Genomic DNA, 138,495 nt, shown 5'->3' with positions numbered 1-138,495 from the left:
ACTCCAATCAATCAATCATGGACGTCTACAACAGATATTGCAACCCTGCTTGTTCAGATAATGCAAACGCCTCTGTTGCCTGTGCTACAACTGGAAAGGCGGCGGTCGCGCTTGGTGGAATAACTGTACATGCAGCGTTCAGACTTACCATCAACAGGGATGGCGGACTGCGGGACAACGAGTTGAACACGTTCCGCTATGCGTTGAGGAACGTCAGGTGCGTGATTATCGATGAGGTTAGCATGATGTCCACGGACATCCTTCAGAGAGTGGACTCGCGACTCCGCATCATCACTTGCAAATACCTAGAGCCTTTCGGCGGGTTAGACATCATCCTCTGCGGAGACCTGCGCCAGCTTCTCCCCGTTCGTGCCGCCGAGGTTTTCAAGCGTGTCAAGACGAACAGTGTGTTTAACACGGAAATCGCATGGCACCATTTGTTATACTTTGTCCTCACGAAGGTCGTAAGGCAAAGCGATCTCAGGTTTTACACTATAGTTACCAAAATTAGAAACGGTGCAGAATTCGGTTCCGAAGAAATCGCATTGATCGAGAGTCGGCTCGTCACGCAACAACAAGCAGAAACTTGTTGTCCCGGTGGCATCCGCTTGTACTACTCCAACAAGGAATCGGACTACTACAATACGAACACGGCCATTGCAACCGAAGATAATTCTGTGGCATGTGCGGCACGGGACACAATCGTTGGATTCAGGTCTATGAAGGAGAAAACAGAGGCAATGCGCAAGGCCGAAACACTGCCCAAGGCCGAACTCGGAAATCTGCCAGCTAATATAATGCTATGCATTGGAAAACCATATATGCTCACACTCAATGTCGATGTTTCCGACGGTCTGGTCAATGGATCTGTTGGAATACTCCAATACATACAATACGACACACTCCAAGAGCCGGAACGCATCTGGCTGCATTTCGGTGAGCTTGGTTCCAAAATTGCGATTGGAACCGTGGCGGCCGCAAAATCCCGGCAGTTACGGGCACTCGACAGAAATATTCAGCAAAATTGGACACCTATCGAAAGACGCACAGCCACTTGCGTCATTGATAAGAAGTCAAGGACATCCCTGAGGAGATGCCAGCTACCCGTTGTGCAAGCAAGTGCTATCACCATTCACAAATCACAGGGAGGCACGTATGAAAACGTGGTGTACTCGTATGCCAACAGTCATCCACAGAAATTGGTATACGTGGCACTGAGTCGTGCTACAGACATCAACGGGCTCTACCTCACCAATGTGGACAATGACTTTACGTTCTACCACGGCAAGCCCAATCCCGACAGGGCACTACTTGATGAGTTTCGTCGTCTGCAATCACACAAACTCCAAACTGTCACTGCTAAGTGCTACGCAATGATTGAGCAACCGCACTTGTTCTCAGTCGCCGCGCTTAATGTTCGCTCTCTGTCGGCGCATTCCAAGGACGTGCACCACGACCCCATCCTACGCCATGCATCTGTACTTTGCCTCTCGGAAACGTGGATAGAGCCAAAACAGGCGGTAGAAATCATGAACTACCAGTACTGCTGCGGCGTCAGTAGAGAGCACAACAGAGCGGCGGGGGTGACCATCTACGTGCGTAAAGGTCTGTCTGCCGTACCCATCGAGATATTTGGCATGTCAGATGAAGTTGGAGAACTTTGTGCCGCCAGGTTCGACAACGGCTTGGTAGTGGTGGCTCTGTATCTCTCGCCTACAGCACTCACCAAAGATGTCGTGCATTTTCTGCGACTTGCGTTAAGCACACGTGGGTCCACACCCATGTTAGTAGTGGGGGACTTTAATGCAGACTTAAAGACGAATAAGAACTTCATACCACTTATGCAGGAAAACCTCCCATTTCTCTCCCTCGTAACAGCTCACACAGCTGTGACGACCTCTCGAAACACATGCATAGACCTCGTCTTTCAAAATCAGCCTTTGGTCCATCACCTGGAACACATATCCTGTCACTTCTCAGATCACAAGGCTTCCTTCATAACAGTCAAGGACTGAAACAAGAGTCCCAGTCCTTGACTGGGACTCTTGTCCCAGTCCTTGACTAATGTTCCTAACGATGTTGCCATTGATGTCGCACGCGAGCGTCTACTTGATGATCAAAGCCTAAAAGCACGCACGTCACTTCACGTTGATGATATAATTTTACTTTTGCGTTTTTGCTTAAACCAATGTTTTTTCGCCTTCCGTGGGGAGACGTACCATCAGGTGAACGGGTGTCCGATGGGGAGCCCGGTATCTGTCAGTGTTGCCAATCTCGTTATGGAGCATATTGAGGAGAAAGTGCTGAAAAAAGTTCTGTTCCCGGTCAAATTTTACCGCCGATATGTGGATGACACTTTCGTCATTTTAGATAAAAGTCATGCTAATGATTTCCACCGGGAACTAAACAGTGTTCACCCCGCGATACAGTTTTCTTGCGAGGCAGAACAGCAGGGCAAATCGCCCTTCCTAGATGTATCTGTAATAAGGACAGGCGAGCTGAACCACAGGATTGAAACGGGGGTGTACCGCAAACCATGTGAAACAGATAATTTTTTGGATTTTTTGTCCCATCACCCAGTGCAACACAAGAAATCAGTAGTGCGATCGTTTGTACAGAGATCAAATACCGTGTCATCTAATGAGCTCCATGGCGCAAATGAGATGCATCATTTACAGGGAGCTTTGGTGAAACGTCACTACCCGAGGCGTTTTGTTGACGAGGTCAAAAACAAAATGAAACAAAATGTGGAACCGTGCGAAAGGGAAAGAGATAAGAATGTAGTGTGCATCCCCTATGTCAAAGGAGTCTCCGAACCTCTTAGTCGCGCTTTGAGGCCCCTTGGCATCCGAACTGTTTTCAAGCCATACAGAACTATTGGAAATTCCGTTTCCAAACCAAAGGACCCAACCCCGGCGAACGTCCAAAGAGGCGTTATCTACAAGATCCCCTGCAGTGACTGCCCAGCGTCCTACATTGGTGAAACCGGACGGAGGAGAGATACCAGACTCAAAGAACACAAGCGTGACGTCACGTACGCATCCCACGCGACGCGACTGAAGACTGAACTGGTGGACCACGCGTGGACAATGGGGCATTCTTTCGACTTTCCGGCCGCGACGACCTTGGCGAGAGAGGACAGATGGGGGCCCCGAAAGCTTCTAAAATCGTGGTTTCTTCGCAGGGACACATCCGTGTGCAACAAAAACCGCGGCCCTCTCCACGAAGCTTACACGGACATTCGTGATAAATAGCGTTGTGTTTAGGTTGAACCCTGCATTTGCTGTGTAACTACTGATGATGCCTCCCGCATGGGAGGCGAAACGTCTAATGAAGTTGTTTTTTCTGTTATGTCAAGTCGGTGTACTTATTTTAATTAGAAAAATGACTTGGCAGCAGCGGCAGCGGATCACTTTAATTGTCTCCTGTATTTACCGCAGGCCATTGCCCGGCGAGCGAAAAAAACCGAAGTAACTGCCGAATTCATCTGCATTGTGCTGACAGATCGTTGCCGGCACAAGCAACATACAAGCCTTCGCGCGCCCCCGTATCAGTCGCGGCGTCACAGCTGACGACTACCTGTCCGATTGGTTCATCGGCATTCCACGTCTCCAGCGGAGGACTACAAAAGCTCGGAACTCGAGCAACGGCGCTTCACTTGGCAGCAGCGGCAGCGGCACAACGCATCACCTAATTGTCTCCTGTGTTTACCGCAGGTGGGTTGCCGTATCTTTTATCCTATTTGTGTGTATAACTGCTGCTGCTGCTGCTACCTTTCCCTGATCTCAATTGTATTTCTATTGTATGTTGTTGTTTTTTTATGTTTAAGGATATGACTAAGTTGGTAAATGAACTAAAAGATGAGCTAAAGAAAAAATTTAGGTCGATGAAAGAGGCACTAGAGAGGGATTTCAGAACTGATCTCCGTGAGATAAACACTGAGCTGAAAAGCATAAGTGATGGGATGAATTTCATGAACAAGGAGTTCGAAGAAATTAAGTTAAAGCTCCAGTCTGTCATAAGTGAGAACGCCGTTCTCAAAAAAAAAAAATGCTGAACTCACGCAAAAAAAAATGTCATGATGGCCGGACTACTGAAAGAAAATGAACTCAGACTTGTTCACTGCGAGCAGTATTCGCGACGCCACAACATCGAGGTAAAAGGAATACCTAAAACTGAAACTGATAACGTGAATGATCTGGTATTTAAACTTGGTGACCTCATCGGAGAGCAGATTGCCCTTTCTGATATAGAAGCATGTCATCGTGTTCCCACAAGAGATCCGACAAAGAGCAACGTGATAGTACAATTTCAGCGCCGGCAAAAACGAGACTCTGTTCTCGAGAAGGCAAAGAAAAAAAGAATTACTTGCCAAGACTTTGGACTGCCTGAAACATCGTCCATCTATGTAAATGAACACTTGTGCCCCGCCCTGAAAAAGTTGCTAGGAATGGCGGTCTCAAAGAAACGTGAGCACCAGTGGCGATACGTTTGGGTACGTGACTCTAAAATATTTGCAAGGAAGGCGGATGGGACCCCTGTCATTACTATTTCTGACTCTGGAGATCTTGATAAGATCCGCTAAATACAGCTGACGTGTCTCTTTCTATTTTTCCCTTTTTACTACCATGGTTCAAAATTTAGGTGTTCTGACGGTAGAGTGTCTAAATACCTTCCTACAAAAAGAGACAACTAGATCGTTGAGTTTGTTTCATTTAAATGTGCAATCCGCCAGATTAAAAGAGGATGATATTTCATTGTTTTTTGACTCAATCCAAATTTCTTTTGATGTAGTCATGATGACTGAAACGTGGTATAGGGATGATGATAATTTTTTTGTTCTTCCAGGCTACACTCATTTCTTTTTAAACCGCAGTCATAGTCGCGGTGGTGACGTTTCATTGCAAACTCGTGCCTCTGGTTTTGAAATACCTAGTGATTATTCTATTGTGACCCGAGATTATGAAATAATTTGTGTTAAAAAAGGAAATCATATTTACTCTGTTCTATATCGTCCTCCAAATGGTAATGTTTTGAGTTTCATGCAATTTTTAGAAGCGTTGTTTTGTTTTGCTAATCAAGAGAGGTGCCTCTTGCTTCTGGGTGGTGATTTTAATATAAATATGCTTGAAGATTTTCACCTCAAAGATGATTTTGTTGGTTCATTGACTTCAAACTATTTGCAATGTAATTATCCCTCCAACACGCGTCACATGTACCACATCAACATTGCTTGATGTATTTCTAACTAATCATGATGAAAATAATATTAGTGCTGGTGTGCTTAGTAATGGGGATCAGCGATCACCTTCCACAATCATGTTTATCAATAAAAATATGTCAGATAGCGCAGTTTCAAACTTTTCAACAATGTCTCAAGACATAAGTTCTAGGACACTGGAGGAATACAGACTGGAGTCCTATGTTTCGTTCAACAGATGCTGATGAGTGCTACGATTTTTTTATAAGTACTTCCAGAAATGCTTACTCCACTTCATTTCCAATCAAATGTATCCGTCCAAACAAGAAAGCTAGGAAGCCGTGGGTAAATGGTCACCTTTTGAAACTCATTAAAAAGAAAAACGCACTTTATGACTCTTTTGTGAAAACACGAGACGAAGAAAAATTACGCGAATTCAAAAAGTTCAGAAATTTTGTTAACGCTCAATTAAGACAAGCTAAACAACTTTATTACGCGGCTAAGTTCGACTCATCCTGTTTAAGGCAGCCCGATATAGTCTGGAAGCAACTGCATTCTTTTCTGCGTAGCCAATCTAAAGATACAGCCATCGTTAACATGACTATAAACAATGAAATTATTTCCGGTAGTGAACTTGCAGATAAATTCAATGATTACTTTGTGAGTGTCGGGAATAGCACTTACAATAGTAATGCCAAAGATAACGTCTCCCGCACTAGCGAAGCTATGTTTTTGAATCTTTACTTTTTTTAACTCTTTACTCTTTATTTTGTTTACTCTGTATTTTGGGTGTATTTCAATTGTGTGTGCTTAACCCAGTAGGCTTTCGAGCTGTTGGTTAGCACCAGACTTGTACCGTACGCATTACAAGTAATCAAATTACATGTAATCGATTATTTTTTGGAGTAATTTTGTAATCAGCTGATTACTTTTATTAGGCAGTAATCACAAGAGTAATCTGATTACTTTTTGAAGTAATAAAATTACTTGTAACCGTTGTAACCAATGGCTTTCCTTGTACAAAATACACAGACCAAAAAAAATCTTCTGTTCGGCCCAGCGACTGCACTTGGGCAGAGGGTTTACACTGTGCCACGAGATGACCCCTCATCTAGGTGGTTAGGCAGTGTGCTCAGTATTGAAGAGATAAGGGTCATTAAAAATGCATCAAGGGGGGAGGGGAGAGGAGGGGCAGGGTGGTGCTGTCGGCATTATGAAATGAAGCAGCTGTAAAGTCAAAGGAAGTGCCACTAGGTGGAAGCACTGCATAGAGGAACACACGCAAAAAACGAAAACAAATAGCTTTTGTAAGTTACAGTCTATGCTCATTCTGAAAGACCAAAAAGAAAGTAAAGACGGGCAAATAGTCACCAGAGGATCTTGGTCATCAGTTGGCTTGGTGGCACCTGTGGTATATCCAGATGCCTGGCTGCATGATGGAGGCACTCATAGAATTCATTAGAAGAGTTTCATCGCACATGATCACTTGTGATTGGCACATGGAAACGTGACTATAAACACACTAACATACTGATGAGGAGACGTTAAAATACATTCTATGCTATCTTACCTCCAATTTGAGTGCTGGACTAGCTTTGCTTACGTTCCTGCAGCCTCTGACTTGCGTAATTGACAGAAAAAACCTTGTAGCTGCATACTAAGTAAACTGCATGACGATGCGATATACGGTAACCAATGGGAAATATGAAAAGTATAACTTTGCGGAACAGTGGAGGTGCCAGTCAGGAAGCTCAAGCTGCCAAAGCAGATCCCCTTAAACTTGTAGACGTCTGAGGTTCCACCGATACTGGGCTCTGTTCCTGCCACCTTGGCCACCTCCTTGGCATAGTTATCCCTCAGGTACTTCCACTTTGCCTTTCAGATGTCGTCTTGAGAGGAATATGATATACGGACATGATATACTCGTGCCGAAATGTGAAAGAGATGACAAAAATTCTATAGGCAATAGTAAGGCTTCGTGGGCAACAAACAGCATGCTCAAAATGCACGTCCAAAGCACCTGCACAACAAATTGAGTCCCAACCTTAAAAATGAATGGTCAAGCTCTCAAGCAAATGAGTAGTACGTTCACTGCTAGGCTGACAGGGCGGTAGAAGCTACATGCTCGTAGGAACAATGAATGAAAGGTTGCACGCATACAACGTGGTCATACTCTCCGGGTAGGTACGGGCATAGAATGCATCAGGCACTGAGCGGCAGGTAACTGACTGATCTAGAGACAGAGTACGTAGCTTTCACTGCCCCGTCAGCTTAGCAGTGATTCAAGTACAGACATTTAATACGGATCTAACATCTGCTATTTGTGAGATGCTATGTATACTTTGTGGGTCAATTAAAACAAATCTATATAACAAGAATAATAAAAATTGTTTTGGGCGGCTAGGGTACTGTAATTTATCATTTTGTTTTGTGAAATTTTGGAAAAAATGCTTGGCTCAATCAAAAGTTACAGTTAAAAATGGCGATGTTTCTCTGCGGACACAAATGGAGTTCAGCCTTTTCCATACAACCGAGGCAAAACTTTCTCGTGGGCTGAACAAAACTGAATGAACAAAAAGAGCAATAAAGTCGACGCAATGATTATCTTGCCTTCCTTCCTTCTCATTTTTGTTTGAAACAACTATCAAAACACCGGGAAGACGTGAAGAAACATAATCTGGGTCCCGACAAATATTAGTCTTCGTCTGTCAATCTTTCAATAAATAAATATTTTCCCCAATATTGTTGCAAAAGCAATCCAAAATTTGGCTGCACCCTCAGGATAAATTACAATACCATGGCACAGATAAGTGTTTGAGATAAATTCTTTTCCACGTGGTCATACACTGCTACGGCTGAAGGCACAAACATTGCCAAAAGATATGAACGTGGTTGACTTTGTCGGAGGGCCGTCTTGGTGCTTCCGCTTCATGAGACGGCACCAGCTAGCTATCAGAGCCCGCACAACAGTCTGCCAGAAACCTCCAGATGATTTCAAGGAAAAGACGGCGAGTTTCCAGGCATTCGTCAGGGAACAAATTCAAACCCATGATGTTAGGCCTAACCAAATTGTCAACATGGACGAAGTCCCTCTGACTTTTGATATCCTGATGGGCAGGACCGTGGCCAAGAAGAGCGAAAAGACTGTCAGTGTAAGAACAATCGGCCGCGAGAAATCGGATTTTACCGTCGTGTTGGCTTCTGCGCTGATGGCACCAAATTGCCGCCCATGATTATTTTTAAGAAAAAGACTATGCCTAAAGACAGTTTTCCGCCCGGAGTCGTCATCCAATGTAACGTGAAAGGCTGGATGGACAAATGATGGGGCTCTGGCTGGAGAAATGCTCCCCACGGCGACCGGACGGATTCTTTCACACGAATGAGGGCCTTCTAGTTATGGACAGCATGAGGGCGCACATGACCGATTTGGTCAAGACCAACATCAAAGCGAAGAACTGCATCCCGGTCATAATTCCTGGCGGCATGACGAAGATGCTGCAGCCACTAAACATTTCCGTGAACTGCAGCTTCAAAGCTGTCCTGCGGCGTTTGTGGGAAACCTGGATGACAAGCAGGTGACCAAAGTTTCACGAAAACTGGGTGCATGAGGCACGCGTCATTGGGCGAGGTGGCCGAGTGGGTCAGTGAAGCCTGGAACTCCGTCTCCATAGGGACTATAGCCACCGGTTTCAGAAAAGCCGGTCTCATTGAATCTGTACCTGAGAGGTGCCGCTGAAAGCGACTACAGCAGCGGGCCTGACGACGACGAAGAGCCCATCGCGTTAGATCCAGTGATCGCCGCACTCTTCCAAAGTGACTCGGAAAGCAAGGAATTCAATGGCTTTATTGACTGGAAGTGTGGCAGTGATAATAAAAGTTTTGTTGACGTAGCCTAATTCAGTCATGGTTCCATATCTTGCCTCACTCCAATAACACTTCAAGGTAATACGTTCGTATTGTCTCCCTGGCTAGGCTTAGTGGGCCGCCCACTAAGCCTAGCCACTGTTGACAGGTTTCTGGCACGTTAAACTTTCGTTTGCTCAGCATGCGTACGCTTGAGTAAAGCTGGCCAGCTCATTTTGCGTCCTTCAGTTCCGAATATCCTGACTGCCCCTGCCAGAGAGTGCCGTGCTCTAGGCATTTCTCGCTAATCTAAACATCATCAGGCGTCAAACGGTACAGTACGTATGAACCAGCTGATTACCAATGAGAAATTCCGGTCTCGCGGTACCGATCAGCGTAAAAAGAAAAGCGTAAACCATGCAAAGAGGTGCGACTTATACAAAGGTGCGACTGATATATAAACTTTTTTGTAAAAATGGCTCGATATACGGAAGTGCGACTTATACACAAACTCATCTCTGTGACGTCACGGCGCGGTGGTGGCGTGTCGGTCGCACTTCCTGTCTGGGGCTGTGGGCAGAAGTCCCCATGCCAGACGTGTATTCTTGCGTTGTTTTGAAAGGAACCAGACAAAAACCTGCCTTCTTGTCAAAACGCCGCGACTGGGGCCGTACCAAAAGTGTCGAGAAAGGTTTGAAGGTCAGTTTTCATGTGCTCGGTTCGTCCGAGAATCTGGATATGTGCCGTGAAAAGGGAAAAGCAGACGTCGTCGGACTACGATTGCTTGGGCGGGAAGCACTTTGGATTGAATTCACGGATACTTGTGGTCATGAGATTTATTTGTTTTGTTCCAACATGAACGCCAGAAAACTGTAGAGTTGTGCGAACCACGTGCAGGCTACGTTCAGTGCGTCTTCAATTTCAAACGGCGGCCGGATCGTTCGAACTGTCGTCTTCTCTTTCAAACGTTTCTGCTTGTCGTCTACTCTCTTAGACGACGCCGGCCCGTAGACCAAATGTTGGTGCAGTACTTGCGGTAAGAAGTAAGCTCAGGCCTCGGAAGACTAAAGTTTGAAGGTTGGTAAGCAGGCTCGATGTAAACAGTAGATACAAGGAGATGTTGATTATTGTTACCAGTGACCATCACCAAGTTGTTATGCCTACTTCACTTGGTCCGATTCAGCTTGCGATTTTCAGTATCAACGTCGACCATCTAAGCTACGGTTCACGCTTTTGCGGCCTAAGCGGCGTCGCGACTGAAAATTGCGAACGAAATCTCATCATACGAATCAGGCTGTAGCGTACATACTGCGGCGTCCACGCAGAATCAATCGCCACATGTCACATTATTCACGCGAAGTTTTGCGGTGTAACGAGCCTCGGTAATTTCGCTGACGCCGCTCAAGTAGTCGGACATTGCCAGGAAGACGTAGAATCAACAATTCGAACGCGAAAAAGAGCAGGGGGACTCGCACAGACGCCGACTACGTCGCATTCCAATGGTTTGTTTATGGGCGACGGCGAGCTTCTTGACCACACCCCCATCGCGCATGCGCGGCGCCGGTGGCGTCCGCTTGGGGCGTTTCGGTTTGTTTGTAAACATGAGTTGGTGTATACAACAGTGCGACTTGTAGACCGGAAAATACGGTACTTAAAAGAAATGTACGACTTTACAGTTGAAAGTTACAAAAAATGGACAAGTTAAAACATTGTGATGATACAAGTATTGCGATAGTACCCAAGACTGCTTTAGAGGTATCTGTTGGAAGCTAAAAATACACGGTGCACGAAAAGATGACATCCAAAAAGGGGGAGACAGGGTAAGCACCACAACCTAGCATTGGCCATCGTGGTTCTTGTACAAGTAATACCATCCATGATTACAATGGATCCTCGGCTGCAGCAGAACAGTATGACCTAGGACGGTACCCTGGGCAAAGGGGAGTTTTGCTGTGGTTCGGATTCACTTGTGTCAAAAATATAGTAGCACCGGCGAGGCACCTGATGCTGGAAGCTCCCACTCCTCGATGACGCTCCCAATCAACGGTACCAGGCTATTGGCCGTGTGAAAATTGATAATTTCCGTACATGCCAAAGCGCACACATGCTGTAAAAAGTTTTAGTCCATCACGTAAACAGTCACACAGACATATCTGTCTTTGGCGCGCGATATCCAGCCATCCGTTGCAATGGAATAACACTCCGCACCTCTGCGGAAAATTTCCTGCAGCTTTCTTCGCTTCCCTTTTTCTGACTCGTAGAGGTCCGGTATAACTGCTCGTGAGAAAGTCATCCGCGACGGCACGCTGTAGTCTGGCATTGCAAATGCCACCATGTCGATGAAACCTCCCTCTTCAACGACAGTGTATGGGTGCATTCCGCGACCGGTGAAGTTACCAATCATCTTCGTCATGTGCTTTGCTCTTGGTGCCTTTGGTTTCATTTTTGGCTTGAAGGTGTCGGCTACCGACAGCTGACTCGGCATACTCCCGCACTTGAGCTTGATGGTAGTTCCGCTTGCTAGACGCTCTCTCATGTAGGTCTTATGTGCGTCCGGGTGATTCTTTAGATGGGATGCTAAGGTGGTCGTTGTGCCCGTTGGAGTTTTGAGGATTGCCTTGTGCTTCATGCATCGTGCATTAGTCACCGGTGGGATTTTTAAGAAATATTCCCAGATTGGGTTGCAATACACAATGCCATCACCTTCGTTGTTCACAGTCGCTGCAGCAGACACTCCAGCCACTCGATCCAACTTTTGCAGTGAGCAAATGGAAACATACCGTTGGCTGTACTCAAGTATGCCGAGCACATGCTGTCCACCGCAGGAAACACGAGGAGAACGGACTTCATTACCCCTTTGGCTCTCAGGTAGGCTGGCGCTGCAGCCACTCTGTGTCCACGGCTCGCTTGACAGCAGCTTCTTGTCGCTGCGGTTCTCAATAAACGCTTGTGGATACTGGGATCATCGTTGGCATGGCGTACGCAAACCCAGCAGGGCGACCACCCTCGCTGGTAGCCGTCGGCCCTGTGGTTGGACGGGCATCGGATTCCCCTATGAGCAACGGTCCCCAGACGTAAAGGTATGTGATCCCCTCTCCCCACAAAATGAGGCCCAGCGTGGGGCTTGATGCATTAATGGGGCAGGGTTTAGGGCATACCATCTGCCAGCAAGGCTGTACAACGTTGGTGTAAGGGGATTACAGTCACTTCTTTACCAAAGTGTGTCATTATTCGGTTTTTCAGACTTGCATACATTGACTTGTTATATTTGACAGCGAGCTTGTGGTAGCGTCGGTTTGTTTTCCTTAGAACAACCTCTACCGCTGGACACTGAAGTAGGTGCACCACCACGCCCGTGGTGACCGCCGTGTATCTGTGTCATTTTTTTGTATGCGTAAGCAAACTCTGGGTCCTGATATGCTTTCTAGTACTAGTAAGTTTCTTAACACCTTGGTCTCTGTGTTATAATGCTATCAAATTATGTGTTTGTACATCAGCTTCATTTGTTCCTGAATGTGCCTTTCTACATATACAAATTTAGCGTTGATGTACGACATGAGATCTACATTTTCGGTTTGGAGGCCAGTTTTCTTGAGCGTAAAACCGATTCCGCGGGTCTTCTCGATGATGAACAATTTAACATGATCTGCAACATATCCGCGCTGTCAACAGACTTCTAAGGGTTTCACTAATGACATAGAATGACATGCTCTGTTCCTGTACTACTACAACAGTTAGCGCTGAAGGTCTCTCTGCGTTGTGGTCCGGTATGAGGAACTCGACCAGTCCCTCAAAGAGCACGTCAAGCTGTGACCCATAGCACTCGCTGACAACCGGGTTCCTTGCCCAGAACGTGTGTCCGTCTTCAGGGTCCACACACTGGCCTCTGTGTAGTGCGCAGCGGTATCCCGTTGGGAACCTCACTTCCCCTCTCGTCCGATCCACGGTTGCCTTCCCATTTCGATGAGTGATTGTCAGTTGTGCCTGCACAACCACGCTATGGTACTGGAGCTCTCTGTAGGAATACGAACCCCCAGCACAGGTTCCTGTCGCATCAACTGCACTGAGTAGAGTGACCCCAGATGTTGCAGTCGAATTTGCTCTGTGCTCACGGTTCACTGGCCCTGTCTTAAACTGATACATTCCTGTTGTTCAGTGTGCATTACAACTCTCTTCAGAAACATGCGACGTAGCTTGATACACCGTTAGCTACGATACTAGAGTGAGAGTCCACACCACAATAACTGATCGTCTGCAACACTGCTACTAGACACTGGTTGTACGCCACTGTTTTGCACTTTCTCATTTGCACGAGCTGGATAGTGCGGTTCTCGTTTTTCAGCCTAGGAGAGAATGTGGGACAACTGACGATGCCTTCGGGCGAGATGGTGGTGACGTTCATGAGAGGATGTTCACAGTCGTATGCAATGATCTCTCCACGTACCTTTGCCGACAGAAACATGCACATCGCAACAAGCTGGGGAGAAATGGGGGATTGTGGGAGCCACTGGCTTCCCTTGAGAAGGCGTAAGCCGCGGACGTTCCGGGCAGTCGTCTGACTTTGAGCCTGGTTGTTCCGCATCGTGTCGGGGAGAGTACGCCACCACGCTGGCCTACTCTCTCGCACTCCTCCGCGCGTCTTCCGATTTCGGCGGGACTAATTAGCACTAGAGGTCTGGCGTAGGGCGTACAAAGAGCAGAATGTTGCCTGAAAGGAAACTTGCCTCTGGGTGTCTCTGCTGATGATCCCCCGGTTGTCTCTGTGGTCCTGGAGCCACCACTAGATATTTTTGCTGTTGCCATTCGTAAATTTTTTGAGCTGATAGGAAGTATGAGCATGTTACACAAAAAAATAATTATAATGTATGTGTAGTCTAATAATTTAATATGCATAGTACCTTCTGGGATGGATCTGGTGCCTGAGGAAGCTGAGAAAGCTCCACAGTGTCCAGCTTGACTGCCGAATCTTGTCCCGGCCAGCTCCGCTTAGGCTTGTGCAATTCCTGGACTCTCGACCATACCTGGTTTGTATGGCCTGCCATGCCTGCTTGCACTCTTCTGCACTGCACTCTGCAGTCAAGAAATCAAATATTTACAAATTAAGGCATTTACATTTTAAAGAAACGTTCTAGGCCTTAACACAAGGAAAGAAGACTCCTCTTAGTTCGAGTCACCATGGTACAAGTAATAAAAATCTTGCTATTTTTTTTACCTATATGATTTCGCTGGGTTGGTTATTTGTTTTCTGTATTGTTGTGGGTGAGGTTTGGCTGTTCCTTAATGTGGGAACCGGATAATTTTTTCAACATGCACTAAGTCTGGTTCAGAGGTAATAAATTATGTTTAGAATGTACTCTGTGTTTAACATTTGTAAGCTTGCTCATGTGCTTTTTATAGTTGCTCAAGTTTTTCATAACCTCTTCAAGGTACCACAGATTCATTAGGTACTTCAGCTCAAACAATGCCCACACTTGTGTCCCAAGAAAACAAATGCCTGTCAGTTTTGTTTTATTTATACAGGTATTCACTATACACTTCCGTTGCACGCTGCAGCATGCCACACATTTAAGACAAAAAAGTGTAGCTGCTTGCTGCAATGGGCAACCTTAAAATAGACTGCCAATACTGTTATGAAAGCGTTTATTAACGACTAGTTAATACAACTGAGAAGACCGAGAACTGAGTTCGAGTTCGACGAGCTTGCCTAGACATGGCAGGTAACAGTGCTTGCCGTGTGTGTGCCTCTCATTGGTCAACGGTCCCAAGCCGCTTGCGCGACACTCGTGCTCTCTCTCGGTGAGGTGGCTCCCTCCCGTGTAGAAGAGAAGAACTTGTCTACATCTCCCTTTTTCACTCATAAATAAAATTTGTGTCGCGGTAGCGGGCTGGTTTTTGTTTCGCTCTCTGGCTCCTGCGAAGAGCGATGCTGTTCCTTCTGCGCTGTATGCCCTCGTCGTCTTGAACAATGACAGCCGGTTTCCAGGTTCCTCGTTCTTGATCTTGAAGGTAGACGTCTTCTCCCGCGTGTAATTCAGGTAGAGGTTTGGCGCCTTTGTTTTAGTACCGTTGGTGAGTTTGTTGTTTGTCTCTCAGCCGCTGTTGTACCTTGCTTGGGTCTGTGCTCGTCCCTTGCAGTAGAGATGGATGTGTAGGGATTTCCGTCCTGGTATGTCTGTTCATGAGCCTTTCAACTGGTGATCCTAGAACTCCATCCCTGGGAGTGTTTCGCCATTCGAGTAGGGCGTCGTAGTAGTCTGGCGTTCCGTAACTGCACTTGGTCATGAGTTTTTTCGACTCCTGCACTGCTCTCTCTGCCATCCCGTTTGACTGAGAATAATACGGGCTGGATGTCACATGTGAAATTCCTCGGTGCTGCAAGAACTCTTTGAAGTCAGCGCTGTTGAATGGTGGTCCATTGTCAGTAACCAACCTGACAGGTAGACCATACACGGTAAACGTTGCCAGGCAACATTTGATTATCGTCTTGGCAGTGGACCTTTGAAGCTGGTGCACTTCATAGAAAAAAGAGTAATAGTCCTCCAACACAATGTAGTGGTGTCCCGACTGCTGAAACAAGTCCACTCCAACAATCTGCCAGGGTGCGGTTGGCACTGGATGGTTCACAAGTGGCTCCTTCTATTGCCTCGGCTTGTGTTCCTTGCACACACTGCAATTTTCTACCACCTGCTTGATGTCATTCTGCATTGCAGGCCAGTAGAGAGCTTCTTTAGCACGATGGAGCGTCTTCTCTACTCCGCTGTGCGCTTTGTGAAGCCTTGCCAAGCTGGCGCTCTTCATCTCTTCTGGAATGACGAGTCTATTCGACCTGAAGAGTAAGCCCTCCTCCTCATGGATTTCATCCCTGTACGGCCATTATGTCTTTAACGGGCCTGGAATGTCTTCTTTGTTGCTCGGCCACTGGCTCTTTGCATACTGCAGCATGGTACTCAGATCCTTGTCCCTGCTGATTGCTTGACGACATTCTTCCAGTGTTTCATCTCTTAAAGGGAGACACTCCAAGACATTCACCTCGAAGACTTCCGACTCTTCCTCCTTCGAAGGGTTTCTTGACAGCGTGTCTGCAATGTACAGCTCTTTACCGGGAGTGTACTTCACCAGCAGGTCATATTTTTGTAGGGTCAGTCTCATCCTTTGTAATCTGAGAGGACATTGATTCAAAGGTTTTCTGAAGATCGCCTCTTGTGGCTTGTGGTCCGACTCCACGGTAACGGTTTGCCCGAAAATGTAGTCGTGAAATCGGCTGCATCCATGGACAATCGCCAACAGCTCCTTCTCGATCTGGGCATAGTTCTTTTGGGCGTCATTTAAGGACCTCGATGAGTAGGCTACTGGCTGACCCTCCTGAAGCAACACTGCACCCGTTCCTCTGGAACTTGCATCCACTGACAGAGTTACTGGTTTGTTCTTGTCGTAGAACCGCAGAGTTGGTGCAACAGTCAACGCTGTTCGAAGTGCTGTGAAGCTTTTATCGTGCTCCTCTGTCCAGGACCAGGCCGCCTCTTTCTTCAAGAGTTGCCTTAACGGTGCACTTGTGTCGGACATGTGCGGGATGAACTTGCCAGGGTAGTTCACGACTCCTAGGAAGCTCTTCAGTTCCCCCACATTTGATGGTCTTGGGAGCGCAAGGATGTCTTGTACCCTCGTCGGGTCAATCGAGAGTCCCTCAGGTGACAAGATATGTCCCAAGTACTTGACCTGGCTTTGAGAGAACTTGCATTTCTCTTTGTTCAGTCTAAGGTTGACCTCACAACACCTCTGCAGCACGGCTTGCAGTCGACGGTCATGCTCCTCTTCCGTCCTTCCCCAGATAAGAATGTCATCGACCATGATTTCAACTCCGTCGAGGCCTTCAAACACCACGTGCATAGTCTTCTGGAACACCTCGGGAGCTGACGATATGCCAAAAGGCATTCGGAGAAATCTGTATCTCCCGAACGGTGTTGCAAATGTGCAGAGGTACAAACTCGGTGTGTCTAGTTTGATCTGCCAAAGCCCCGTGGCTGCGTCGAGCGTCGAGAAGAACTTGGCTTCCTCCAGTCGTGCTGCTATGTCCTCCAGTGTAGGCATGCAGTAGTTCTCTCGCATGAGAACCTTGTTGAGCTCTTGTGGATCTATGCACAGTCGGAGTTTGTCCTTCTTTTTCACAACCACGATTGGGTGGACCCACTCTGTTGGTTCTGTCACTTGTGCAATCACCTTCTGTAGCACGAGGTCATCCAGGTGGCTTTTCAGCTGGTCTCGGATGGCTACTGGGACTGTACGTGGCTGTTGCGTAACACCCTGAGCATCTGGCTTGAGCTTCATGTGATACTTGACACCCTTGATTTCACCAAGTCCATGGAAGACGTCCTCATGTTCTTTTACTGTCTGGTTGCAGTGCTTTTCCGCTGACGCCACTCGCTTGATCAGGTTCAGTCGTTCCGCAACGGGGTAGCGCTTATCGTTGTGGGTACTTCCCGTTTCACGATGTAGAACTGTACGTCGGTACTCTGGTTGCCATGGGCGACTGGCAGCATAATGCGGCCTTCCGCTTTGCTGACATGGCCAAAGAACGAACCTATTTTCGTAGTGACTGCTTGCGGTTTCTGGTTCGTGACTCGTCGCAGTTGCGTTGCAGACATAACAGAACAGTTTGCTCCTGTGTCCACCCTGCTGTCAACTGCCTTTCCTGCAACTCTGACTTCAGCTCTCCAGAACTGTTCATCACCAACACTGTTGGATAGACCACAAACCAACTTTTCTTCTTCGGAGCTGGAACTTGGAGATTTGCATCGTTCAACATTGCGAACATTCTTCCGTGGTGATGCTCTATTTTTCGGTAAGTTGTTCTTCGCGCGACACACTCGAGCGAAATGTCCCCTCCGACCACAGTTTTTACACTTCGTACCTTTGGCAGGACATGTTCCGCTTGTGTGCGTAGAGTATCCCCATTGAGGGCATGTCTCGGACTTGAGTCCATGTACAACGGCAGGCGATGCTCCAGCTTGGATATCTTTGAACTGTAGGGCTCCACGTTCCTCCATGCGGCACTTTTGAATCACTTGTTCCAAAGTTGGATCGTTGTTGATGAGGCGTTGTTGCAGTCGCTTGTTGGTCATTCCAAGAATCATTCGACTTCGCAACATGCGGTCGTGTAGCTCGCCAAAATCGCACTGCTTCGCCAGCGTGCGCAGCTCAGTAAGCCAGTCATCGAATCGTTCGCCGTCATGCTGGTTCCGTGTGCCGAATACAAAGTCCCTATAGCTCACGTTGATAGCTGGCTTGCAATGCTTTTCAAAAAGCTCCGCTATCTTCTCAACGCGCAGTTCGTCACCTGGGTTTTCGAACGTGAACGTTTTGTAGACTCGCCTGGCGTCTTCCCCTATGACGACTAGGAACGTCGCGGCCTGTACTTCGGCGTCTTGCGACTTCAGAGCAGTGGCGGTTGAGAACAACTTAAATTCGTCCCACCATGTTCTCCAGGATGTCTCCAGGCCTCCGGACATGTCGAGTGGCTTCGGAGGAGGCAGCAAACTTGCGAAGTCCCCTCCCGGCATGGGAAGTTGGACGTTCGAACTCCTGCCCGACTGCTGCGTAGTAGCGGTGCCGCTGTCTTCCGCCATTTTCTGCGCTGCTGGTCTTCGCTTGCCTTAACTCTTGCGCCGTGCGACTCACATCGGTCTTGACTTCACGTGCGAGCGTTTTCGTGTTCCGTTTCTGACACCATGTTATGAAAGCGTTTATTAACGATTAGTTAATACAACTGAGAAGACCGAGAACTGAGTTCGAGTTCGACGAGCTTGCCTAGACATGGCAGGTAACAGTGCTTGCCGTGTGTGTGTCTCTCATTGGTCAACGGTCCCAAGCCGCTTGCGCGATACTCGTGCTCTCTCTCGGTGAGGTGGCTCCCTCCCGTGTAGAAGAGAAGAACTTGTCTACAAATACTACTATGGCTAACCTAGAATGCACTAAATGTTTTTGCATCTTTATGTGCTTGATGAAATAATGATGAGACTTTGATGTACAGGAAAACTCAAAAACGACTTTTCTATCAGGATAGGCTTTTTTATGTTAGTGCGTGTTAAAACTTGGTCAGTGGAGGTGTCAAGCGACAGCAATTCAACAATGACGTGACAATTCACATGACAACGCAATAGGTCGCTAGTTAATAATGAAGTAGAAAGTTGGGCTAGTTGGTTAGTAATAAAGTAGTTTTTTTTATTATGTAGGGGTTGCTTTTAGGCATAAATGTCTTATATGTATGCTACAAGGCCTGTGGTATGGATGAATTGAAGCAATGTCTTGTGATAGTGGTTGTTATGCAGCCACTTATGGTAGCTGGTGGGTGCACTGTGTTGGAGACCTGCAGCTATAAGTAGGCGAGTGCGCTCAGTCTGTAGACCAGGACAAGTCCATATAAGGTGATGCACATCCGGTTCCGTCGCGTCTAGGGGACACTTGGGGCATGTCGCCTGTCGTGTGACGGGTGGAGAGCTCCATGTGCAGGTTACAGCCGGTGTAATGGCCACCCAAGCCCGCAGTCTCCGAAGCACAGCTTCCTCCACCCTGGTGAGATGACGGGGGAGGGAGCAGACACAGGGAGGGATAAGAGCGCTTTGAATTGAAACACATGTCCAGGTGTTATTGCGCTAATGCGCTGTTTTCACGCGTTTAAGAAACGGTGCACACAAACTAGCTTGTTGATCTCTGGTCACCTATTCACAGTCAAAATCTGAACTACGCTCGCGCGGCGATCCAGCTGACGTACTCACAATATGTACCTCACTCAAACAAAAGTTAAGAAATGAATACGTAAGAGGTTGCCGATGGTAATCCAGGAGTTGTCCTGCTTTATTCTATCGCGATAGTCGTGTCTTGATGTGTCCCAAATCCAGAGAAGCTATTCAAATTTTTCGATTAGTTCCCCCTCAAAACAGAAACTAGACTTAATGGCCATCTTCGAAGAAAATATTTCATGAATGAGTCAGATTGGTGGCAATAATAAGTCCAAATGTGTCTCAATTGTTGACATAGCTCACTGTTCACTGTTTATTACGTTCACGTAGCCCCTTATCATCTCGCGGGCGTTTAAAATAAAATTTACGGAAAAGGACTTACTGTAATATCCCGGGAGATAGCCCACCTAAAATCAAGAGCAAAGTGGGTGAAAATATGGAGTGGGCTTCCTTTCGGTGTGCAATCAAGAAAAGTAAAAAAATCCTATTTTTAGGTCGTGTGTCCCTTCCAAGCTTCTTATCCGGGCGAGGGGCAACGAAGCAAAGATGACTACTTTGCAGTCAGCAATGTTCGCTTATATCCTGCCATAGCTAACTAGCTGCATTTGCGTCGAGGCTATATCATTGATCCTACACTCTACTATTACTACATGTGGGCTATCTTTTGGTGTTTAAAAAAAATATAGGTAATCAAGCAAAAATTGGGGTGGGCTGTCTTTCGGGGGTGGGGCATCTCGGCGTTTTACGGTTGTGCGAGTGCCAGATCGGCTCGCAGTGCCATATGCCACTTGACGTGTGCTGGTTTGCCAACTCATGAAGGGCTATGGCCGGTCTAGAGCAGAGAGGCGCGCTCTTATGGCCTTCGCATGGGGGGTCGTCAAGATATGCTGTGAAGCAATGTCACGTCATGTGGCCTCGTAATGTCATGTGACGTAGTCGCGTGACACACTGCGTCAAATGGTTTTCAATTTAGAACGTCTCTAGATTTATTAGCGTTGTTGACACCGTGACGTCACATGATATCAGGACTTCGCACCGCAGGTCGCGTTGCACCCTAACGTGCTCGATTGTCATGAGCCGGAGTCGAGTGCTCGGGTTGATGACAATCAGCCTCTGGAAGCATTTGGGTAATGGGTCGTGTTTAGTTAAAGATGAGAATAGCCGAACTCTAACATCCGACGCTCAGCCCATGCTCTATGCTTTGCCACCCCCGGCGCATAACTATCCTGAACACTGACGTATGTATCTAATTAGCGTCAGTTCACGGGGCGTCTTATTCTAATTGCGAGTTGAGGGGGGGGGGGGGGGGTAGCTGTTTCTTTCCTTTTATTTTTTCCGTGTCTGCCATTGCGCGGAGAAGAAAACTAATGGGTATTAGTGTTTTTGCAAGTTATCAACGTCAGGGATTAGTTTTTAGCGGAATTTACTGAAAGTAGAAAAATATTTGCACGACCTATTTTACACGTAAGCATCCTTGAGGTACCTAAACATGTTTTCGTTCTTGTTGAAATGCCTCAGATAGTTGTCCCCGTGAAGAATTGAAAGTACTAAATGTGACTTATTAATTCGTCGTTGCACAGAACTGGAACTATGTATGGGAGGGATACCTGAGAAGAAAGATCAGCGTCATTTTCAAATATTTCCCCAAGCTTCGACCACCTCCATATTTTGTTTATATTTTGGGTGCAAAGTAAAATCAACGGAGAATTACTGCGAACGAGTGACACAAACATAATCGTCGAATTATCACCCCTTTCCCAAACGGAGGAGGGAGTCCCTCAGGACTAAAGCGTATTCTGTGAAGAAGCAATAAAATAAGAAGAAAAAAAAGAGGGGGGGGGGGTTAAAAACGTATTTCGTTGTAAAGCTTCCTGTGGTCTGCATTTTCGCCACGGGATCCGGGCATTTCGGTGTAGGGCGTTTCGATGTAAGGCGTTTTCATGCGGCCTTTTCGGTGCAGGGACTTTTCGGTGCACGGACATTTTGATGTGGGACTTTTTGGTGCGCGGACATTTTGGTACACGGACATTTCGATGCACGGTCAATCAAAATCACGAGTTTTTTTGTTTTTTTTTTTGTCTAAAAATATAATTACTCTCTTAGCCATTTTTTTTTTCTCATTTTATATTTTGTAGATTGTGGAGGTCTCAAAGGGGTGAGGGCGTCCGGCAAGGAGGCCGACCGCTCAACCTACCACTCCACAGCGTAACATGCTGAGCCCTGCGGCGGGTTCGACTGTCGGCTGCAACCGTTAGCCGGGACTCCCAAAAGGGAGCACACGGACACGCCGAAGGCAAGGGATAATCGGATGTTTATTTTACGTGTTAATCATATACAGATAAGAAACACGCTAAGGGCGACCAGGAAAGAACAGACCTTACCTTGTCGTGCCTCCCCGAGAGCGGCTCGGAGGTGGGCCGTCAGGGAGGGCCGGGCCACACGTCCGAACAGTTGGATGTCCCCGCGAGCAGTCCCCTCGAGCGGGGCGCAAGGCCCCCCTCTCTCTTCCTCTCTGCTGGCGGCCTCAGCCTCGGACCCAAGAAGGTCCAACCGCCAGGGGGACGTTTCACGTGTCGCCGCAAGGGGGGGAGGGGGGCACGGGGGGGGGGGGGGGAGGTATGCGACGCGAGGGTAAGCAGGCAAGATGGCTGCTCCTCCGAGGGACGAAACGGGGCGCTCCGGCTGACAGGTGGACAGCTCGGAGTGCTTTTCCCGCGGCCATAGGGCCTAATCAGGGAAGTGGAGCGGGCGGCTCCCACAATGATTTGGACATCCATTTACGGTCACTTACTGATATACGACCTAAGTGACTTTGTTAGGCGCAGCACCATCCTGCGGGAAAACTGGAGACATTAGACGTTATGTTTCGTTTGTCGGTGTCGCTTTTCCAACGTACGCACTAGAGGCATCACATCCTGTTTACGCGTCGAGTCGATACAGGCGTTCTCGGTGTCTTCTGCAAAGGTATTGGCTTTATTATTGGTAATCTGTGTAGGAAAGGCCCCAAAAACAAGAAGCCTGAGAATGGAAAATAACCCGAGACTGTGGTAAAAGATGGGAAACTACATTCAACTTTGAGACGTCCTTCCTGTGTCATTTTTCTTCCACAAAGTTTCCCATCTTTTACCACAGCCTTGGGTAATTTTAATATGTTATATGTCTTAATTTATATTACAGAGCTTGTGACGCGTGACGAATTTGGAAGAACTTTAATTTCTTCCGTCACGTGTGCCAAACAATCGATGCTATACGATTTCGCGGTGGACGCACATATGAAGATATGCCAAATTGTTCTGAGCTATCATACATGAACAACTTCTCAAGCTTTACGCAAAAGCGTTGAATGTACAGGCGAGCTGGTGGATGTTGATCACGTTGAAAATAACCCGAGGGTGATCGACCGTGGCGAATTATCTGAAAAATTCTCTTGAAATCTTTTCCGGCCTTTTTTTTTTTTCTTTGCTCAAAGGCCCAAAGTGATTTGGGAGAGCTTTAAATAACTATGTGTTCCTGGGACATATTTAATTTTTCAAACACATAGAAATTTGGTAATGTCTCTTTTATGTCATAAGCAGCAGTTTTTTGTTTGTTTTGGGCTGAACAAAAACGAAGTACACAGGGATGCGTGATGGAACTATGAAGATTACGCACACACACTGTCGCGAAAGTGACCAATTAAGTAGATGCAATGTCGAGTAGAGCGTGAAATACTCTTTTGTTCTAGGAACTATTATGAATTTTCTCCTCAGCCAATATTTGCTCGAACTAACATTTTTTAGGTTTTTTTATTTTTTCCACGCTCTACATATCTAATAGACCTTTATCTAAATTACCCTAGCATCATACAGAATGCTGGGAACGTAGGTACACGCGCTCGCTTTCCCTTTACAAAGTAATATAAGTATTGACTAAAATAAAGCGTTCGTGCTATTTGTTTCAGATTTTTGCTTTTAAACAGTTCTGGTTGCAGACGCCAGCACGCGCAGCGCCTGTACCTACTTTCCCGGCATTCCTCTGATGATTGAATAATTCGGCAAAAGGTCTATTGAAACACACTGCCCTCTGATTTTTCATATTCAATGGCTTTAATAAAGCACTCGACGATCACCCCTTTTAATGCATGCCACTATGTTTTCTGTCAGACTTTTATATTCGGGCGTTGATTGTTTATTCCGACAGTCATTGCTATTCGGCTTACTGTTAGTTATATAAAACGGTGATCAAAATTTTGGAATGTCTTTTTTCTCTCTTCATTATAAAATGAAATATCAACTAGCAAGGCTGATGATTATTTTCAAATTAAATTGACCGGCAGCTTGTCAAGAACAAACCTCCACAGCCATGCTATGCCAATCTATCCTGTAAAGGAAAATGTTCACTCGGATATGCGCTATTTTAGGCCAGATTCGATCTCAGCACAAATGTGCGTTTAAATTATAGGTAGTGAGAGTGAGCTATTTTGATCACTCCTTTCTATATTATTCTTTGCCTGCATCACTGTGCTGAGTGTAAAACTGTTGGTCAGGAAGACAAGCGTGTTGATTGCTGCTCAGTGTAGGTGTGTCACTGGCCCAATGTGACTACGAATACATGCGTTTGTCATAAATATTTGAACTGCTTTTAGCTCAGTTGCGTTGTCATCAAATACAGGGTGTGGTCGTAACGACTAACGGATTTGGCACGCCTTGCGAAATTCGAATTCAAAACGGACATCTTGAAATTGGATAGGCGACGTAGTTTCGCGAAAAATTGTATTTTTTTTTCTTTATTTCTTCAGAGCTAAAGTCAGAGGTAGTAAAATATTAAAAATAGAGCAAAAACGGTGGTCGTACATTTCCTATACCCTACTGCCGGATGTTGGTCGTCTGCACACTAGTTTATGAGCTTGCTCCCAGGTGGTCATCGTTCATATATTTTGTTAAAAGTACTAATTATCGCGATTATCTTGCTCATTGACAGCCTCTCTTATTCTTTTAAGCGTTCTTTGCGTGCAGCAAGCCACCCGGGAGCGAGCTCATAAACCAGTGTGCAGACAACAAACAGGCTGGTATAGGAGAGGACGTGAAAAATGCACGACCTCCAATTTTGCTTTATTTTTAATACGTCACTACCTCAAAAATGAGCTTTAAAGGGGGAAAAAAATGACGTAAAACGTTTGGCAAAGCTATGCAGGCGTGCCCTAATTCAGGCATTTTCTTTTGAAATTCGAATTTTGAAAGGCGTGTTAAATATGTTTGTCCTTAAAGCCACACCCTGTTTATTATAAAACGTATTTCGTAAACTATGATTAATTATATATATGACAACGAGATACCCATTCCCTTTTGTATGCACTCCGATTCCTTAGTTCAAGAGCACAACTACGGTTCAGTTTTTAATACTGCGATGGAAAGTTGTATCAATCACGGGTATTTTAGGTGAGCTACCAAAGTTTGTGACTACCTTTCCATTAGGTTAAAATATATGTGACTCAGGTGAACAAATAGATGTTTGGTCATATGAACACGACGTTTTGCCTGTTAACGATTTTCTTTTACTTTTATGTCAAAATTAAATAACGCTAGTTCTAATTTTCGGTGCCTGGAAATAAAGGTGGATTGTACCTCTGAAGAAAAAAAATTGTTACTCGTTTGACGGCGGAAATAGTACTTATTGCCAAAATAACGCGGAAAATGTATTCCCAAATTAGCTGTTCAAACCGGTTCAAACCGGTTTTTATTTATGTTCCCAGAGATTAACGGGAACTGGACCAAAAGCCGTGAGCCCGAACCGAACCGATAAAATTTTTGGCTCGACACTCTGGTTCAGACAGTTCCGTTTGCGCATAACCGACTGCGTAGTGACCGCTTATGAGCGTTTACAATGAGGTCATTGATATGACTACCGAGATCCGCGCAACGCTTCATAGTGGGACACAAGGAGCCGTCTAGTGCAGTTGAAAACACATACGCCTGAACCAGCCTAAAACGGAGGGGGAGGTCGTTCGAAGAGGCTCCAAGCTCTCATAGTGTCGGCGACACTCAAAAACGTCCGGAGCAAAAAAAGAAAAAGAAAAGGAAGACCGGAAAGAGAAAAAAAGAGACACAGAAAAGCCCCCTCCCCAAAAATAAGAAAGGAAGTAAAAAAAAAATGTCCAATACCATTTTCTTTTTAGGCGAGGGCAGCGAAGCATTCGAGTTTTCACGCGAGCGTTAACTCTGGTGGTGCCGCCTGTTGAAAGTGTCGCACACTATTTCGCCTATCCCCGAAGTACAGTTTGTATTCCTGCCGCAGTGATAGTTTCGCTTCTCCAAGTGCACATGGTGTGCACTTCGAGAAACTCGGGGCTGCAGCAGCATGCACATTGTTTACGAGTACGCCAACGATCGGCAAGTGTGATGCGGCTCTCCAGACGTGAGCTCTATTGTTATTGATATTTGATAAAGTTCTAGTGTAGGTATCTCGGTGAAATTTTTTTATTCTGGTTTATAAACACTTCTAATTGACATACGAAGCGTTTCGGAAGCCGATGCATGACGGTTTTTTGTGAATCGGGAAAACGATGCATGGAAAAGCCGATGCACGACAACCTGTCATGCGTAACAAAACAATGTAAAATCTGTGCGAGTATTTATGTTTCGGCCTTGCAGTGACTTTATAAACGCCTTTTGATACTTGCTATTTAGGTCCCCTGATGGAAGTTTTAAATTTGAAGAACTTTTATGAGCTGTGGAATCGATGCTTGAGCTTACGCACATCATGTTGGAGATGGAGATCACAGCAGTTGGATTTTCTCCAGTAGTAGAGCCTTAAGGCTGTAGAAAGGACTGTTCATATGCTGACTGCATATTTGAAACGCTTTTGTGGGGCAACCTTAATCAAAATAAATGTATAAGTTATTTTAGTGGTGCTGTCTATACTTTTGTTAAATTGACTAATCTGACAGTTTTGCTGGGTAACCTCAATCCAAATGATCGTAGAACTTTTTCAGTGCTGCTACTTATACTTTAAATTTGTTAAGTTGACTAATGTGACCGAGTTCCCGATTGTCGATCACTAGGCCGGCCTTAGCAAACAGTTCAAATGTGATCAACATTCGTAACGTTGGAAAACACTTGGGGTTCTGTATTTTTTCAAGTCGTGCAGCCTGTTAAAGAGCATTTCATGAAAGACCTAGCTGGCTCTGCTGGCACAAGATAAGGATGCATCAACACAGAGGACGGTTTATATTAAGGATTTAGGTGGTGTAATTATTCGGTACATCTCTAACACCAAGCGCCTGCTTTGGAGTAATGTTTTTAGATTACGTTTTCAAGCCCTTTTCACCAACATTTAGACCTCATTCTTTGTGCACACGTTATTAGGAGTTGCTGATACAAATTTACCGATGAAAATGGTTGGCCCATACACACATTCTGATGCAACTCTTTGTATGGGTTTACTCAAACGGACACCTATTTGTAAACAGGTTTCACATTTACACAAATCCTGTACAAACATTATATGGGTAGGGAGAATGGTTTGCAAAAAAACTACAGCTGGGCTAGCATGGGGTTGCGACTGCGGCGAGCTAGAACATGCTCATGCGAAATGCCGACTTTATTGAAAGATTAATATAAATATTTCAATAAAAATGCAGAAAAATCTTTAAAAAAAGTTTTTTTTATGTCTGTGTCTTCAGCAAAAGCGCTCCGTGAAAGTGCCATAGATGTGCAATGATTTTGGGGAGTTGAATGTTGAACGAACTATCGTGCAACTGATACAGCTTCTGGAGCTCTATAATCACAGTCACTGACGGCACAGTTTCGTCTTTTTTTGCATTCCTAAGCATGGTATAGGTATGGTGTACAAATAAGATAGAAAACTTTATTATGAAGGGAATAAAACAAAATTGGGGTGGCTTACCTAAAACGTGTGGCAGCGACATTTTCATTCAAACGATTTGTTTTGGGTTCATAAAGCAAAATATATGATTTCTGCCCTTAATCTTTATGTGACAAATAAAAATTCCGCTGCCGCAACTGCAGTTTATATCCTCAATCAAACTTCTCTGTATCATAGGACATGCTATCAAGCAACAAGCTGAATGTCATTTGAATAAATAACAGTACCATGAAGGCATCTGAATAATCAATTGGTCATCGACTCTAAAACAACTTCCGCGCTTTGGTAGAAACTGCCCAATCAAAGGTTTTGACGAGTTCCAGCAATGAATGAATATACCTTGAATAAACTGACTTTCACAATCTTCTGAAGAATGTGTTCCTGGCTTGACTACAATATTTTTTGTAAACTTAATTTCAATATGAAAAATACCTGCTGGTGGTTAATATTCCCTTGCAGGCAAGCAGAGAGTGTTTTGTTCACGCACGAGAGTCCTTGCTGCCTTGGCTTTTCGTTTTTTATCTTTGTTGGAACCGCTTCGTTATTGCAAATTATAAAAAACAACTAGTAACTGGAGCAGTACTTTGTAGAAACTATATTTTGAACACAGTCTGTAAACAAATTAATGTTCCCTAAATGCCCATAAAGTTATAATTCTAAAACGTCTTGTAAAATATGTGCTTTCAGAAATGCAGAACCATGCATAGCTTACACGTCTCTAAATAAAAGTGATTTGTGAAAGTTTGTCCCCAAGCAATGGGGGCTGTATATAAACTGCCATTTGTGTATATTTCTTTTCTGCTATCTGTTGGAGCTCTGATATGGATATCCTTAGGACATCTAGTACATCTCCGTTTTGGATGTACAGAAATGGCTGTCCTGTTTACACCTATGAATGGAAGTTCTGCAGATATCTGCTGAAAGTCTGATGTAGACCTCCGTAGGAGATCCAGTACATCTTTGGTTTGGATGTACAGGGACAGATGTCCTGCGTACGTCTATAATTGGAAGTTCGGCGGACATCCATTGAAAATCTGATTTGGACATCCCTAGGACATCCAGTACATCTCTGATTTTGATGTACAGAAATGGATGTTCTGTGGACCTCCACGGATGGAAGTTCTGCAGATATCCGTTGAAAGTCTGATGTGGACATCCCTAGGACATCCGGTACACCTCCGATTTGGATGTACATTAATGGATGCCCTGCGTACGCCTATGAATGGAGGTTCGGCAGTCATCCGTTGAAAACCTGATTTGGACATCCCTTGGACATCCGGTGCATTTCCGATTCGGATGTACAGAAATGGACGTCTTGTGTACGTCTATAAATGAATGTTCGGCGGACTTCCGTTGAAAATCTCATTTGGACATCCCTAGGACATCCGGCACATCTCCGACTTGGATATACAGAAACGGATGTACGGTGTACGTTCTACGGACGTCCGCTTTAGGCGCAGGAGGTTCGCACCTTCCACGGACGTCCGACGGATATCCGTGGTTTGTTGGAGTGGACACACTTCAAATGTCTCTTGAAAAACGCCGACAGTACTTGAGCCTGTGTTATTATTACAAAGTCCTGTCGGATCCCAAAAATCCTGCGTATAGTATTTTACAGACCCCACAGTTCTGTAAATTGCTTGAAAACAAGCCAACAATTGTGCGCCCCTTAGGTTTTCGAGTTCAAAGTATTTGTAGCTCTCTCAACCTCCCTGTCCCTTCCACAAGTGATGTTCACTTGCTAAACTCTATGGAGAGAATTGCCCCTTGGAACGAGCTACCGTATGTTGTGACTGGTCTTTCACCAAATACAGTAAGAAGACCGTTGCTCCACAGTTTCTTCAGCAAGAGTTTCTATCTTTGCAAGAAAGGATATCTAAAGGTTGCACCGAGTACTATACCGACGGGTCGAAATCTTTAAGTTTCGTTGGTTATGCAGTTTATTCTAGTAACTTAGAAAGAGCTGTGTAGCTTGACTCAATTGCAAGCATCTTCACTGCAGAGCTCTATGGTATTTTATTAGCCATTGAGCATATTCTGGACAACAGTGTATTGAACGCAGTCATTTCTGTCGATTCACAAAGTGTCTTATCTGCTATTTCTTCCAGAGTTTCCACAAAGAATATACTTGCAAAACATGTTCGTTTTAAAGTAAACAGACCCCGCAGGGAGCACCTGTGAAAGAAGGTGTTTGGAGAGTGGCGTATCCACGGACACCGAGCCATGCGGGTTTGCCCGCCCACTGCTGACTGTGAGTGGCTTTCCCTTGTCCGGGGAAACGGGCATCCTGGTGGTTGAGCCAAGCCCGGGGTAGGTTTGGACCCTTCGGGGCCCCCCGGGTGAAGCGATACACCACTTTGGCCCCCGCTTCTCGTACACGGGAGTCCTGGTAAAGCCCGGCCAGGATGATTCAGTCTAGTCACCTTTTCGTCTACTATCCCCTTCAATCTTTCACCTTTACCTTTCCTGTTTCTTTTACTTCTCTCTCATTTCTCTTACTCCTTTTTCACCCCTCTTTGGTGGCAAGGGCTAACCTTGGGTGGCAATATACCTGTCTTGACCCACACTTGGGTATAGTTTCCTGGCAGCACTGTTAGCGTAATGTCTCCAGCCAAGCCCTTCTTTATATGGTGAGTTACCTAACCCCTTGTTGGGCTCGGTGGTGGGCGGTGCACCGCGGATCCTGAACACTCTTTGCCCTCTTATGGCGCCCCACCCCTCTAAACCCCGTTCAGGGCACGCCCTTAAAAGGCGCTGCCCTGAACAAAAACCATCCACAAATAATGTGAAGTAGAAACATTTACTAAGTTTTTTTATTTTTAGTTTGTTCGCTTAATGAAAAAAAACCTGTTTCAAACCTCTCACCTTTTATTGTAGCAAAAGTGCTAGAAACCCTTGTAGGGTTTTCCTACAAGGCTAAAAAACAGCACACCGGAGACCTTTTTTGTAAAAGTAAACACAAAAAAAAAAAAAAAAATTCGCACTTTTTAAATTGACTACCGTCGTTGATGTGAAGGTGTTGGTGAGCCCTCATCGCACACTAAATACTGTCCGTGGAGTCCTCTCCGAGGACGACTTCTTGCACACTAGTGAGGAAGAACTCCTCGAGGGACTCCAAGGTGCCGGTGTCGTCGCCGTAAAACGCATCATGTTTAGGAAAGATGGCGAACAGATCCCTTCGAGACATGTTGTTCTGACTTTCGAAAGGCACACTCTCCTGATGCAATCAAGGCAGGATACTTGAACTGCCGCATCCGCCCTTACGTCCCCAACCCCCAGCGGTGCTTCCGTTGCCAGCGTTTTGGTTATAGAACGCGCAGCTGTCGAGGGAAGGAGACGTGTGCGAAGTGCGGTAGTAAAGGTCATGTTTCCGATACTTGCGAGGCGGCTGTGGTCTACTGCGCTAATTGCGGTGGACTACATGCTGCTTATTATCGTGCATGTCCCTCTTGAAAGCTAGAAAAGGACATCCTTACTATCAATATAAAGGAAAACATACTATACCCAGAAGCCAAGAAGCCGTTCTTCTTTTTATCAAAGGGGGGTTTCGCCGAGGTGGTGCGCAGGGGCCCTGCATCACGCTCGGAGTCGAGGGCCACCCAGGTCTCTCCCGAGATCCTGTCGGACGACTTTTGGGCCCCAGCTCCCCGACAGGGGCAGCAGCTGCATCCTCCAGCCCCTGGTGGTAGCACGCGTGCTGCTCCTCTTTCCAGGGACAGGCTGGCAGCAGCCGCGCCTGCCCCCTCTCCTAGGTCCCCGCCTGGTAAGACAGAGCGAACTTCTCGCTCTTGGGCCCCCCTACCGAAGGAGCAGCATGGTGCCCATGCAGCTCCTGTGAAAGGAGGGGACCAGACGAGCTCAGACGACCCATCGCCCATTTCGTCTGCAACCTCCCCCCCCCCCCCCCCTCGCACACCTGGCCGGACAAGTGCTGTTCTCAAAACAACGGATACCTCTCAGGAGGTGGAGGTGTCAACAGATGTTGACAATCTGTCCACTCCTGGGTCCGACCAGGACAATATGGAGTGGGAAATGCCCACCCAAATGATAATCCCAATGTCTTCCACCTAGTTTTGTTGTCTCTACAGTCTTACTTATTTTACTAGGTCTATTTTTCAGTTGCATATTTACATACCTTTTATAGATGACCAAGTTACATTTTATGCAATGGAACTGTCGCGGTATTTTAAGAAATATTAATGTGAACTATTTCATGAATCAGCTTCGGCTCATCACTGTCGCCTTGCAAGAAACCCATCTTCACACTAATTATTTTAACATTTTAAGACGTCATCAGGTTTTTAGAAAAGATCGCCCCTCTTCCACCCCTTCTTGTGTTGCAGTGGTCGTGCAGAGTGGAGTTGCTTGCTCTCAAGTTCCCCTCCATGCCGCTGGAAGCTGTTGCAGTACGTCTCCTTCTGGACCGCCTTGTAACATTTTTTTTATACTTACCCCCTAACATTCCTTTAAACCTTCAAGAGCTGTAGGAACTAAGAGGACAGCTCCCGCAACCTTTTTTTAATTTTAGGAGATTTTAGCGCTCATAATCCTATGTGGGGCACTACCTGTCAAGACTCCCGTGGGGGTGTGATTGAACGTCTTTTATTGTCAGCAGGGCTGTGCCTGAAGACCAATAACGCACTCGTCCGTTTTTCTTCCCATGCAATAAACCTCACAAAAGAAATTATAGAAAAACGTGCAGTTGTACTCTCAGCCAGAACAAGCAGCCACGTGATGTGGAGCCGATGGCATGCCGCCCATGTTGATCATAGCCACGCGCTGAGGTTGGCAAAGCACAGGACACGCGCTGAGTCCCAGACATTGTTAGACTTCTTCTATTGTCGTCATGTCTATTGTCGCCCGAACCTCCGTTGACACGGAGGTTCGGGCGAGCTGATTGCTCATGATGTACTGGGGGAACAGCGTTCCCGGAAAACAGTCACTCAAGTCCACACACAAAAGAAAGAGACACCTACGCAGGGCTGACTAAGAACACTCTGGTATATTTACAATTTTTTTTCTTTTTGCATTATGAACAAGGGCCATGGAGAATAACTTGTCCTTCTTTCTTCAGTTGGAAGCTAAACCGTAAGCTAACTAAAATAGAAATTAATTTAGAAAATAGAAATTTTAGCCTGAAGTATGGGATGTCGAATGTTATTAATGAATTAATAGAAGAAGAGGAAGATTTAATAAAAAACAGTTGGTAGTCCAGCGGTCTGTTCGCCAATCTTTTTTTCCTGTCACGTTACTTCCTTTGTTCAGCTGGTTTTACCCAATATGTTTCAGAACCAACTAGCTCAGCTTTTACCCTTAGAAATTAATATAAGGCTAGGTAGTCTAACATTTTATAATAAGGATAAAGACGGAGTACTAACATATCTATCATTAAGTTTTGTGATATTGTTTGCCTCAATGATTTCTCAACTAAAATTAAAATTAATGTAAGACTAGGTAGTCTAATTATTTTAGTTATCAGGTTAAAGACGGAGTACTAACACATATGTCGTTATGTTTTGCGATATTCTCTGCCTCAATTTCTCAATGAGAGAAACCATTGAGGCAGAGAATATCGCAATACATAACGATATATGTGTTAGTACACCGTCTTTAACCTTATTACTAAAAAAAATCCCTCTCTGCACTAACCGTGTATAAATGCAAAAGTGATAAAACATACATTTTAGCCTGAAGTATGGGATGTCGAATGCTATGCGGGATACTGCTAAAATGAGAGATTGTTTATGTTATCTGAAATGTGAAGGCATGTTGACATTTTTTTATGGAAATTAGATTGCAGTCAGTCATTTTAGTAAGACAAGCTAAAACTGCTGTGTGGCGCAAGCTTTTGCTGTATGTTCTGAGCTGCCATACGGTAGAAACAAACACTTGGTAGGTAGGAAAGATTGCATGTTTTATCTTTACTGAAAAATATACTGGTTGAAGTACCCAGTTAATTAATGACATGGTTAAAAATGAGGAGTTTGTTCGCTGTACCATATGGTTGTGCAGGTAAATATATTGCGTTTGTTGGGATAATAATGATTGTTAAAGACCATAGGCTAGCAGGGGTACTGCACTGGCCACATTTCTCACCTTCAGCTAAAAAAGCTGATGCCCAGTGAGGCTGACTAACTTCTGGCTTCCTAAGCAATGTGATGTGACTGGGAAGCTGGGTACAGATTGCGTAACATGCCACGTGAGAAATTTAGTGCAACTAAATTCTGGTGAAGGGGATTCTGCTACGAAGAGGAAGGGCGAACCAACCGGGAGCGGGCTGCTAGTGGCGATGGTTAAACCACGGAGTCTGGCGTGTCCCCTGCAAGTCGACCTCGACGGTCATCCAGATGACTGTTTCAGCGGCAACCAAAAAAACTCTCTAATGAACAGAGGCCAGACATGTACAAGTTACTAAAAAAAAGTAATTAAGTTACAGAGTAGTGACCTGAAAAGTAATATGAGTAGAGTAGAAATTGCTCAAATAAAAAGTAATTAAGAAAATTACTAATTACCGTAAAAAAGTAGCGAATTACTTTTGAAGTTACTTTTATATATTCTTATGGTAAAAAGAAAGTACATAGGTTTTGACGCGCTAGCAAAATCCTGCTAGCCAGATAGGGATGAAATTGTTTTTTATTCAAAGAAATGCTTTAATAGCTGGTTCTGCTTCTGTGTGCCTAATTGTTTTGTACGTTCTTATTTGTTTATTCAATGATGAACCGCAACTATGTCATTTATACTTCGACGTTTAGCACTGCCTGAGCTTGATTTTTAGACAGTGTTTTCTTGTTTACAGTGTTGCGTAAAGTACAACTAAAAAGTGCTTGAATCAAAGTACAATGTAAATCAGAGGTTATGTACTTCAAGTAAAAAAGTAAGTACACCGGGTGCAGTGTACTTAAAGTAACGTACTATAAATACGATATATTTCAAGGTAAAGTAAAAGTACTTTTAACAGAATCTTTCATCATGCCCTTTAATTCCCTATATAGTGTTTTTTACCTGGTACGCATTGCTGCAGAGGTAATCGGAGGTGCATACGTTTTACACAGAAATCGCAGCAAATATTGTATAAAGTGAAGTCGCCACAAAGTAGTTGTTTTACTCTCGCTCAAAGAGCTATTTGATACGATCAACTTATAAGCCACTTATTTCTGTCGGTCTTACAGCCATCGTTACTTCACCCAGAGAAATGAGCAGATGACGTCTTGAAAGAGCGCGGTTTCAGACGACAATACGCAATTTTATTGTTTTCGAATTTGGGGAATGTACATTGAAGTCGGGAGTTTTACTTTCCTCGGAAAGTACAAGTACATAACCACAGAATGTACCTCAGGTAAAGTGCAAGTTTTCTAAACAGTAGTTCTTTACGTACCATGTGCTTAGAGTACTTCGCAACACTGCTTGTTTATCATTTTTATATAAAAACGGGGGAATTACTAAGGTTTCTCGAGCTATCTTCAAATCTTAGAAGATCTGGATATTTAATGTTTTCGGACAAAAGGCAACGAAAAAAGGTCCGCTTTGCGTTGCCCTTTAGCACGCGATTCTTCGAGTACATCAAAAACTACTGGAGCACCAGATGAGCTTTAGAGCAGGTGCTGCATTTTGTTGCCTTTTTTGAGTGAGGATGCAGTGTGTGCACCTCCTCTAGTGGGCGAGAGTTTCTACGTTGGGGAGAAGCGGGAACCAGCCCTTTCTTGGAATGGGTCAAGCCTTTTTGAGCTTCGGGACACAAAGAAACCCCAGTCTTCGGCGCTAATCCCGCAGTTACTCGGCCTCTCTTGCGTCGTGCCTGTTCGCTCCCCGCGCCTCGTAGCAGTGTTGTTGCAGAGGGGGGGGGGGAGGGGGGGGGGGCTCGGCAAAATTTTGGGGGGTTTTGTACTCTCAAATTCATTTTCTTTCCCCCCTCTTTCTACGCCACATGCTTCCCCCTCTTTGGAAATATCAGCTGATTATCCAACATCTTATCTCTTTTGTGCAAGAATGTTTGTTGATAGACAAAACAACAACTAAAATTCGAAACTAATTTGTTCTTTGAGTAGAAGTTACCCAGGAAAAGTAATTAAAGTAAACTATTAATTACCGCAATAAAATTGTAATTGAAAGCTACTAAACAACTGAGGAAAGTAGTTCAACTACAGTAACTTGAGTAGAGTAGTTGAACTACGTACAAGTCTGCCAGAGGCCCTTGCAGGAATTCCCGGTGGCGACCCAGGGCACCTGAAGCCGGAACGACAATTCACTGGAAACCAGTAGGAGCAACTCTTGGCAGCGACTGGAAGGAACGTGCACCCAAATATCTTCACTTGTGGTAGGCGCCCGAGGCATAGCCATTATAAGATCGGTCGGTGCCCGCAAGAGGTTGAATCGAGGTGCCACTGTTAGAGCACATGGATTCAACGACCAAGCAGGTGAACAGCTGGTTCGCCAGAGCTCCAAGACGGTGACGAGAACCAGAAAATCAAGGCCACAGAAACTAAGTAGGACTAGTTCATTTGCACATTTGTATATATATTTACCGCTTTCTAAATATTTTTTTTTTGAATCCTGCAACGGCCCAGCCAACTCCTTTTTCACTTGATGTGGTGACAAAACGGTCATTGTTCGTGTTGAGAGACTGCTTCATGCCTGTGAAGGCATAGGTACGTTAAAATATTCAGACGAGGTTGCACTGTTTCAGGAGGTATGCAGTCGACCCGCATTATTCCAGAAACAGATTTTGAAGTTGCAGATTTTATACTTTACAAGAACATGCCAAGTCTTTTATAAGTGTCCCTAAAGTGTGACTATCTTATATTTCGAATATAACCGTGTTTAGGTCCTTCGCAAGCGATCCTGTGCGACTCTGCGGTACTCCTGCCAGTAAAATTCGGCGTTGCAGCATCCCGCGGTGCGGAACCTTTCCGACATGTCTCCGAGTTGAGCGAAGTTGGCTGCTATTGAAGGCAGTTTCTTGGATGTGTGCTACTCGCGGCCGAGGACCAGTCTAGACAACAGTTTGTGAGGGACTGGTTCAGCTAGCCTGGTATTGTACCTTTCAAACACGACATTTCACGTTATAAATGCAAACTTAAAGGCTTTGCTAGCTGGGCGGACAATACAAACAGTATCGCCCCCATCAAACTCACACTGGCATTTTTGAGTACGGTGTGTTTCATTGCGCGGAGATGCTGGAGATTATAAAAACACAATGACATGAAGAAACCACAAACCTTTGGAAGCGTGCGAGGTCCGACCGGAAACTCGCGCGCACAACAGCGTAAACACGTCCGTCCGCGACTCCGCCAACTCCGCGTCGTCTGGGTAAACCGTGCGACCTTGCAGTTGAATCTTTGGACGTTATTTAATGTTAGCGCAACGACATTTGTTCTTAATTAAAAGCATTGCGAACTATATTAACCATTACTGCACGCCGTGCAAGTGCCTATTGCTGCAAATTTTTAATTAAAAAAAAAGGCTGTTGCCGCTAAAAGGAAAAGCCAATGGCGTCATAGTCACGTTGGACCAATAGGCGTCGACATGTTTTTGTTTTGCTTGTGTTTGTTTTTTTCTTGGCTCCGCCCCGTTTTAATGGGTAGGATTTCAAAATACCCAACCCGGACGTGATAGATGTTTTGTAGTTAAGCTTGTGAATATCAGCGTTACAAGGTGGTTTATACCGAAAAAAAAAACCCACTTGGTAGGAGATTTGCAAACTGTAAAAAGTTTATTAGAAAAATTATTGTGATCTTCAAATTTTATAACAGCATGCTCAAAACTACTTTGGAGCGTGATATTCAAGTGCTCAAAGGGGTATTAATTTAATGCTTATGTGATCCAACCTGCTCCAAAAGCCAGTTTTGTGTTCTCGAAAGTGCTCAAAAATTCGTTTTCAGGTGCTGCGAAAATTGCTCAAAATCCCAATTTTGCTGTAGCATCATGCCTCGTGCAGTATCAGTGCTTTTTCTTTAATTTATTTTGTTCTTATATTCCATTCCTTTGTTTTTGTCATTTATGTCTAGTGTAGCTTCTCCCACTTCTCTTCCTTTTGAGTCTTCATTGAAACGACAATTATGAGTATCGGACCATCTTGTCTTGATTGATTGGTGGCCGAGTGTGTTATCGCACTCCACCTCGGAGCACGTGGTGAGAAAGCTCGCGCTGCAAAATCCAGTGATCCTGGGTTCAATCCCCGCCCCTGCCCGTTTCGATCTGGGTGAGCATCGTGCGATCGTGTAACACTACTCGTGATGCATGTGAAAGACCCCCGGTTAGCAGTCGTGCTGCGCTGGCTGAATTTCTTGTATCTTCGGTGTAACAATGTTGCACTAATGTTGCTCGCTTCTGACAGTCTGAGATCCTGCTCTATCTACAACTAACCACTAATTGGTTTGTTTTTATTCCGACTTGTGCACGTCCTCATGAGTCTCGCTCTTTATATATTTTAAGTAGGTTTAACCAACTAGCCCACATTAATACTTACAGGTGAAAGTTACAAAAATACTACGAAAAGTAATTAAACTACAGTAACTTGAGTAGAGTTGTTGAACTACGTGAAAGTCTGGTTCAGCATTTTTTTTTTTGCTCCAGTTTTGCTCTGCAGTTTTCTTAGGAGCACCAATATACGTTAAATTACTTCATGGGATATAAGTGTTTATATTTAGCTTGATACAAGGAACAATAACTTTTCCCGTTATAAAACACCACTCTTTATTTATTTACAAATTAAGTATTTAATGCTGCAGCAAAAGGGGGCCAAAGCCGCCCGACAAGGCTTTGCAGGAGGCATTTTGGACTGGTCAGAAATATGGATCCACTAAGATTGTATTTTCCTCAAAGGTGAACATTAGGAAACATGTGCAGTGCAACCATTATCGACGGGGAAGTTATGGTAGAATATATTTAGGAGCTTGTATTTTTACTTTGCAAAGGAACAGAACTGCGGCTATGTTGACTATGTCCGATTCCATACTTGGGATACTCAACGACTAGCTGTGTCCTATGAGTTACTGAGGCATTCTCTGCTGCAAGTGGTTTGGACAGTTAATATGCTGTAACTATACGCATATACTGCGTAGTTACAGAATTTGCCAAATGCTGGCAGCGTGCAGAAGGCAACATACAATGAAGCCTGCGAGAAGGTAACAGATGCATGCTGCTTTGAGAAGATATGATAGAAACATAATGCACCTCCCAGTTTCAAGACTCCTCATCTAAGGGATCTTCTCATTCATAAACTTGGTTACATCCCTGGCTGCGGCATTAGCAAACTTTTCCGGCATGGGGTTGCTCACCATGCGACCCACATAGAACATAGAACATAGCTGTGAACATAGAACATAGCTATAGAACATAGATGTCTGCATTCGAAAATAAGGTACTTGGCTCAAAACCGGCATATCACAAAACTTGAATATGAATCACTAAAATGAGTGAAAATTGACTACTGCAATAAAATAGTAGCTACATTCTAGCAGCAATGACTCTGCTTTTCAAAGAGCAGTCTGCTGCTCAAGACTGCTCTTTGGTATCATAAGGTTGTTCAGTTACAAGGTGGCACAAAGCCGTTCAAGTACTACGTCATGAGAATATAATAGTCCCATCTCACAAACTTGTAGGTGCATGCTTCACGTTCATAAGTTTATTCTACGGGAGGCAGGCGATAGTACACTGAAGAGGTCGCAATGTCGCAATAGCTCGTGCTCTATTCGCACATACTCTTAGCAGGGTTGTGACCCGTAAGGAAATAATGAAGTTTCCGTGACGCATCATGTCAATAGTGCACTTTACTAGACTGGCTGATGGAATCGATCTTTGATGTGTGACTAAAGATAGATTTTAACCCTTGCAAACGCTGATCGCCATTTTAGAAAGAAAGGCATGTAGTTAAAAAAGATGTTTCAAGACACCTAACTGAAGGAAACATACCTGTTTTCGAGAGTAAAAAGGAAACATACAGAAGGTAGATGTATGTACACAATTGTGTACAAACATCATTGTAGCAATCCTCTGAGATGCTTATCTTCTCAGTTGTGGAACGCATAGAACCAATTTTGTCTCTCCTTATGCAAAGAAGGAGATAGTACTTGCTGCAAAATACGCTTGACCGTCCTTTGCACTTCTTCAGTTTGCATCGCGATTGCTCTACTTGGTAGCGGGCCTCTGGCGAGTGGTCTACGCGGTCATAGCGGGCATCTGCACAAAGACGATGTATTCGCGGCTGCTGCTGTAGGGGAGCTTCAAGCGTCACCTGTCTTTAAAACGATGGTCTTCCGCGCTTTCGTTTGTTAGGGACCGATGTAATGAGGGCTTCCGAAACCTCCAGCCGGAAGTGCGTCAGGTCAAGCATCTTCGACCTTGGTGTTGCGTCATGGTCTCGGAGATTCTCAATCCATGAATTACGCAGCGTCACGTCAACGAATAGAAATATGGTTCTCGGTGTCTATTTTTTAACTTGATCTTGGTTCGCTGCAACCTGAGAAGGAAATCCAACTTATCAACACCGCCCATGCTCTTGTTATATTTGGTAATGACTTCGGGCTGGGTGACAGAAACCTGCTCAAGGGTCTTCTTGTCTTATCTCTCTATCCGTCGTCCCCACACCAATAAAGTTGGACGCTACTGTAACTATGTTGTTGTCTTTCCAAGAGACGACAACACATGATACCCGGTTGGCAAGTGTGGTCATACGTGTTAATCTATCGAGCTACTTTGCAGTTTTTTAATGCCGTTTCTTCTAGTAAATTATTAAGTTGCGAGTACAACCTCGTCCTGCCGTGTATTTTTTTTTGTCACCCTCGTTTTCTAAGGGTACAAGATTATCACTTAAGCCTCACAGGTATCGTGCTACAAGTTGACAAGCAGTCTTGGAAGATCAAAATTTCCAGTTTATACTGCACCGCTTCAATATTCCGGGGCAGCCCTCTAGCACAAATTACACAGCCATTGCATCAATTCTAAAGGAGATAGAAATTTATGAGGTGCAATACGTCTTTCCTTGGACATTTCCTTTGCAAGTCGAACAGGGTGAAGGAATATTGATTTGACAGTTGAGTGTGAGTGAACTACATTAGCACACTTCCAAATGCCTGAAGCTTCGTCGGTGTCAGTCCACGCTTTGCAGTCCCGCCACACTTGATGTATCGACGTGATACAGTCCCTGTAACACTTCTATCCTGAAGCTCAGTGGTCGTCCAGATGACCTTGCTCATTTCTTTGCAGAACTTCGAATAGTTCGGGGTCTTTATGTCAGTTAAAAAGTTTGGTAACGGAACAAGTATGTTGTTTCCCAGGTGTACCTGCACATAAGTATGAATAGCATTCTTTCATTTTTTATGCACTGAAGTAGTACCTTAGAGCATGGTCTGCTGAGCAAGTGGGTAATTGACATTCATATTAAGAATAGCGCTAAACAGACGGAACGAAAAGGCGAAGAAGCACACAGGACAGGCGCTAACTGGCAACTAAAGTTTATTAAATGCTTCCAACTTTGCTATCACCGTCCACGCGCGTAGTCTCGTCTCAACAAAAACATGGCGTACCGTCAAAACAGTAGATACAGTCCGCCCACTGCTTGTTCAAAAAGTTTGCAAAACAGCTACATCACCCTGCCGCACAAACCGAAGGAGGAAAGGAAAAAGCTCCGTGTTAATATCTAGATAGCGTTAATGACGCTTAAATGATAGACTTCGAGAACATGCGGCTCCTCTTGGCAACAATTACGGTTCTCACTTGCAGGGGCATTGTAAAACTTGTGGTTGTTCTTCTATGCTGGATGGTGCGCAGGTGGAAGGACGCAGCAAAGGAAGATTGCAAAGAGAGTTACTGGAGGCGGCGAATATACATGCTTGCGACAAAGGCATTTGCATCAGCGTCACATCGGTGTATATGCAACCGAAAGAGTACAGCTTCATTAACACTGTCTAGCTTGTAAATATTAAGACGGCGCTTTTTCCTTTCCTCGTTCGGGTTATGTGGCGGGGTGATGTCGCTGTTTTCCTAACTTTTTTTAACAGACGGTGAGCGGGCTGTATCTACTGTTTTGGCGGTACGCCGTGCATTTGTTGAGACGAGATTACGCGCGTGCAGGGCGATAGCAATGTTGGAAGCATTCAATAAAGTTTAGTTGCCAGTTAACGCCTGCCCTGTGTGCGTCTTCGTCTTTTTGTCCCGTCTTTTTTGCGCTATTAATATGAAAATAGTACCTATTTTGATCACACCATAACAAAACTAGTATCGCTGTGGCTGGCGAAATTTGATCTTATAAAAGTTTTTACACCAGCTGCACAGAGAGCATTGTAGATTAAATTAAGGCATGGGTTAGCTTTCGGTGTGCCAAAGTTGGGCCTACCCTGGCCATTAGAAGAAAGAAAATTAGGCCAAAATCAACCACAAGCTATTTTTCGAGGGAGGGATTTTTCTTGGGATCTTATGGTACTTCTTCGATAGGCAATGACCAGGATGTCAGGTGTATAAAGCATCTTAGCCACTGTATAAATGCAAGTTAGCATCACTGACGGGATAAGGGGGGCAGAGCATATCACTCCAGAAAGAAAACCTGACCCTTCACTCGACTGCTTCACTCCGCATCTATTAGCTGTTAGGTATACTGAAGACAGGAAGATCCATTACCGATCCTTGGGTGAACCTGTTAGCATGACCCTTCGGGAACGCCGCACACGTCCCCCTTTGGGAAATGCTAAGGCTGACCCTTTCCTTTTCTCTTTCGGCTTTCTCCTTTGCTTCCTCTATTTTTTGCTGCCTTTTTTTTGTTGCTTCGGGATGGGTTCTGTGTAAGCGTTTCCCAAAAGGGGGCATGTTCGGCATTTCCCCAGGGTCATGCTAACGCATTCCTTGAGGGTTTGCCAATGGATCTTCCTTCATATTTTTTTACGGCTTCTGTCACACGCAGACCTACGACCGCGTGCTTTTGCGGACAAAACCGTGAAAAGGGAAGTGCGCTGCTGAGAGGGGAGAAATACTGAAGGTGAAAGGCAAAAGGGAGGCGATCTCAAAGGGCGGAAGCCAATACAGGCGTGGATACTGGGGCGAATATGAACTTGCAGCAGGCGTCAGGCAGCGGGTGCCGTAGCTAAGTGTGCTAGGTGGGTGAACGAGTTTTGAGTCACGATTGCAGCTACTTCATCTCTGTAAAATTAAAGGCCTTAAGTGACACACATGCCATGTCAAAATACAGAATGACTGTCTACGTGATTTAGATATTCCACTGCAGTCAAGAAAAGACAACAGGCAAATGAAATGACAAGATCGAAATATCACTTTCACGTGTGCCTGTCTCTTTACAAATGGCAGTTTGGCAAGTCTGTTCGATTAAAAGGGAAAAAAAAACTCTAGGCAAATCTACTAAGACGTTGCTAATGATTTAGCAGGTGCATTGTAACAAAGCCATGACCACTTCTTACGTCAAGTGGTACAGGCGTTTTGCTGAAGGCAGATATTTTGCCAAAGACAACCTCCCCGTCACAGTGAGAACGAACGCAAAGTTAAAGACGTGCACCTTTTTTGTGAAACGCCGGTGCCAGTTAAAAATGCAAAAACTGGTCTTATTTTTGTTACCGTCCATCTGCTTATTCATCTGCAAGGTTTCAGTACCAGAGTTTCCTAGTTTTCGTAAAATGTAATGTTCATTAGCTACGTCAACTGCGACATGACGCTCTTCGCCCGTGGCAATTAACCATTTTCTACAAAATAGGTTGTCTGCTTGCACTGACCTGCCACTTCTAACCATTCACGCTATGTGACAATCCTAAGTGTGTCGTTAGCTATACATAAAACACATTTCGCAATATTGTAAAATGTGTTATCTATTGTGGCCCGTCCCCATACTTTCGGAACGTAGTAGTAAATTGGCAGGATGATGCAAGAGCCAACTGTGCAGCAATTTATGTGTTCATGCCTACAAAATACTTTTTCATCAACTCTGTGTTAAGCTTCAGCTACCAGTTGCTTGCCATAACTCTTACACATGGTTTACAGACACTATAAAGGTTACATATATGGAGGTTAATAAAATTCGGCATAAATAGAAAATCCCATTGCCATTCACCAGAGGCAAGACCTCTGCAGTTGGTGCTGAAGCCACCGGGGGCTCTGCAGCTGCAAGTGGTACAGGAGCCAGCGGGGGCTCTGCAACCAGAGTGTCGAACCGATATTTTTATCGGTTCGGTTCGGGTTTGGGTTCACGGCTTTCGGTTCAGTTCCGGTTCAGTTCCGGGGCGCAAGAAATAACGGTTCAAACTGGTTCAAACCGGTTCGAACCGGTTTGAACCGCTAAATTGAGAATATATTTTCCGCGTTGTTGTGTCAGTAGGCACTATTTAGGCCGTGAAACTAACTACTGTAAACGATCTCATTTTTGCGAGGATCTATTTTTTGAAAATTTCGCGATTCGCCTACAATTCGCGAAAAATGGGTCCCGCGAAACATTTCGGTAAAATGTAAACACATTGGAATTTATATTGAGATTCCACCGCGTCGAGAAAATTACAACAAACGAATTATTCAAAAACTTCAGCTTTGACCTAAATCGCGAAATATTGAGTCCACGAAAAATAAGTCAATTACAGTATATATAGTTTTCTTTTTTTTATCGTTGGTTCAATCCAGTTTTATTTTCAGGTACCAAAATTATAAAATTCTGTTATTTATTCCTACACAACAAGAAAAGAAAATCTACATTAACATACAAAGCGTCACGACTCAACATCCCTTCGTTTACCAGAGTCGCATACATTGTGCCTGAATCGAAATGTTTTCGCGAAGTGACGTAGGTTGCCTAAAAAACACGTGTATCGCAGTATTAGAAGTTGAACCGTGGTTTTGCCTTTGACCTAAGGAATTAATCACAGTGATTAAAACCATGAAATGTGTTTTACGGAATACGTTTCACAATATGAATATGATGGCGAGACGACTGAACTTAAGGCAATATAATTTTCAAAATGTCACGAAAGTCACAGGACAAGCGCTTCCAGTCTATATTTTATAGAAACACTAAGCGACAATCGCAATGCTTGTTTTTCTAAACAGCATTGTTTACTCTCAGGACCATGATGCGGGCGACGAATCATGCAAAAAGGAGTGGCTGAAATTGTTCACTCTAATCTATGAGCACCTTCGTACTGAGATCGAATCTCACCTAAAACAATGCAGCCATGTGAACATTTCCTTATATTGGATAAACTGGCATAGCCTGGATGTTGAGGTTTGTTCTAGACAAGATGCCGGTCCATTTAATTTGCAAATAAGCATCACCCTTGCTAATTGATGATTTTCGGTAAATAGAACAAAGGGGTATTTCGTGCTCTACTCAATTGGGAAGCTAATTAATAAACACTTTCTGCCAGTTTGCGTGTGCAATCGTCACAGTTCCACCATTCGTAAAGTGTATTTTGTTTTGGTTCAATCCACAGGCACGTAAACGTTCGGTTTACCACATAAAAAAACGCGATAATAAACTTCTATATATTTGAGAAGTCATATATGCGTGAGGAGCACATGGTTATTTAAATTAGCCTCAAAATAAAAAAATAAAAAAATTATTTGAGGCTTTCCCAAATCACCCATAACGTGTCTATAGAGGATAAAAGCGCCAAGAAAGATTTGCAGAACATCTTTCAGATAATTTGAAGGTGTATTTACTTATATATCTTTGAGGTGAGGATCTTCTATTTATGCTGCCAAATCTTCAGACAGGAATTAAGTATGTTTTTATTGTCATCGATAAATTTGACTTTATGAAGTTCACATAACTGCCTGAGACCGACACGGCAGGACGATACTCGAAAATACGCCAGCTGTTGAGTCTTCGGAAACGTGCTTTTGTTAGCTGTTTTGCAGTGTAAAATACTGGGTTGAAGGGTATGCCAAAAATCACTCTGGTAACGTGATATATCGGAAGGCAAATACACTAAATGTGCAGAAACAAGGAGATGACACGTAATTTTTCTAAATAATCCCTTACACAACACTTTACTGCAAAAAGAGATGCATAGAAATGCATAAAATGATATTCCAAATTAAACATAAATTGCGCGCAGGGCAAACGAAGATTCATAGAATCCTAATATAAATCACTTTTGGGCATCAGCTTGCCTCAGCTCGAAACGTCGCGAGATACTGCCTCGGGAGGCTAATGTTATCTTAGGTTTTACGTGCACTTGTTTTGGGACCTCACTTCACGACTCTGTTCTTTATCAGTCGTGTGCTCCAACATTTCATTAGGCTGCCGTATATCATCGCGAGACTGCTACAAATACTACACAACTTTACACCTTGGACGTCTACTGCTAGTTTTGCGAACGTCGCACCTCACCAGAAAACTGAAGTATTTAACATGGTTTGCAAGTGACGTAATCGCACTATATACTGGTTGTCATTGCGAGTTGTTGCTGAGAAAATCAAATCCGGTGGAGCAAAATGCACGCTGCAAAAGGTTCGCGCTCAGTGCAAGCTATGTATTTGAGAGGCACACATTTTTCTTGTTGGTGCATCGTCGTTAGGCAAGGCGCGAGTATCTGGCGCGACGAAAACGTGCTTTCTGGCAGGAGTGTTTTTACAAATAAAAGTTGTACCAACTACCCATCTGCCACTATCGTTTCCAGGCCACGCTTTCTAGTCTGCGCCGAAAATGCGGGGCAGATGAATCTTTACGACACAGTATGCTTTAAAACTACCCCCCTCCCCACTCTCTTTTGTTTTTTAGCCGCACCTCAAGATACTTTTTATTCCTCGGGAATTGCCTGCTCTGTATTGAGTGGTGTTCCTTCGACAATTAATTTGTGTCACTTGTTAACAGTAATTCTTCCTTGCTTTTGCTTTGCACCCAACTGTGAAGTTTAAACAAAATACAGAGCGGTCGAAACTTGGAGAACTTGAGAACGGCACTCCTGTGAGACTTAGCGCGGCTGCCAACGTTCGGCTATCCCCCTGAGGCCACTAGGATCTTTCTTTTCAGGTATCCCTCCCGTACACACTTGTAGTTCTATGTAACGTCGGACTAATACGTCACATTTAGACCCTTTAACACTTCTATTCTCGGGACAACTTTCTGAGGCAGTTCAGCAACAACGAAAACATGTTTGGGAGCCTCAATGGTGTCCATACATGTAAAATAGGTCGTACAGCATTTTTTTTTTACCTTAAGTTCAATAAATACCGCTAAGATGTAATCCCTGACGTTGATAACTTGCAAGAACATCCGTTAATTTGCCCCTCCGCGAAATGGCAGACGCAGTCGAAAGAAAGAAATGAAATTGCTTTCCCCTCCTCAACTCGCAATTAGAACTATCAGCCACGTGATCTGATCCTAATATATACACCGTCAGTGTTTATCAGTCATAAGCAGGGTTTCAGTAGCTGGCGACGTCAAAATGTGCAAACCGCATCGTTTCAAATCAGTGAACAGCTTTCTACACAGGTCCATTGGGTGGCGCCTGGCGTTCGACTTCAGCCAAACTTATCGGAGATCATTTATTTTGCGCTCTTCAATTTCATTTGCAAATATAACGGAAGATGAATATCAGACTTCATTTGAAGTCTGGCATTCATTTATCTTACCATTCTCATAACTTGAGAGCATCGTAAGCAAATGTCCATATAACAAAAAGTTTATTTCATAAGGCCATTATTTTGAAATGCTGTAAATGAGTACTTTAGTTAAAGAAATTTTCTAGTCAGCCTAGGCTGGTCCATTAAAAGATTTCTCGAGCGCTTAATTTCTTTGAATGAAACAGGCTGAGACAATATCACTTTTTTACATTATCTACATGATTATATGAAACTTTTCTAGTCATTATAAAAGACGTTTCCAGTCTCGAAGTTAGAAAAGGTTGGTGTACGGAGACCAAACATCAAACAGTAAACTTGTCAGTTCATCTGTTCTTGGTGATTCAGCAGATTGGTAATCATGTTGTCGACCTGCTTTTTCACTAAGCACTCATGCAATATAGTCTGTTGCAATATAAGAAGATCAGTTCAAATATCTGACTTGAGCGCGAGCTATCTACCTTACGTACCGCTCGGTGCACGCACAGCCAAAGTACGGCGGCAGGCAACGAGCGCACGCTGCAGGCGGAGCTTGTCCTGCTCTTAATTTTTTTTCTTCTTGAACTTAGTGTCCGCGGGTACGGCCGTGGACAATGGTACTCCCCCCAGTGCATCAGCGCAGTTGTTTCACCGCCGAACCTGGCCGAAATTAACGATGGACGGAATCAGACGCATATAGTGTTCGTAAAAAAAGATCGCAATATAGGCTCGAAACCACTTCGTGGTTTGCCAAGTGGCTCAATACTATTGTTTCCTTCGCTGTGTGCTACTAGAAAGAAATTCATATCGCAAAATTAATCGAAAGTGGCATGGAACAGCATCGCAATCGCGTGCACGTTGAAACCGAAACCAACCAAATTGAAGCAACCTAATGGCGGCGAGTGCGCCAGCGCCCTCTACCCGCCAGCCAGGCAACTACCGAAATGAAAAGGTCTATAGATTTAGCTTTACCAAAGAATCTCACCAAAGTTCTAATGAAGCCCATTAGTGTATACTGTCGAGACCGGTTATAACAAAGTCGGTTATAACGCAATAGCAGATAGAGCAAAGTGATTTCCGATTCCCGTTCACTTCGTCATAACCAGTCTCGACAGTATCATAGCGATCAGAAAACAATCACTACTGCTTCATAATGATGTATATATACTGTAAATACACATTTGGTGAAGTGCTTTTGTGTGTCTCTTAGTGAATCATTTTTGATGGTGCTCTACAGCTTTGCAGGCCCACCACGTTCACAGAGTGGAATGGCTCACAATTTTTAAAGCAGACTCGCCCCTCTCGTCAAGCCCCCTTCAACTGGTGCTCCCGGGTCGAGCTTTACCGCGTCGCACCAACGCACGTGCAAAAAGCTTCACAACATAGCACTGGTTTCTCGGAGAAGCAGCCAACGCAGCAGAGCACCTCAATTAGTTCGGTGGCTTTAGAAGTTTCTCGGAGTGGCCGCTTGAGAGGCCCTTCGCCTGTATTTCAGATGGTTCAGAAGTAGGTGGCAGGCACTCATTGCAACACAGGCAGGCACGTGCTGGGTATTTTACGGCGTATATTTTTTTCCCTATCACACAAGAGAGCTAGGATTTACTAGCTCAGGTCCGGGTAAGTATTGTTTATGGTTCATTTTACTTCACCTGTGAGCAAAGCCACAAGCACAACATCATTGCACCGAATGATGTTTTCACTGCAGCAGCTTGCATGTTTCGAGGGATGCCGAAAGCCCAGAGCATGCCCCTGTAGCTTATGCAACAGTCACACTTAAAGTGTGTGGGGTTCTTTGCGTAAGTCCCTCTACTATAGTAATCGCCGCCCAATTGGTATGCGTTCCGCCCGTCACCCAGGGAGTTACACACTGCAACGAGAAGACAGCGAATGAGTTTACTGAACCTCCCGGTTGCCCGTCGTCGAGAGCCGGTATTCCGGGCCCGCCGACCCTTGTTGTCGCCCATCGATCACAGCTTACAGTCGGAGTCCATGTCCAGGCCTGCGGATCGCCTTTCCCACGCCAGCGCTGCGTACGCTGGCTGTCCCAGGCTATCAATGTTCGAGTCTCGCTGCGGAACCACCCCGGGGTCGTCGTGGCCTTGGCCAGATGGCCAGGGCTCGCCGCTTCCACCGGTCTTGCTCCAGACCTCGCTAATGGACCGCTCGGGGTTCGCCATGGGCCAGGCCTGGCTCCGACGCTCTTGTCCAGCTACCGGCCTCGCTCAGCACGCACTGTCTCGCGCCAGCTCGTGACTTCTCCGCCGCTTGCCTGTCAGGAGCCCTCTGCCTCATCTTTCATCCTCAGCTCCTACAAGTGAGACAGAGTCAGCTGGGCATGTTTTTGTTTTTTTTCTCTAAGAATGTTCATGCTAATCTCCAACACCAGAGGGAGAACTGCAGAAGTGCTGCCATCACTCTAATCAAGCACACGGTTTGCACCTTCAATACTCCTTAGTCATAAGTAGGATTCAGCGTTTTCGGTAACTACCGATAAACCCTAATAATTGATCCCCCAGGCGATTTGATAAAAATCGAGAGAAACCGAAGAACTGCAAATTAGAGCTATTCTAGTATAAGAAAAACTTTGTGGGAAGAACACCATTATCTTCAGCATTGTTCTTCATGGACCAGGAACATAGCCTCCAATAAACCATCTGCGAGGTCCATTGCTCCGCAACCGTAGGTCTCATCCCATGTCTTTTTGCCATCAGTACGGATGTTTTCCAGGTAAATCGAGTCACGCACCAAAAGTGAGGAATTCCATACTCATGTCCTATTGTCTTCGATGAAAGCCCAATAAATTCCGGTTTCGACACAGAAAACTGACAACAAGAAACACAGAATCTGTGCAAAATAACAATAATAAACCCTGAAAAAAAGTAAAAAATAGCTTTAATTGTAAGAAAACAAACTCCCATAAATATAAAACCCTTGTAGTCCCCTTGTTTTCTGAGGAAGCGGTGACAAACGCTCTCGTCGAAAAAAGACACTTTCATCGATTCTATCTCCTATTGTAGTCTGATATGAAGCCCAAATAAAAGCCGCAGCCGCAAATCGCAAAATATTTCCTTCTCTCCCTTGTTATTACGCACCGGTCGCAATATTTCAAAAGAATGGGATGGTTTCTCAATCTCTTCTGGCAAAATAAACAATGTAAAAATTTAAAACGGCAAATTCTTTCGAAGGTCAAATTGTTGCATCGCCCTTTTATTTATTTATTTGTACTTTTCCGGAGCCCCCAACAGCCCGGGCGCCTACTTAAGGGTGCACCGTTTACAGATACATGCAGTGTTGCATAAAGGGCAGGCACACAAAACTCACGCATATTATGAAACAAATGAAAACGTGATATATAAATTTTAAAGGAGGAAATGTGCATGAACTTAAAAGATAAAGCGTGTTCGCACTCTTGCAATCGAGTGCGACCGAGAGAGACAAGACCTGTCTCTAATCCTCTTACGACGTCTTAGGACCAGCTCCACAGCAGCGCCCTGGTCCTAAGAAGTCGCAAGAGGCTTAAAAACCGGTTCTGTCTCACTCGGTCTTACTTGGTTGCAAGTGTGAACGGGCCTTTGCCAACGAGCCTTAAAGGCCCGTTCGCACTGTTGCGACCGAGTAAGACTGTGAGAGACTAGACCGGTTTTTAGGCCTCTTGCAATGTCTTAGGACCAGCTCCGCTGCAGCGCATCCGGTCCTAAGAAGTCGCAAAAGGCTTAAAAACTGGTCTGGTCTCTCTTGGTCTTACTCAGCCCCATGAGTGTGAACGGCGCTTAACACTTTTTGCTAAAAGACATACGAGAAAACACACCTTATAAAAGCACTAGCAGGGACTGCATACTAAAACTCTCCAGCAAAAAGATATCTACATCGGGCATGTCCATCACAGTTGAGAGGTTAAAATTATACTGCATACGTTTGCACGGAAAAAATAATTTCGACATCGCGGAGAGCTCAAACTTCTTCAGAAAGTAGACGCAGCCGTTCGATCAGGATGCCAAAGTTTCAGCACCAATCGTTATTGTACTCAATATTTATAAGTGATTTTCTGAAATTTTCAATGGGAGAATAGGGCCCATTTTTGCCCGTTTTCGGTTATGGCGCCATCATGTGTTCGAGAGCTCCGTGGGCCGCCATTTTGTGGACATTCTGCCGGCAGCCGGCACAATAACCCGGGAAAAAAAGGGCTGGCAGCTGTCCCCTATTAGGTCTCGTATCAAACGAATTGTGAACACGGCTATTCGAAGGTGTGGAATAGCTCAGTGGTATGGAGCTTGACTCATACGCAGCAGGACCTGGTTCGATCCACAGTGTGGGCTTTTTTTTTTTTTTTTTTTCTGCAATTTTGTTTTGTTTAGGCATTAGGCGATATTCCCGACATTTCCTTTTTTTTTAGGATTAACACTGGAAATGAAAGAAAAAACTAATGTTGTCGACGAAACATTTTCTTTTCGGGAGTGAATGGAGGACAGCGGGCTTGGGCCGCCGGCGGGCCGCCGCAAAGCGGCGTGTTCTGTTGGGCCCATTTGGGTCAATATATTTCTAATGAGCAGCCACAGACTGTCCCCGCGAAGCGGCGTGAACGCGGGCGGGGGTGTGTGTTAACGAGCTCCCCAGTGATACACGCGCCGTCTGAAACTGCCGGCATTTTTTTCCCCAGGCTATTGTGCCGGCTGCTGGCGAAATGGGCGACGGAGAAAAGCTCACCGGAGAAAAGCTCATCGGAGAAAAGCTCACCGGAGATGAGCTCACCGGAGAAAAGCTCACCACAAAACCGGCAGATGCGGAGAAAAGCTCACCGGCCTTTGAGCGGATGCGGAGAAAAGGTCACCGATCTTTTTAACTTAGCACATTCTGCGTCAAACATGGCATTTTAATAGTATTCGGATCCGTCACTTCATTAAAAATATGTCCTATTTTTTGTAATATTCCTGAATTTCATTGGGCGTGTTTACTAACTTCTCAGAAATTAGTAATCGCCCATTCTGTATATTAATGACGCCGCAAGTATAAAATTAGAACATCGCACACCGGCAAAAAAGACAACAATTTAATGACAGCTTACAGTGCGCTGTCAGTGGCTCTGTCAGATAAAGAGATTTGTTCTTTGCGAGCTAATATGAATAGCAATGTGTGAACCATTTCAGCTCCAAATATTGTGTAGTACCTAATAAATAAGTAGGGTGATTTCATATAAGATCGACCAAAGGGTGGCTGGTCGACATTTTTAAATCAACTGATGTTTTTATATGACATTGTCTAGTGTCTGGTATAAACGAATCCACACTTAGTTTTGACCAGAAAAAAAATTTGGAGACAAGAAAAATCGTAAGGCAGGGAGAGGTGGACAGTTGCAATAACGCGCACTGATGGAGGGGGCAAGTTTGAAAGTGAATAATTAAAACAATCAAATTAGGAGAATTTTAAAACTTTTTACAAACAAACTATGGGTACAACTTGCTTGTAATATAAAGTAATAATATTTATTAAACATTTATTTAGTTCTCTAAAAATTGCCAAACATGCCTGCTCGAACGACAAATGGCAAACTTTGGAAATCTGTATCTCATGAAATAATTTAATCATTATTACATAACTTGCAGACATTATTTTACTAATATATGGCTATTATTGAAAAAATAAATAAGGTATCTGAGTGACACAATAGTTACAATATATTTAGGCAAACATGGGAAAAAAATCAAACAAAGAAAAATTCCAATGCAAATAAAAAAAAAACCCCACCTTCGATTTTTTTTAAATTTGGGTACCCTGTTATACTCTATTTCGGCATTCATTTCTATTAAAAACATGTCGCATCATTTCACTGTGAAAGAAGAAACAACTCTCCAAAGTAGGGTCCTTTTTCAAAGCCTACACTTAGCAGTGTCCTATACAAGAAGTGACTCTGAGTTCCAGTTTCATGAAACTTGCACAAATCTTTTATATACATTTATTCAGATGATTTCATTGATAAAAAGAGCGATCGGTCACACAGTAAAAGGGAGGAGAAACTATATACAGCATTTTACATAAGCGTACAAAGTGGTATCATATTAGAGACTAATGATTTGAGAAAAGATGATGCAGTGTGAAGTTGTACCTTCCGGTATATTTTACATCTAGAGTAAAATAAATAACTTTACTTCCACACACAAAAACAAAGATATAATAGTAAGATATTTAGGTTGGCTGTGTATTTACGATTACAAACAATTTCAGGTGACGGATGCCATAGTGCCTAACTGGAGCAGCTTCGATGCTCTCGGTGTATGAATGAATCGTGGCAAGCCGATATATTTTATCCTGCTCGAGGATAACATTTTGGGATTTTTTTTATAGTGATCAGATAAAAATTATTAGTAACCACCAACAAAAACAGTAGGTTAAATACCCCGTGAAGAAAAATGTGATAAATAAGATGTCCCTGCATTCAAAATGAGCAGTCCTTGGGAAATCAAATTCGGCACTTTACGCTAAGGTTTTCCTCGCTGTACCCATTTAATAAAGTTGCTTCCAAGCAGATCCGACTGTCCGTGCTACATATACGTCACAGGTCCCATCTGTTGATGACTTGCTGAGCCGCCACGCGTGCCAAGACTGAATGCCAGGGAAGGCGCGCACCGTCAGCCACTCTTCTTTTTTTTGTTCACGATACCGAACAACCTCATTTTCGTCCAGATATACAAGATGCACGCCTTTCAGTTTCTTTGATAGAACGCTCACCATTGTCCTGGCCGTCTGAATTGCGCTTACTGAACGTTCTCTCAGGTTGTTCAGCGTGGCCTGGTGCTTCACGAGTCCGCCAACTCCGTCACATGCATTTTTCCCATGTCCAGATGCAGAAAATAACCACTGGGCTTGTGGGCAATCGTCCTTTGCAAATTGGTGAAGCTGGTAGCGATTCTTGAAATGACTGGCGGCGCCGTCACTTACGTACGTCACGTACGAGTATACCGCAACGTTGTCTTCAACCCACTCCTTCACTTTTTCTAGAGCCAAGCAAGCGTGAGCGGCGTCGTGACACAGGTCCTCACTGATGATGGCAAAGCTGTTTGTAGATTTTCTTGTCGTCACTACACATGTAAATATCGAAACTTGTTTTTTTTTCAGTGATATGCTTGCACTTCGTCAAGAAGCACGATGGTCCAGTTTTCAGCAAAGTCAAAATGAAAGACAATGCTCCCGCGTTGCATGCACTGTTTTTCATCGTAGATCGCTTTACCTTGCGTTTGCCGGATATTGTTGTGAAGTACCCAACTTCCAACCGTCACTTGGATGACTTTTAGGAAAGTCTCAGGTTCCAAAGTTTTTTTCACAAGGTCGCCGGACTCCCATGTTGCAAGCACAATCTCTTCATCCTCCGGGATATCAAGTTCCTGGAGTGTAAGAAACTGGCCTTTTGGGCAGTGATCACAGTCTCCTTGAAGGCACAGTTCTGTTGCTGGGTCGCACAGAAATGCCGAGTTCATTTCACCAGTGTTGAATGTTGAGCGTGTAACGTTCTCTAGAGCGGCAATACAAAGATAATAATTGGCGCAGCGCACACAAACGCACACTTCCTGGTGTGGAATACATTGGACCCATCTAGGGCGCAACGAATAAAATTTCGTTAGCCCAACGCCGGAATCGGGATGCTTGTCTTTGTATAAACGGAAGGCCTCTCGTATTGAGCGTGTCATGAAGCGCTTTGGCACGAACGTTTTCTCTCCGTTGAGCATGACAGAGATGACGTCCTTCTGGTTGGGACTTTGGCGCGAACATTGTAGCTCGTCTTTCGTGAAGTACTCTAGGGCAGCAGACAGGTTCTCAGGGCTCACCTTGCACCTCGTGTAAGGATCCGGCTCATACCACACGCCATGCTTTTCCTCGAGTTTTCGGGATTTACTGATGAGGTACATTGAGGCCTGTGGAATCATCTTTTGAACCTCATTCTCCGTCAGTGTTGACGGCAGGAGTGTAAGCAGTTGACAACGTTCCCGGAGAGAGGTGGCGGTTTCAAAGGCCTGCCGAAAGTTGTCCACCCACTCAGTGCATGTGGAGCATGTTGGTTCGGACGACCCCGATGGTGCGTCCCTGTCGTACGCAATACGTAGCCTTGAGCGTATATTCTTGACAGCAACCTGCTCCAGTTCTGTCTGCTTTCTCTTGACATAGGCAGGCCTGTCCAGACTTCTTACGACGCTTGGTTGTCTCAGCGGCGACACATCTGTAGGTAGTATGCTGCGATTTAGATCTTCAATTGCTTCTTCAACTGGCACAAATATGTCAGGGCACTGCTCTGAGCTTCGCATCGAGATCTCCTTAGTGATGTGCATGAAGCAATGGTAGCACAGGTAGTCCGTCGCACTCACTTTGGTGGAACAGTCAGGCGGAAGAATTTGCTTCAACGAGTTTAGGTCCAACTCGCCAACACTTCGAAAATTCCGCTGCTTTGGTATAGTCTTTTTGTGTTTGCAAAAGTAATCTGCACAAAACACTCGTTCGGAGCTCCAGGACGTCTTCATAATGTATACATAAATAATAAAAATTAAACCCCAACTGATGGCATATAATTGCCAAGTGAAAGAACTACTGGGTGCACAAGTGACAAGTCCGAGGCTGAGGAGCTCACTCACTGCAAACGTACATTTGAAAAGAGAGGTCACAACTGAGGCTGTCGGCAAAGCTTGATCCACGTCAAAGGAAGAAAGAGGGAAAGTCTCCAGACAAAAAATTGGGGTCAGCGGCCTTCGAAAAAGACTTTCCGGAATCGCACTGTCGTCCCTCCACGCGCTGATATGAAAGCACCCGAGCTTCTACCACGTGGTTCATGACACAGCCTGAGCCCATACCTCGGCAAACCTCACTCATGAGGGCCCTCACTCACCCTCACTCACCCTCATCTTCACAGGTGAGGTGAGGGTGAGTGAGTTTCTGAACCAGGAATATTCATGAGTGTGAGGGTGAGTGAGGGCCGTGAGGGCCGTGAGGGCGGTGAGGGCCGTGAGGGCTGTGAGGGCTGTGAGGGCTGTGAGGGCGGTGAGGGCCGTGAGGGCCGTGAGGGCGGTCAGGGCCGTGAGGGCGGTGAGGGAGGTGAGGGCCGTGAGGGCCATGAGGGCCATGAGGGCCATGAGTGCGTGAGGGGCGTGAGGGCGGTGAGTGGCGTGAGGGCCATGAGTGCGTGAGTGGTGTGAGGGCGGTGAGTGCGTGAGGGGTGTGAGGGCCATGAGTGCGTGAGGGCAGTGAGTGGCATCAGAGGCGTGAGGGCCGTGAGGGCCGTGAGGGCGGTGAGTGCATGAGGTGTGTGAGGGCCGTGAGGGCGGTGAGTGCGTGAGGCCCCCTTCAGATCGAGCATCTTTCTCAGCAATTTTGGTGTTAATGGCGGGTTGTTCTCTAGCTTTCCCTAGATCGACACGAATTGCTGAGATCGGGTCCGGCTCGAAATAAGCAAGCAACTCGGAGCAATTCGAATACGTTTGAAGCGGCTGCATCCAATCAGGGACGCAAAATTTTCACGTGATACCTCGTGCCGGTGATGATGACACCAAAAGACTTGGTTCTGGTTTGAAATCGATCGTTTTTTTGGAAATAAACTGTTTCAGAAAGGTATTCTTAATGAGATTTAAATGAATAAAAACACGTTTATAACGCGTAAGTGTGTCTAAATAGTGCAAGAAAAATAAAATGTTATGATGACGATGGCAAATCGCAGCAATTGGTTGCTGCGTGTGATCGCGGGCGGCCCGTGTTGCTGGTGTTGCGACGTAAAGTTTCTGGGCGAAATTGCCCCATCTGAAGCTGGCCTGAGTGGCGTGAGGGCCATCAGTGCGTGAGGGGCGTGAGGGGTGTGAGGGCCGCAAGGGCGGTGAGGGGCGTGAGGGCGGTGAGTGGCGTGAGGGCGGTGAGTGGCGTGAGGGCGGTGAGTGGCGTGAGGGCGGTGAATGGCGTGAGGGCCGTGAGGGCGGTGAGGGCCGTGAGGGCGGTGAGGGCGGTGAGTGGCGTGAGGGCCATGAGGGCGATGAGGGCCGTGAGGGCAATGAGGGCCGTGAGGGTGGTGAGGGCCGTGAGGGCGCTGAGGGCGGTGAGGGCCGTGAGGGCGGTGAGTGACGTGAGGGCTGTGAGTGGCGTGAGGGCCATGAGTGAGTGAGGGCCGTGAGGGCGGTGAGGGGCGTGAGGGGCGTGAGGGCCGTGAGGGGCGTGAGGGCCGTGAGGGCGGTGAGTGCGTGAGGTTCAGTGAGGGTGAGTGAAGGGCTGAAGGTGAGTGTGACTGTGAGGGTGAGGTTGAGTGAGGGGCTGAAGGTGAATGTAGCTGTGAGGGTTAGGGTGAGTGAGGGGTTTAGGTGAGTGTGGCTGTGAGGGTGAGGGTGAGTGAGGGCGACCTAAAATGCCGACCTCTGCCTGAGCCATGTCGGCGACCGGTTCGCGAGGGGTTGGCGGTGGGGTTACGTTGATGGTCACTCGGATTAGCCCTTGCTGTACTGAGCTACCGCCTGCAGTGCCTTATCGCCGGCTGGTGTCAACAACGAGAACACACACACCCTGTCTACACCAAAACTACAAGCGTTCGCCGCACACGCGTCGCCGCCGCTTTTAAGCTTTTGTGAAATTGCTTTCTTTTGCCGCGGAGAACCGCCTTATCTTAACTAGGCGCCTGAAATCCTTCCAGGCGGGCGTACACAATATCAAGCGTTTCGAGAAATGCCCGTGGAGTAGAACTATGGGAACATTCGGAGCCCGCGATGTCGATATCGTCGCCGTTGTGCCGTTGTGTTAGTACGCCGTCGCGTACTGCAGTCCCCCGTTGGGGGAGGGGGGGGGGGGGGGGGCAGTCTTACTACGATAACATGGCGACAGCGTTTACACTCTATGTATTTACGCGAGGCTCGAGTATTTGGGGATAATGCTGCCGGTATGTGTGCCCCTTTGTGCCTGATATTATCGCCCGTGACGCCAGCGAGTGAGATGGCGACAGGCATGACTGCTCAGTAAACAGGCGTCGGCGGCCATGTTTTGCTGGTTGAAGCGAACCCCCTTGTCCTTGACAGCGAGCGGGGAAATGCGAAAAAAAGATTGTATCGGCCGTTTTGCCAGAACTAGCGACGAGTGTCGTCTGTGGTTTCCGGCAACTATTTTGCCATAATCGTGAGCTTTTATTTATTTATTTATTTATTTATTGAAAGTACCCTCAGGGCCCGAAGGCATTACAGAGGGGGAGAGCACATACATGAAACAAAGATAGTAATATAGTAACAAGTCAACAATATTAAATATACAACAAACAAAGAATAATAATAATAATAGGTCATGGGTCACTGCTAAAATAGCTAGTGATGGAATTTCTAAACAGGTTAGTATCAGTTATAGTAGCAATCAAACCAGGGAGGTGGTTCCATTCCTCGGCTGTGCGGGGTAAAAAAGAAGATTGAAATGTTGTGGTAAACGAACTTGGAACTCCAACTTTATGCTGATGGTCAAGACGGGATGAAATGTAAAAGGGGGGAGTAATCATCCGATTGCGTACGAGAGGGATATGAAAATGCATTTTATGAAATAGACATAGGCGTGAAATTTTACGTCGCAAGGAGAGAAGTGGTAAACATAAACTATTTTTCATTGATGTGACACTAGCAGTACGATGGTAGTTGGAAAGAATGAAATGGGCTGACCTATTCTGAATGGATTCCAATGCAGTGATTAGAGTATCGTGACCGGGATCCCAGATGGAGGCTGCATATTCTAATTTAGGCCTGATTAATGTTTTGTAGAGGATCAATTTTAGTGAAATAGGTGCCAATGAAAAGTTGCGTTTTAAGTAGCCCAACATGCAGTTAGCACGGGTAGTAACATACTGAATGTGGAGTTTCCATGAAAGGTTATTTGTTAAGTGAACACCAAGGTACTTGTACGTTGCCACTTGCTCCAAAAGGTTGCCATCTAAGTGGTAACAGGGACTGTTGTTAGGCTTGCGGGACACTCTCATCTGTTTACATTTACTAGTGTTTAGTTTCATTAGCCATAATTCACACCAACGAGAGACAGAGTTAATATCAGACTGAAGTGTAGACAGGTCAGAATCATGACAGATTTCACGGTAAATTACACAGTCATCGGCAAAGAGAGAAACGGATGAAGACACATTAATGGGAAGATCGTTAATATAGATTAAAATAGTAGTGGGCCTAAACCCGACCCTTGAGGAACTCCAGAATTCACAGACACGGGAGGAGAATTTTCGTTGTTAATTGTTACAAATTGTGAACTGTTATTTAGAAAAGACCGAATCCATGCGAGAACGTTAGGGTCAATGTTAAGTTTTGAAAGTTTTAACAGTAATAGCTCGTGACACACTTTATCGAATGCCTTGGCGAAATCTAAGAAAATGCAGTCCACCTGGGAGCCTCGGTCAAGAATAGAATGAATGTCATGAGTGAAGGATAGGAGCTGAGTATCACAAGATAATGATTTACGAAATCCGTGCTGTGCTTCGGTGAAAAAATTATTCGACTCTAGGAAATGTACGAGTTGGGAAAAGATAACGTGTTCCAGAAGTTTACATGGTATGCTGGTTAATGAAATGGGACGATAATTGTTAGGGGAATACTTATCGCCACCTTTCGGAATTGGAACCACCTTCCCCACTCGCCAATCACAAGGTAAAATACCATCTTGCAGCGACTGTTCAAACAATTTTGAGAGAATAAGAGATGAGTATAGTTTAGTGTTTTTTAAAATCTTGGAATTAATTCTGTCCACTCCTGATGAGGATGATAACTTCAGTTCATCTATAATTTTTGCAATACCAGCAGGATCAACAAAGATAGAATCCATTGGCAGATAACAGGAACAGCTCATCGAAGGGTAAGTTATGTTGCGAATATCGGAGAAAGATTCCATAAATATACTATTTAAGACATTAGCACATTCGTCACTGGGCACGCTGTCACCACTAGAAGTTGTAAGAGAAATTGAAAAACGGTCCTTTTTGTTAACAGTATTCCAAAATTTAATGGGGTTATTTACCAACATGTCTGGAAGACTATGTGTGAAAAAGTGAGATTTAGCGCCTTCAATCGCTTTTTTGTACACTTCTACAGAATTGTGATATGCGGCCCAGCGACGCTCACACTGGGAAAACTTGGCCGCACGGTACAAGCGCTTTTTTTTATTTGACAGCCTCTTCAGGGCTTTCGTGAACCAAGGTGACTGATTATTTTCAAGTATATTTCGGAGCGGCACGTATTTGTTGATAAGGGAGATTACCTTATCTTTATACAAATTCCAGTTTTCGTCAACCGAGCGCCCCGAAAAGTCTGTCAAATACTGGTCAAAGAAAACCGCAAGATCATTGTTGATCTGATCAAAATTCGCTCTACTGTAATCGCGTATTTTCTTTCGTTGGTCAGTCGGCCTAGATACCGACGTTTTGAAATGAAAATGTAACATAGAGTGATCACTGATCCCTGGAAGATAAGTTATGTCACTTGCATGTTCAGGGTGAGTAGCCAATATTAGATCTAAAACACTTGCTGTCGTCGGAGACACTCTGGTGGGATGAAGAACTAATTGCGACAGGTTAAAATCGAGACACAAGTTAATGAACGAATTACACTCTGTAGTGCGTACATTCATACAATGAACGTCATCTGACCATGATATAGCGGGAAAATTGAAGTCACCCAGAAGGAAGATGGGTGCGCTGGGATACCGCATCACTATTCTGTTAATTGCGTTATGCAAAGTCTCAACAAATGACGACGAAGATGAGGGTGGCCGATAACATACTCCCATGATCCACTTCTTATGGTTCAAAACAAGGCCGACCCAGGTTAGTTCTATATCGCACGCAATGTTTAATGAAAAAGATTTCATATGGTCAGCAATTGCAATCAGGACGCCACCGCCACACCTGTCCTGTCTATCGTTCCGATACACATTGAACTTTTTTGAACCATCAAACAGTTCACTGTTCCGTATCCTCCCAGAAAGCCATGTTTCGGTTAGAACAACAACATCAGCATCGGTAGTATCAATGATGGAACACAATTCATCACGTTTTTTTATTACACTCCTTATGTTAGTAAACAAAACAGAGACGTCGGAAAACTGTGACAGCCTAGCTCTACCCCTCGACAAATCCTACGTTGGCGAGCGCGCCTCAGCGGAATCTTGAGTAAGAGATGACTGTGTCTGGGGAATCGTCGGCTGTGCGGGAGAGACAATAGGCAAACTAGAAGGACCTAGCTCGTATGCTTCGCCATTTGTCGAGTTGAAAGCGTAACACCGGTTGTTAATGTGCAGCTTGTTCCCTGCCCTTAGATTTACCAAATTCTAACAGTCTTTTTCTCGCATTACGCGTAGCAAGCGAAAAGTCTTCGCTAACCGTAATACGGTGCGTTTTTAATGCTTGTCTTGCCATCAGGATCTGGTCCCGCAGTTTAAATGACGAAAATTTTATAATTATAGGTCGGCATTTTTCGTGATAAAATCTTCCGAGACGACGAGCCCGAACAATAGAGTCGCCCGTAACTGGCATGCCAAGGGACGTTGGAAAAACGCTCAACATTCTTTCTTCCGTCTGGGCCCAAGTTTCTGATATGGTGTCAGTAACCCCAAAAAATATCAGATTGTCTCGACGGGACTGATCTTCCGCCTCGTCAAGACGTGCTCGCAACGCAATATTTTCGCCTTGTAAACCATCAGCAACATTTCTGGCGTCGATTACTGCTGTTTGAAGTTGTGCTACAACAGAGGCGCTGGATTCGACTGCAAGGAGCCTCAAGTTGATGTCTGAGATGTTGGCCCTCATTGTTTCTTGGTTCTGTTTAATCTCGTTAATAGATGTTAGGATTCCTGATTGTGACGATTGAATCTGTATTGATCGCGCGTTAACGTCAACAAGCATTAGCGAGGAAATGATTTTTGCTAGCCACAGAACACTACCACGCAGAAAGGGAATGCTTGAACATGTTTTTGTTCTGGATATATATCAGGGATATATGTGAGAGAGAGAGAGAGATGAAGGTAGAGCGGAAGAGGGAATAGCATATAGTGTCGCAGGAGAATAAAGTAAACACAGTTCCTAGTGGCCGATGGCTGCATGATCTTTTCTCGGATCACTAGTCCGTAATATGATACCTCTTTGTACACAGTAGTTTCTCCTTAATTTAAGTGTGTGAACGATTTCTTTAGTTATCATTGGCCTCATCCGAATAAAAATATATAAAAGATGTGTGTTGGTTTCATGAAACTGGAACTCAGAGTCACTTCTTGTATAAAACACTGCTAAGTGTAGGCTTTGAAAAAGGACCCTACTTCGGGGAGTTGTATCTTCTTTCTCAATATAATGATGCAACATGTTTTTAATGGAAATGAATGCCGAAATAGAGTATAACAGGTTACCTAAATTTTAAAAAAATCGAGGGTGGTGTTTTTTTTTTATTTGCATCGGAATTTGTCTTTGTTTGATTTTTTTTCCATGTTTGACTAAATATATCCTAACTATTGTATCACACAGATACCTTAGTTATTTTGAAATATTAGCTATATATTAGTAGAATAATATCTGCAAATTATATCATAATGATTAAATTATTTCATGAGATACAGACCTCCAAAGTTTGCCATTTGTCGTTCGAGCAGGCATGTTTGTCAATTTTTAGAAAAATAAATAAATTTTAAATAATTATGATTACTTTATATTACAAGCAAGCTATACCCATAGTTTGCGCCTAAAACGTATTAGAGTTCTCCTAATGTTATCGCTTTAGTTATTCACTCTCAAACGGGCCCCCTCCATCAGTGCGCGTTAATGCAACTGTCCACCACCTCATGCCTTACGATTTTTCCTGTCCCCAAGTATTTTTTCTAGTCAAAACTAAGTTTGGATTCGTTCATACCAGGCACTAGACAATAACATATAAAAACATCAGTTGATTTGAAAATGTCGACTAGCCATCCTTTGGTCGATCTTATCTGAAATCACCCAGTAGGTATTTGTTGATGCAATCAGTGTCGGCTACGCTGTTTTCTTTCTGGTAATTTCACTAACAAACCTTTGGTTGCAAGAACAGCTTCATCCTGTCCTGTTCGTTGTATTCACTCCGTCGTCGTCGTTTGAGTGGTTATCATTATGTATAACGTTAATAAACTCGCACTAATCGCTACCTTACAGGAGACTACTTCTTACGTAGGTCACGAGTAACAGTGTGCAGCTCTGAAGGTCATGGGTGGCTGGGCATAGAAGGGCTCTATCACACAAAGGCAACGTGTCCAGCACAAACGGCTAGAAAACGTGCATATCCGTGGAAGAAAGAAACCTCGATATCATACTGCCTGTTTTATCCTGTTTTCAAAGGTTAACAAAAGCTTCAAAGAGAATTCCAGGCACCGCGTTGTTGCGCATTCACTTTCAGATTTACGGTTCTGATTTTTAGGTTTTTGGCAGACATTACTAGTTTTAGAACTTATGGTTTTGATTTTTAGCTTTTTGGCAGACATTACTAGTTTTTGAACTTTTTCCTGTTCTTCAAGTTTATAAAGTTTTCAGTTACGCTTTCGTTGCCTAGAGAGTAAGCCACAGAAAACCTCGCCCGCAATTATTAATTTGGGAGAAATATACAAGAAACAACATTTTCTTTTTTACAAAGATGTCGAATTTTAATGATAATAAATTGATATATGTTGCGCATGTTCCAACAACCTCCATATAAAAGGAAGAAAAAAAATCAATGAGCCTTTCTCCGCATACGCTCAATGGCCGGTGAGCTTTTCTCCGTATCCGCCGGTTTTGCGGTGAGCTTTTCTCCGGTGAGCTTTTCTCCGGGATTCGGCAAAATAGTCTCACCCTTTTTTCTTCGAAAATTTAGTTAAATCGCTTATGAATATGACACCGGTTGGTGCTGAAACTTTGGAATCTTGCTCGAACGGCTGGGGCTACGTTGTGACGGAGCTTGAGCTCTCCGCGATGTCTAGTTAATCTCTGCAGTGCGAAGAACACGGTTCGGTGTTCTCGCGGACATCCCGTACAAATGAAAAGCCTGCACCACTTTTGCAGCGGTGACGGCGAGTTGCTTCAAACACACAATAACACGCGCAAATTGCAAACTCGCACAAAAGCATTTCAGACCTCCGCCGAAAATAAAGAGCTGAGCGCACGATGACGCACAGCAGACTTTCGAACGCACTGTAGCCGAAGGCTCAAAAGAGCGAAGCTCGCCGACGTGAACAATAGGACAGAACGCGGTGGCTACTTATAAGTGATCAAGTAAGAAATGAGCCTACAGACGAGCATTTACTGCACGCAACAAGCGCTGTCAGGATGTCCTGATAAAGGGGTGTCCAAACAGGGCACTACAGAACGCACGACTCCGACAAATCGTGAAAATTGAAGCGGGCGCGAAGCGGGCGCGTCCGCTTCCATTTTCACGATTTGTCGGAGTCGTGCCTTTTGTAATGTCCTGTTTGGACACCCCTTAAGGCACTTGGCGACTTGGCACTTTGGACACCCCTTAAGGCACTTGCTGTTCGCTTCGAGCAACCGAAGCAAACAGCACGCGCCTGCGTCTACATGTCGGGTAGCCATACCTTGTGAAAGGGTCGTCGTTCCACCAGTCCGTCTAGTCCGCCACTTAGAGCTAAAAGCCATAAGAACTGCGAGAGTCAAACCACAGCCTGTAGGACAACTAACACCATGAACCAAACCACAACTCGACAACTAGCACCAAGAACGTAACAAAAGCAGACAAGCGTGATTACCGCCGCAACGAAAAACAGCCAGATAATGGATTGGATTGGCTTCGGACGTATATCGATCATATTCACAATTAAAATAAATCGTTATATTTTATAACGCTATAAATAGTTTAACCACACAAAAATATTTGCAAAAATCGCATCAAGAATTCATTTATCTCGTATTTAAATCACGACCGACTAAACTTTTCTTCGACGACGACTTCAATTTCGGCTTGGGAATCAGAATTCCTGACATTGGCGCGCTTTTCGAATTCGATAGTTAAACATCGGTATTACGCTTCGAGACAGATTCTACGAACATTTTATGCCGACGCTGCGAGCCGATAGGACCAACAAGAGAGTGTTAAAAGCACACCATCATGGTGATCGTCGTGTTTCTGCACGCGTTATGTCATCGCTCATCCAATCATAAACAGAAAAGGACCAGTGACTTCTGGATCTGACGCTGCTTGATTGGGCTTACGACCGCGTAGCGTCGGTTGTGTTTGGACTTCAAAGGTCTCCACTGGTGCCCCCAGTTGCACGTTTTGAGGACACTGGGACGCGTTGTGCTGTTTTTGCCTGATCGAATTAAATTAAGAGTCACTAATATTTTATCGCTGCTACTTGTTCCCTGAATAGCCCGACACACTAATGAGGTAATAGCTTAAAAAGCGCAGAAGCTCTAAAGCCTCTAATATCGTTAGACAAAATCGGCGGAGTTCCCCTTTAAAAAAGTTAAATGGGAACTCCGTCGATGTTTTTTTATAGTCTTCGATTTGAGTCGAAATCGGCGGACCGCAGCATAACCCTTTCTCAAGTGATGCCCAAAATATGTTATAAAAATGTTCCGTGTTATTTTCCGTCGAAATTGCTTCGGACGCGAGAGTTCCAGCAGGCGACTCTTCATTAAAAACAATTAAAAAAAAATCGGAAATAAACAGAGCGCAAATATACAGAAAAGGACAACAGGGAAGGTGCGAACGACGCATGCGCTGGACTCACAACTAAGGATTCATTGAAAAAAACACCAACGAAGTAAACCGCACTGTCGCTTGAGCACGTGTCAAGACAAGAATTTTCTTCTTTTTTTTTTTTTGTGTGTGTGTGTGTAGAAAAACCGTTGTTTGGCTGACACGTGCATCTCGCCCCTTTTTTGCTATTGTAGAGATTTTTTTATTTGATTATTAAAATAATTGAATTATTGGAATAATTCTCCGGTGGTCTTGTGTGTGCCCCTCCCGATGATTTCGATATTATTAAATTGGGCTGGCATTTCAGGGGGTCACTTGCCTCTGCATTGTGCTGCTTGTAAATGCCAGCCCAAATTCTACAACATCGCAATCATCGGGAGGGGCACAGACAAAACCACCGGAGAATTATTCCAATAATTCAATTATTTTAATAATCAAATAAAAAAATCTCTACAATAGCAAAAAAGGGGCGAGATGCACGTGTCAGCCAAACAACGGTTTTTCTACACACACACACACAAGAAAAAAAAAAGAAGAAAATTCTTGTCTTGACACGTGCTCAAGCGACAGTGCGGTATACTTCGTTGGTGTTTTTTTCAATGAATCCTTAGTTGTGAGTCCAGCGCATGCGTCGTTCGCACCTTCCCTGTTGTCCTTTTCTGTATATTTGCGCTCTGTTTATTTCCGATTTTTTTTTAAATTGTTTTTAATGAAGAGTCGCCTGCTGGAACTCTCGCGTCCGAAGCAATTTCGACGGAAAATAACACGGAACATTTTTATAACATATTTTGGGCATCACTTGAGAAAGGGTTATGCTGCGGTCCGCCGATTTCGACTCAAATCGAAGACTATAAAAAAACATCGACGGAGTTCCCATTTAACTTTTTTAAAGGGGAACTCCGCCGATTTTGTCTAAAGATATTAGAGGCTTTAGAGCTTCTGCGCTTTTTAAGCTATTACCTCATTAGTGTGTCGGGCTATTCAGGGAACAAGTAGCAGCGATAAAATATTAGTGACTCTTAATTTAATTCGATCAGGCAAAAACAGCACAACGCGTCCCAGTGTCCTCAAAACGTGCAGCTGGGGGCACCAGTGGAGACCTTTGAAGTCCAAACACAACCGACGCTACGCGGTCGTAAGCCCAATCAAGCAGCGTCAGATGCAGAAGTCACTGGTCCTTTTCTGTTTGATTGGATGAGCGATGACATAACACGTGCAGAAACACGACGATCACCATGATGGTGTGCTTTTAACACTCTCTTGTTGGTCCTATCGGCTCGCAGCGTCGGCATAAAATGTTCGTAGAATCTGTCTCGAAGCGTAATACCGATGTTTAACTATCGAATTCGAAAAGCGCGCCAATGTCAGGAATTCTGATTCCCAAACCGAAATTGAAGTCGTCGTCGAAGAAAAGTTTAGTCGGTCGTGATTTAAATACGAGATAAATGAATTCTTGATACGATTTTTGCAAATATTTTTGTGTGGTTAAACTATTTATAGCGTTATAAAATATAACGATTTATTTTAATTGTGAATATGATCGATATACGTCCGAAGCCAATCCAATCCATTATCTGGCTGTTTTTCGTTGCGGCGGTAATCACGCTTGTCTGCTTTTGTTACGTTCTTGGTGCTAGTTGTCGAGTTGTGGTTTGGTTCATGGTGTTAGTTGTCCTACAGGCTGTGGTTTGACTCTCGCAGTTCTTATGGCTTTTAGCTCTAAGTGGCGGACTAGACGGACTGGTGGAACGACGACCCTTTCACAAGGTATGGCTACCCGACATGTAGACGCAGGCGCGTGCTGTTTGCTTCGGTTGCTCGAAGCGAACAGCAAGTGCCTTAAGGGGTGTCCAAAGTGCCAAGTCGCCAAGTGCCTTAAGGGGTGTCCAAACAGGACATTACAAAAGGCACGACTCCGACAAATCGTGAAAATGGAAGCGGACGCGCCCGCTTCGCGCCCGCTTCAATTTTCACGATTTGTCGGAGTCGTGCGTTCTGTAGTGCCCTGTTTGGACACCCCTTTATCAGGACATCCTGACAGCGCTTGTTGCGTGCAGTAAATGCTCGTCTGTAGGCTCATTTCTTACTTGATCACTTATAAGTAGCCACCGCGTTCTGTCCCATTGTTCACGTCGGCGAGCTTCGCTCTTTTGAGCCTTCGGCTACAGTGCGTTCGAAAGTCTGCTGTGCGTCATCGTGCGCTCAGCTCTTTATTTTCGGCGGAGGTCTGAAATGCTTTTGTGCGAGTTTGCAATTTGCGCGTGTTATTGTGTGTTTGAAGCAACTCGCCGTCACCGCTGCAAAAGTGGTGCAGGCTTTTCATTTGTACGGGATGTCCGCGAGAACACCGAACCGTGTTCTTCGCACTGCAGAGATTAACTAGACATCGCGGAGAGCTCGAACTCCGTCACAACGTAGCCCCAGCCGTTCGAGCAAGATTCCAAAGTTTCAGCACCAACCGGTATCATATTCATAAGCGATTTTCCTAAATTTTCAAAGAAAAAAGGGTGAGACTATTTTGCCGAATCCCGGAGAAAAGCTCACCGGAAAAAAGCTCACCGGAAAACCGGCGGATACGGAGAAAAGCTCACCGGCCATTGAGCGTATGCGGAGAAAGGCTCATTGATTTTTTTTCTTCCTTTTATATGGAGGTTGTTGGAACATGCGCAACATATATCAATTTATTATCATTAAAATTCGACATCTTTGTAAAAAAGAAAATGTTGTTTCTTGTATATTTCTCCCAAATTAATAATTGCGGGCGAGGTTTTCTGTGGCTTACTCTCTAGGCAACGAAAGCCTAACTGAAAACTTTATAAACTTGAAGAACAGGAAAAAGTTCAAAAACTAGTAATGTCTGCCAAAAACCTAAAAATCAAAACCATAAGTTCTAAAACTAGTAATGTCTGCCAAAAACCTAAAAATCAGTACCGTAAATCTGAAAGTGAATGCGCAACAACGCGGTGCCTGGAATTCTCTTTGAAGCTTTTGTTAACCTTTGAAAACAGGATAAAACAGGCAGTATGATATCGAGGTTTCTTTCTTCCACGGATATGCACGTTTTCTAGCCGTTTGTGCTGGACACGTTGCCTTTGTGTGATAGAGCCCTTCTATGCCCAGCCACCCATGACCTTCAGAGCTGCACACTGTTACTCGTGACCTACGTAAGAAGTAGTCTCCTGTAAGGTAGCGATTAGGGCGAGTTTATTAACGTTATACATAATGATAACCACTCAAACGACGACGACGGAGTGAATACAACGAACAGGACAGGATGAAGCTGTTCTTGCAACCAAAGGTTTGTTAGTGAAATTACCAGAAAGAAAACAGCGTAGCCGACACTGATTGCATCAACAAATACCTACTGGGTGATTTCAGATAAGATCGACCAAAGGATGGCTAGTCGACATTTTCAAATCAACTGAGGTTTTTATATGTTATTGTCTAGTGCCTGGTATGAACGAATCCAAACTTAGTTTTGACTAGAAAAAATACTTGGGGACAGGAAAAATCGTAAGGCATGAGGTGGTGGACAGTTGCATTAACGCGCACTGATGGAGGGGGCCCGTTTGAGAGTGAATAACTAAAGCGATAACATTAGGAGAACTCTAATACGTTTTAGGCGCAAACTATGGGTATAGCTTGCTTGTAATATAAAGTAATCATAATTATTTAAAATTTATTTATTTTTCTAAAAATTGACAAACATGCCTGCTCGAACGACAAATGGCAAACTTTGGAGGTCTGTATCTCATGAAATAATTTAATCATTATGATATAATTTGCAGATATTATTCTACTAATATATAGCTAATATTTAAAAATAACTAAGGTATCTGTGTGATACAATAGTTAGGATATATTTAGTCAAACATGGAAAAAAAATCAAACAAAGAAAAATTCCGATGCAAATAAAAAAAAAACACCACCCTCGATTTTTTTTAAAATTAGGTAACCTGTTATACTCTATTTCGGCATTCGTTTCCATTAAAAACATGTTGCATCATTTTATTGAGAAAGAAGATACAACTCCCCAAAGTAGGGTCCTTTTTCAGTGTTTTATACAAGAAGTGTTTTAGCAGTGTTTTAGCAGTGTTTTATACAAGAAGTGACTCTGAGTTCCAGTTTCATGAAACCAACACACATCTTTTATATATTTTTATTCGGATGAGGCCAATGATAACTAAAGAAATCGTTCACACACTTAAATTCAGGAGAAACTACTGTGTACAAAGAGGTATCATATTACGGACTAGTGATCCGAGAAAAGATCATGCAGCCATCGGCCACTAGGAACTTTGTTTACTTTATTCTCCTGCGACACTATATGCTATTCCCTCTTCCGCTCTACCTTCATCTCTCTCTCTCTCACATATATCCCTGATATATATCCAGAACAAAAACATGTTCAAGCATTCTCTTTCTGCGTGGTAGTGTTCTGTGGCTAGCAAAAATCATTTCCTCGCTAATGCTTGTTGACGTTAACGCGCGATCAATACAGATTCAATCGTCACAATCAGGAATCCTAACATCTATTAACGAGATTAAACAGAACCAAGAAACAATGAGGGCCAACATCTCAGACATCAACTCGAGGCTCCTTGCAGTCGAATCCAGCGCCTCTGTTGTAGCACAACTTCAAACAGCAGTAATCGACGCCAGAAATGTTGCTGATGGTTTACAAGGCGAAAATATTGCGTTGCGAGCACGTCTTGACGAGGCGGAAGATCAGTCCCGTCGAGACAATCTGATATTTTTTGGGGTTACTGACACCATATCAGAAACTTGGGCCCAGACGGAAGAAAGAATGTTGAGCGTTTTTCCAACGTCCCTTGGCATGCCAGTTACGGGCGACTCTATTGTTCGGGCTCATCGTCTCGGAAGATTTTATCACGAAAAATGCCGACCTATAATTATAAAATTTTCGTCATTTAAACTGCGGGACCAGATCCTGATGGCAAGACAAGCATTAAAAACGCACCGTATTACGGTTAGCGAAGACTTTTCGCTTGCTACGCGTAATGCGAGAAAAAGACTGTTAGAATTTGGTAAATCTAAGGGCAGGGAACAAGCTGCACATTAACAACCGGTGTTACGCTTTCAACTCGACAAATGGCGAAGTCTACGAGCTAGGTCCTTCTAGTTTGCCTATTGTCTCTCCCGCACAGCCGACGATTCCCCAGACACAGTCATCTCTTACTCAAGATTCCGCTGAGGCGCGCTCGCCAACGTAGGATTTGTCGAGGGGTAGAGCTAGGCTGTCACAGTTTTCCGACGTCTCTGTTTTGTTTACTAACATAAGGAGTGTAATAAAAAAACGTGATGAATTGTGTTCCATCATTGATACTACCGATGCTGATGTTGTTGTTCTAACCGAAACATGGCTTTCTGGGAGGATACGGAACAGTGAACTGTTTGATGGTTCAAAAAAGTTCAATGTGTATCGGAACGATAGACAGGACAGGTGTGGCGGTGGCGTCCTGATTGCAATTGCTGACCATATTAAATCTTTTTCATTAAACATTGCGTGCGATATAGAACTAACCTGGGTAGGCCTTGTTTTGAACCATAAGAAGTGGATCATGGGAGTATGTTATCGGCCACCCTCATCTTCGTCGTCATTTGTTGAGACTTTGCATAACGCCATTAACAGAATAGTGATGCGGTATCCCAGCGCACCCATCTTCCTTCTGGGTGACTTCAATTTTCCCGCTATATCATGGTCAGATGACGTTCATTGTATGAATGTACACACTACAGAGTGTAATTCGTTCATTAACTTGTGTCTCGATTTTAACCTGTCGCAATTAGTTCTTCATCCCACCAGAGTGTCTCCGACGACAGCAAGTGTTTTAGATCTAATATTGGCTACTCACCCTGAACATGCAAGTGACATAACTTATCTTCCAGGGATCAGTGATCACTCTATGTTACATTTTCATTTCAAAACGTCGGTATCTAGGCCGACTGACCAACGAAAGAAAATACGCGATTACAGTAGAGCGAATTTTGATCAGATCAACAATGATCTTGCGGTTTTCTTTGACCAGTATTTGACAGACTTTTCGGGGCGCTCGGTTGACGAAAACTGGAATTTGTATAAAGATAAGGTAATCTCCCTTATCAACAAATACGTGCCGCTCCGAAGTATACTTGAAAATAATCAGTCACCTTGGTTCACGAAAGCCCTGAAGAGACTGTCAAATAAAAAAAAGCGCTTGTACCGTGCGGCCAAGTTTTCCCAGTGTGAGCGTCGCTGGGCCGCATATCACAATTCTGTAGAAGTGTACAAAAAAGCGATTGAAGGCGCTAAATCTCACTTTTTCACACATAGTCTTCCAGACATGTTGGTAAATAACCCCATTAAATTTTGGAATACTGTTAACAAAAAGGACCGTTTTTCAATTTCTCTTACAACTTCTAGTGGTGACAGCGTGCCCAGTGACGAATGTGCTAATGTCTTAAATAGTATATTTATGGAATCTTTCTCCGATATTCGCAACATAACTTACCCTTCGATGAGCTGTTCCTGTTATCTGCCAATGGATTCTATCTTTGTTGATCCTGCTGGTATTGCAAAAATTATAGATGAACTGAAGTTATCATCCTCATCAGGAGTGGACGGAATTAATTCCAAGTTTTTAAAAAACACTAAACTATACTCATCTCTTATTCTCTCAAAATTGTTTGAACAGTCGCTGCAAGATGGTATTTTACCTTGTGATTGGCGAGTGGGGAAGGTGGTTCCAATTCCGAAAGGTGGCGATAAGTATTCCCCTAACAATTATCGTCCCATTTCATTAACCAGCATACCATGTAAACTTCTGGAACACGTTATCTTTTCCCAACTCGTACATTTCCTAGAGTCGAATAATTTTTTCACCGAAGCACAGCACGGATTTCGTAAATCATTATCTTGTGATACTCAGCTCCTATCCTTCACTCATGACATTCATTCTATTCTTGACCGAGGCTCCCAGGTGGACTGCATTTTCTTAGATTTCGCCAAGGCATTCGATAAGGTGTGTCACGAGCTATTACTGTTAAAACTTTCAAAACTTAACATTGACCCTAACGTTCTCGCATGGATTCGGTCTTTTCTAAATAACCGTTCACAATTTGTAACAATTAACAACGAAAATTCTCCTCCCGTGTCTGTGAATTCTGGAGTTCCTCAAGGGTCGGGTTTAGGCCCACTACTATTTTTAATCTATATTAACGATCTTCCCATTAATGTGTCTTCATCCGTTTGTCTCTTTGCCGATGACTGTGTAATTTACCGTGAAATCTGTCACGATTCTGACCTGTCTACACTTCAGTCTGATATTAACTCTGTCTCTCGTTGGTGTGAATTATGGCTAATGAAACTAAACACTAGTAAATGTAAACAGATGAGAGTGTCCCGCAAGCCTAACAACAGTCCCTGTGTCCCTGTTACCACCTAGATGGCAACCTTTTGGAGCAAGTGGCAACGTACAACGTACCTTGGTGTTCACTTAACAAATAACCTTTCATGGAAACCCCACATTCAGTATGTTACTACCCGTGCTAACTGCATGTTGGGCTACTTAAAACGCAACTTTTCATTGGCACCTATTTCACTAAAATTGATCCTCTACAAAACATTAATCAGGCCTAAATTAGAATATGCAGCCTCCATCTGGGATCCCGGTCACGATACTCTAATCACTGCATTCGAATCCATTCAGAATAGGTCAGCCCGTTTCATTCTTTCCAACTACCATCGTACTGCTAGTGTCACATCAATGAAAAATAGTTTATGTTTACCACTTCTCTCCTTGCGACGTAAAATTTCACGCCTATGTCTATTTCATAAAATGCATTTTCATATCCCTCTCCTACGCAATCGGATGATTACTCCCCCCTTTTACATTTCATCCCGTCTTGACCATCAGCATAAAGTTGGAGTTCCAAGTTCGTTTACCACAACATTTCAATCTTCTTTTTTACCCCGCACAGCCGAGGAATGGAACCACCTCCCTGGTTTGATTGCTACTATAACTGATACTAACCTGTTTAGAAATTCCATCACTAGCTATTTTAGCAGTGACCCATGACCTATTATTATTATTATTCTTTGTTTGTTGTATATTTAATATTGTTGACTTGTTACTATATTACTATCTTTGTTTCATGTATGTGCTCTCCCCCTCTGTAATGCCTTCGGGCCCTGAGGGTACTTTCAATAAATAAATAAATAAATAAATAAAAGCTCACGATTATGGCAAAATAGTTGCCGGAAACCACAGACGACACTCGTCGCTAGTTCTGGCAAAACGGCCGATACAATCTTTTTTTCGCATTTCCCCGCTCGCTGTCAAGGACAAGGGGGTTCGCTTCAACCAGCAAAACATGGCCGCCGACGCCTGTTTACTGAGCAGTCATGCCTGTCGCCATCTCACTCGCTGGCGTCACGGGCGATAATATCAGGCACAAAGGGGCACACCAACCGGCAGCATTATCCCCAAATACTCGAGCCTCGCGTAAATACATAGAGTGTAAACGCTGTCGCCATGTTATCGTAGTAAGACTGCCCCCCCCCCCCCCCCTCCCCCAACGGGGGACTGCAGTACGCGACGGCGTACTAACACAACGGCACAACGGCGACGATATCGACATCGCGGGCTCCGAATGTTCCCATAGTTCTACTCCACGGGCATTTCTCGAAACGCTTGATATTGTGTACGCCCGCCTGGAAGGATTTCAGGCGCCTAGTTAAGATAAGGCGGTTCTCCGCGGCAAAAGAAAGCAATTTCACAAAAGCTTAAAAGCGGCGGCGACGCGTGTGCGGCGAACGCTTGTAGTTTTGGTGTAGACAGGGTGTGTGTGTTCTCGTTGTTGACACCAGCCGGCGATAAGGCACTGCAGGCGGTAGCTCAGTACAGCAAGGGCTAATCCGAGTGACCATCAACGTAACCCCACCGCCAACCCCTCGCGAACCGGTCGCCGACATGGCTCAGGCTGTGTCATGAACCACGTGGTAGAAGCTCGGGTGCTTTCATATCAGCGCGTGGAGGGACGACAGTGCGATTCCGGAAAGTCTTTTTCGAAGGCCGCTGACCCCAATTTTTTGTCTGGAGACTTTCCCTCTTTCTTCCTTTGACGTGGATCAAGCTTTGCCGACAGCCTCAGTTGTGACCTCTCTTTTCAAATGTACGTTTGCAGTGAGTGAGCTCCTCAGCCTCGGACTTGTCACTTGTGCACCCAGTAGTTCTTTCACTTGGCAATTATATGCCATCAGTTGGGGTTTAATTTTTATTATTTATGTATACATTATGAAGACGTCCTGGAGCTCCGAACGAGTGTTTTGTGCAGATTACTTTTGCAAACACAAAAAGACTATACCAAAGCAGCGGAATTTTCGAAGTGTTGGCGAGTTGGACCTAAACTCGTTGAAGCAAATTCTTCCGCCTGACTGTTCCACCAAAGTGAGTGCGACGGACTACCTGTGCTACCATTGCTTCATGCACATCACTAAGGAGATCTCGATGCGAAGCTCAGAGCAGTGCCCTGACATATTTGCGCCAGTTGAAGAAGCAATTGAAGATCTAAATCGCAGCATACTACCTACAGATGTGTCGCCGCTGAGACAACCAAGCGTCGTAAGAAGTCTGGACAGGCCTGCCTATGTCAAGAGAAAGCAGACAGAACTGGAGCAGGTTGCTGTCAAGAATATACGCTCAAGGCTACGTATTGCGTACGACAGGGACGCACCATCGGGGTCGTCCGAACCAACATGCTCCACATGCACTGAGTGGGTGGACAACTTTCGGCAGGCCTTTGAAACCGCCACCTCTCTCCGGGAACGTTGTCAACTGCTTACACTCCTGCCGTCAACACTGACGAAGAATGAGGTTCAAAAGATGATTCCACAGGCCTCAATGTACCTCATCAGTAAATCCCGAAAACTCGAGGAAAAGCATGGCGTGTGGTATGAGCCGGATCCTTACACGAGGTGCAAGGTGAGCCCTGAGAACCTGTCTGCTGCCCTAGAGTACTTCACGAAAGACGAGCTACAATGTTCGCGCCAAAGTCCCAACCAGAAGGACGTCATCTCTGTCATGCTCAACGGAGAGAAAACGTTCGTGCCAAAGCGCTTCATGACACGCTCAATACGAGAGGCCTTCCGTATATACAAAGACAAGCATCCCGATTCCGGCGTTGGGCTAACGAAATTTTATTCGTTGCGCCCTAGATGGGTCCAATGTATTCCACACCAGGAAGTGTGCGCTTGTGTGCGCTGCGCCAATTATTATCTTTGTATTGCCGCTCTAGAGAACGTTACACGCTCAACATTCAACACTGGTGAAATGAACTCGGCATTTCTGTGCGACCCAGCAACAGAACTGTGCCTTCAAGGAGACTGTGATCACTGCCCAAAAGGCCAGTTTCTTACACTCCAGGAACTTGATATCCCGGAGGATGAAGAGATTGTGCTTGCAACATGGGAGTCCGGCGACCTTGTGAAAAAAACTTTGGAACCTGAGACTTTCCTAAAAGTCATCCAAGTGACGGTTGGAAGTTGGGTACTTCACAACAATATCCGGCAAACGCAAGGTAAAGCGATCTACGATGAAAAACAGTGCATGCAACGCGGGAGCATTGTCTTTCATTTTGACTTTGCTGAAAACTGGACCATCGTGCTTCTTGACGAAGTGCAAGCATATCACTGGAAAAAAAACAAGTTTCGATATTTACATGTGTAGTGACGACAAGAAAATCTACAAACAGCTTTGCCATCATCAGTGAGGACCTGTGTCACGACGCCGCTCACGCTTGCTTGGCTCTAGAAAAAGTGAAGGAGTGGGTTGAAGACAACGTTGCGGTATACTCGTACGTGACGTACGTAAGTGACGGCGCCGCCAGTCATTTCAAGAATCGCTACCAGCTTCACCAATTTGCAAAGGACGATTGCCCACAAGCCCAGTGGTTATTTTCTGCATCTGGACATGGGAAAAATGCATGTGACGGAGTTGGCGGACTCGTGAAGCACCAGGCCACGCTGAACAACCTGAGAGAACGTTCAGTAAGCGCAATTCAGACGGCCAGGACAATGGTGAGCGTTCTATCAAAGAAACTGAAAGGCGTGCATCTTGTATATCTGGACGAAAATGAGGTTGTTCGGTATCGTGAACAAAAAAAAGAAGAGTGGCTGACGGTGCGCGCCTTCCCTGGCATTCAGTCTTGGCACGCGTGGCGGCTCAGCAAGTCATCAACAGATGGGACCTGTGACGTATATGTAGCACGGACAGTCGGATCTGCTTGGAAGCAACTTTATTAAATGGGTACAGCGAGGAAAACCTTAGCGTAAAGTGCCGAATTTGATTTCCCAAGGACTGCTCATTTTGAATGCAGGGACATCTTATTTATCACATTTTTCTTCACGGGGTATTTAACCTACTGTTTTTGTTGGTGGTTACTAATAATTTTTAAAGATCACTATAAAAAAAATCCCAAAATGTTATCCTCCAGCAGGATAAAATATATCGGCTTGCCACGATTCATTCATACACCGAGAGCATCGAAGCTGCTCCAGTTAGGCACTATGGCATCCGTCACCTGAAATTGTTTGTAATCGTAAATACACAGCCAACCTAAATATCTTACTATTATATCTTTGTTTTTGTGTGTGGAAGTAAAGTTATTTATTTTACTCTAGATGTAAAATATACCGGAAGGTACAACTTCACACTGCATCATCTTTTCTCAAATCATTAGTCTCTAATATGATACCACTTTGTACGCTTATGTAAAATGCTGTATATAGTTTCTCCTCCCTTTTACTGTGTGACCGATCGCTCTTTTTATCAATGAAATCATCTGAATAAATGTATATAAAAGATTTGTGCAAGTTTCATGAAACTGGAACTCAGAGTCACTTCTTGTATAGGACACTGCTAAGTGTAGGCTTTGAAAAAGGACCCTACTTTGGGGAGTTGTTTCTTCTTTCACAGTGAAATGATGCGACATGTTTTTAATAGAAATGAATGCCGAAATAGAGTATAACAGGGTACCCAAATTTTTAAAAAATCGAAGGTGGCGTTTTTTTTTTAGCCCCCCGTAGCAGGGGGCTGGGTCACTTCCTTCACATCTGCAGGGGTTGGGCTTGGTGGATGTGTACTCTCTGGTCCATGCTGTGCAGCCAACTACTAGCTCATCATGTGCTAGGTCCCTTATCTGACGGATGAAAGGCCGGCACCTGTGAACAACCATTTGCTGCATGAACTAACAAATTTGTGCCACGGACTCTGCTATCTTAATTGTCCGTGTGCTCTGGATGGCAGTCTGAAAACCTCGGGTTAGCAGTGGCTGCTCTCAGGACCTGCTCCACTGGTGTGTTTCCACCATCCATGGACCTCTTTCACTTTACTGGCCGGACACCAGCAGGCCGAGGCACATGTTGGGGAGCAGCAGGGGGCTCGGTCACTTCCTTCTCATCTGCAGGGGTTGGGCTTGGTGGATGTGTACTCTCTGGTCCATGCTGTGCAGCCAACTACTGGCTCATCATGTGCTAGGTCCCTTATCTGACGGATGAAAGGCCGGCGCCTGTGAACAACCATTTGCTGTATGAACAAACAAATTTGTGCCACGGACTCTGCTATCTTGTCCATGTGCTCTGGATGGCAGTCTGAAAACCTCGGGTTAGCAGTGGCTGCTCTCAGGACCTGCTCCACTGGTGTGTTTCCACCGTCCATGGACCTCTTTCACTTTACTGGCCGAACACCAGCAGGCCGAGGCACATGTCGGGGAGCAGCAGGGGGCTCGGTCACTTCCTTCACATCTGCAGGGGTTGGGCTTGGTGGATGTGTACTCTCTGATCCATGCTGTGCAGCCAACTACTAGCTCATCATGTGCTAGGTCCCTTATCTGACGGATGAAAGGCCGGCGCCTGTCAACAACCATTCGCTGCATGAACGAACGGTTGTGTGCCAGGGACTCTGCTATCTTGTCCGTGTGCTCTGGAGGGCAGTCTGAGAACCTCGGGTTAGCAGCGGCTGCTCTCAGGACCTGCTCCACTGGTGTGTTTCCACCATCCATGGACCTCTTTCACTTTACTGGCCGAACACCAGCAGGCCGAGGCACATGTCGGGGAGCAGCAGGGGGCTGGGTCACTTCCTTCACATCTGCAGGGGTTGGGCTTGGTGGATGTGTACTCTCTGATCCATGCTGTGCAGCCAACTACTAGCTTATCATGTGCTAGGCCCCTTATCTGACGGATGAAATGCCGGCGCCTGTCAACAACCATTCGCTGCATGAACGAACGGTTGTGTGCCAGGGACTCTGGTATCTTGTCCGTGTGCTCTGGAGGGCAGTCTGAGAACCTCGGGTTAGCAGCGGCTGCTCTCAGGACCTGCTCCACTGGTGTGTTTCCACCATCCATGGACCTCTTTCACTTTACTGGCCGAACACCAGCAGGCCGAGGCACATGTCGGGGAGCAGCAGGGGGTTGGGTCACTTCCTTCACATCTGCAGGGGTTGGGCTTGGTGGATGTGTACTTTCTGATCCATGCTGTGCAGCCAACTACTAGCTCATCATGTGCTAGGCCCCTTATCTGACGGATGAAATGCCGGCGCCTGTCAACAACCATTCGCTGCATGAACGAACGGTTGTGTGCCAGGGACTCTGCTATCTTGTCCGTGTGCTCTGGAGGGCAGTCTGAGAACCCCGGGTTAGCAGTGGCTGCTCTCAGGACCTGCTCCACTGGTGTGTTTCCAGCATCCATGGACCTCTTTCACTTTACTGGCCGAATACCAGCAGGCCGAGGCACATGTCTGGGAGCAGCAGGGGGTTGGGTCACTTCCTTCACATCTGCAGGGGTTGGGCTTGGTGGATGTGTGCTCTCTGATCCATGCTGTGCAGCCAACTACTAGCTCATCATGTGCTAGGCCCCTTATCTGACGGATGAAATGCCGGCGCCTGTCAACAACCATTCGCTGCATGAACGAACGGTTGTGTGCCAGGGACTCTGCTATCTTGTCCGTGTGCTCTGGAGGGCAGTCTGAGAACCTCGGGTTAGCAGCGGCTGCTCTCAGGACCTGCTCCACTGGTGTGTTTCCACCATCCATGGACCTCTTTCACTTTACTGGCCGAACACCAGCAGGCCGAGGCACATGTCGGGGAGCAGCAGGGGGCTGGGTCACTTCCTTCACATCTGCAGGGGTCGGGCTTGGTGGATGTGTACTCTCTGATCCATGCTGTGCAGCCAACTACTAGCTCATCATGTGCTAGGCCCCTTATCTGACGGATGAAATGCCGGCGCCTGTCAACAACCATTCGCTGCATGAACGAACGGTTCTGTGCCGGGGACTCTGCTATCTTGTCCGTGTGCTCTGGAGGGCAGTCTGAGAACCTCGGGTTAGCAGCGGCTGCCCTCAGGACCTGCTCTATTGGTGTGTTTCCACTATCCATGGACGTCTTTCGCTTTACTGGCTGAACACCAGCAGGTTGAGGCGCAGCAGGCAACTCGGTCACTTCCTTCATATCTGCAGGGGTTGGGCTTGGTGAATGTGTACTCTCTGTCTCTAGTCCACGCTGTGCAGCCAAGGAAACAGCTGAGTCCTGGAAGGGCGAAGGTGGGTCCTGGAAACGCATTTGCCACTGTCAATAAAAGCCAAGCACTCTAGATCAGCAACCCTTTGAAGCAGCTGGCCGAGGAGACGCGAAGTTAATGTGGGGTCGGGCCAGATGGGGAACAAGTGTGTGTGTGTGTCTTTGGGATATGCTGATGCACACTTAAAATTATCTGCAGTTGTGAAGAAAAGGTTATTTAGGCTTAAATTGTTTAGCACTGCACTGATTTCTAAAATCTAGCCTACATAACACTTGAGCACCTTCTCAATACACATATTAGTTGTCAATTTGTTTTGCCAAGATGCAAACAGGAAAGTTGAATGTACTAATTAAAAGCCACGCAGAGGTGTAGAGCTCTTTGATCCGTCATTTGCAAAAGCATATGTGAATATGTCTGCTTTATCCTCAAAAACATCCGTTTACACTGCGAGCATCAGTGTACTCTTTAGGTTCGAAAACGCCAACATGGGAAGCCAATGTAAAAATTAACTAGGGGTGTGCGAATACTCGAATATACGAATTCGAATCGAATAGAAAGTTCCAGAATAATTCGATTCGCGAATCGAATTCCTAGTATTCGGTCACTCGAATATTCAATATATTCGGGCAAAGACGCGCAATCGCCGCGAAGCTGACAAAAAAAGCCGTTTTCCCCCCCGATGTAAGCGCCGTGATGTTAGACAAACCATGTGAAAAACAGCTCTTGGTCCTACCATTCCACAAAAATCTAACACACAGGTTAGAAAAAAGAAAAGTAACGAACGCCACAATCTTTATAGCATGCAGATTTACTCATAATCGTAAAGCAATCTACCCTTGAATCACAACCGAAACATCCCGTTTGCGCCACTTCCAGAGAGGAATTGTTGCCATGCCTAATTCTTTTCACGAGTTAAGCCCTTCGTTTCAAATTGAAACACCGATGTAAAACACACCTGCCGCGCTCACAGAAATCGGCGACTGCACGATCACAGAGCGAAAGCCACGTTAAACACGCCGATAAAACCAGCCGAGTTATCGTCGTCGTTCTTTTGGAACCTCAAGCCGCAAATTCTGATTCGGAACGGAACGGAACGGGAAAATAGTGTGCCTAGATTTGAGAGGGTTTCGAACCGTTCGATAGCCGCGTTTGAATTACGAACTGCGAGAAGGTGACGAAAAAACGAAAGCGTCGATCGGGATCGGGCAGGCAGGGCAGGGAGAGCAGGCGTCGTCACCCTTCTGTTTGCTCGCCCTTTTCCTCGCGACAACACAACACATGCGCACTTACGACCAATCTGCACTGGAGCCATCTCCGTGGTTTCAGTTTCGCTTGCTCCCTCTTTTAAATCAAGGCTCTCTAAAACAGGATAGATAGACGGAAAAATAGATGCATAGCGGCAGTTGAACGGTGTCTTGCGCCACCTAACCACGCTTTTTTTTTTCTTACTTCAGATTATATTGTTTAAGCCTGTTTACTAAGATTTAACACCTATCTGTTTATTTACGTGAAATAAAATCCCGGGTGCCCTTTTTCTTCCTTATAATGAAAACCAAATATCGCAAAATACCCCTTTTCTGAGATATGCAAACATTTCTAAAAAAAAGTCGCGGTGTTAGGTTCGGCTTAAAAAAGACATGCGTGGCTGTAACTTTGGTTTTTGTGTGACGTTTAGGGAAGATAGATTATATTTGTGCCATAAAATTGGATCTTTAGTGCCAAACATCCAACAGCAACTGCTTTTATTATTTTTTTTTTTTTTCACCAGAATTTTTTTTACATTTTAGCTTTTGTTCTGCACAAGATGCATATTCTGCAACAGGTGCATACTCTGCCCATATAATAATCTCATTCGCAGCACACTTTGAAAAATTCCTACAAATAAAATCAGTATTCGATATTCGATTCGATATTCGGCTTTTTTTTCTTGATTCGATTCGGTATTCGATTCGAAAACTACTATTCGGTATTCGCACACCCCTAAAATTAACTGAATGAGTCCTCTTACTCCTCATGAAAAAACACTGCGAACGAGTCCTCCATCTCATAATCTACTTAAAGATGAGCAAGCTCCGCTGAATAAAAATCTTGAACTTGCCAGAAGTCTGTCTGATCTTATTTCTGAAAAATACAGATGTACGAGTCCTCCTTCCTCAAATCACATAATACTGTGAGTTTAAAGAGTTTTTGTTAGCGGTGTCTTTGCAACAAGAAAATTGAGTGATTTGACTCGCTACAATCCGTTTCAACATAACTTTGCAAAACAGTTAAATGAATGGCCTGGCCAGCTAATGACTGTAGGAGCGAGACATGCAAAAGTATACTGTTCGAGGTTGCAATCCTCTTGCAAAGGGCTGTCACATACCTCACTCAGTTGCTCCGACTGCCTTGTGAGGGATGCAGCTCTAACCTTTTTCAAGGTTATGCTGAAATGAAGTATACTGCGCTGTCGGAATAGTTGAGATAAAGCTTTAAAGCTTTTTCATCCGCGAGGATACCAGGTTCAAGTTTGAAGTGAAATATCAACCACTAATGTCAAACCAAATTAAAATCGGAAAGCTACAATGGCTTTCCTTGTACAAAATACACAGACCAAAAAAAATCTTCTGTTCGGCCCAGCGACTGCACTTGGGCAGAGGGTTTACACTGTGCCACGAGATGACCCCTCATCTAGGTGGTTAGGCAGTGTGCTCAGTATTGAAGAGATAAGGGTCATTAAAAATGCATCAAGGGGGGAGGGGAGAGGAGGGGCAGGGTGGTGCTGTCGGCATTATGAAATGAAGCAGCTGTAAAGTCAAAGGAAGTGCCACTAGGTGGAAGCACTGCATAGAGGAACACACGCAAAAAACGAAAACAAATAGCTTTTGTAAGTTACAGTCTATGCTCATTCTGAAAGACCAAAAAGAAAGTAAAGACGGGCAAATAGTCACCAGAGGATCTTGGTCATCAGTTGGCTTGGTGGCACCTGTGGTATATCCAGATGCCTGGCTGCATGATGGAGGCACTCATAGAATTCATTAGAAGAGTTTCATCGCACATGATCACTTGTGATTGGCACATGGAAACGTGACTATAAACACACTAACATACTGATGAGGAGACGTTAAAATACATTCTATGCTATCTTACCTCCAATTTGAGTGCTGGACTAGCTTTGCTTACGTTCCTGCAGCCTCTGACTTGCGTAATTGACAGAAAAAACCTTGTAGCTGCATACTAAGTAAACTGCATGACGATGCGATATACGGTAACCAATGGGAAATATGAAAAGTATAACTTTGCGGAACAGTGGAGGTGCCAGTCAGGAAGCTCAAGCTGCCAAAGCAGATCCCCTTAAACTTGTAGACGTCTGAGGTTCCACCGATACTGGGCTCTGTTCCTGCCACCTTGGCCACCTCCTTGGCATAGTTATCCCTCAGGTACTTCCACTTTGCCTTTCAGATGTCGTCTTGAGAGGAATATGATATACGGACATGATATACTCGTGCCGAAATGTGAAAGAGATGACAAAAATTCTATAGGCAATAGTAAGGCTTCGTGGGCAACAAACAGCATGCTCAAAATGCACGTCCAAAGCACCTGCACAACAAATTGAGTCCCAACCTTAAAAATGAATGGTCAAGCTCTCAAGCAAATGAGTAGTACGTTCACTGCTAGGCTGACAGGGCGGTAGAAGCTACATGCTCGTAGGAACAATGAATGAAAGGTTGCACGCATACAACGTGGTCATACTCTCCGGGTAGGTACGGGCATAGAATGCATCAGGCACTGAGCGGCAGGTAACTGACTGATCTAGAGACAGAGTACGTAGCTTTCACTGCCCCGTCAGCTTAGCAGTGATTCAAGTACAGACATTTAATACGGATCTAACATCTGCTATTTGTGAGATGCTATGTATACTTTGTGGGTCAATTAAAACAAATCTATATAACAAGAATAATAAAAATTGTTTTGGGCGGCTAGGGTACTGTAATTTATCATTTTGTTTTGTGAAATTTTGGAAAAAATGCTTGGCTCAATCAAAAGTTACAGTTAAAAATGGCGATGTTTCTCTGCGGACACAAATGGAGTTCAGCCTTTTCCATACAACCGAGGCAAAACTTTCTCGTGGGCTGAACAAAACTGAATGAACAAAAAGAGCAATAAAGTCGACGCAATGATTATCTTGCCTTCCTTCCTTCTCATTTTTGTTTGAAACAACTATCAAAACACCGGGAAGACGTGAAGAAACATAATCTGGGTCCCGACAAATATTAGTCTTCGTCTGTCAATCTTTCAATAAATAAATATTTTCCCCAATATTGTTGCAAAAGCAATCCAAAATTTGGCTGCACCCTCAGGATAAATTACAATACCATGGCACAGATAAGTGTTTGAGATAAATTCTTTTCCACGTGGTCATACACTGCTACGGCTGAAGGCACAAACATTGCCAAAAGATATGAACGTGGTTGACTTTGTCGGAGGGCCGTCTTGGTGCTTCCGCTTCATGAGACGGCACCAGCTAGCTATCAGAGCCCGCACAACAGTCTGCCAGAAACCTCCAGATGATTTCAAGGAAAAGACGGCGAGTTTCCAGGCATTCGTCAGGGAACAAATTCAAACCCATGATGTTAGGCCTAACCAAATTGTCAACATGGACGAAGTCCCTCTGACTTTTGATATCCTGATGGGCAGGACCGTGGCCAAGAAGAGCGAAAAGACTGTCAGTGTAAGAACAATCGGCCGCGAGAAATCGGATTTTACCGTCGTGTTGGCTTCTGCGCTGATGGCACCAAATTGCCGCCCATGATTATTTTTAAGAAAAAGACTATGCCTAAAGACAGTTTTCCGCCCGGAGTCGTCATCCAATGTAACGTGAAAGGCTGGATGGACAAATGATGGGGCTCTGGCTGGAGAAATGCTCCCCACGGCGACCGGACGGATTCTTTCACACGAATGAGGGCCTTCTAGTTATGGACAGCATGAGGGCGCACATGACCGATTTGGTCAAGACCAACATCAAAGCGAAGAACTGCATCCCGGTCATAATTCCTGGCGGCATGACGAAGATGCTGCAGCCACTAAACATTTCCGTGAACTGCAGCTTCAAAGCTGTCCTGCGGCGTTTGTGGGAAACCTGGATGACAAGCAGGTGACCAAAGTTTCACGAAAACTGGGTGCATGAGGCACGCGTCATTGGGCGAGGTGGCCGAGTGGGTCAGTGAAGCCTGGAACTCCGTCTCCATAGGGACTATAGCCACCGGTTTCAGAAAAGCCGGTCTCATTGAATCTGTACCTGAGAGGTGCCGCTGAAAGCGACTACAGCAGCGGGCCTGACGACGACGAAGAGCCCATCGCGTTAGATCCAGTGATCGCCGCACTCTTCCAAAGTGACTCGGAAAGCAAGGAATTCAATGGCTTTATTGACTGGAAGTGTGGCAGTGATAATAAAAGTTTTGTTGACGTAGCCTAATTCAGTCATGGTTCCATATCTTGCCTCACTCCAATAACACTTCAAGGTAATACGTTCGTATTGTCTCCCTGGCTAGGCTTAGTGGGCCGCCCACTAAGCCTAGCCACTGTTGACAGGTTTCTGGCACGTTAAACTTTCGTTTGCTCAGCATGCGTACGCTTGAGTAAAGCTGGCCAGCTCATTTTGCGTCCTTCAGTTCCGAATATCCTGACTGCCCCTGCCAGAGAGTGCCGTGCTCTAGGCATTTCTCGCTAATCTAAACATCATCAGGCGTCAAACGGTACAGTACGTATGAACCAGCTGATTACCAATGAGAAATTCCGGTCTCGCGGTACCGATCAGCGTAAAAAGAAAAGCGTAAACCATGCAAAGAGGTGCGACTTATACAAAGGTGCGACTGATATATAAACTTTTTTGTAAAAATGGCTCGATATACGGAAGTGCGACTTATACACAAACTCATCTCTGTGACGTCACGGCGCGGTGGTGGCGTGTCGGTCGCACTTCCTGTCTGGGGCTGTGGGCAGAAGTCCCCATGCCAGACGTGTATTCTTGCGTTGTTTTGAAAGGAACCAGACAAAAACCTGCCTTCTTGTCAAAACGCCGCGACTGGGGCCGTACCAAAAGTGTCGAGAAAGGTTTGAAGGTCAGTTTTCATGTGCTCGGTTCGTCCGAGAATCTGGATATGTGCCGTGAAAAGGGAAAAGCAGACGTCGTCGGACTACGATTGCTTGGGCGGGAAGCACTTTGGATTGAATTCACGGATACTTGTGGTCATGAGATTTATTTGTTTTGTTCCAACATGAACGCCAGAAAACTGTAGAGTTGTGCGAACCACGTGCAGGCTACGTTCAGTGCGTCTTCAATTTCAAACGGCGGCCGGATCGTTCGAACTGTCGTCTTCTCTTTCAAACGTTTCTGCTTGTCGTCTACTCTCTTAGACGACGCCGGCCCGTAGACCAAATGTTGGTGCAGTACTTGCGGTAAGAAGTAAGCTCAGGCCTCGGAAGACTAAAGTTTGAAGGTTGGTAAGCAGGCTCGATGTAAACAGTAGATACAAGGAGATGTTGATTATTGTTACCAGTGACCATCACCAAGTTGTTATGCCTACTTCACTTGGTCCGATTCAGCTTGCGATTTTCAGTATCAACGTCGACCATCTAAGCTACGGTTCACGCTTTTGCGGCCTAAGCGGCGTCGCGACTGAAAATTGCGAACGAAATCTCATCATACGAATCAGGCTGTAGCGTACATACTGCGGCGTCCACGCAGAATCAATCGCCACATGTCACATTATTCACGCGAAGTTTTGCGGTGTAACGAGCCTCGGTAATTTCGCTGACGCCGCTCAAGTAGTCGGACATTGCCAGGAAGACGTAGAATCAACAATTCGAACGCGAAAAAGAGCAGGGGGACTCGCACAGACGCCGACTACGTCGCATTCCAATGGTTTGTTTATGGGCGACGGCGAGCTTCTTGACCACACCCCCATCGCGCATGCGCGGCGCCGGTGGCGTCCGCTTGGGGCGTTTCGGTTTGTTTGTAAACATGAGTTGGTGTATACAACAGTGCGACTTGTAGACCGGAAAATACGGTACTTAAAAGAAATGTACGACTTTACAGTTGAAAGTTACAAAAAAAGGACAAGTTAAAACATTGTGATGATACAAGTATTGCGATAGTACCCAAGACTGCTTTAGAGGTATCTGTTGGAAGCTAAAAATACACGGTGCACGAAAAGATGACATCCAAAAAGGGGGAGACAGGGTAAGCACCACAACCTAGCATTGGCCATCGTGGTTCTTGTACAAGTAATACCATCCATGATTACAATGGATCCTCGGCTGCAGCAGAACAGTATGACCTAGGACGGTACCCTGGGCAAAGGGGAGTTTTGCTGTGGTTCGGATTCACTTGTGTCAAAAATATAGTAGCACCGGCGAGGCACCTGATGCTGGAAGCTCCCACTCCTCGATGACGCTCCCAATCAACGGTACCAGGCTATTGGCCGTGTGAAAATTGATAATTTCCGTACATGCCAAAGCGCACACATGCTGTAAAAAGTTTTAGTCCATCACGTAAACAGTCACACAGACATATCTGTCTTTGGCGCGCGATATCCAGCCATCCGTTGCAATGGAATAACACTCCGCACCTCTGCGGAAAATTTCCTGCAGCTCTCTTCGCTTCCCTTTTTCTGACTCGTAGAGGTCCGGTATAACTGCTCGTGAGAAAGTCATCCGCGACGGCACGCTGTAGTCTGGCATTGCAAATGCCACCATGTCGATGAAACCTCCCTCTTCAACGACAGTGTATGGGTGCATTCCGCGACCGGTGAAGTTACCAATCATCTTCGTCATGTGCTTTGCTCTTGGTGCCTTTGGTTTCATTTTTGGCTTGAAGGTGTCGGCTACCGACAGCTGACTCGGCATACTCCCGCACTTGAGCTTGATGGTAGTTCCGCTTGCTAGACGCTCTCTCATGTAGGTCTTATGTGCGTCCGGGTGATTCTTTAGATGGGATGCTAAGGTGGTCGTTGTGCCCGTTGGAGTTTTGAGGATTGCCTTGTGCTTCATGCATCGTGCATTAGTCACCGGTGGGATTTTTAAGAAATATTCCCAGATTGGGTTGCAATACACAATGCCATCACCTTCGTTGTTCACAGTCGCTGCAGCAGACACTCCAGCCACTCGATCCAACTTTTGCAGTGAGCAAATGGAAACATACCGTTGGCTGTACTCAAGTATGCCGAGCACATGCTGTCCACCGCAGGAAACACGAGGAGAACGGACTTCATTACCCCTTTGGCTCTCAGGTAGGCTGGCGCTGCAGCCACTCTGTGTCCACGGCTCGCTTGACAGCAGCTTCTTGTCGCTGCGGTTCTCAATAAACGCTTGTGGATACTGGGATCATCGTTGGCATGGCGTACGCAAACCCAGCAGGGCGACCACCCTCGCTGGTAGCCGTCGGCCCTGTGGTTGGACGGGCATCGGATTCCCCTATGAGCAACGGTCCCCAGACGTAAAGGTATGTGATCCCCTCTCCCCACAAAATGAGGCCCAGCGTGGGGCTTGATGCATTAATGGGGCAGGGTTTAGGGCATACCATCTGCCAGCAAGGCTGTACAACGTTGGTGTAAGGGGATTACAGTCACTTCTTTACCAAAGTGTGTCATTATTCGGTTTTTCAGACTTGCATACATTGACTTGTTATATTTGACAGCGAGCTTGTGGTAGCGTCGGTTTGTTTTCCTTAGAACAACCTCTACCGCTGGACACTGAAGTAGGTGCACCACCACGCCCGTGGTGACCGCCGTGTATCTGTGTCATTTTTTTGTATGCGTAAGCAAACTCTGGGTCCTGATATGCTTTCTAGTACTAGTAAGTTTCTTAACACCTTGGTCTCTGTGTTATAATGCTATCAAATTATGTGTTTGTACATCAGCTTCATTTGTTCCTGAATGTGCCTTTCTACATATACAAATTTAGCGTTGATGTACGACATGAGATCTACATTTTCGGTTTGGAGGCCAGTTTTCTTGAGCGTAAAACCGATTCCGCGGGTCTTCTCGATGATGAACAATTTAACATGATCTGCAACATATCCGCGCTGTCAACAGACTTCTAAGGGTTTCACTAATGACATAGAATGACATGCTCTGTTCCTGTACTACTACAACAGTTAGCGCTGAAGGTCTCTCTGCGTTGTGGTCCGGTATGAGGAACTCGACCAGTCCCTCAAAGAGCACGTCAAGCTGTGACCCATAGCACTCGCTGACAACCGGGTTCCTTGCCCAGAACGTGTGTCCGTCTTCAGGGTCCACACACTGGCCTCTGTGTAGTGCGCAGCGGTATCCCGTTGGGAACCTCACTTCCCCTCTCGTCCGATCCACGGTTGCCTTCCCATTTCGATGAGTGATTGTCAGTTGTGCCTGCACAACCACGCTATGGTACTGGAGCTCTCTGTAGGAATACGAACCCCCAGCACAGGTTCCTGTCGCATCAACTGCACTGAGTAGAGTGACCCCAGATGTTGCAGTCGAATTTGCTCTGTGCTCACGGTTCACTGGCCCTGTCTTAAACTGATACATTCCTGTTGTTCAGTGTGCATTACAACTCTCTTCAGAAACATGCGACGTAGCTTGATACACCGTTAGCTACGATACTAGAGTGAGAGTCCACACCACAATAACTGATCGTCTGCAACACTGCTACTAGACACTGGTTGTACGCCACTGTTTTGCACTTTCTCATTTGCACGAGCTGGATAGTGCGGTTCTCGTTTTTCAGCCTAGGAGAGAATGTGGGACAACTGACGATGCCTTCGGGCGAGATGGTGGTGACGTTCATGAGAGGATGTTCACAGTCGTATGCAATGATCTCTCCACGTACCTTTGCCGACAGAAACATGCACATCGCAACAAGCTGGGGAGAAATGGGGGATTGTGGGAGCCACTGGCTTCCCTTGAGAAGGCGTAAGCCGCGGACGTTCCGGGCAGTCGTCTGACTTTGAGCCTGGTTGTTCCGCATCGTGTCGGGGAGAGTACGCCACCACGCTGGCCTACTCTCTCGCACTCCTCCGCGCGTCTTCCGATTTCGGCGGGACTAATTAGCACTAGAGGTCTGGCGTAGGGCGTACAAAGAGCAGAATGTTGCCTGAAAGGAAACTTGCCTCTGGGTGTCTCTGCTGATGATCCCCCGGTTGTCTCTGTGGTCCTGGAGCCACCACTAGATATTTTTGCTGTTGCCATTCGTAAATTTTTTGAGCTGATAGGAAGTATGAGCATGTTACACAAAAAAATAATTATAATTTATGTGTAGTCTAATAATTTAATATGCATAGTACCTTCTGGGATGGATCTGGTGCCTGAGGAAGCTGAGAAAGCTCCACAGTGTCCAGCTTGACTGCCGAATCTTGTCCCGGCCAGCTCCGCTTAGGCTTGTGCAATTCCTGGACTCTCGACCATACCTGGTTTGTATGGCCTGCCATGCCTGCTTGCACTCTTCTGCACTGCACTCTGCAGTCAAGAAATCAAATATTTACAAATTAAGGCATTTACATTTTAAAGAAACGTTCTAGGCCTTAACACAAGGAAAGAAGACTCCTCTTAGTTCGAGTCACCATGGTACAAGTAATAAAAATCTTGCTATTTTTTTTACCTATATGATTTCGCTGGGTTGGTTATTTGTTTTCTGTATTGTTGTGGGTGAGGTTTGGCTGTTCCTTAATGTGGGAACCGGATAATTTTTTCAACATGCACTAAGTCTGGTTCAGAGGTAATAAATTATGTTTAGAATGTACTCTGTGTTTAACATTTGTAAGCTTGCTCATGTGCTTTTTATAGTTGCTCAAGTTTTTCATAACCTCTTCAAGGTACCACAGATTCATTAGGTACTTCAGCTCAAACAATGCCCACACTTGTGTCCCAAGAAAACAAATGCCTGTCAGTTTTGTTTTATTTATACAGGTATTCACTATACACTTCCGTTGCACGCTGCAGCATGCCACACATTTAAGACAAAAAAGTGTAGCTGCTTGCTGCAATGGGCAACCTTAAAATAGACTGCCAATACTGTTATGAAAGCGTTTATTAACGACTAGTTAATACAACTGAGAAGACCGAGAACTGAGTTCGAGTTCGACGAGCTTGCCTAGACATGGCAGGTAACAGTGCTTGCCGTGTGTGTGCCTCTCATTGGTCAACGGTCCCAAGCCGCTTGCGCGACACTCGTGCTCTCTCTCGGTGAGGTGGCTCCCTCCCGTGTAGAAGAGAAGAACTTGTCTACATCTCCCTTTTTCACTCATAAATAAAATTTGTGTCGCGGTAGCGGGCTGGTTTTTGTTTCGCTCTCTGGCTCCTGCGAAGAGCGATGCTGTTCCTTCTGCGCTGTATGCCCTCGTCGTCTTGAACAATGACAGCCGGTTTCCAGGTTCCTCGTTCTTGATCTTGAAGGTAGACGTCTTCTCCCGCGTGTAATTCAGGTAGAGGTTTGGCGCCTTTGTTTTAGTACCGTTGGTGAGTTTGTTGTTTGTCTCTCAGCCGCTGTTGTACCTTGCTTGGGTCTGTGCTCGTCCCTTGCAGTAGAGATGGATGTGTAGGGATTTCCGTCCTGGTATGTCTGTTCATGAGCCTTTCAACTGGTGATCCTAGAACTCCATCCCTGGGAGTGTTTCGCCATTCGAGTAGGGCGTCGTAGTAGTCTGGCGTTCCGTAACTGCACTTGGTCATGAGTTTTTTCGACTCCTGCACTGCTCTCTCTGCCATCCCGTTTGACTGAGAATAATACGGGCTGGATGTCACATGTGAAATTCCTCGGTGCTGCAAGAACTCTTTGAAGTCAGCGCTGTTGAATGGTGGTCCATTGTCAGTAACCAACCTGACAGGTAGACCATACACGGTAAACGTTGCCAGGCAACATTTGATTATCGTCTTGGCAGTGGACCTTTGAAGCTGGTGCACTTCATAGAAAAAAGAGTAATAGTCCTCCAACACAATGTAGTGGTGTCCCGACTGCTGAAACAAGTCCACTCCAACAATCTGCCAGGGTGCGGTTGGCACTGGATGGTTCACAAGTGGCTCCTTCTATTGCCTCGGCTTGTGTTCCTTGCACACACTGCAATTTTCTACCACCTGCTTGATGTCATTCTGCATTGCAGGCCAGTAGAGAGCTTCTTTAGCACGATGGAGCGTCTTCTCTACTCCGCTGTGCGCTTTGTGAAGCCTTGCCAAGCTGGCGCTCTTCATCTCTTCTGGAATGACGAGTCTATTCGACCTGAAGAGTAAGCCCTCCTCCTCATGGATTTCATCCCTGTACGGCCATTATGTCTTTAACGGGCCTGGAATGTCTTCTTTGTTGCTCGGCCACTGGCTCTTTGCATACTGCAGCATGGTACTCAGATCCTTGTCCCTGCTGATTGCTTGACGACATTCTTCCAGTGTTTCATCTCTTAAAGGGAGACACTCCAAGACATTCACCTCGAAGACTTCCGACTCTTCCTCCTTCGAAGGGTTTCTTGACAGCGTGTCTGCAATGTACAGCTCTTTACCGGGAGTGTACTTCACCAGCAGGTCATATTTTTGTAGGGTCAGTCTCATCCTTTGTAATCTGAGAGGACATTGATTCAAAGGTTTTCTGAAGATCGCCTCTTGTGGCTTGTGGTCCGACTCCACGGTAACGGTTTGCCCGAAAATGTAGTCGTGAAATCGGCTGCATCCATGGACAATCGCCAACAGCTCCTTCTCGATCTGGGCATAGTTCTTTTGGGCGTCATTTAAGGACCTCGATGAGTAGGCTACTGGCTGACCCTCCTGAAGCAACACTGCACCCGTTCCTCTGGAACTTGCATCCACTGACAGAGTTACTGGTTTGTTCTTGTCGTAGAACCGCAGAGTTGGTGCAACAGTCAACGCTGTTCGAAGTGCTGTGAAGCTTTTATCGTGCTCCTCTGTCCAGGACCAGGCCGCGTCTTTCTTCAAGAGTTGCCTTAACGGTGCACTTGTGTCGGACATGTGCGGGATGAACTTGCCAGGGTAGTTCACGACTCCTAGGAAGCTCTTCAGTTCCCCCACATTTGATGGTCTTGGGAGCGCAAGGATGTCTTGTACCCTCGTCGGGTCAATCGAGAGTCCCTCAGGTGACAAGATATGTCCCAAGTACTTGACCTGGCTTTGAGAGAACTTGCATTTCTCTTTGTTCAGTCTAAGGTTGACCTCACAACACCTCTGCAGCACGGCTTGCAGTCGACGGTCATGCTCCTCTTCCGTCCTTCTCCAGATAAGAATGTCATCGACCATGATTTCAACTCCGTCGAGGCCTTCAAACACCACGTGCATAGTCTTCTGGAACACCTCGGGAGCTGACGATATGCCAAAAGGCATTCGGAGAAATCTGTATCTCCCGAACGGTGTTGCAAATGTGCAGAGGTACAAACTCGGTGTGTCTAGTTTGATCTGCCAAAGCCCCGTGGCTGCGTCGAGCGTCGAGAAGAACTTGGCTTCCTCCAGTCGTGCTGCTATGTCCTCCAGTGTAGGCATGCAGTAGTTCTCTCGCATGAGAACCTTGTTGAGCTCTTGTGGATCTATGCACAGTCGGAGTTTGTCCTTCTTTTTCACAACCACGATTGGGTGGACCCACTCTGTTGGTTCTGTCACTTGTGCAATCACCTTCTGTAGCACGAGGTCATCCAGGTGGCTTTTCAGCTGGTCTCGGATGGCTACTGGGACTGTACGTGGCTGTTGCGTAACACCCTGAGCATCTGGCTTGAGCTTCATGTGATACTTGACACCCTTGATTTCACCAAGTCCATGGAAGACGTCCTCATGTTCTTTTACTGTCTGGTTGCAGTGCTTTTCCGCTGACGCCACTCGCTTGATCAGGTTCAGTCGTTCCGCAACGGGGTAGCGCTTATCGTTGTGGGTACTTCCCGTTTCACGATGTAGAACTGTACGTCGGTACTCTGGTTGCCATGGGCGACTGGCAGCATAATGCGGCCTTCCGCTTTGCTGACATGGCCAAAGAACGAACCTATTTTCGTAGTGACTGCTTGCGGTTTCTGGTTCGTGACTCGTCGCAGTTGCGTTGCAGACATAACAGAACAGTTTGCTCCTGTGTCCACCCTGCTGTCAACTGCCTTTCCTGCAACTCTGACTTCAGCTCTCCAGAACTGTTCATCACCAACACTGTTGGATAGACCACAAACCAACTTTTCTTCTTCGGAGCTGGAACTTGGAGATTTGCATCGTTCAACATTGCGAACATTCTTCCGTGGTGATGCTCTATTTTTCGGTAAGTTGTTCTTCGCGCGACACACTCGAGCGAAATGTCCCCTCCGACCACAGTTTTTACACTTCGTACCTTTGGCAGGACATGTTCCGCTTGTGTGCGTAGAGTATCCCCATTGAGGGCATGTCTCGGACTTGAGTCCATGTACAACGGCAGGCGATGCTCCAGCTTGGATATCTTTGAACTGTAGGGCTCCACGTTCCTCCATGCGGCACTTTTGAATCACTTGTTCCAAAGTTGGATCGTTGTTGATGAGGCGTTGTTGCAGTCGCTTGTTGGTCATTCCAAGAATCATTCGACTTCGCAACATGCGGTCGTGTAGCTCGCCAAAATCGCACTGCTTCGCCAGCGTGCGCAGCTCAGTAAGCCAGTCATCGAATCGTTCGCCGTCATGCTGGTTCCGTGTGCCGAATACAAAGTCCCTATAGCTCACGTTGATAGCTGGCTTGCAATGCTTTTCAAAAAGCTCCGCTATCTTCTCAACGCGCAGTTCGTCACCTGGGTTTTCGAACGTGAACGTTTTGTAGACTCGCCTGGCGTCTTCCCCTATGACGACTAGGAACGTCGCGGCCTGTACTTCGGCGTCTTGCGACTTCAGAGCAGTGGCGGTTGAGAACAACTTAAATTCGTCCCACCATGTTCTCCAGGATGTCTCCAGGCCTCCGGACATGTCGAGTGGCTTCGGAGGAGGCAGCAAACTTGCGAAGTCCCCTCCCGGCATGGGAAGTTGGACGTTCGAACTCCTGCCCGACTGCTGCGTAGTAGCGGTGCCGCTGTCTTCCGCCATTTTCTGCGCTGCTGGTCTTCGCTTGCCTTAACTCTTGCGCCGTGCGACTCACATCGGTCTTGACTTCACGTGCGAGCGTTTTCGTGTTCCGTTTCTGACACCATGTTATGAAAGCGTTTATTAACGATTAGTTAATACAACTGAGAAGACCGAGAACTGAGTTCGAGTTCGACGAGCTTGCCTAGACATGGCAGGTAACAGTGCTTGCCGTGTGTGTGTCTCTCATTGGTCAACGGTCCCAAGCCGCTTGCGCGATACTCGTGCTCTCTCTCGGTGAGGTGGCTCCCTCCCGTGTAGAAGAGAAGAACTTGTCTACAAATACTACTATGGCTAACCTAGAATGCACTAAATGTTTTTGCATCTTTATGTGCTTGATGAAATAATGATGAGACTTTGATGTACAGGAAAACTCAAAAACGACTTTTCTATCAGGATAGGCTTTTTTATGTTAGTGCGTGTTAAAACTTGGTCAGTGGAGGTGTCAAGCGACAGCAATTCAACAATGACGTGACAATTCACATGACAACGCAATAGGTCGCTAGTTAATAATGAAGTAGAAAGTTGGGCTAGTTGGTTAGTAATAAAGTAGTTTTTTTTATTATGTAGGGGTTGCTTTTAGGCATAAATGTCTTATATGTATGCTACAAGGCCTGTGGTATGGATGAATTGAAGCAATGTCTTGTGATAGTGGTTGTTATGCAGCCACTTATGGTAGCTGGTGGGTGCACTGTGTTGGAGACCTGCAGCTATAAGTAGGCGAGTGCGCTCAGTCTGTAGACCAGGACAAGTCCATATAAGGTGATGCACATCCGGTTCCGTCGCGTCTAGGGGACACTTGGGGCATGTCGCCTGTCGTGTGACGGGTGGAGAGCTCCATGTGCAGGTTACAGCCGGTGTAATGGCCACCCAAGCCCGCAGTCTCCGAAGCACAGCTTCCTCCACCCTGGTGAGATGACGGGGGAGGGAGCAGACACAGGGAGGGATAAGAGCGCTTTGAATTGAAACACATGTCCAGGTGTTATTGCGCTAATGCGCTGTTTTCACGCGTTTAAGAAACGGTGCACACAAACTAGCTTGTTGATCTCTGGTCACCTATTCACAGTCAAAATCTGAACTACGCTCGCGCGGCGATCCAGCTGACGTACTCACAATATGTACCTCACTCAAACAAAAGTTAAGAAATGAATACGTAAGAGGTTGCCGATGGTAATCCAGGAGTTGTCCTGCTTTATTCTATCGCGATAGTCGTGTCTTGATGTGTCCCAAATCCAGAGAAGCTATTCAAATTTTTCGATTAGTTCCCCCTCAAAACAGAAACTAGACTTAATGGCCATCTTCGAAGAAAATATTTCATGAATGAGTCAGATTGGTGGCAATAATAAGTCCAAATGTGTCTCAATTGTTGACATAGCTCACTGTTCACTGTTTATTACGTTCACGTAGCCCCTTATCATCTCGCGGGCGTTTAAAATAAAATTTACGGAAAAGGACTTACTGTAATATCCCGGGAGATAGCCCACCTAAAATCAAGAGCAAAGTGGGTGAAAATATGGAGTGGGCTTCCTTTCGGTGTGCAATCAAGAAAAGTAAAAAAATCCTATTTTTAGGTCGTGTGTCCCTTCCAAGCTTCTTATCCGGGCGAGGGGCAACGAAGCAAAGATGACTACTTTGCAGTCAGCAATGTTCGCTTATATCCTGCCATAGCTAACTAGCTGCATTTGCGTCGAGGCTATATCATTGATCCTACACTCTACTATTACTACATGTGGGCTATCTTTTGGTGTTTAAAAAAAATATAGGTAATCAAGCAAAAATTGGGGTGGGCTGTCTTTCGGGGGTGGGGCATCTCGGCGTTTTACGGTTGTGCGAGTGCCAGATCGGCTCGCAGTGCCATATGCCACTTGACGTGTGCTGGTTTGCCAACTCATGAAGGGCTATGGCCGGTCTAGAGCAGAGAGGCGCGCTCTTATGGCCTTCGCATGGGGGGTCGTCAAGATATGCTGTGAAGCAATGTCACGTCATGTGGCCTCGTAATGTCATGTGACGTAGTCGCGTGACACACTGCGTCAAATGGTTTTCAATTTAGAACGTCTCTAGATTTATTAGCGTTGTTGACACCGTGACGTCACATGATATCAGGACTTCGCACCGCAGGTCGCGTTGCACCCTAACGTGCTCGATTGTCATGAGCCGGAGTCGAGTGCTCGGGTTGATGACAATCAGCCTCTGGAAGCATTTGGGTAATGGGTCGTGTTTAGTTAAAGATGAGAATAGCCGAACTCTAACATCCGACGCTCAGCCCATGCTCTATGCTTTGCCACCCCCGGCGCATAACTATCCTGAACACTGACGTATGTATCTAATTAGCGTCAGTTCACGGGGCGTCTTATTCTAATTGCGAGTTGAGGGGGGGGGGGGTAGCTGTTTCTTTCCTTTTATTTTTTCCGTGTCTGCCATTGCGCGGAGAAGAAAACTAATGGGTATTAGTGTTTTTGCAAGTTATCAACGTCAGGGATTAGTTTTTAGCGGAATTTACTGAAAGTAGAAAAATATTTGCACGACCTATTTTACACGTAAGCATCCTTGAGGTACCTAAACATGTTTTCGTTCTTGTTGAAATGCCTCAGATAGTTGTCCCCGTGAAGAATTGAAAGTACTAAATGTGACTTATTAATTCGTCGTTGCACAGAACTGGAACTATGTATGGGAGGGATACCTGAGAAGAAAGATCAGCGTCATTTTCAAATATTTCCCCAAGCTTCGACCACCTCCATATTTTGTTTATATTTTGGGTGCAAAGTAAAATCAACGGAGAATTACTGCGAACGAGTGACACAAACATAATCGTCGAATTATCACCCCTTTCCCAAACGGAGGAGGGAGTCCCTCAGGACTAAAGCGTATTCTGTGAAGAAGCAATAAAATAAGAAGAAAAAAAAGAGGGGGGGGGGGTTAAAAACGTATTTCGTTGTAAAGCTTCCTGTGGTCTGCATTTTCGCCACGGGATCCGGGCATTTCGGTGTAGGGCGTTTCGATGTAAGGCGTTTTCATGCGGCCTTTTCGGTGCAGGGACTTTTCGGTGCACGGACATTTTGATGTGGGACTTTTTGGTGCGCGGACATTTTGGTACACGGACATTTCGATGCACGGTCAATCAAAATCACGAGTTTTTTTGTTTTTTTTTTTGTCTAAAAATATAATTACTCTCTTAGCCATTTTTTTTTTCTCATTTTATATTTTGTAGATTGTGGAGGTCTCAAAGGGGTGAGGGCGTCCGGCAAGGAGGCCGACCGCTCAACCTACCACTCCACAGCGTAACATGCTGAGCCCTGCGGCGGGTTCGACTGTCGGCTGCAACCGTTAGCCGGGACTCCCAAAAGGGAGCACACGGACACGCCGAAGGCAAGGGATAATCGGATGTTTATTTTACGTGTTAATCATATACAGATAAGAAACACGCTAAGGGCGACCAGGAAAGAACAGACCTTACCTTGTCGTGCCTCCCCGAGAGCGGCTCGGAGGTGGGCCGTCAGGGAGGGCCGGGCCACACGTCCGAACAGTTGGATGTCCCCGCGAGCAGTCCCCTCGAGCGGGGCGCAAGGCCCCCCTCTCTCTTCCTCTCTGCTGGCGGCCTCAGCCTCGGACCCAAGAAGGTCCAACCGCCAGGGGGACGTTTCACGTGTCGCCGCAAGGGGGGGAGGGGGGCACGGGGGGGGGGGGGGGGGAGGTATGCGACGCGAGGGTAAGCAGGCAAGATGGCTGCTCCTCCGAGGGACGAAACGGGGCGCTCCGGCTGACAGGTGGACAGCTCGGAGTGCTTTTCCCGCGGCCATAGGGCCTAATCAGGGAAGTGGAGCGGGCGGCTCCCACAATGATTTGGACATCCATTTACGGTCACTTACTGATATACGACCTAAGTGACTTTGTTAGGCGCAGCACCATCCTGCGGGAAAACTGGAGACATTAGACGTTATGTTTCGTTTGTCGGTGTCGCTTTTCCAACGTACGCACTAGAGGCATCACATCCTGTTTACGCGTCGAGTCGATACAGGCGTTCTCGGTGTCTTCTGCAAAGGTATTGGCTTTATTATTGGTAATCTGTGTAGGAAAGGCCCCAAAAACAAGAAGCCTGAGAATGGAAAATAACCCGAGACTGTGTAAAAGATGGGAAACTACATTCAACTTTGAGACGTCCTTCCTGTGTCATTTTTCTTCCACAAAGTTTCCCATCTTTTACCACAGCCTTGGGTAATTTTAATATGTTATATGTCTTAATTTATATTACAGAGCTTGTGACGCGTGACGAATTTGGAAGAACTTTAATTTCTTCCGTCACGTGTGCCAAACAATCGATGCTATACGATTTCGCGGTGGACGCACATATGAAGATATGCCAAATTGTTCTGAGCTATCATACATGAACAACTTCTCAAGCTTTACGCAAAAGCGTTGAATGTACAGGCGAGCTGGTGGATGTTGATCACGTTGAAAATAACCCGAGGGTGATCGACCGTGGCGAATTATCTGAAAAATTCTCTTGAAATCTTTTCCGGCCTTTTTTTTTTTTCTTTGCTCAAAGGCCCAAAGTGATTTGGGAGAGCTTTAAATAACTATGTGTTCCTGGGACATATTTAATTTTTCAAACACATAGAAATTTGGTAATGTCTCTTTTATGTCATAAGCAGCAGTTTTTTGTTTGTTTTGGGCTGAACAAAAACGAAGTACACAGGGACGCGTGATGGAACTATGAAGATTACGCACACACACTGTCGCGAAAGTGACCAATTAAGTAGATGCAATGTCGAGTAGAGCGTGAAATACTCTTTTGTTCTAGGAACTATTATGAATTTTCTCCTCAGCCAATATTTGCTCGAACTAACATTTTTTAGGTTTTTTTATTTTTTCCACGCTCTACATATCTAATAGACCTTTATCTAAATTACCCTAGCATCATACAGAATGCTGGGAACGTAGGTACACGCGCTCGCTTTCCCTTTACAAAGTAATATAAGTATTGACTAAAATAAAGCGTTCGTGCTATTTGTTTCAGATTTTTGCTTTTAAACAGTTCTGGTTGCAGACGCCAGCACGCGCAGCGCCTGTACCTACTTTCCCGGCATTCTCTCTGATGATTGAATAATTCGGCAAAAGGTCTATTGAAACACACTGCCCTCTGATTTTTCATATTCAATGGCTTTAATAAAGCACTCGACGATCACCCCTTTTAATGCATGCCACTATGTTTTCTGTCAGACTTTTATATTCGGGCGTTGATTGTTTATTCCGACAGTCATTGCTATTCGGCTTACTGTTAGTTATATAAAACGGTGATCAAAATTTTGGAATGTCTTTTTTCTCTCTTCATTATAAAATGAAATATCAACTAGCAAGGCTGATGATTATTTTCAAATTAAATTGACCGGCAGCTTGTCAAGAACAAACCTCCACAGCCATGCTATGCCAATCTATCCTGTAAAGGAAAATGTTCACTCGGATATGCGCTATTTTAGGCCAGATTCGATCTCAGCACAAATGTGCGTTTAAATTATAGGTAGTGAGAGTGAGCTATTTTGATCACTCCTTTCTATATTATTCTTTGCCTGCATCACTGTGCTGAGTGTAAAACTGTTGGTCAGGAAGACAAGCGTGTTGATTGCTGCTCAGTGTAGGTGTGTCACTGGCCCAATGTGACTACGAATACATGCGTTTGTCATAAATATTTGAACTGCTTTTAGCTCAGTTGCGTTGTCATCAAATACAGGGTGTGGTCGTAACGACTAACGGATTTGGCACGCCTTGCGAAATTCGAATTCAAAACGGACATCTTGAAATTGGATAGGCGACGTAGTTTCGCGAAAAATTGTATTTTTTTTTCTTTATTTCTTCAGAGCTAAAGTCAGAGGTAGTAAAATATTAAAAATAGAGCAAAAACGGTGGTCGTACATTTCCTATACCCTACTGCCGGATGTTGGTCGTCTGCACACTAGTTTATGAGCTTGCTCCCAGGTGGTCATCGTTCATATATTTTGTTAAAAGTACTAATTATCGCGATTATCTTGCTCATTGACAGCCTCTCTTATTCTTTTAAGCGTTCTTTGCGTGCAGCAAGCCACCCGGGAGCGAGCTCATAAACCAGTGTGCAGACAACAAACAGGCTGGTATAGGAGAGGACGTGAAAAATGCACGACCTCCAATTTTGCTTTATTTTTAATACGTCACTACCTCAAAAATGAGCTTTAAAGGGGGAAAAAAATGACGTAAAACGTTTGGCAAAGCTATGCAGGCGTGCCCTAATTCAGGCATTTTCTTTTGAAATTCGAATTTTGAAAGGCGTGTTAAATATGTTTGTCCTTAAAGCCACACCCTGTTTATTATAAAACGTATTTCGTAAACTATGATTAATTATATATATGACAACGAGATACCCATTCCCTTTTGTATGCACTCCGATTCCTTAGTTCAAGAGCACAACTACGGTTCAGTTTTTAATACTGCGATGGAAAGTTGTATCAATCACGGGTATTTTAGGTGAGCTACCAAAGTTTGTGACTACCTTTCCATTAGGTTAAAATATATGTGACTCAGGTGAACAAATAGATGTTTGGTCATATGAACACGACGTTTTGCCTGTTAACGATTTTCTTTTACTTTTATGTCAAAATTAAATAACGCTAGTTCTAATTTTCGGTGCCTGGAAATAAAGGTGGATTGTACCTCTGAAGAAAAAAAATTGTTACTCGTTTGACGGCGGAAATAGTACTTATTGCCAAAATAACGCGGAAAATGTATTCCCAAATTAGCTGTTCAAACCGGTTCAAACCGGTTTTTATTTATGTTCCCAGAGATTAACGGGAACTGGACCAAAAGCCGTGAGCCCGAACCGAACCGATAAAATTTTTGGCTCGACACTCTGGTTCAGACAGTTCCGTTTGCGCATAACCGACTGCGTAGTGACCGCTTATGAGCGTTTACAATGAGGTCATTGATATGACTACCGAGATCCGCGCAACGCTTCATAGTGGGACACAAGGAGCCGTCTAGTGCAGTTGAAAACACATACGCCTGAACCAGCCTAAAACGGAGGGGGAGGTCGTTCGAAGAGGCTCCAAGCTCTCATAGTGTCGGCGACACTCAAAAACGTCCGGAGCAAAAAAAGAAAAAGAAAAGGAAGACCGGAAAGAGAAAAAAAGAGACACAGAAAAGCCCCCTCCCCAAAAATAAGAAAGGAAGTAAAAAAAAAATGTCCAATACCATTTTCTTTTTAGGCGAGGGCAGCGAAGCATTCGAGTTTTCACGCGAGCGTTAACTCTGGTGGTGCCGCCTGTTGAAAGTGTCGCACACTATTTCGCCTATCCCCGAAGTACAGTTTGTATTCCTGCCGCAGTGATAGTTTCGCTTCTCCAAGTGCACATGGTGTGCACTTCGAGAAACTCGGGGCTGCAGCAGCATGCACATTGTTTACGAGTACGCCAACGATCGGCAAGTGTGATGCGGCTCTCCAGACGTGAGCTCTATTGTTATTGATATTTGATAAAGTTCTAGTGTAGGTATCTCGGTGAAATTTTTTTATTCTGGTTTATAAACACTTCTAATTGACATACGAAGCGTTTCGGAAGCCGATGCATGACGGTTTTTTGTGAATCGGGAAAACGATGCATGGAAAAGCCGATGCACGACAACCTGTCATGCGTAACAAAACAATGTAAAATCTGTGCGAGTATTTATGTTTCGGCCTTGCAGTGACTTTATAAACGCCTTTTGATACTTGCTATTTAGGTCCCCTGATGGAAGTTTTAAATTTGAAGAACTTTTATGAGCTGTGGAATCGATGCTTGAGCTTACGCACATCATGTTGGAGATGGAGATCACAGCAGTTGGATTTTCTCCAGTAGTAGAGCCTTAAGGCTGTAGAAAGGACTGTTCATATGCTGACTGCATATTTGAAACGCTTTTGTGGGGCAACCTTAATCAAAATAAATGTATAAGTTATTTTAGTGGTGCTGTCTATACTTTTGTTAAATTGACTAATCTGACAGTTTTGCTGGGTAACCTCAATCCAAATGATCGTAGAACTTTTTCAGTGCTGCTACTTATACTTTAAATTTGTTAAGTTGACTAATGTGACCGAGTTCCCGATTGTCGATCACTAGGCCGGCCTTAGCAAACAGTTCAAATGTGATCAACATTCGTAACGTTGGAAAACACTTGGGGTTCTGTATTTTTTCAAGTCGTGCAGCCTGTTAAAGAGCATTTCATGAAAGACCTAGCTGGCTCTGCTGGCACAAGATAAGGATGCATCAACACAGAGGACGGTTTATATTAAGGATTTAGGTGGTGTCATTATTCGGTACATCTCTAACACCAAGCGCCTGCTTTGGAGTAATGTTTTTAGATTACGTTTTCAAGCCCTTTTCACCAACATTTAGACCTCATTCTTTGTGCACACGTTATTAGGAGTTGCTGATACAAATTTACCGATGAAAATGGTTGGCCCATACACACATTCTGATGCAACTCTTTGTATGGGTTTACTCAAACGGACACCTATTTGTAAACAGGTTTCACATTTACACAAATCCTGTACAAACATTATATGGGTAGGGAGAATGGTTTGCAAAAAAACTACAGCTGGGCTAGCATGGGGTTGCGACTGCGGCGAGCTAGAACATGCTCATGCGAAATGCCGACTTTATTGAAAGATTAATATAAATATTTCAATAAAAATGCAGAAAAATCTTTAAAAAAAGTTTTTTTTATGTCTGTGTCTTCAGCAAAAGCGCTCCGTGAAAGTGCCATAGATGTGCAATGATTTTGGGGAGTTGAATGTTGAACGAACTATCGTGCAACTGATACAGCTTCTGGAGCTCTATAATCACAGTCACTGACGGCACAGTTTCGTCTTTTTTTGCATTCCTAAGCATGGTATAGGTATGGTGTACAAATAAGATAGAAAACTTTATTATGAAGGGAATAAAACAAAATTGGGGTGGCTTACCTAAAACGTGTGGCAGCGACATTTTCATTCAAACGATTTGTTTTGGGTTCATAAAGCAAAATATATGATTTCTGCCCTTAATCTTTATGTGACAAATAAAAATTCCGCTGCCGCAACTGCAGTTTATATCCTCAATCAAACTTCTCTGTATCATAGGACATGCTATCAAGCAACAAGCTGAATGTCATTTGAATAAATAACAGTACCATGAAGGCATCTGAATAATCAATTGGTCATCGACTCTAAAACAACTTCCGCGCTTTGGTAGAAACTGCCCAATCAAAGGTTTTGACGAGTTCCAGCAATGAATGAATATACCTTGAATAAACTGACTTTCACAATCTTCTGAAGAATGTGTTCCTGGCTTGACTACAATATTTTTTGTAAACTTAATTTCAATATGAAAAATACCTGCTGGTGGTTAATATTCCCTTGCAGGCAAGCAGAGAGTGTTTTGTTCACGCACGAGAGTCCTTGCTGCCTTGGCTTTTCGTTTTTTATCTTTGTTGGAACCGCTTCGTTATTGCAAATTATAAAAAACAACTAGTAACTGGAGCAGTACTTTGTAGAAACTATATTTTGAACAGAGTCTGTAAACAAATTAATGTTCCCTAAATGCCCATAAAGTTATAATTCTAAAACGTCTTGTAAAATATGTGCTTTCAGAAATGCAGAACCATGCATAGCTTACACGTCTCTAAATAAAAGTGATTTGTGAAAGTTTGTCCCCAAGCAATGGGGGCTGTATATAAACTGCCATTTGTGTATATTTCTTTTCTGCTATCTGTTGGAGCTCTGATATGGATATCCTTAGGACATCTAGTACATCTCCGTTTTGGATGTACAGAAATGGCTGTCCTGTTTACACCTATGAATGGAAGTTCTGCAGATATCTGCTGAAAGTCTGATGTAGACCTCCGTAGGAGATCCAGTACATCTTTGGTTTGGATGTACAGGGACAGATGTCCTGCGTACGTCTATAATTGGAAGTTCGGCGGACATCCATTGAAAATCTGATTTGGACATCCCTAGGACATCCAGTACATCTCTGATTTTGATGTACAGAAATGGATGTTCTGTGGACCTCCACGGATGGAAGTTCTGCAGATATCCGTTGAAAGTCTGATGTGGACATCCCTAGGACATCCGGTACACCTCCGATTTGGATGTACATTAATGGATGCCCTGCGTACGCCTATGAATGGAGGTTCGGCAGTCATCCGTTGAAAACCTGATTTGGACATCCCTTGGACATCCGGTGCATTTCCGATTCGGATGTACAGAAATGGACGTCTTGTGTACGTCTATAAATGAATGTTCGGCGGACTTCCGTTGAAAATCTCATTTGGACATCCCTAGGACATCCGGCACATCTCCGACTTGGATATACAGAAACGGATGTACGGTGTACGTTCTACGGACGTCCGCTTTAGGCGCAGGAGGTTCGCACCTTCCACGGACGTCCGACGGATATCCGTGGTTTGTTGGAGTGGACACACTTCAAATGTCTCTTGAAAAACGCCGACAGTACTTGAGCCTGTGTTATTATTACAAAGTCCTGTCGGATCCCAAAAATCCTGCGTATAGTATTTTACAGACCCCACAGTTCTGTAAATTGCTTGAAAACAAGCCAACAATTGTGCGCCCCTTAGGTTTTCGAGTTCAAAGTATTTGTAGCTCTCTCAACCTCCCTGTCCCTTCCACAAGTGATGTTCACTTGCTAAACTCTATGGAGAGAATTGCCCCTTGGAACGAGCTACCGTATGTTGTGACTGGTCTTTCACCAAATACAGTAAGAAGACCGTTGCTCCACAGTTTCTTCAGCAAGAGTTTCTATCTTTGCAAGAAAGGATATCTAAAGGTTGCACCGAGTACTATACCGACGGGTCGAAATCTTTAAGTTTCGTTGGTTATGCAGTTTATTCTAGTAACTTAGAAAGAGCTGTGTAGCTTGACTCAATTGCAAGCATCTTCACTGCAGAGCTCTATGGTATTTTATTAGCCATTGAGCATATTCTGGACAACAGTGTATTGAACGCAGTCATTTCTGTCGATTCACAAAGTGTCTTATCTGCTATTTCTTCCAGAGTTTCCACAAAGAATATACTTGCAAAACATGTTCGTTTTAAAGTAAACAGACCCCGCAGGGAGCACCTGTGAAAGAAGGTGTTTGGAGAGTGGCGTATCCACGGACACCGAGCCATGCGGGTTTGCCCGCCCACTGCTGACTGTGAGTGGCTTTCCCTTGTCCGGGGAAACGGGCATCCTGGTGGTTGAGCCAAGCCCGGGGTAGGTTTGGACCCTTCGGGGCCCCCCGGGTGAAGCGATACACCACTTTGGCCCCCGCTTCTCGTACACGGGAGTCCTGGTAAAGCCCGGCCAGGATGATTCAGTCTAGTCACCTTTTCGTCTACTATCCCCTTCAATCTTTCACCTTTACCTTTCCTGTTTCTTTTACTTCTCTCTCATTTCTCTTACTCCTTTTTCACCCCTCTTTGGTGGCAAGGGCTAACCTTGGGTGGCAATATACCTGTCTTGACCCACACTTGGGTATAGTTTCCTGGCAGCACTGTTAGCGTAATGTCTCCAGCCAAGCCCTTCTTTATATGGTGAGTTACCTAACCCCTTGTTGGGCTCGGTGGTGGGCGGTGCACCGCGGATCCTGAACACTCTTTGCCCTCTTATGGCGCCCCACCCCTCTAAACCCCGTTCAGGGCACGCCCTTAAAAGGCGCTGCCCTGAACAAAAACCATCCACAAATAATGTGAAGTAGAAACATTTACTAAGTTTTTTTATTTTTAGTTTGTTCGCTTAATGAAAAAAAACCTGTTTCAAACCTCTCACCTTTTATTGTAGCAAAAGTGCTAGAAACCCTTGTAGGGTTTTCCTACAAGGCTAAAAAACAGCACACCGGAGACCTTTTTTGTAAAAGTAAACACAAAAAAAAAAAAAAAAATTCGCACTTTTTAAATTGACTACCGTCGTTGATGTGAAGGTGTTGGTGAGCCCTCATCGCACACTAAATACTGTCCGTGGAGTCCTCTCCGAGGACGACTTCTTGCACACTAGTGAGGAAGAACTCCTCGAGGGACTCCAAGGTGCCGGTGTCGTCGCCGTAAAACGCATCATGTTTAGGAAAGATGGCGAACAGATCCCTTCGAGACATGTTGTTCTGACTTTCGAAAGGCACACTCTCCTGATGCAATCAAGGCAGGATACTTGAACTGCCGCATCCGCCCTTACGTCCCCAACCCCCAGCGGTGCTTCCGTTGCCAGCGTTTTGGTTATAGAACGCGCAGCTGTCGAGGGAAGGAGACGTGTGCGAAGTGCGGTAGTAAAGGTCATGTTTCCGATACTTGCGAGGCGGCTGTGGTCTACTGCGCTAATTGCGGTGGACTACATGCTGCTTATTATCGTGCATGTCCCTCTTGAAAGCTAGAAAAGGACATCCTTACTATCAATATAAAGGAAAACATACTATACCCAGAAGCCAAGAAGCCGTTCTTCTTTTTATCAAAGGGGGGTTTCGCCGAGGTGGTGCGCAGGGGCCCTGCATCACGCTCGGAGTCGAGGGCCACCCAGGTCTCTCCCGAGATCCTGTCGGACGACTTTTGGGCCCCAGCTCCCCGACAGGGGCAGCAGCTGCATCCTCCAGCCCCTGGTGGTAGCACGCGTGCTGCTCCTCTTTCCAGGGACAGGCTGGCAGCAGCCGCGCCTGCCCCCTCTCCTAGGTCCCCGCCTGGTAAGACAGAGCGAACTTCTCGCTCTTGGGCCCCCCTACCGAAGGAGCAGCATGGTGCCCATGCAGCTCCTGTGAAAGGAGGGGACCAGACGAGCTCAGACGACCCATCGCCCATTTCGTCTGCAACCTCCCCCCCCCCCCCCCCCTCGCACACCTGGCCGGACAAGTGCTGTTCTCAAAACAACGGATACCTCTCAGGAGGTGGAGGTGTCAACAGATGTTGACAATCTGTCCACTCCTGGGTCCGACCAGGACAATATGGAGTGGGAAATGCCCACCCAAATGATAATCCCAATGTCTTCCACCTAGTTTTGTTGTCTCTACAGTCTTACTTATTTTACTAGGTCTATTTTTCAGTTGCATATTTACATACCTTTTATAGATGACCAAGTTACATTTTATGCAATGGAACTGTCGCGGTATTTTAAGAAATATTAATGTGAACTATTTCATGAATCAGCTTCGGCTCATCACTGTCGCCTTGCAAGAAACCCATCTTCACACTAATTATTTTAACATTTTAAGACGTCATCAGGTTTTTAGAAAAGATCGCCCCTCTTCCACCCCTTCTTGTGTTGCAGTGGTCGTGCAGAGTGGAGTTGCTTGCTCTCAAGTTCCCCTCCATGCCGCTGGAAGCTGTTGCAGTACGTCTCCTTCTGGACCGCCTTGTAACATTTTTTTTATACTTACCCCCTAACATTCCTTTAAACCTTCAAGAGCTGTAGGAACTAAGAGGACAGCTCCCGCAACCTTTTTTTAATTTTAGGAGATTTTAGCGCTCATAATCCTATGTGGGGCACTACCTGTCAAGACTCCCGTGGGGGTGTGATTGAACGTCTTTTATTGTCTGCAGGGCTGTGCCTGAAGACCAATAACGCACTCGTCCGTTTTTCTTCCCATGCAATAAACCTCACAAAAGAAATTATAGAAAAACGTGCAGTTGTACTCTCAACCAGAACAAGCAGCCACGTGATGTGGAGCCGATGGCATGCCGCCCATGTTGATCATAGCCACGCGCTGAGGTTGGCAAAGCACAGGACACGCGCTGAGTCCCAGACATTGTTAGACTTCTTCTATTGTCGTCATGTCTATTGTCGCCCGAACCTCCGTTGACACGGAGGTTCGGGCGAGCTGATTGCTCATGATGTACTGGGGGAACAGCGTTCCCGGAAAACAGTCACTCAAGTCCACACACAAAAGAAAGAGACACCTACGCAGGGCTGACTAAGAACACTCTGGTATATTTACAATTTTTTTTCTTTTTGCATTATGAACAAGGGCCATGGAGAATAACTTGTCCTTCTTTCTTCAGTTGGAAGCTAAACCGTAAGCTAACTAAAATAGAAATTAATTTAGAAAATAGAAATTTTAGCCTGAAGTATGGGATGTCGAATGTTATTAATGAATTAATAGAAGAAGAGGAAGATTTAATAAAAAACAGTTGGTAGTCCAGCGGTCTGTTCGCCAATCTTTTTTTCCTGTCACGTTACTTCCTTTGTTCAGCTGGTTTTACCCAATATGTTTCAGAACCAACTAGCTCAGCTTTTACCCTTAGAAATTAATATAAGGCTAGGTAGTCTAACATTTTATAATAAGGATAAAGACGGAGTACTAACATATCTATCATTAAGTTTTGTGATATTGTTTGCCTCAATGATTTCTCAACTAAAATTAAAATTAATGTAAGACTAGGTAGTCTAATTATTTTAGTTATCAGGTTAAAGACGGAGTACTAACACATATGTCGTTATGTTTTGCGATATTCTCTGCCTCAATTTCTCAATGAGAGAAACCATTGAGGCAGAGAATATCGCAATACATAACGATATATGTGTTAGTACACCGTCTTTAACCTTATTACTAAAAAAAATCCCTCTCTGCACTAACCGTGTATAAATGCAAAAGTGATAAAACATACATTTTAGCCTGAAGTATGGGATGTCGAATGCTATGCGGGATACTGCTAAAATGAGAGATTGTTTATGTTATCTGAAATGTGAAGGCATGTTGACATTTTTTTATGGAAATTAGATTGCAGTCAGTCATTTTAGTAAGACAAGCTAAAACTGCTGTGTGGCGCAAGCTTTTGCTGTATGTTCTGAGCTGCCATACGGTAGAAACAAACACTTGGTAGGTAGGAAAGATTGCATGTTTTATCTTTACTGAAAAATATACTGGTTGAAGTACCCAGTTAATTGATGACATGGTTAAAAATGAGGAGTTTGTTCGCTGTACCATATGGTTGTGCAGGTAAATATATTGCGTTTGTTGGGATAATAATGATTGTTAAAGACCATAGGCTAGCAGGGGTACTGCACTGGCCACATTTCTCACCTTCAGCTAAAAAAGCTGATGCCCAGTGAGGCTGACTAACTTCTGGCTGCCTAAGCAATGTGATGTGACTGGGAAGCTGGGTACAGATTGCGTAACATGCCACGTGAGAAATTTAGTGCAACTAAATTCTGGTGAAGGGGATTCTGCTACGAAGAGGAAGGGCGAACCAACCGGGAGCGGGCTGCTAGTGGCGATGGTTAAACCACGGAGTCTGGCGTGTCCCCTGCAAGTCGACCTCGACGGTCATCCAGATGACTGTTTCAGCGGCAACCAAAAAAACTCTCTAATGAACAGAGGCCAGACATGTACAAGTTACTAAAAAAAAGTAATTAAGTTACAGAGTAGTGACCTGAAAAGTAATATGAGTAGAGTAGAAATTGCTCAAATAAAAAGTAATTAAGAAAATTACTAATTACCGTAAAAAAGTAGCGAATTACTTTTGAAGTTACTTTTATATATTCTTATGGTAAAAAGAAAGTACATAGGTTTTGACGCGCTAGCAAAATCCTGCTAGCCAGATAGGGATGAAATTGTTTTTTATTCAAAGAAATGCTTTAATAGCTGGTTCTGCTTCTGTGTGCCTAATTGTTTTGTACGTTCTTATTTGTTTATTCAATGATGAACCGCAACTATGTCATTTATACTTCGACGTTTAGCACTGCCTGAGCTTGATTTTTAGACAGTGTTTTCTTGTTTACAGTGTTGCGTAAAGTACAACTAAAAAGTGCTTGAATCAAAGTACAATGTAAATCAGAGGTTATGTACTTCAAGTAAAAAAGTAAGTACACCGGGTGCAGTGTACTTAAAGTAACGTACTATAAATACGATATATTTCAAGGTAAAGTAAAAGTACTTTTAACAGAATCTTTCATCATGCCCTTTAATTCCCTATATAGTGTTTTTTACCTGGTACGCATTGCTGCAGAGGTAATCGGAGGTGCATACGTTTTACACAGAAATCGCAGCAAATATTGTATAAAGTGAAGTCGCCACAAAGTAGTTGTTTTACTCTCGCTCAAAGAGCTATTTGATACGATCAACTTATAAGCCACTTATTTCTGTCGGTCTTACAGCCATCGTTACTTCACCCAGAGAAATGAGCAGATGACGTCTTGAAAGAGCGCGGTTTCAGACGACAATACGCAATTTTATTGTTTTCGAATTTGGGGAATGTACATTGAAGTCGGGAGTTTTACTTTCCTCGGAAAGTACAAGTACATAACCACAGAATGTACCTCAGGTAAAGTGCAAGTTTTCTAAACAGTAGTTCTTTACGTACCATGTGCTTAGAGTACTTCGCAACACTGCTTGTTTATCATTTTTATATAAAAACGGGGGAATTACTAAGGTTTCTCGAGCTATCTTCAAATCTTAGAAGATCTGGATATTTAATGTTTTCGGACAAAAGGCAACGAAAAAAGGTCCGCTTTGCGTTGCCCTTTAGCACGCGATTCTTCGAGTACATCAAAAACTACTGGAGCACCAGATGAGCTTTAGAGCAGGTGCTGCATTTTGTTGCCTTTTTTGAGTGAGGATGCAGTGTGTGCACCTCCTCTAGTGGGCGAGAGTTTCTACGTTGGGGAGAAGCGGGAACCAGCCCTTTCTTGGAATGGGTCAAGCCTTTTTGAGCTTCGGGACACAAAGAAACCCCAGTCTTCGGCGCTAATCCCGCAGTTACTCGGCCTCTCTTGCGTCGTGCCTGTTCGCTCCCCGCGCCTCGTAGCAGTGTTGTTGCAGAGGGGGGGGGGGAGGGGGGGGGGGGCTCGGCAAAATTTTGGGGGGTTTTGTACTCTCAAATTCATTTTCTTTCCCCCCTCTTTCTACGCCACATGCTTCCCCCTCTTTGGAAATATCAGCTGATTATCCAACATCTTATCTCTTTTGTGCAAGAATGTTTGTTGATAGACAAAACAACAACTAAAATTCGAAACTAATTTGTTCTTTGAGTAGAAGTTACCCAGGAAAAGTAATTAAAGTAAACTATTAATTACCGCAATAAAATTGTAATTGAAAGCTACTAAACAACTGAGGAAAGTAGTTCAACTACAGTAACTTGAGTAGAGTAGTTGAACTACGTACAAGTCTGCCAGAGGCCCTTGCAGGAATTCCCGGTGGCGACCCAGGGCACCTGAAGCCGGAACGACAATTCACTGGAAACCAGTAGGAGCAACTCTTGGCAGCGACTGGAAGGAACGTGCACCCAAATATCTTCACTTGTGGTAGGCGCCCGAGGCATAGCCATTATAAGATCGGTCGGTGCCCGCAAGAGGTTGAATCGAGGTGCCACTGTTAGAGCACATGGATTCAACGACCAAGCAGGTGAACAGCTGGTTCGCCAGAGCTCCAAGACGGTGACGAGAACCAGAAAATCAAGGCCACAGAAACTAAGTAGGACTAGTTCATTTGCACATTTGTATATATATTTACCGCTTTCTAAATATTTTTTTTTTGAATCCTGCAACGGCCCAGCCAACTCCTTTTTCACTTGATGTGGTGACAAAACGGTCATTGTTCGTGTTGAGAGACTGCTTCATGCCTGTGAAGGCATAGGTACGTTAAAATATTCAGACGAGGTTGCACTGTTTCAGGAGGTATGCAGTCGACCCGCATTATTCCAGAAACAGATTTTGAAGTTGCAGATTTTATACTTTACAAGAACATGCCAAGTCTTTTATAAGTGTCCCTAAAGTGTGACTATCTTATATTTCGAATATAACCGTGTTTAGGTCCTTCGCAAGCGATCATGTGCGACTCTGCGGTACTCCTGCCAGTAAAATTCGGCGTTGCAGCATCCCGCGGTGCGGAACCTTTCCGACATGTCTCCGAGTTGAGCGAAGTTGGCTGCTATTGAAGGCAGTTTCTTGGATGTGTGCTACTCGCGGCCGAGGACCAGTCTAGACAACAGTTTGTGAGGGACTGGTTCAGCTAGCCTGGTATTGTACCTTTCAAACACGACATTTCACGTTATAAATGCAAACTTAAAGGCTTTGCTAGCTGGGCGGACAATACAAACAGTATCGCCCCCATCAAACTCACACTGGCATTTTTGAGTACGGTGTGTTTCATTGCGCGGAGATGCTGGAGATTATAAAAACACAATGACATGAAGAAACCACAAACCTTTGGAAGCGTGCGAGGTCCGACCGGAAACTCGCGCGCACAACAGCGTAAACACGTCCGTCCGCGACTCCGCCAACTCCGCGTCGTCTGGGTAAACCGTGCGACCTTGCAGTTGAATCTTTGGACGTTATTTAATGTTAGCGCAACGACATTTGTTCTTAATTAAAAGCATTGCGAACTATATTAACCATTACTGCACGCCGTGCAAGTGCCTATTGCTGCAAATTTTTAATTAAAAAAAAAGGCTGTTGCCGCTAAAAGGAAAAGCCAATGGCGTCATAGTCACGTTGGACCAATAGGCGTCGACATGTTTTTGTTTTGCTTGTGTTTGTTTTTTTCTTGGCTCCGCCCCGTTTTAATGGGTAGGATTTCAAAATACCCAACCCGGACGTGATAGATGTTTTGTAGTTAAGCTTGTGAATATCAGCGTTACAAGGTGGTTTATACCGAAAAAAAAAACCCACTTGGTAGGAGATTTGCAAACTGTAAAAAGTTTATTAGAAAAATTATTGTGATCTTCAAATTTTATAACAGCATGCTCAAAACTACTTTGGAGCGTGATATTCAAGTGCTCAAAGGGGTATTAATTTAATGCTTATGTGATCCAACCTGCTCCAAAAGCCAGTTTTGTGTTCTCGAAAGTGCTCAAAAATTCGTTTTCAGGTGCTGCGAAAATTGCTCAAAATCCCAATTTTGCTGTAGCATCATGCCTCGTGCAGTATCAGTGCTTTTTCTTTAATTTATTTTGTTCTTTATATTCCATTCCTTTGTTTTTGTCATTTATGTCTAGTGTAGCTTCTCCCACTTCTCTTCCTTTTGAGTCTTCATTGAAACGACAATTATGAGTATCGGACCATCTTGTCTTGATTGATTGGTGGCCGAGTGTGTTATCGCACTCCACCTCGGAGCACGTGGTGAGAAAGCTCGCGCTGCAAAATCCAGTGATCCTGGGTTCAATCCCCGCCCCTGCCCGTTTCGATCTGGGTGAGCATCGTGCGATCGTGTAACACTACTCGTGATGCATGTGAAAGACCCCCGGTTAGCAGTCGTGCTGCGCTGGCTGAATTTCTTGTATCTTCGGTGTAACAATGTTGCACTAATGTTGCTCGCTTCTGACAGTCTGAGATCCTGCTCTATCTACAACTAACCACTAATTGGTTTGTTTTTATTCCGACTTGTGCACGTCCTCATGAGTCTCGCTCTTTATATATTTTAAGTAGGTTTAACCAACTAGCCCACATTAATACTTACAGGTGAAAGTTACAAAAATACTACGAAAAGTAATTAAACTACAGTAACTTGAGTAGAGTTGTTGAACTACGTGAAAGTCTGGTTCAGCATTTTTTTTTTGCTCCAGTTTTGCTCTGCAGTTTTCTTAGGAGCACCAATATACGTTAAATTACTTCATGGGATATAAGTGTTTATATTTAGCTTGATACAAGGAACAATAACTTTTCCCGTTATAAAACACCACTCTTTATTTATTTACAAATTAAGTATTTAATGCTGCAGCAAAAGGGGGCCAAAGCCGCCCGACAAGGCTTTGCAGGAGGCATTTTGGACTGGTCAGAAATATGGATCCACTAAGATTGTATTTTCCTCAAAGGTGAACATTAGGAAACATGTGCAGTGCAACCATTATCGACGGGGAAGTTATGGTAGAATATATTTAGGAGCTTGTATTTTTACTTTGCAAAGGAACAGAACTGCGGCTATGTTGACTATGTCCGATTCCATACTTGGGATACTCAACGACTAGCTGTGTCCTATGAGTTACTGAGGCATTCTCTGCTGCAAGTGGTTTGGACAGTTAATATGCTGTAACTATACGCATATACTGCGTAGTTACAGAATTTGCCAAATGCTGGCAGCGTGCAGAAGGCAACATACAATGAAGCCTGCGAGAAGGTAACAGATGCATGCTGCTTTGAGAAGATATGATAGAAACATAATGCACCTCCCAGTTTCAAGACTCCTCATCTAAGGGATCTTCTCATTCATAAACTTGGTTACATCCCTGGCTGCGGCATTAGCAAACTTTTCCGGCATGGGGTTGCTCACCATGCGACCCACATAGAACATAGAACATAGCTGTGAACATAGAACATAGCTATAGAACATAGATGTCTGCATTCGAAAATAAGGTACTTGGCTCAAAACCGGCATATCACAAAACTTGAATATGAATCACTAAAATGAGTGAAAATTGACTACTGCAATAAAATAGTAGCTACATTCTAGCAGCAATGACTCTGCTTTTCAAAGAGCAGTCTGCTGCTCAAGACTGCTCTTTGGTATCATAAGGTTGTTCAGTTACAAGGTGGCACAAAGCCGTTCAAGTACTACGTCATGAGAATATAATAGTCCCATCTCACAAACTTGTAGGTGCATGCTTCACGTTCATAAGTTTATTCTACGGGAGGCAGGCGATAGTACACTGGAGAGGTCGCAATGTCGCAATAGCTCGTGCTCTATTCGCACATACTCTCAGCAGGGTTGTGACCCGTAAGGAAATAATGAAGTTTCCGTGACGCATCATGTCAATAGTGCACTTTACTAGACTGGCTGATGGAATCGATCTTTGATGTGTGACTAAAGATAGATTTTAACCCTTGCAAACGCTGATCGCCATTTTAGAAAGAAAGGCATGTAGTTAAAAAAGATGTTTCAAGACACCTAACTGAAGGAAACATACCTGTTTTCGAGAGTAAAAAGGAAACATACAGAAGGTAGATGTATGTACACAATTGTGTACAAACATCATTGTAGCAATCCTCTGAGATGCTTATCTTCTCAGTTGTGGAACGCATAGAACCAATTTTGTCTCTCCTTATGCAAAGAAGGAGATAGTACTTGCTGCAAAATACGCTTGACCGTCCTTTGCACTTCTTCAGTTTGCATCGCGATTGCTCTACTTGGTAGCGGGCCTCTGGCGAGTGGTCTACGCGGTCATAGCGGGCATCTGCACAAAGACGATGTATTCGCGGCTGCTGCTGTAGGGGAGCTTCAAGCGTCACCTGTCTTTAAAACGATGGTCTTCCGCGCTTTCGTTTGTTAGGGACCGATGTAATGAGGGCTTCCGAAACCTCCAGCCGGAAGTGCGTCAGGTCAAGCATCTTCGAGCTTGGTGTTGCGTCATGGTCTCGGAGATTCTCAATCCATGAATTACGCAGCGTCACGTCAACGAATAGAAATATGGTTCTCGGTGTCTATTTTTTAACTTGATCTTGGTTCGCTGCAACCTGAGAAGGAAATCCAACTTATCAACACCGCCCATGCTCTTGTTATATTTGGTAATGACTTCGGGCTGGGTGACAGAAACCTGCTCAAGGGTCTTCTTGTCTTATCTCTCTATCCGTCGTCCCCACACCAATAAAGTTGGACGCTACTGTAACTATGTTGTTGTCTTTCCAAGAGACGACAACACATGATACCCGGTTGGCAAGTGTGGTCATACGTGTTAATCTATCGAGCTACTTTGCAGTTTTTTAATGCCGTTTCTTCTAGTAAATTATTAAGTTGCGAGTACAACCTCGTCCTGCCGTGTATTTTTTTTTGTCACCCTCGTTTTCTAAGGGTACAAGATTATCACTTAAGCCTCACAGGTATCGTGCTACAAGTTGACAAGCAGTCTTGGAAGATCAAAATTTCCAGTTTATACTGCACCGCTTCAATATTCCGGGGCAGCCCTCTAGCACAAATTACACAGCCATTGCATCAATTCTAAAGGAGATAGAAATTTATGAGGTGCAATACGTCTTTCCTTGGACATTTCCTTTGCAAGTCGAACAGGGTGAAGGAATATTGATTTGACAGTTGAGTGTGAGTGAACTACATTAGCACACTTCCAAATGCCTGAAGCTTCGTCGGTGTCAGTCCACGCTTTGCAGTCCCGCCACACTTGATGTATCGACGTGATACAGTCCCTGTAACACTTCTATCCTGAAGCTCAGTGGTCGTCCAGATGACCTTGCTCATTTCTTTGCAGAACTTCGAATAGTTCGGGGTCTTTATGTCAGTTAAAAAGTTTGGTAACGGAACAAGTATGTTGTTTCCCAGGTGTACCTGCACATAAGTATGAATAGCATTCTTTCATTTTTTATGCACTGAAGTAGTACCTTAGAGCATGGTCTGCTGAGCAAGTGGGTAATTGACATTCATATTAAGAATAGCGCTAAACAGACGGAACGAAAAGGCGAAGAAGCACACAGGACAGGCGCTAACTGGCAACTAAAGTTTATTAAATGCTTCCAACTTTGCTATCACCGTCCACGCGCGTAGTCTCGTCTCAACAAAAACATGGCGTACCGTCAAAACAGTAGATACAGTCCGCCCACTGCTTGTTCAAAAAGTTTGCAAAACAGCTACATCACCCTGCCGCACAAACCGAAGGAGGAAAGGAAAAAGCTCCGTGTTAATATCTAGATAGCGTTAATGACGCTTAAATGATAGACTTCGAGAACATGCGGCTCCTCTTGGCAACAATTACGGTTCTCACTTGCAGGGGCATTGTAAAACTTGTGGTTGTTCTTCTATGCTGGATGGTGCGCAGGTGGAAGGACGCAGCAAAGGAAGATTGCAAAGAGAGTTACTGGAGGCGGCGAATATACATGCTTGCGACAAAGGCATTTGCATCAGCGTCACATCGGTGTATATGCAACCGAAAGAGTACAGCTTCATTAACACTGTCTAGCTTGTAAATATTAAGACGGCGCTTTTTCCTTTCCTCGTTCGGGTTATGTGGCGGGGTGATGTCGCTGTTTTCCTAACTTTTTTTAACAGACGGTGAGCGGGCTGTATCTACTGTTTTGGCGGTACGCCGTGCATTTGTTGAGACGAGATTACGCGCGTGCAGGGCGATAGCAATGTTGGAAGCATTCAATAAAGTTTAGTTGCCAGTTAACGCCTGCCCTGTGTGCGTCTTCGTCTTTTTGTCCCGTCTTTTTTGCGCTATTAATATGAAAATAGTACCTATTTTGATCACACCATAACAAAACTAGTATCGCTGTGGCTGGCGAAATTTGATCTTATAAAAGTTTTTACACCAGCTGCACAGAGAGCATTGTAGATTAAATTAAGGCATGGGTTAGCTTTCGGTGTGCCAAAGTTGGGCCTACCCTGGCCATTAGAAGAAAGAAAATTAGGCCAAAATCAACCACAAGCTATTTTTCGAGGGAGGGATTTTTCTTGGGATCTTATGGTACTTCTTCGATAGGCAATGACCAGGATGTCAGGTGTATAAAGCATCTTAGCCACTGTATAAATGCAAGTTAGCATCACTGACGGGATAAGGGGGGCAGAGCATATCACTCCAGAAAGAAAACCTGACCCTTCACTCGACTGCTTCACTCCGCATCTATTAGCTGTTAGGTATACTGAAGACAGGAAGATCCATTACCGATCCTTGGGTGAACCTGTTAGCATGACCCTTCGGGAACGCCGCACACGTCCCCCTTTGGGAAATGCTAAGGCTGACCCTTTCCTTTTCTCTTTCGGCTTTCTCCTTTGCTTCCTCTATTTTTTGCTGCCTTTTTTTTGTTGCTTCGGGATGGGTTCTGTGTAAGCGTTTCCCAAAAGGGGGCATGTTCGGCATTTCCCCAGGGTCATGCTAACGCATTCCTTGAGGGTTTGCCAATGGATCTTCCTTCATATTTTTTTACGGCTTCTGTCACACGCAGACCTACGACCGCGTGCTTTTGCGGACAAAACCGTGAAAAGGGAAGTGCGCTGCTGAGAGGGGAGAAATACTGAAGGTGAAAGGCAAAAGGGAGGCGATCTCAAAGGGCGGAAGCCAATACAGGCGTGGATACTGGGGCGAATATGAACTTGCAGCAGGCGTCAGGCAGCGGGTGCCGTAGCTAAGTGTGCTAGGTGGGTGAACGAGTTTTGAGTCACGATTGCAGCTACTTCATCTCTGTAAAATTAAAGGCCTTAAGTGACACACATGCCATGTCAAAATACAGAATGACTGTCTACGTGATTTAGATATTCCACTGCAGTCAAGAAAAGACAACAGGCAAATGAAATGACAAGATCGAAATATCACTTTCACGTGTGCCTGTCTCTTTACAAATGGCAGTTTGGCAAGTCTGTTCGATTAAAAGGGAAAAAAAAACTCTAGGCAAATCTACTAAGACGTTGCTAATGATTTAGCAGGTGCATTGTAACAAAGCCATGACCACTTCTTACGTCAAGTGGTACAGGCGTTTTGCTGAAGGCAGATATTTTGCCAAAGACAACCTCCCCGTCACAGTGAGAACGAACGCAAAGTTAAAGACGTGCACCTTTTTTGTGAAACGCCGGTGCCAGTTAAAAATGCAAAAACTGGTCTTATTTTTGTTACCGTCCATCTGCTTATTCATCTGCAAGGTTTCAGTACCAGAGTTTCCTAGTTTTCGTAAAATGTAATGTTCATTAGCTACGTCAACTGCGACATGACGCTCTTCGCCCGTGGCAATTAACCATTTTCTACAAAATAGGTTGTCTGCTTGCACTGACCTGCCACTTCTAACCATTCACGCTATGTGACAATCCTAAGTGTGTCGTTAGCTATACATAAAACACATTTCGCAATATTGTAAAATGTGTTATCTATTGTGGCCCGTCCCCATACTTTCGGAACGTAGTAGTAAATTGGCAGGATGATGCAAGAGCCAACTGTGCAGCAATTTATGTGTTCATGCCTACAAAATACTTTTTCATCAACTCTGTGTTAAGCTTCAGCTACCAGTTGCTTGCCATAACTCTTACACATGGTTTACAGACACTATAAAGGTTACATATATGGAGGTTAATAAAATTCGGCATAAATAGAAAATCCCATTGCCATTCACCAGAGGCAAGACCTCTGCAGTTGGTGCTGAAGCCACCGGGGGCTCTGCAGCTGCAAGTGGTACAGGAGCCAGCGGGGGCTCTGCAACCAGAGTGTCGAACCGATATTTTTATCGGTTCGGTTCGGGTTTGGGTTCACGGCTTTCGGTTCAGTTCCGGTTCAGTTCCGGGGCGCAAGAAATAACGGTTCAAACTGGTTCAAACCGGTTCGAACCGGTTTGAACCGCTAAATTGAGAATATATTTTCCGCGTTGTTGTGTCAGTAGGCACTATTTAGGCCGTGAAACTAACTACTGTAAACGATCTCATTTTTGCGAGGATCTATTTTTTGAAAATTTCGCGATTCGCCTACAATTCGCGAAAAATGGGTCCCGCGAAACATTTCGGTAAAATGTAAACACATTGGAATTTATATTGAGATTCCACCGCGTCGAGAAAATTACAACAAACGAATTATTCAAAAACTTCAGCTTTGACCTAAATCGCGAAATATTGAGTCCACGAAAAATAAGTCAATTACAGTATATATAGTTTTCTTTTTTTTATCGTTGGTTCAATCCAGTTTTATTTTCAGGTACCAAAATTATAAAATTCTGTTATTTATTCCTACACAACAAGAAAAGAAAATCTACATTAACAAACAAAGCGTCACGACTCAACATCCCGTCGTTTACCAGAGTCGCATACATTGTGCCTGAATCGAAATGTTTTCGCGAAGTGACGTAGGTTGCCTAAAAAACACGTGTATCGCAGTATTAGAAGTTGAACCGTGGTTTTGCCTTTGACCTAAGGAATTAATCACAGTGATTAAAACCATGAAATGTGTTTTACGGAATACGTTTCACAATATGAATATGATGGCGAGACGACTGAACTTAAGGCAATATAATTTTCAAAATGTCACGAAAGTCACAGGACAAGCGCTTCCAGTCTATATTTTATAGAAACACTAAGCGACAATCGCAATGCTTGTTTTTCTAAACAGCATTGTTTACTCTCAGGACCATGATGCGGGCGACGAATCATGCAAAAAGGAGTGGCTGAAATTGTTCACTCTAATCTATGAGCACCTTCGTACTGAGATCGAATCTCACCTAAAACAATGCAGCCATGTGAACATTTCCTTATATTGGATAAACTGGCATAGCCTGGATGTTGAGGTTTGTTCTAGACAAGATGCCGGTCCATTTAATTTGCAAATAAGCATCACCCTCGCTAATTGATGATTTTCGGTAAATAGAACAAAGGGGTATTTCGTGCTCTACTCAATTGGGAAGCTAATTAATAAACACTTTCTGCCAGTTTGCGTGTGCAATCGTCACAGTTCCACCATTCGTAAAGTGTATTTTGTTTTGGTTCAATCCACAGGCACGTAAACGTTCGGTTTACCACATAAAAAAACGCGATAATAAACTTCTATATATTTGAGAAGTCATATATGCGTGAGGAGCACATGGTTATTTAAATTAGCCTCAAAATAAAAAAATAAAAAAATTATTTGAGGCTTTCCCAAATCACCCATAACGTGTCTATAGAGGATAAAAGCGCCAAGAAAGATTTGCAGAACATCTTTCAGATAATTTGAAGGTGTATTTACTTATATATCTTTGAGGTGAGGATCTTCTATTTATGCTGCCAAATCTTCAGACAGGAATTAAGTATGTTTTTATTGTCATCGATAAATTTGACTTTATGAAGTTCACATAACTGCCTGAGACCGACACGGCAGGACGATACTCGAAAATACGCCAGCTGTTGAGTCTTCGGAAACGTGCTTTTGTTAGCTGTTTTGCAGTGTAAAATACTGGGTTGAAGGGTATGCCAAAAATCACTCTGGTAACGTGATATATCGGAAGGCAAATACACTAAATGTGCAGAAACAAGGAGATGACACGTAATTTTTCTAAATAATCCCTTACACAACACTTTACTGCAAAAAGAGATGCATAGAAATGCATAAAATGATATTCCAAATTAAACATAAATTGCGCGCAGGGCAAACGAAGATTCATAGAATCCTAATATAAATCACTTTTGGGCATCAGCTTGCCTCAGCTCGAAACGTCGCGAGATACTGCCTCGGGAGGCTAATGTTATCTTAGGTTTTACGTGCACTTGTTTTGGGACCTCACTTCACGACTCTGTTCTTTATCAGTCGTGTGCTCCAACATTTCATTAGGCTGCCGTATATCATCGCGAGACTGCTACAAATACTACACAACTTTACACCTTGGACGTCTACTGCTAGTTTTGCGAACGTCGCACCTCACCAGAAAACTGAAGTATTTAACATGGTTTGCAAGTGACGTAATCGCACTATATACTGGTTGTCATTGCGAGTTGTTGCTGAGAAAATCAAATCCGGTGGAGCAAAATGCACGCTGCAAAAGGTTCGCGCTCAGTGCAAGCTATGTATTTGAGAGGCACACATTTTTCTTGTTGGTGCATCGTCGTTAGGCAAGGCGCGAGTATCTGGCGCGACGAAAACGTGCTTTCTGGCAGGAGTGTTTTTACAAATAAAAGTTGTACCAACTACCCATCTGCCACTATCGTTTCCAGGCCACGCTTTCTAGTCTGCGCCGAAAATGCGGGGCAGATGAATCTTTACGACACAGTATGCTTTAAAACTACCCCCCTCCCCACTCTCTTTTGTTTTTTAGCCGCACCTCAAGATACTTTTTATTCCTCGGGAATTGCCTGCTCTGTATTGAGTGGTGTTCCTTCGACAATTAATTTGTGTCACTTGTTAACAGTAATTCTTCCTTGCTTTTGCTTTGCACCCAACTGTGAAGTTTAAACAAAATACAGAGCGGTCGAAACTTGGAGAACTTGAGAACGGCACTCCTGTGAGACTTAGCGCGGCTGCCAACGTTCGGCTATCCCCCTGAGGCCACTAGGATCTTTCTTTTCAGGTATCCCTCCCGTACACACTTGTAGTTCTATGTAACGTCGGACTAATACGTCACATTTAGACCCTTTAACACTTCTATTCTCGGGACAACTTTCTGAGGCAGTTCAGCAACAACGAAAACATGTTTGGGAGCCTCAATGGTGTCCATACATGTAAAATAGGTCGTACAGCATTTTTTTTTTACCTTAAGTTCAATAAATACCGCTAAGATGTAATCCCTGACGTTGATAACTTGCAAGAACATCCGTTAATTTGCCCCTCCGCGAAATGGCAGACGCAGTCGAAAGAAAGAAATGAAATTGCTTTCCCCTCCTCAACTCGCAATTAGAACTATCAGCCACGTGATCTGATCCTAATATATACACCGTCAGTGTTTATCAGTCATAAGCAGGGTTTGCAAAGCATAGAGCATGGGCTGATCTTCAGATATAGTTTTAGTTGGGCTATAATGCCCGAGCCCCACTAGAGCGACAAACAGAAGAAAACGACAGCGGAAAGCCTTAAACCAGAGTATTTCGCGATTTGAAAGGCTTTGTAGAATAAAGAAGGCTATGCTCAAACACGAGCATCATGCACACGAGGGTACCATTTGCAGGCTTGTAAACACTCGTGCTAACTTCGCGAGCACCGAACAACTCAAAGCCGCATAAAGGTACCATCGCTAACATGCTGCATGTGTCTGAGGCTTGTCGCTGTCGTTTGTTTCTGTTTCTAGCTCTAGTGGGACTTGGGCCCATCATAATCTTTGAGTTGAACACGAGCCGTTACCCGAATGTTTGGCGATGCTGGTTGTCATGAACCAGAGCATTCGACTTGGGATCATGACAATCGGGTACATAATGGTGTCACGTGACTCTCAGTGCGAAGTTGTGATGTCATGTGGCGTCACGGTGTCAACAGCGTTAATAGATCTAGCGACGTCCTCAATTTGAATCGACTTAAAGCGGTGAGTCACGTGACGTCATGGGGTCACGTGATGTGACATTACTTGACAGCATGTCTTGACATCATGACGTCACGTGATGATGTGACACATGGCTAATCATAGTGCCAATAAGAAAGCGCCGCAAAACCCCATGATTTATTATACATTGCAATTCTGTACATGACGATTTGATCACTACATAGAGGAATAAATATTAAATTTATTCCTCTACGTATTGCCAAATATTAAATTTGTAATACTAACAAAAAACAAATACCATGAACCGTTTTGAACCGGTTACCGTTATATTTTTTTCCGGTTCAGTTCCGGTTCAGTTCCAAGATGGCGGCGAAGATTTCGGTTCGGTTCAGTTCCGGTTCGGCTAAAAATAACGGTTCTGTTCCGGTTTTCGGTTCGGTTCCGGTTCGACACCCTGTCTGCAACTGCTAGGGGGTCATGAGCCACCGGGGGCTCTGCAGCCGCTACGGGGCAGGAGCCACTGGAAGGGCGAGAACCCTAGGGGGGCTGGAGCCGCAGGAAGGGCTGGAGCCGCGGAGAGAGCTGCAGCCGCTGAGCTGGAGTCGGTGGGCGAGCTTCTATGTCGGCCCACGGTATGTCGACCCACTCCAGATTTTTCCACTCTTCATCAGCCATCACGGAGGCAGCCACAACTGGGGCAGCCTCCGCAGGTGCCGCCGATAGGGAAGCAGGCACTGCCACAACGCTCTGCAAGGCCTGCTATCTCTAAACAAGCCACATGACCCCTGAATGTCATTACAAATATGCTAATCCACATGCAGAACATGGGCAGACACGTATTTGAAATGGTCAGAAACAGAAAGTACAGCGAGTATAGCATGCTAGTTTTTTGTGGTCATTTTATCTTGATGATGTCCTTTAGGAGAGCAGTTAATGTCCTTTGAGAACCAGTCGTGCTCGCTGTTACGGTATCATGTGCAGAACACCAGAAAACAGGAAGTTCAACTTTAACCTGCAGATGTGACACGGTGCGGCGAAGCCATTGCGCCGGTGTCGTCATGCGCTGCCTTTATCCCATCTGTGGTTTGGGGTCAATAGGCTTCCGTTGCATTCTTTAAACATGACTAATGTCTTTCACAATGCATGTTACATCCTGGCAGTTCGAGCTCCGAACGACGTGCACATTATTTTTGCTGTAAGGAAAACACTTCTCTTTTCTCGCAAACACCTGCTATTTATGAACGGTATTTGTAAAAATATTAATGTGCTCGAAATTTGAAGATTCGTTTGGCATAACCAGAACGCGGAGTTCCAAAAGTACAGCAGACGTGTCCAGCCACTTCTCTTAGCGTGATGGTAAAAATTTGCATTTAGGGCGCCAGACTAAGTGTTAAAATGAAATGCTTATCACTGGCGTGTAGGCACGGATGACCCACCTTGTTTTTCGCGCTTCAGTCTATGCTTCATCTCCGACCATATCTGAAGTGCTCGGCACCCAGCTAGCTGCTCAGAGTAACAACCTGGGTGTTGTTTTTTCGGCGGTCGGAAGTTTCGTCTGTATCTAGTCCGTACAGACATGAAAATGACTTATAGCGGCTAGTGGGGGTGGACATCAGCTCCCGCCTGCTAATCTGCTGTGATGGATGGACAGTATACACAAAACTGTTTTAGAGCAGCTTGCAATTTTCTAAAAGCCGCAAACTTGTCCTGAGCTTTTATTTGCCGACACATAAGGCAGGGACACGACGTGTGTAGCCTGATGCTCTACTGTGTCACTCACGCCCACGACGGCTGCCGTGCGCCTGCTAAACGTTTTTTTTTTTTTTTTTTGCCTCAAATTATTTTAATAACAACTCATCTCACTGCAAGCGCGAGAAGGCATGATCACGGTGCGTTTTTGGACTGCTCCTAAACCAGCCGGTGCGTCCGACTCTCCAGCGTCTGACGTTACCATGATCCGCGCTAGAACGTCCGCCGTATGTTTAGAAGTCCTCCTACCGGGTACGTCCGCCGTATATTTAGGCACAGCGATGTACTACGTCAAAACTTTAGCATTAGTGAAACCTAATCCGTCCGCCCTAGTGCTAGCAGAAGCTGGAGGTAGAACATGCGCGTGCAATAAATATGCACGTAACGTCATTCCCGGTCGTATCTCTAGTTTACGTTCTACAAGCTTTGGGGTCGCCGTCTGAGTTGCACACCACAGAATTCGTAGTTCGAGGGAACTAGTAAATAGAAATAACCTTCAGTACCCAGCAATGGCGACACTTTGCATTATATGCTCGGATGTTAGCCACTGCTAACCAGGCGCACACGAAGTGTGGGAAATATTCAAATTCAAATTCGTTTATTCCCGGCACACGCCTTTTTTTATGCAATGACAAAAATAAAATTTGCTTTTTTTTTTTTTCCGACGGAAAAAAGAAAGATTTTTGCGGAGCTGTAGGAAGCGAGGTCAATCTCTTTCTATGTACAGTTTCTGTGGAATGTCCTTTTTTTTTTTTTCGACCTCGGACTGGGAGTAGGAAGCCTTAGGCAAGCCACAGTGCGTGACAAAGGCCATTCAGGGCGAAGTTTGAGGAAGCAGAATGTAGCTTTGTGAGTCCTTCGTTAAAACTAGCACCCTCACGCACACACACACAGAAATAAAAAATAACAAAAATCCTGCTTATGGTACCTACTCGCAGCCCGTAGGAGAACCAGAACCGAAGAATGCCTAAAGCGGATGCGAAATATAACAAAGGCGGTTGAAATATTTCCCCTACGTGGTCTTTGTGACAAGCAATGTTTCGAGTTGAGAAGTGGTCGGGGCGATCTCTCCCGCTTATGGATACTACACATGATCGTTTCAAATCCTGCAGCTGCTGCTCTTTTGTATAACATGCGAGCTCATCCAGATGTGAATAATAAAATGAGCGACCCGAACTTTGAGCGACAACCCTTGCGTAAGCTTAACAAGATCTAGAACCCCCTCCGCTCCCCCCCCCCCCACACACACACAAAAACACACTGGCGAACGCCCAAATTATTAAACGTCTTCAAACGAATTCTATGCTTAATTGTGTCCGCATAGTGAAGGTGCAACGACCACGAAGTCCGAGCCAGTTTTTATTCTTCAATACTTGTGCAAATGTGAAATATAGGTTGGAAGTAGTTCATTGTTATGAGCGCTAAAGATGTGTCTTCAAACAATATAGTAATCGGAAAAGTAACGATTACTTCTTTAAGTAATGTCCAATTACTTTTGCCGTCGAGTAATCAAGTAATCTAATCGAATACTTTTCAGCCAAGAGTAATAGTGATTGTAATCGATTACTTTTTTAGTAACGTGTACAAGACTGGTTAGCACAAGAGAAAAATAAACATTGATTGATTGATTGATTGATTGAATCCAACAGATACTGCAGAAGTGTCCTCGGTGTTCATGAATATGAAAAATAGCCGTAGTCGTGATTGTGATGACCTCTTAATCAAACCTGTTAAATTTGTACTAGATTTGATATTACCATGCATAACTCATTTGTATAATCTCATATTATCATCTAGTATATTTCCTAAAAACATGCAAGTGGCTAAAGCTTCTGTCCTCTATAAATGTGGGGATAAAAATGACAAGAGTAATTATCGCCCCATATCGATTCCTCCTGTATTTTCGAAACCAATAGAAAAGATAATATATTCTCGACTATTAAACTTTTTTGGAAAATATTCTGTGTTGACGGACTCGCAATTCGGTTTCAGAAGGTGTAGGTCTACAGAAACTGCTCTATTAGTACAAAAAGAGACAATATTAGAAAATTTCGAGAGTAAACTTTTAACGTTGGGGATCTTTGTAGATTTCAGTAAAGCATTTGACCGGACAAATCACAGAACTCTTCTAGATAAATTAGATTGTTATGGTATTCGAGGAGTTCCATTAGCACTCATTTCGTCCTATTTACAGTACCGTTCCCAATACGTTCAAATTAATAATAACAGATCTTCTATGCAATGCATTAGTTCCGGGGTCCCTCACGTAGGTATTCTGGGCCCATTATTGTTTATCACTTATGTTAATGATATTGTAAATATTAAAAGGACTGCTAAATTTGTTATATACGCGGATGATACCAGCATATTTTTTTCTGATTCTAGGGAAGGGGTGCTCACTTTCAAAGCGAATTATTTTTTAAATAAATTAAAATCGTGGGTAGTTATGAATTCCCTTGTTATTAACACATCAAAACCAAAGGCAGTTTTATTTCAGTGTCCAGGACCACGCATTAGGTTGTCACGCGATTTGTTTGGGGGGGATTGTGCGATAGAGTGCGTCGATAGTATAAAGACGTTGGGAGTAATATTTTCTTGTAACATGTCCTGGAATAATCATGTTGCCTATGTTCATAAAAAGCTATGCAAAGTTGTCGGAATACTGAATAAATTCAGGCACATACTTCCGGTAAATATTAAAAACTAATTTACAATGCTCTGTTTTACCCTGTGCTCTGCTACTCCCACCTGGTATGGGGTTCGACTACAAAGGGCAACATTAACAAATTACGCCTATTACAGAAAAAGGCATTCAGGATAATCGAAAATGTTCCACGTGACTATCATTCCCTTCCTCTTTTTGAAAAACATAAAGTCATTGATATAACCAGTTTGTATGCACATAGACTGATAGCTAATTATCAACGATCCGTAAGAGAAAATAATGTCACTTCTTTAGATCTTGGTAATCTAGAAGCAAACGAGTCTGTATATCCATCCCAACGTAGGCCCCCCTGGCGTATTCCCTTTTCAAGGATAAAAATTTTGGTCCACAAAGATATCGCCACCAGTTACCACTTTTATTACACACCCCGTTTTCCCGTGATATTGAAATGCACTCCGTTAGTCATTGTTCCATTCAAAAAGCTTTATAATAAGTAACCACCGCTTTTTTGTATACTGTTGATTGCGAAGTTGAATTCTTTATGTTTTTCTCGTGTTTATCCTCGCTATATGTGTATGCCTATGTATGTGTGCGCATATTCCTTCTTTTTTGTCTGTGTGTGCCGGTGCCGCTTTTACCTTGTTCTGGGGCGCTGGGACTCGTCAAGCTGCAGATCTGCGGCTTTTTTTCCAGCGGCCCTGTCACGAATGTACCGTTTGTGGCAAAAATAAACGAATTTGAATTTGAATATTTCCCACACTTCGTGTGCGCCTGGTTAGCAGTGGCTAACATCCGAGCATATAATGCAAAGTGTCGCCATTGCTGGGTACTGAAGGTTATTTCTATTTACTAGTTCCCTCGAACTACGAATTCTGTGGTGTGCAACTCAGACGGCGACCCCAAAGCTTGTAGAACGTAAACTAGAGATACGACCGGGAATGACGTTACGTGCATATTTATTGCACGCGCATGTTCTACCTCCAGCTTCTGCTAGCACTAGGGCGGACGGATTAGGTTTCACTAATGCTAAAGTTTTGACGTAGTACATCGCTGTGCCTAAATATACGGCGGACGTACCCGGTAGGAGGACTTCTAAACATACGGCGGACGTTCTAGCGCGGATCATGGTAACGTCAGACGCTGGAGAGTCGGACGCACCGGCTGGTTTAGGAGCAGTCCAAAAACGCACCGTGATCATGCCTTCTCGCGCTTGCAGTGAGATGAGTTGTTATTAAAATAATTTGAGGCAAAAAAAAAAAAAAAAAACGTTTAGCAGGCGCACGGCAGCCGTCGTGGGCGTGAGTGACACAGTAGAGCATCAGGCTACACACGTCGTGTCCCTGCCTTATGTGTCGGCAAATAAAAGCTCAGGACAAGTTTGCGGCTTTTAGAAAATTGCAAGCTGCTCTAAAACAGTTTTGTGTATACTGTCCATCCATCACAGCAGATTAGCAGGCGGGAGCTGATGTCCACCCCCACTAGCCGCTATAAGTCATTTTCATGTCTGTACGGACTAGATACAGACGAAACTTCCGACCGCCGAAAAAACAACACCCAGGTTGTTACTCTGAGCAGCTAGCTGGGTGCCGAGCACTTCAGATATGGTCGGAGATGAAGCATAGACTGAAGCGCGAAAAACAAGGTGGGTCATCCGTGCCTACACGCCAGTGATAAGCATTTCATTTTAACACTTAGTCTGGCGCCCTAAATGCAAATTTTTACCATCACGCTAAGAGAAGTGGCTGGACACGTCTGCTGTACTTTTGGAACTCCGCGTTCTGGTTATGCCAAACGAATCTTCAAATTTCGAGCACATTGATATTTTTACAAATACCGTTCATAAATAGCAGGTGTTTGCGAGAAAAGAGAAGTGTTTTCCTTACAGCAAAAATAATATGCACGTCGTTCGGAGCTCGAACTGCCAGGATGTAACATGCATTGTGAAAGACATTAGTCATGTTTAAAGAATGCAACGGAAGCCTATTGACCCCAAACCACAGATGGGATAAAGGCAGCGCATGACGACACCGGCGCAATGGCTTCGCCGCACCGTGTCACATCTGCAGGTTAAAGTTGAACTTCCTGTTTTCTGGTGTTCTGCACATGATACCGTAACAGCGAGCACGACTGGTTCTCAAAGGACATTAACTGCTCTCCTAAAGGACATCATCAAGATAAAATGACCACAAAAACTAGCATGCTATACTCGCTGTACTTTCTGTTTCTGACCATTTCAAATACGTGTCTGCCCATGTTCTGCATGTGGATTAGCATATTTGTAATGACATTCAGGGGTCATGTGGCTTGTTTAGAGATAGCAGGCCTTGCAGAGCGTTGTGGCAGTGCCTGCTTCCCTATCGGCGGCACCTGCGGAGGCTGCCCCAGTTGTGGCTGCCTCCGTGATGGCTGATGAAGAGTGGAAAAATCTGGAGTGGGTCGACATACCGTGGGCCGACATAGAAGCTCGCCCACCGACTCCAGCTCAGCGGCTGCAGCTCTCTCCGCGGCTCCAGCCCTTCCTGCGGCTCCAGCCCCCCTAGGGTTCTCGCCCTTCCAGTGGCTCCTGCCCCGTAGCGGCTGCAGAGCCCCCGGTGGCTCATGACCCCCTAGCAGTTGCAGACAGGGTGTCGAACCGGAACCGAACCGAAAACCGGAACAGAACCGTTATTTTTAGCCGAACCGGAACTGAACCGAACCGAAATCTTCGCCGCCATCTTGGAACTGAACCGGAACTGAACCGGAAAAAAATATAACGGTAACCGGTTCAAAACGGTTCATGGTATTTGTTTTTTGTTAGTATTACAAATTTAATATTTGGCAATACGTAGAGGAATAAATTTAATATTTATTCCTCTATGTAGTGATCAAATCGTCATGTACAGAATTGCAATGTATAATAAATCATGGGGTTTTGCGGCGCTTTCTTATTGGCACTATGATTAGCCATGTGTCACATCATCACGTGACGTCATGATGTCAAGACATGCTGTCAAGTAATGTCACATCACGTGACCCCATGACGTCACGTGACTCACCGCTTTAAGTCGATTCAAATTGAGGACGTCGCTAGATCTATTAACGCTGTTGACACCGTGACGCCACATGACATCACAACTTCGCACTGAGAGTCACGTGACACCATTATGTACCCGATTGTCATGATCCCAAGTCGAATGCTCTGGTTCATGACAACCAGCATCGCCAAACATTCGGGTAACGGCTCGTGTTCAACTCAAAGATTATGATGGGCCCAAGTCCCACTAGAGCTAGAAACAGAAACAAACGACAGCGACAAGCCTCAGACACATGCAGCATGTTAGCGATGGTACCTTTATGCGGCTTTGAGTTGTTCGGTGCTCGCGAAGTTAGCACGAGTGTTTACAAGCCTGCAAATGGTACCCTCGTGTGCATGATGCTCGTGTTTGAGCATAGCCTTCTTTATTCTACAAAGCCTTTCAAATCGCGAAATACTCTGGTTTAAGGCTTTCCGCTGTCGTTTTCTTCTGTTTGTCGCTCTAGTGGGGCTCGGGCATTATAGCCCAACTAAAACTATATCTGAAGTTCAGCCCATGCTCTATGCTTTGCAAACCCTGCTTATGACTGATAAACACTGACGGTGTATATATTAGGATCAGATCACGTGGCTGATAGTTCTAATTGCGAGTTGAGGAGGGGAAAGCAATTTCATTTCTTTCTTTCGACTGCGTCTGCCATTTCGCGGAGGGGCAAATTAACGGATGTTCTTGCAAGTTATCAACGTCAGGGATTACATCTTAGCGGTATTTATTGAACTTAAGGTAAAAAAAAATGCTGTACGACCTATTTTACATGTATGGACACCATTGAGGCTCCCAAACATGTTTTCGTTGTTGCTGAACTGCCTCAGAAAGTTGTCCCGAGAATAGAAGTGTTAAAGGGTCTAAATGTGACGTATTAGTCCGACGTTACATAGAACTACAAGTGTGTACGGGAGGGATACCTGAAAAGAAAGATCCTAGTGGCCTCAGGGGGATAGCCGAACGTTGGCAGCCGCGCTAAGTCTCACAGGAGTGCCGTTCTCAAGTTCTCCAAGTTTCGACCGCTCTGTATTTTGTTTAAACTTCACAGTTGGGTGCAAAGCAAAAGCAAGGAAGAATTACTGTTAACAAGTGACACAAATTAATTGTCGAAGGAACACCACTCAATACAGAGCAGGCAATTCCCGAGGAATAAAAAGTATCTTGAGGTGCGGCTAAAAAACAAAAGAGAGTGGGGAGGGGGGTAGTTTTAAAGCATACTGTGTCGTAAAGATTCATCTGCCCCGCATTTTCGGCGCAGACTAGAAAGCGTGGCCTGGAAACGATAGTGGCAGATGGGTAGTTGGTACAACTTTTATTTGTAAAAACACTCCTGCCAGAAAGCACGTTTTCGTCGCGCCAGATACTCGCGCCTTGCCTAACGACGATGCACCAACAAGAAAAATGTGTGCCTCTCAAATACATAGCTTGCACTGAGCGCGAACCTTTTGCAGCGTGCATTTTGCTCCACCGGATTTGATTTTCTCAGCAACAACTCGCAATGACAACCAGTATATAGTGCGATTACGTCACTTGCAAACCATGTTAAATACTTCAGTTTTCTGGTGAGGTGCGACGTTCGCAAAACTAGCAGTAGACGTCCAAGGTGTAAAGTTGTGTAGTATTTGTAGCAGTCTCGCGATGATATACGGCAGCCTAATGAAATGTTGGAGCACACGACTGATAAAGAACAGAGTCGTGAAGTGAGGTCCCAAAACAAGTGCACGTAAAACCTAAGATAACATTAGCCTCCCGAGGCAGTATCTCGCGACGTTTCGAGCTGAGGCAAGCTGATGCCCAAAAGTGATTTATATTAGGATTCTATGAATCTTCGTTTGCCCTGCGCGCAATTTATGTTTAATTTGGAATATCATTTTATGCATTTCTATGCATCTCTTTTTGCAGTAAAGTGTTGTGTAAGGGATTATTTAGAAAAATTACGTGTCATCTCCTTGTTTCTGCACATTTAGTGTATTTGCCTTCCGATATATCACGTTACCAGAGTGATTTTTGGCATACCCTTCAACCCAGTATTTTACACTGCAAAACAGCTAACAAAAGCACGTTTCCGAAGACTCAACAGCTGGCGTATTTTCGAGTATCGTCCTGCCGTGTCGGTCTCAGGCAGTTATGTGAACTTCATAAAGTCAAATTTATCGATGACAATAAAAACATACTTAATTCCTGTCTGAAGATTTGGCAGCATAAATAGACGATCCTCACCTCAAAGATATATAAGTAAATACACCTTCAAATTATCTGAAAGATGTTCTGCAAATCTTTCTTGGCGCTTTTATCCTCTATAGACACGTTATGGGTGATTTGGGAAAGCCTCAAATAATTTTTTTATTTTTTTATTTTGAGGCTAATTTAAATAACCATGTGCTCCTCACGCATATATGACTTCTCAAATATATAGAAGTTTATTATCGCGTTTTTTTATGTGGTAAACCGAACGTTTACGTGCCTGTGGATTGAACCAAAACAAAATACACTTTACGAATGGTGGAACTGTGACGATTGCACACGCAAACTGGCAGAAAGTGTTTATTAATTAGCTTCCCAATTGAGTAGAGCACGAAATACCCCTTTGTTCTATTTACCGAAAATCATCAATTAGCGAGGGTGATGCTTATTTGCAAATTAAATGGACCGGCATCTTGTCTAGAACAAACCTCAACATCCAGGCTATGCCAGTTTATCCAATATAAGGAAATGTTCACATGGCTGCATTGTTTTAGGTGAGATTCGATCTCAGTACGAAGGTGCTCATAGATTAGAGTGAACAATTTCAGCCACTCCTTTTTGCATGATTCGTCGCCCGCATCATGGTCCTGAGAGTAAACAATGCTGTTTAGAAAAACAAGCATTGCGATTGTCGCTTAGTGTTTCTATAAAATATAGACTGGAAGCGCTTGTCCTGTGACTTTCGTGACATTTTGAAAATTATATTGCCTTAAGTTCAGTCGTCTCGCCATCATATTCATATTGTGAAACGTATTCCGTAAAACACATTTCATGGTTTTAATCACTGTGATTAATTCCTTAGGTCAAAGGCAAAACCACGGTTCAACTTCTAATACTGCGATACACGTGTTTTTTAGGCAACCTACGTCACTTCGCGAAAACATTTCGATTCAGGCACAATGTATGCGACTCTGGTAAACGAAGGGATGTTGAGTCGTGACGCTTTGTATGTTAATGTAGATTTTCTTTTCTTGTTGTGTAGGAATAAATAACAGAATTTTATAATTTTGGTACCTGAAAATAAAACTGGATTGAACCAACGATAAAAAAAAGAAAACTATATATACTGTAATTGACTTATTTTTCGTGGACTCAATATTTCGCGATTTAGGTCAAAGCTGAAGTTTTTGAATAATTCGTTTGTTGTAATTTTCTCGACGCGGTGGAATCTCAATATAAATTCCAATGTGTTTACATTTTACCGAAATGTTTCGCGGGACCCATTTTTCGCGAATTGTAGGCGAATCGCGAAATTTTCAAAAAATAGATCCTCGCAAAAATGAGATCGTTTACAGTAGTTAGTTTCACGGCCTAAATAGTGCCTACTGACACAACAACGCGGAAAATATATTCTCAATTTAGCGGTTCAAACCGGTTCGAACCGGTTTGAACCAGTTTGAACCGTTATTTCTTGCGCCCCGGAACTGAACCGGAACTGAACCGAAAGCCGTGAACCCAAACCCGAACCGAACCGATAAAAATATCGGTTCGACACTCTGGTTGCAGAGCCCCCGCTGGCTCCTGTACCACTTGCAGCTGCAGAGCCCCCGGTGGCTTCAGCACCAACTGCAGAGGTCTTGCCTCTGGTGAATGGCAATGGGATTTTCTATTTATGCCGAATTTTATTAACCTCCATATATGTAACCTTTATAGTGTCTGTAAACCATGTGTAAGAGTTATGGCAAGCAACTGGTAGCTGAAGCTTAACACAGAGTTGATGAAAAAGTATTTTGTAGGCATGAACACATAAATTGCTGCACAGTTGGCTCTTGCATCATCCTGCCAATTTACTACTACGTTCCGAAAGTATGGGGACGGGCCACAATAGATAACACATTTTACAATATTGCGAAATGTGTTTTATGTATAGCTAACGACACACTTAGGATTGTCACATAGCGTGAATGGTTAGAAGTGGCAGGTCAGTGCAAGCAGACAACCTATTTTGTAGAAAATGGTTAATTGCCACGGGCGAAGAGCGTCATGTCGCAGTTGACGTAGCTAATGAACATTACATTTTACGAAAACTAGGAAACTCTGGTACTGAAACCTTGCAGATGAATAAGCAGATGGACGGTAACAAAAATAAGACCAGTTTTTGCATTTTTAACTGGCACCGGCGTTTCACAAAAAAGGTGCACGTCTTTAACTTTGCGTTCGTTCTCACTGTGACGGGGAGGTTGTCTTTGGCAAAATATCTGCCTTCAGCAAAACGCCTGTACCACTTGACGTAAGAAGTGGTCATGGCTTTGTTACAATGCACCTGCTAAATCATTAGCAACGTCTTAGTAGATTTGCCTAGAGTTTTTTTTTCCCTTTTAATCGAACAGACTTGCCAAACTGCCATTTGTAAAGAGACAGGCACACGTGAAAGTGATATTTCGATCTTGTCATTTCATTTGCCTGTTGTCTTTTCTTGACTGCAGTGGAATATCTAAATCACGTAGACAGTCATTCTGTATTTTGACATGGCATGTGTGTCACTTAAGGCCTTTAATTTTACAGAGATGAAGTAGCTGCAATCGTGACTCAAAACTCGTTCACCCACCTAGCACACTTAGCTACGGCACCCGCTGCCTGACGCCTGCTGCAAGTTCATATTCGCCCCAGTATCCACGCCTGTATTGGCTTCCGCCCTTTGAGATCGCCTCCCTTTTGCCTTTCACCTTCAGTATTTCTCCCCTCTCAGCAGCGCACTTCCCTTTTCACGGTTTTGTCCGCAAAAGCACGCGGTCGTAGGTCTGCGTGTGACAGAAGCCGTAAAAAATATGAAGGAAGATCCATTGGCAAACCCTCAAGGAATGCGTTAGCATGACCCTGGGGAAATGCCGAACATGCCCCCTTTTGGGAAACGCTTACACAGAACCCATCCCGAAGCAACAAAAAAAAGGCAGCAAAAAATAGAGGAAGCAAAGGAGAAAGCCGAAAGAGAAAAGGAAAGGGTCAGCCTTAGCATTTCCCAAAGGGGGACGTGTGCGGCGTTCCCGAAGGGTCATGCTAACAGGTTCACCCAAGGATCGGTAATGGATCTTCCTGTCTTCAGTATACCTAACAGCTAATAGATGCGGAGTGAAGCAGTCGAGTGAAGGGTCAGGTTTTCTTTCTGGAGTGATATGCTCTGCCCCCCTTATCCCGTCAGTGATGCTAACTTGCATTTATACAGTGGCTAAGATGCTTTATACACCTGACATCCTGGTCATTGCCTATCGAAGAAGTACCATAAGATCCCAAGAAAAATCCCTCCCTCGAGAAATAGCTTGTGGTTGATTTTGGCCTAATTTTCTTTCTTCTAATGGCCAGGGTAGGCCCAACTTTGGCACACCGAAAGCTAACCCATGCCTTAATTTAATCTACAATGCTCTCTGTGCAGCTGGTGTAAAAACTTTTATAAGATCAAATTTCGCCAGCCACAGCGATACTAGTTTTGTTATGGTGTGATCAAAATAGGTACTATTTTCATATTAATAGCGCAAAAAAGACGGGACAAAAAGACGAAGACGCACACAGGGCAGGCGTTAACTGGCAACTAAACTTTATTGAATGCTTCCAACATTGCTATCGCCCTGCACGCGCGTAATCTCGTCTCAACAAATGCACGGCGTACCGCCAAAACAGTAGATACAGCCCGCTCACCGTCTGTTAAAAAAAGTTAGGAAAACAGCGACATCACCCCGCCACATAACCCGAACGAGGAAAGGAAAAAGCGCCGTCTTAATATTTACAAGCTAGACAGTGTTAATGAAGCTGTACTCTTTCGGTTGCATATACACCGATGTGACGCTGATGCAAATGCCTTTGTCGCAAGCATGTATATTCGCCGCCTCCAGTAACTCTCTTTGCAATCTTCCTTTGCTGCGTCCTTCCACCTGCGCACCATCCAGCATAGAAGAACAACCACAAGTTTTACAATGCCCCTGCAAGTGAGAACCGTAATTGTTGCCAAGAGGAGCCGCATGTTCTCGAAGTCTATCATTTAAGCGTCATTAACGCTATCTAGATATTAACACGGAGCTTTTTCCTTTCCTCCTTCGGTTTGTGCGGCAGGGTGATGTAGCTGTTTTGCAAACTTTTTGAACAAGCAGTGGGCGGACTGTATCTACTGTTTTGACGGTACGCCATGTTTTTGTTGAGACGAGACTACGCGCGTGGACGGTGATAGCAAAGTTGGAAGCATTTAATAAACTTTAGTTGCCAGTTAGCGCCTGTCCTGTGTGCTTCTTCGCCTTTTCGTTCCGTCTGTTTAGCGCTATTCTTAATATGAATGTCAATTACCCACTTGCTCAGCAGACCATGCTCTAAGGTACTACTTCAGTGCATAAAAAATGAAAGAATGCTATTCATACTTATGTGCAGGTACACCTGGGAAACAACATACTTGTTCCGTTACCAAACTTTTTAACTGACATAAAGACCCCGAACTATTCGAAGTTCTGCAAAGAAATGAGCAAGGTCATCTGGACGACCACTGAGCTTCAGGATAGAAGTGTT

General features: G+C 44.7%; 1 protein-coding gene and 2 pseudogenes across 1 annotated transcript; all 3 read right to left on the bottom strand.

The window, feature by feature from the left end:
• Positions 1–17,074: 17,074 nt before the first annotated feature.
• LOC121834574 lies at positions 17,075–18,666 on the bottom strand (annotated as a pseudogene).
• Positions 18,667–20,748: 2,082 nt separating this feature from the next.
• Positions 20,749–83,378, bottom strand: LOC120841158. Its single transcript, XM_042288294.1, has 4 exons — positions 83,359–83,378; positions 82,794–82,854; positions 80,149–80,457; positions 20,749–20,892 (listed from the first exon to the last, which is right to left on the bottom strand). The coding sequence occupies exons 1-4, from the start codon at positions 83,373–83,375 to the stop codon at positions 20,749–20,751; spliced, it is 531 nt and encodes a 176-aa protein (XP_042144228.1). The 5' UTR covers positions 83,376–83,378.
• A 10,483-nt stretch (positions 83,379–93,861) lies between these two features.
• LOC121834573 lies at positions 93,862–95,453 on the bottom strand (annotated as a pseudogene).
• Between the last annotated feature and the right edge of the window lie 43,042 nt (positions 95,454–138,495).

This window comes from Ixodes scapularis, unplaced genomic scaffold, assembly GCF_016920785.2.
Source record: "Ixodes scapularis isolate PalLabHiFi unplaced genomic scaffold, ASM1692078v2 ptg001584l_1__unscaffolded, whole genome shotgun sequence".
NCBI classification, from domain to species: Eukaryota; Metazoa; Arthropoda; class Arachnida; order Ixodida; family Ixodidae; genus Ixodes; species Ixodes scapularis.
The sequence above is the reverse complement of the archived record's forward strand: the minus strand, read 5'-3'. Positions and strand labels throughout refer to the sequence as shown.

Bases quoted from the DNA above. Each gene is read 5' to 3' on its own strand.
- LOC120841158 (XM_042288294.1), bottom strand. The intron at 80,458-82,793 runs GTATGTGACAGC...ATGCGTTTCCAG, and splicing joins AGTCGGAGCAACTGAGTGAG to GACCCACCTTCGCCCTTCCA. The intron at 20,893-80,148 runs GTTGTTGACAGG...AAATGCTTCCAG, and splicing joins GTTCGTTCATGCAGCGAATG to AGGCTGATTGTCATCAACCC.